The sequence below is a fragment of the Triticum urartu genome, chromosome 5A, assembly GCF_056163025.1.
Source record: "Triticum urartu cultivar PI428250 chromosome 5A, HENAU_Tu73, whole genome shotgun sequence".
Taxonomy (NCBI): domain Eukaryota; kingdom Viridiplantae; phylum Streptophyta; class Magnoliopsida; order Poales; family Poaceae; genus Triticum; species Triticum urartu.
In genome coordinates, this window is record NC_141877.1 from 57,444,934 (window position 1) to 57,553,148 (window position 108,215).

General features: G+C 44.3%; 3 protein-coding genes and 4 pseudogenes across 4 annotated transcripts; 5 read left to right on the top strand and 2 right to left on the bottom strand.

Moving 5' to 3' along the window:
* Positions 1–1,269: 1,269 nt before the first annotated feature.
* On the bottom strand, positions 1,270–4,691 carry LOC147968010 (protein FAR1-RELATED SEQUENCE 5-like; annotated as a pseudogene).
* A 24,480-nt stretch (positions 4,692–29,171) lies between these two features.
* Positions 29,172–29,696, top strand: LOC125555625 (uncharacterized). Its single transcript, XM_048718517.2, has one exon. It carries the CDS (start codon positions 29,260–29,262, stop codon positions 29,506–29,508), a length of 249 nt encoding a protein of 82 aa, XP_048574474.1. The 5' UTR covers positions 29,172–29,259; the 3' UTR covers positions 29,509–29,696.
* A 17,024-nt stretch (positions 29,697–46,720) lies between these two features.
* LOC125555626 (L-type lectin-domain containing receptor kinase IX.1 pseudogene) lies at positions 46,721–48,382 on the bottom strand (annotated as a pseudogene).
* A 1,143-nt stretch (positions 48,383–49,525) lies between these two features.
* LOC125507848 (cysteine-rich receptor-like protein kinase 15) lies at positions 49,526–52,745 on the top strand. Its single transcript, XM_048672369.2, has 2 exons — positions 49,526–51,926; positions 52,025–52,745. Exon 1 carries the CDS (start codon positions 49,618–49,620, stop codon positions 51,871–51,873), a length of 2,256 nt encoding a protein of 751 aa, XP_048528326.1. The 5' UTR covers positions 49,526–49,617; the 3' UTR covers positions 51,874–51,926; positions 52,025–52,745.
* A 1,104-nt stretch (positions 52,746–53,849) lies between these two features.
* LOC147968011 (uncharacterized) lies at positions 53,850–56,095 on the top strand (annotated as a pseudogene).
* Positions 56,096–60,731: 4,636 nt separating this feature from the next.
* On the top strand, positions 60,732–63,810 carry LOC125507849 (L-type lectin-domain containing receptor kinase IX.1). Of its 2 annotated transcripts, none has more exons than XM_048672370.2 (3): positions 60,732–61,595; positions 62,332–62,899; positions 62,971–63,810. In XM_048672370.2, the coding sequence occupies exons 1-3, from the start codon at positions 60,776–60,778 to the stop codon at positions 63,608–63,610; spliced, it is 2,028 nt and encodes a 675-aa protein (XP_048528327.1). In that variant the 5' UTR covers positions 60,732–60,775; the 3' UTR covers positions 63,611–63,810. The 2 variants fall into 2 exon arrangements, with proteins under 2 accessions (XP_048528327.1, XP_048528328.1); XM_048672371.2 differs by having other exon boundaries at positions 60,735–61,595; positions 62,980–63,810.
* A 19,566-nt stretch (positions 63,811–83,376) lies between these two features.
* Positions 83,377–86,469, top strand: LOC147968012 (uncharacterized; annotated as a pseudogene).
* The last annotated feature ends 21,746 nt before the right edge of the window (positions 86,470–108,215 follow it).

The following is a 108,215-nucleotide window of genomic DNA, read 5'->3' on the forward strand; positions in this document are numbered from 1 at the left end:
CAATGAGATACAGATACTTCTTGATGCCCAAAAGATATATCATTAGAAACTACAAACGGAGATCACAAACTAAGACTCCAGACGGGGTCGTTTCGCCACCCTGCTGCTCACTTCTTCTTCCTCGTAGGTTCCCTTCCTCACTGAGTCCATCACAGCAGAAACATCCTCTAAAACAAGGTCGCCCCTACTGTCATCGCTCGTCATCTGCACCGCTGGATCGTGCTCGCTGAACCCTTCCTGAATCTCTCCTTCATCCCCATTCATGCCCACTCCCTGAGCTTGCACACATTGTTCCGAACGATCTGCTTGAACCACTTCCCCCTGAAAGTCGTTTCGTATGTTCAGAAATTTGTGAACTTATTTTACTAATACTCAGGGAAAAATTCCATTTCAGCACTCACCTCACGTAGAACATCGCCATCATGCGGATTCAAATCAGTCGTACTCTAGCAACTTGCCGCTGACGACACAAATGAAGAGGACTTTGCCTGCAAAATCAACATCATAAGAAACAAGGACACCTCCCCATGATTCAGAAATTCAATCTACAAGGAGGATAGATGAACCTGATCCTGAACACCAAAGGCTGAACCACTCAATTCAGATCTCCCCGTCGAGCCACTTCCTGCAGGCTCAACAGCGTTTGGTGCCATCTCTTCAATCCTTCCAGGCACCAGATCTATGAGTTCAACTATTTGAGACGGTGGGTACAGGCCAGGCAGCTGCCCCGGCATCTCCTTTTATACTGTTGTACTGCTTGGTAAGCTATTCAGGGCTATCAAGTTCTGCATTAACTAGCTTCGTTCAAATTTTGAACTCCACGACACGCGCGCTCCAGATGCTCGGACCAAAACTGTGCCAACACTTGCATGATCGCCACATGTCGCCGGATATTAGTTCAGATAGCATTGGCTCACTGAAACAATTATTTGAGTTTCATCACGCTCGGCCCAACCTGAACTCTGAAATCTTAAATCTCCAAGTTTTCTAAATATACTCGGATGAACTCCTACTAAAAACCAAGAGACAATTTTGTTTTTATGCTGATAGTTGACTAAACAGTTCAGTTTTACACCTCACGAACAATGAAAATCCTCACACACATCCAGCACATTATATCTTATTACATTGGGGAAGAGCTTGGATGCTCAGCTGAGACTACATTATCTTTTTCTGCATGCAACTACGAAAACCATGCAAGTGCTAACCATGGCTGTCGCAAAGCCTAGTAAATCGAAATGGGAAACCATAAAGTATGAATGTCGAAAACTAGTTTGTACCAAAGCCCAATGGCCTAGTCCACGTGTTGCGGCGGTGACCTTCGATTCCGCAGTTCTTGCATTGACCAGGTTTCCTCGGCTTTTTCGGTGCATCCCCTCTGTCAGGACATGTAGTTCTCTTGTGTCCTTCCCTCCTGCAAATGCTGCAGAAGCGTGTACGTCTACTCAGTCCTTCGTACGGTGCCTTCTCCCTGATATTTGTTGGCCTTTCGACCCCCCCTTTGCTTAGCGGGTGGAGCTAGCCCTTGCAAGTCATTCACGCTCACCGAATGTGCCATGCTATTCTCTTTATCGGCAACTGTCCCGACCACGAAAGCAACCTCTCCATTTCTAGTGTGTCTCAGAGGGTCCAATGTCGTGATGCGATCCTCAAAACCCATTCCATCCCTCTTTTCTGCAATAGGTGCTCCACGCACCAGCAGATCATCCAGCCCACCTAGCATGAAGTCAAATGATTCTGCACTAGCATCCCCCATGCGAACGACTTCCATAGCTTTCAAGTACAGTGTTGAATGCCTCCATGTGAATGATGTGTTGCTCCATTTGTCCTTTTGGTACTGCTGTAGATGGCTAGGAAGAATGTCCCTTGCATCCTTCGTCCACCGTTTCACAATATGTTTTTCTGGGATCTCCTCAAGGTGAAGTATTTCCATAACCTGCAATTTAGAACCCATGTTACCAAACTTTTAAGTCACAGAACAACATTTAACATTTTTACTTACCCTTAGAATGTGGCTACACAGCAAACTTGTGTGTTCAAACTGACCACACTCACAGCAAAACACCTTCTGATCATCAGTGATGGTAACCTCATAAACAACTATGCTCCATCTCTCTCTTTTCGCCGCATTATTGTGGGTTGCTACATATTTCTTCATCTTATCTATCTCCGTTACGTTATAGGCTATGGCTTCCATCAGCAACCTTCCAAACTCCTCAAACATGGATCTGGTATATATTTTACTGGTGTGCCTCTCTATAGCCAAATTTGTTCTTCTTACTGCACCTCCCTGCAAAAAGTGCCACAAAGTTGTACACAAAAGAATATCATTCTCAAATGTTAGTTTTGACGTACGGTCGGGTCAGCAATGAAAAAGGTAAACCGATGTCTTGCAATCATAGTTCTTTTCTCCTCGTAGCCCTCTTCACGCTCCCGGTCGAATTGAAGTCTCATGTACTGCCGCACAAACACATGCATGGGGCTCGCTGGGGGCATGTACATCTTCAACATGTGATTAGCACTCTCGCTCCGTTGCGTGCTTGTCATCTTGGCACAGAAAACACCTCTGAAATATAATTTTGCCCACTTTTTATGAATCTCATAAATCTGTGTCATGTATGCATGATTCCGCAAATTGTATTTATCCAGTAACATGCCCCACGCCGTCTCGAACTCATCTTCGGTTAACATGTGGTTCACTACTTTGTGGAAATCAGCCTGGAAGTCATTTTTTGGTGTACAAAAGACCCACGCTCTCTTTTGCCTTCTTTAGTACGTGCCACTTGCACCACCTATGAATTGTATCTGGATACACCTTGTTGATTGCTAGTTTCATAGCTCTGCACTGATCTAGAAATAATTTGTTCATAACATATTAGGATTAGGTCATGGCTGACAATATGCATTTTCATATTGCGAGGGTTAAGGAAAATTCAACCTCTGCAAGCAGCACTAACCTGTCAAGATAGTTTTTGGGGCCGGTCCTCCCATCATACAAAGAAACTCGGCAAAAACCCATTCGAAGCTCTCTTGCTGCTCATCGCGCATCAGCACCCCAGCCAGGATGATGCTCTGAAAATGATTGTTTACCCCAACAAATAATCCAAAAGGCATGTCGTACAAGTTTGTCCTATATGTGGTGTCGAAGGTGACAACATCTCCAAAAAAACGGTACTGCATACGGCTGCTCCCGTTTGCCCACATCAGGTTCTTAACTTTGCTTGTATCATCAGCTAGCACTCTGTAAGTGAAACCAGGGTCTCCAGCCTGTATGTCAGCGAAAACTTAAAGTGTCTTCCTAACATCATCATCAGCCTGCTCCCGACTGATCTTCCCACAAATGTTCCTAAGGGTCCTCTTTGTGAATGGAACCTTATCAACCAACCCGAAGAAACTTCCAATTATGTTGTACACCTTGCCAAGGTTAACATTGTTCTCCCGCAGTTGCTTTATGAGATCCTTGGTGTACACATCAATGTGCTTGTGCGACGGCCAGTGAACTTTCTCACCCATTGTCAAAGACATCGAGTGATTATGGCTCTCTCTGTGTTCTGTAATGTACTAGCTGTTGTCCGCAGCTCTCAACAATCTGATCAAAGCAGGACACTCACACCTACAGGACCTACTATTTTCTGCTTCTGGCTTCCCCTATTTTACAATGGAACATATTCATCACCAACATATATTGAATTCAATAAACATTTGCATTCTATGTACCTGAGTTAAAAGATTAGCAGAAGTAACTGAAAGCACTTACCGAGCAACCGCACACAATTTCTTGCATACACTTTGTCCTCTCAACGTTAAGCCAGCTCTTTCCATATCTAATGCCGAAACCCGTTTCCCAAGAATACAAATTGTAAAAGTCATATGCTTCACCGACTGAATCAAAGGTCAGACCCAACGACGGCCGCACCACATTTTTCCTGGGTTCTTCAGCATACTTGCGCATCGACTCCTCAAGCGCGCTCATATGGCTGGGACATGGTGTCCTGTCCGGTGGCGCACTCCCCAGCCTTAACCTGAAACGATTAGTCACACTTCAGAAGTTAAGGGTTATTTAACACATCCTTAATCATGAATGTATTTTTATAATACCACTCTAATGGTATTGTATTCCTTTCTCCAGTCCTAACACACTAATTCTTTGTCCCGAAGCCTTTTCCTCAATTACATGTGTCTAGCTTTATGTTGTAGCCCTCAAGTTAGAAATCACAGGTTGTTTCTGGCCATCCATTCCCCTGAACTAAGCAAAGGAATGCATTCTTCCTAAAACAGAGGAGCGAATCTGCGAACGTACCTCTTTGTCCACCCGGGGGCTTCGGGGTTCACCCTGCCAGTGGACTGCGCTGACCGAGTTGGAGATGTGGCCGCACGCCCGCGAGCAGCAGGTGCATTCCTGTCCACCTCAAATTCACCAATCTGTTGGGCGCAACCAGAATCATCTTTTGAGACAGCGCTGCCAGCGTAACTTGGCTCGTTTGCTTCCATCCGCGCCAGGGGAACTGGATCCGGCTGCTCAACACTGTCGGTGAATTCCTCCGGCAAGGGGAACCTGAAAAACGGCGGACATGGGCGCCGCCCATGGCCGTAGATTAGGTACCATTTTGCGAGCACCGATTTGAAAGTAGATCTGGGATTACTGACCTATCGACGGTGTCCAGAAGGAACTCCATGCCTGCTACCTCCATGCCTGATCCGGCGCCGATGGAAGAAATCTCCTCACTACCTCCACACAGAAAATGGCGTCGCTGTTAATCGACCTGGGAGAAGAAGGGGGGTCGACCGATGCTAGGCCCTTCCAGAGTGCTTTCGACATTGAGTTGGTTGGGGGTTTGGCAGATGCATTTACTCCGGTGTCTGCATGTGGTGGTGAGCAGGACGTCCGTGCAGCGACGGATCAGGATTTCCTCTGACGACCTGAGCTCCTTATCTGATCCAAGGCCCACCCATTGGGTCAACGTTCTGGTCCATGGACCAACTCCGCCCCGCCCTCCTTCCGTCCGCTACCATACGACCGGGACCACCAACTACGTACTGTTTTGTACCGTATTCCGCCGAGTAATCCTTTTTTATCGATACCTGTCAGACACGTCAGAGGCAATATTCCCGATCCCAAGTCACGAACGGGACATCGTGATAACGAGTGCATCTGGGCCCGGGCGCCGAATCGCCGCTTCCATCATATGTGCTGCTACTGGAGAACTACTAACAAAATTGACAGGAAGGATAACTCACTGTTCCAGAAGCCAGATTGTTGGGAGAGTGGGCGACGCAGAGGTAGAGGAACCGTTTTTGGAGAATCGTGGCAGTGAGGACGAAGCGCCCTCGTGCATACCCGTCCTAAATAATTGGGACGGGGCTCGTCCCGCCTGTTGGAGTCCTCGCTTCCTTTGTCATGTTCACATTTAAAATGGGCTCACCCATAGGCCCGTATAAGAAAGCACAAGAAGCCCAAACGCTTCACGGTTGAGATTACTGATCTAAACTTGCTAAAAAATTCTCAAAATAAAAATATAGCTAAAAAACTTTATGTGATCTAAAACTACCTCTTCGTGAGATCCCAAATTCCCAATATTTCCTTGTGGTGGGTTGTTAGAGAATCCCCTATACATAAACATTACGTGATCTACAACTACCTCTTTGTGAGATCCCAAATTCCCAATATTTCCTTGTGATCGGTTGTTAGAGAATCCCCTATAAATACGAAGCTTTTCACGGCATAGATCATATAATTCCACCCCACGCCTCCCACCCCACGCCGCCCATACCTAGCCTTCCATGCCTACACCGAATTACCACCCCATTCCGCCCAAAGTAGCTCCCAGGTCGGTGAAGCCGACGGAGCCGTCATCTTCAAAGCCTGCATCGGCGAATTCTGAGATGAAAGAGAAGGGCATGTCAGAGAAGCCGACGAAAGAGAAGGGCACGTTGGAGAAGCCGGTGAATCAAAAGATGAAAGCGAACGGCAATGGAGTCGGTCGCCATCGAGAGAATCCTCCGGTAACGAACGAGATCCTTGTATTGTGTATACACCCTCCTTCCCAAGTCTGCATGCAATCCCATTATTTACGGCGCACTTCTTTTTGATCTCGTTTAGTTACAGCCATAACGAACTATCCCTATTTTACCGAAGGGGGATTGGTGTGTCTAGAAAGGCTTGCACGAATCTTAGCATAAAATCAATGACATGGGACTTAGATAAGCAATACTTAGAGCACATCTACATGTGCTTTAGCAAAACTTAAGGGAGATCGTGGATACCTTCCTCTCTTAGTTTTTAGTCGTGAATGCCTCTCTCTGTAATGAAACTTGCGCTAATTTTCGTGCTGGAAAGTTCTATGTGCAACGATATGGAAAGGAAGGACTAGTAATTCAACTTTGTTTAAAACCAGCAATCGAATCAACAAAATAATCGTAGTACTCCTAAATGCTTGATCAAATACGCAGTAGACAGAATACAAAGTAGTTTTGTACGTAAGTTGCACGCCTCACTTATTTGGCATTGAGAACATCAAATGTATGTACTATATTAAATTTTAGGTTGATGAGAAATAAAGGAGAAAACTAAAGAGAAAGATGGACAGTAGGATCACATGTTACATTCCTAGTATGGTGATTATCTATAAACTATTGATCTTGTGATCATGTATGCAATTATTTTCGTAAGCGTGACGCCTGAAACTTTAGTAGTGTACATAGAACAAAGTCTGCTCTTTGTACTAAAAATCTATACTAGTATCAATCAATTTGCGGACAGAGATAGCTTCTTTTTCTATGTCTGGTGTTCATTATATGGCCTAGAAGCTCTATAATTTCATGCAATAATGTAGAGCACAATTTGATATTGGCATAGATTACATCTAGTCGGTTCTATGCGTGTTTAAATGAATACCATACAGAATCTAATCACACTATTTGTACATTCAGGGAACTCAGGTTGCTTCATTGCTGCAATACGAGAAGTTCATAAAAGATTTAAACGCACAGCAACTGACGTACATCAAGTTGATTGGACTGGGTGGACTTCTCAAGACTCCTGGCATGAGAATGAGACGTCTACTGTGCCAGGCCATCGCTTATTCATATGATGCAGAGCAGGATGCCTTTATAATTAATGGGAGACCATGTAGGATCACACTAAAAGATGTGGAGCATATAATAGGCCTACCCTGCATGGGGAAGAATCACGTCTCTTCAAATCACAATGATACTTTGGAGTTGTGGAAGGAACTGAAAGACCCCGATGACACAAAAGTAACTTTGAAAGGATTGCTAGCCAAGATGAAAGGCAACAGCACACCTAATTTTGTCAGGCCATTTGTCTTGTACACCATAGGCAAATATGTATGCCCGACAACACAGCAGTATGTGGACAACAGATACCTTGGGATTGCTAGAAACGTTGAGAAAATAAAGAGCACCAATTTTGGACAGCTTACACTTGACCATCTTATGACTAGTGTCAGGAAATTTGTAAATGGTGGAGCAAATCTGGAGGGCAACCTACCATTGCTACAAGTAATACAATCATTATTAACATACAATACATTTAATTTATGGAAAATTTTCTAAGCTGTTTTTGTTGTAATGCAGACGTGGTACTACGAGAAGTGGAGGGTGCACCAATTGGACTCTACCATCTCGTATGCATCAAGGTTAAGGCCGCTGATCCAAAACTGGAGTGACGAGAAGGCACAGAAGGTTGACAACATAATCAACAAAAATTATATAGGGGTTGGAGAGGTAAAGTGTTAGTACTGTGTGCCTGGATTATCTACCATATGTTTTGAATGATACTAACGACACTAACATATAGTATGTCGATGACCTGCTGCGGCCTTTCAATCCGCCACCAGTTGGGACGCCGGTCAAACCAAAGACTGACGGTCAGGTAAATGATGAACATCAGACACAAATATATATTGTAACTTTGCAAGTACAATCGAAGTCATATGCTTCTAACTGCTTGTAATTTGCAGGATAAGGCACTCATGGGCCGTGTATTGGCTAATTTGAAAGAAGTTGCCTCCATTGTGCGGGAAGCCAGTGCACAACAATTTGATAGGATGATCACCCTTGAAAAAAAATGGACGAGTGTCTTAGGCGTACACTTGCGAATGGCAGACGCACGGACGACCTCATCACAGAATTCAATGTAAGTATACCATTATGAGTTTCTATAAATATTTTTACTATCAATACTCTCCACACTAACACATTTGTTTTAAAGAACCACTGCTATGGAATATTTGATGTTGATCGCCCAGGAGTAGAGGACATACAGTTATCTGACCTGGGAGTACCTGCGGACCCAATGGAGGTCCGAGGAGAGAATACTACTCACAAGCAAAAACAAAAAAAAGACATGGAGGTCATTGCCAAAGGCATTTCTGCAAAGGGAATACAAAAAGATAACATGGATGCCCCTATGAAGAATGTAGCTGAAGATTTGTAGCCTACTCCTAGTTTGCAATCGCGAAAGCATTCAAAAACCACCACAAGCCTTGAAGCTTTCATGGTGATACACATTTCACATCTAACTGATTTTGTTTTAAGTTAATGAAGATTCGTAGCTAACATATGATCTTCCACGTTCAGGATGAAGAAGACAGAGTTGTTGCTGCAGCTTGCAAGGAGTGTCTCAAGAATGTTTCACAACTTTATAAAGAGCTGGATGCTTCGCAGGGTGCTCCGAGTTTGGATTCGCGAAAGCATTCCAAAGCCACCACAAGCCTTGAAGCTTTCCTGGTGATGCACATTTTACAGTTAACTAGTTTTGTTTTTTTATTTCGCGCAGATTGCAAGCTAACAAGTGCTTTATTTCGAATCACAGGATCCTCTGAATTTGAGGCACAATGAGAATGTGCGAAAGGCTGAAGAAAGAAGAGATCAAGATGATGAAGATGTCAGTATTGAGGTGGGGGGAGAGGCAGGTACCAAAAGCAAACACCGGTCTGCCAAGGCTAAGGCAATAAGGGAGCCGGAAGAGACACATGTCTTCCCAGTTGATGAGGACAACTATGATGATTCTTTAGCAAAGCAGCGACAAGATAGCGTGGTTGATTCCATGCTACCAACTTGTACGAGCATCCGGAAAAGAGTGGCATCTTCATTATTGTGCAATGAAGATTATGTTCTATACGATAGTGATAAGAAGAGAAAGAGAAACAGGACTCCATCGGAGTCTACCAACGATTCCAAGGACGCAAAGAATACAAAGAGGAAAAACTGTGCAAGCATTTTTAAAGATACAGACACAAGTGCTTCGAGGCTGGAGACCGACCTTGACAAGTTTCGACAGAATCACGTGGCCAAAATTGTCAACACCTCAGATCTTGATAAACAATTGGTGGTAATTGATGACATTGTTCTGCTACATAAGCATTTGCAATGCCTCACCATGACAGATGGAGTTTTAGATGACAAATGGTTGGGTGACGAAGTAAGATATTTGCCAAATTATTTTATCAATTTTCTTTTGCACAGTACAATTAACTTGAATTTTGTTTTAGTTGGTTGATGCTGTGATTTAGATCATGCGTCATGATCATCCTGAGGACATAAGGGACGGGCAACTGGTTTACATTGAGAGGGTGGCCGGCGTCGCTATGCTCGAAAGAGATGGTAAGGTAGAGAACTGCCACGAGGCCGCTTTGGCGGGCAGACATGGAACAACAAAACTACCTCGGACATGATCTGGTACCATCTAACCATGACATAAACACATTTATTTTTGTAATCATTATGCATGTTGATGTAATCATCTTTGCTGTCCAGGTTTTTCTACCTACGAACATGGCGAACACCCACTGGTTCCTTGTGGTCGTAAACCCCAGAAGGAGGGAGTTTCAGATTCTTGATTCACTTTTCAGCTACGTAGTAACACAAGTGGTTCACGTGGTGAGATTTTAAACGTCTTTCAATATAACACAGCATTTAGCATCATACCTAACCTTGAACCGTGAGCAAATTCTCATACCATGGACTTTGGTAGATACGTGGGGTGGAAGCACATCTGAGAGCATCGCTGTGAATCAATGGACCACAAAGCCATGCATGGCAAGACATTAACGTGACCCAATGGACAGTAAAGCATGTTCCTGTGCCAAGACAAGATGACAAGTCAGTCAACAGTATTAGCTTCTCAATATGTTTTGAATTTTTAATACGTGAAATGGTGCTAACAGAATTAATTGTTGTAGTTCTTCTTGTGCACTCTACATGCTGAAGAACATCGAATTCTTTACGGGAGAAGATATTACGCTGCGTTATGACCAAGTACGTAGAGTAACACCTAAAATTCTGTCAATTTTGTAAACATATGGAACGATACTAACATATCCTCCCATGCAGGCATACATTGACAATTATAGAAGAGAGCTGCCTGTTGCCCTTCTTACTTCGCCCTACAACAAATTGAAGTCCATGAAAAGGCTGAAGACGTACATTGCTAGCCTATCGGATGCAGCTGCAATTGAAGATCATGAAGATGCAAGCAGTTAGTCCAGCAGTGGTTGATTCTTAGATCTGGAGTGTACACTTGGTTATGAAGCAGTAGAGTAGGGTGTGGTTTGGTTTTAGTCCCGAAGGTTTCCTAGCCATGTTCATAGTCCAGTGCGGATTAATCAAGTTGTAATATTTCACAGTACTGGTTCCAAATACTATTCTTGAAATAAATTTGGTCTGCATGGAGACGCTGAAACATATATTTTCTTTTTACAACCAGAACTTTTGAAGCTTTTTTTAACATTGCTAGTTAGAAGTTTCAGAAAAATTTCAGTTAGTGCTGAAATATTTTGGCTGAAAGGCAAATATTGCAGTGAGTGCTTAAATGAATGAAGTTCAGTTATTTCATCGAAATCTCACCGAAGTGAAAACTATGGAGTCGTGCCATCTTGAGCAGCAGCAGAAATGATTCAGCGTTATTGACAAAATTTGGTCTCACAGATACGAGGAAAAAAGGTATGATTTTGAGCATGCAAGATCGGATGGGCAATAAAATAACTTCACAAGAGAGTAAAATACTTCACAAATAATTAGGAGGGGGCTCGTCGCAGCCGTTGGAGTCCTCGCTTCCTTTCTCATGTTCACATTTCAAATGGGCTCATCCCATTATAATAGGCCCGTATAAGAAAGCACAAGAAGCCCAAACGCTTCACGGTTGAGATTACTGATCTAAACTTGCTAAAAAATTCACAAAATAAAAAAACTAGCTAAAAAACATTACGTGATCTAAAACTACCTCTTCGTGAGATCCCAAATTCCCAATATTTTCTTGTGATCGGTTGTTAGAGAATGCCCTATAAATACGAAGCTTTTCACGGCATGGATCGTATACTTCCACCCCACGCCTCCCATACCTAGCCTTCCATGACTACACCGAATTACCACCCCACGCTGCCCAAAGTAGCTCCCAGGTCGGTGAAGCCGACGGAGCCGTCATCTTCAAAGCCTGCGTCAGCGAATCCTGAGATGAAAGAGAAGGGCACGTCAGAGAAGCTGACGAAAGAGAAGGGCACGTCGGATAAGCTAGCGAATCAAAAGATGAAAGCGAACAGCAATGGAGCCGGTCGCCATCGAGAGAATCCTCCGGTAACGATCGAGATCCTTGTATTCTGTATACACCCTCCTTCCCAAGTCTGCATGCAATCCCATTATTTACGGCGCACTTCTTTTTGATGTCGTTTTGTTACAGCCATAACGAACTATCCCTATTTTACCGAAGGGAGATGGGTGTGTCTAGAAAGGCTTGCACGAATCTTAGCATAAAATCAATGACATAGGACTTAGATAAGCAATACTTAGAGCACATCTAGATGTGCTTTAGCAAAACTTAAGGGAGATCGTGCATGCCTTCAGTTTTTAGTCGTGAATGCCTCTCTTTGTAATGAAACTTGTGCTAATTTTCGTGCTGGAAAGTTCTACGTGCAACGATATGGGAAGGAAGAACTAGTAAATGGTGGAGCAAATCTAGAGGGCAACCTAGCACGGCTGCAAGTAATACAATCATTATTAACATACCATACATTTAATTTTATTGAAAAATTTCTAAGCTATTTTTGTTGTAATGCAGACGTGGTACTACGAGAAGTGGAGGGTGCACCAATTGGACTATACCATCTCGTATGCATCAAGGTTAAGGACGCTGATCCAAAACTGCCACGAGGCCGCTTTGGCGGGCAGTCATGGAACAACAAAAGGAGACAACTACCTCAGACATGATCTGGTACCATCTAACCATGACATAAACACATTTATTTTTGTAATCATTATGCATGTTGATGTAATCATATTTGCTGTCCGGGTTTTTCTACCTATGAACATGGCGAACACCCACTGGTTCCTTGTGGTTGTAAACCCCAGACGGAGGGAGATTCAGATTCTTGATTCACTTTTCAGCTACGTAGAAGAGAGCTTCCTGTTGTCCTTCTTAATTCGCCCTACAACAAATTTAAGTCCATGAAAAGGCCGAAGAAGTACAATGCTAGCCTATCGGATGCATCTGCGATTGAAGATCATGAAGATGCAAGCAGTTAGTCCAGCAGTGGTTGATTCTTAGATCTGGAGTGTACACTTGGTTATGAAGCGGTAGAGTAGGGTGTGGTTTGGTTTTAGTCCTGAAGAAGGTTTCCTAGCCATGTTCATAGTCCAGTGCGGATTAATCAAGTTGTAATATTTCACAGTACTGGTTCCAAATACTATTCTTGAAATAATTTTGGTATGCATGTGAGACGCTGAAACATATATTTGCTTTTTTCAACCAGAACTTTTTAAGCTTAGGAAGGTTAACTGAATTCTTAAATTTATATTTAAGTGTCGTCGGAGTCTGGACAAGATTTAGAACAATTACATCGCTAGTTAGAAGTTTCAGAATTTTTTTAACATCGCTAGGTAGAAGTTTCAGAATTCTTTTAACATCGCTAGTTAGAAGTTTCAGAAAAATTTCAGCGAGTGCTGAAATATTTTGGCATCGCTAGTTAGAAGGTTCAAATTTTTTTAACATCGCTAGTTAGAAGTTTCAGAAAAAATTTGAGCGAGTGTTGAAATATTTTGGCCGAAATTCAGTGAGGCTGAAATATTTTGGCTGAAAGGCAAATATTGCAGTGAGTGCTGAAATGAATGAAGTTCGATTATTTCATCAAAATCTCACCGAAGTGAAAACCATGGTGTCGTGCCATCTTGAGCAGCACCAGACATGATTCAGTATTATTAACAAAATTTGGTCTCACATATACGAGGAAAAAAGGTATGAGCATGGGCATGCAAGATCGGATGGGCAATAAAATAGCTTCACAAGAGAGTAAAATACTTCACGTGTGAAGACTCAATCTTAGTTGACTTTAGAACCAGTTTTCATCCTAAAATAGGTACAGTGAACTACTTATAAGCAATAATAAAAGCGGTCCAGTTCTTTTGGCTGATTTTAAAAGAAACGGGAACGATATCTTTTTGATGATCGTGATTCTTAGGAGACCTACGTGTTGTTACACAACTTACCTTGGTTTTTTTTAAACCATAACTTACCTTTGCTAAACTCTCCATGCCCCCCCTAATATTCAACCAGGTGGGTCCCCTTCCTTGATTTCCTCCAACCAAAGAAATCTATACGTAGATATATGCCCGGGTTGTTACGATCCCTAAAAATAGGAATCCTTTGAAACCTCGTAGATCATAGTTCGTCCTTCTGTGCCGCCCAAACCAGCAAGACAGAAGGACGGAGCAACCCAGGAATCCAGCAAGACCGAATGACGGAGCCAAACATGAATCCTCTGGTAACTCCCCACGATCTCAGCCGCTGTTATTTTTCGTGCCACGATCTTCCTCGCATGATCTCTTGCTACGACCCCACTCGTTGTTTGCATATTCATGTAACTCAACACATTTTTAAACAAATTAAGTTGGGGGCGTTAGGGGAGGGCGCTAGGATTTGTTTTCTACCAGATTGGCAGTTCATATTCCAGGCTAAATCTTAGTGTCTGGTCTTGTCGATGCCAATTAGTGCAGTGGGCGCTTGCCTTCTTTTTTTCCTTCCGCACGAGTCATGGAAGGCATCGATGGCCCATGTTTTAATTCCATACTACTGACCATGATTAGGGCCTAGAGTTGAGGAGACCACAGTTGGATAGTTTTTTTATTTTCCAATCTTTATTTTATTTCAGATAAGTGCCTTGCAATGGAGATTACCTTAGATGACCGTTCAAACGTAACCAAGCTGAATCACATGATAGTATTTGCACATACATGGAACTCAGCATGCTTGTACCTCATGCAGTAGCGTAGAGCACAATTTTTATGTTGGTATATATAAGTTGTATTCATCTGTATGAGTGTTTAAATTGTATACCATGCTGAATCTAATCACACTTGCACATCCATTGAACCCAGGATGCTTCTTTGCCGCCATATGAGGAGTTCATAAACGGATTAAACACGCAGCAAAGGATGTACATCCAGTTGATAGGACTGGGTGGACTTCTCAAGACACCTAGCATCAAAATTAGACGTGTACTCTGCCTGGCCATCGCTAATTCATATGATGCAGAGCAGGATGCCTTTATCATCAATGGGAGACCATGTAGGATCACACTAGAAGATGTGGCGCATATAACAGGCATGCCCTGCCATGGGAAGAAGCACGTCCCTTCAAATCTTGATGATAATATGGAGTTGTGGAAGAAACTGAAAGACCGTAATGACACCAAAATAACTTCCAAAGGATTGCTAGCCAAGATGAAAGTCGACAGCACACCAAATTTTTTCAGGCCATTTGTGTTGTACACCATAGGCAAATATGTATGCCGAACAAAAGAGGAGTATGTGGATAACAAATATATTGGGATTGTTAGAAACGTTGAGATGATAAAGGGCACAAATCTTGGACAGCTAACGCTTGACTATCTTATGGATAGCGTGAAGAATTTTGTAAATGGTGAGGCAATTCTGGAGGGGAATCTACCACTGCTGCAGGTAATTCGTAATAGTACAATTATCAGTTACCTAACATACATTACATAATGTACGGGAATATTTGTAAACTGCTTTTATTGTCATGCAGACATGGTACTACGAGAAGTTCAGAGTGCACCAATTGGACTCTAGCATCTCGTATGAATCAAGGTTAAGGCCGCTGATCCAGAACTGGAGCGAGGAGAAGGCAAAAAAGGTTGACAATATAATCCAGAATAATTATCTGGGAGTTGGAGAGGTAAAATGTCAGCACATTGCCTGGATCATGTAACATATATATTTTCTAAATCATACTAACGACACTAAACTGCAGTATGTTGAGGACCTGGTGAGGCCTTTCATTCCAGCACGAGATGGTACGCCGGCCAAACCGAAGACTGGCGCTCCGGTAAATGAGTTACATAAGGCACAAATATATATTATAACATTCCAACTAGTATGAAGTTATATGATTCTAACTATTTCAAAGTCTCAGATTAAGGTACTCGTCGGACATGTATTGACTGATTTGCAAGAAGTTGCCTCCCTCGTGCGGGAGTCCGGTACAGAACAAAACCATAGGATGTGCATCCTTGAAAAGAAAATGGATGAGTGCCTTAGGCGTACCCGTACAAATGGCAAGCTCACGGAGGACCTCATCAAAGAATTGAAGGTAAGCCTAGAATTATGAGATTAGTATATATAATTGGAAATTTACGTGTACAAGTTTTTTTCTAATTTAGTTTACTATCAAAACACCCCAGACTAACATGTATTTTTTAAAGAAAAAACACGATGGAATATTTCCAGGAGTGGACGACGTAAATCTATCTGACCTCGGGGCACCTTCACACCCAATGGAGGCCTCTATTGAGAATGCTGAGCAGGCTTCTGACCAGGGGAAACAAAAGGATGTCACGGAGGTCGCTGCTAAGCACGATTGTAAGCAGGGAATAAAAAATGATGACATGGAGCCCCCCATGAAGAACCTTGATGAAGATTTTGACGTACGCATGTCAACTTAATTATGAAATAATCATTGTCGTTTCAGAAATAACATTTGATCTTCCACGTACAAGATGAAGCATTCGAAAGAGCTGCTACAAATATCAAACAGGATCTCAGTGGTATTCATAAGCTTTTGAAAGAGGTGGATGATATCCAGGGAGCTCCTAGTTTTGATAAGCAAATGCATTCCAAAGCCACCACAAGCCTTGAAGATTTCCAGGTGATGCATATTTTACCTATAATTGAGCAAGAATCTGCTAAAGGCTAACACGCGGTTTATTTCGTCTGACAGAATCCGTTCAACAGATGGAGTAAGCAGCACTCTGTGAAGGCTACGGGATCACGAGATCCTGAATATCCCCGTGCCTTCACAGATGATGACAGCCATGATGAATCCTTTGAAAAGCAGCAACAAGTAAGTGTGGTTGGATCAACGCCACCAAATCATGGGGGCGAAAAGAAAAGGATGGTATTGCAATTATTTAAGAATGACGAGTATGCTTCGTACGACACTGAAAAGAAAAAAAGGAAAAAGAAGACTCCATCAGAGTGTACAAATGATTCCGAGGACACGAACAGTAAAAAGAGGAAAATCGGCTCTAGCAACTTAAAAAAGAGGTCAGAAGTTCCTGAAACCCAGAGGGACCAGCTAGACGTGATTCGACAGGATTTCGTAGCGTCACTGATCAACACTACAAATCGTGAAAAACAAATGGTGTTAGTTGATGACATTGTCGTGCTATCAAAGCATTTGCAATGCCTCGCCCATAAAGATGAATCTGAAGATGGCGTATGGTTGGGTGACAAAGTAAGATAGTATTTCACAAATTTGTTTATGAAGTTTCATTTTTGTACAATACAATTAACTTGATTATTGTTGTAGGTGGTTGATGCTGCGATCCAGCTCATGCGTAATGATCAACCAATTGACAAAAGGGACGGCCAACTGGTTTACATTGAGAGGGTGGCCGGCGTCTCTAAGCTCGAAAGAGATGGTAGGATAGAGGAGTGCTACGAGGAAGCTTTGGCAGGCATTCCTGGAACAACACAAGGAACCACCTACCTGAAACATGATATGGTATATTAAGCTGACGTAGAACAGATTTTTTTTATTACTATGCACGTTGATCTAATTATCTGTGCACTCCAGGTTTTCCTACCTATGAAAAGTTTATACACCCACTGGTTTCTTGTGGTCGTAAACCCCATAAGGAAGGAGACTCAGGTTCTTGATTCACTTTTCCACTGTATGATACCCAAAGAAGTAAATAACGTGGTGAGAATTTCAACATATTTAATTATAAGAAAGGATTTAACATCGTATGTAAGTATTAGTCGTAGAAAACTTCTCATCCCATTGGGCTTGCAGGTACGTGGGATGGAAGCACATCTGAGAGCAGCGATGCGAGTCAATGGGATTGAAAGCAATGCATGCGAAGACATTAACGTGACGCAATGGCCAGTACGGAATATTAATGTGCCAAAATCCGATGAGACGTCAGTCAACAATATTAGCTTTTGTTTTTGTTTTAGAATGTTAATATCTGAAATGCTGATCTAACAACATAAAATGTTGCAGTTCTTGTAGTGCACTGTACATGCTGAAAAACATCGAATTATTTATGAGAGTAAAACTGAGGTTGCAATATGACGAAGTACGTAAAGTAACACCTAAAATTTTGTCATTTTCTAAAACATATGGAACGATACTAACATATCCTCGCATGCAGGCCTACATCGACAAATTCAGAAGAGAGCTACATATTGTGCTTGTCGATTCACCCTACAACAAAATGAAATACGGGACTAGGTTCAGGCAGTACCATGCTAGGCAATTGGATGCAGCTGCGGTTGAAGACGACGAGGATGCAAGCAGTTAGTCCAGCATTGTGGTTCATTCTTACATGTGGAGTGTACACTTGGCCATAAAGTGATAGAGTAAGGTGTGGTTGGGTTTTAGTCCCGAAGAAGGTTTCCTAGCCGTGTTATTAGTCCATTGCACATGAGTCAAGTTGTAAAACTTCAATAATATTGTTTACTATATTTTGCTTGAAATAAATTTGGTCTCTATGGGATCTCGTAGAAATCTATATTTGCTTTTTACTACCATGTGACAATAATGGTGCCTGGGGCAACCATAGAAGAATAATGGATTATGATATGTCTATTTTCATACGAGAGAAAAATTTATTAAAGCATGAGCATAGCCTCACAACAGAAGTCAAAAATACTGCCTGATTCAACACGCAATCCCAGCTATGTCTCGTAGGCAGGCCGCAAAGCCAAAAAATAGAGCATAGGATAACAAGAGTAAAAGCACGTACCATAGGGGGCCTCTGCAGGTGCTGCAACGCTGAATTGAAGCGATCACCTTTAGGAGCACAGTGGTGTGGCCATGGTACATCCATCCTGCCTCAGGGAATCACATAGCATGTTCTGTCATAGCCCTACAAAACAGGGGAACAATTACTAGATATAAAGATCCCAGTCCAGCAATTGCACAAGAAGAAGCGAGCATCATAAATATTGAGCAACATAAGCTATGAATTGTTTATAGTACATTCCAAAATTAATAGCTTATCATCTCCATTGATCTCCAAATCTCACCTATCAGCCAAATTGAAAGAATACATGTTGAATGCAACGATTGAACGTTCGTAGATCAAGCAGTCGGGGTGGAAAAATGGGGCTGGCCGTCGAGGCCGGCGGCCGGCTTCATCTAGTCCCGCAGAACATGATCCATACCCAACCACCTTGCCATCGGACGAGATGCATGGCCAGATCAAAGTTGCAGCCATGGCTGAGAAATGATATGTAGAGGACGCAAACAACCAATTGGGGTGTGGGAAAGAGGTTTCCTATAACCTTGTGGCAATAGGCACCCGCATGGAGAACTGGGAGGTGGGATGGTGCCGACTCTTCGTCGGCGGCCACCGCGGGGAGGGCAGTGGGCCTCCTCTCGTGTTTGATGAAAATGCGGTGCGAGATCGCGAGGGAATTGGGGTGGAGGAAGGGAAGGGCCGCGACGCGCGGCTAGATCCTGCCGGCGACGAGGGAGGGAGGGGCCGCGACGAGCGGCTAGATCCTGCCGGCGATGAGGGAGGGAGGGGCCGCGACGAGCGTCCAGATCCTGCTGGCGAGGATCAAAACCGTAGCGGCGGCGAGGCATAAACCCTAGCGAACGGGATAAATATCGAACCAAAAATAGCCCTCAAATTCATACCGAAAATACCCTCGAAATATTTGGGAGGGAAAATCAGATCAGTTCGAAATATTTTTTCTCCCAAAAATGCCCCTCGGGGTCTGATATAATACACGTGACATCAGTGTATTGCATGGGATCTGGACCGTCGATTTCGCTCCGACGGACGGTCCATATCGTCCGGATGCACTGTAAAATGACTCTAAATTAATTATGGAAGTGGTGAATGAACAAGAAACTTCTACAACTGAACGTCATAAACCCTTGTATCTCGTTTTAAAAAAAACATTGTACCTAAGTATGCTGGTAGATATCTCGAGTTTGTGTCATCGCAGGACGGTCTTTCGGATTTGTTGAGTTTTTATCGATGTGCCTTGGTGCTTTTGTTGGTTTGGAATTTTGTGAAGTTGGAATATTTCCTCGCCAATATGGCAAAGATCTGATGGCTCACAATTTACACTTCAAGAGAATCATCCCCGAACCAAGTTCATTCATCGCTCATGATTTCCATCTTTTTAGATGGGCAACTAGAGGGGCTCTATGAAAACTCTATTGATAATCATATTCATGCATAGGTACGAGTGGTGGCGTAACCGATCGGGTCTAATTGCAATGTCTTTGTTGAAGTCATGGTAGAATTTCTTCTTCGACAAATTATTACCTCGGAGCCGGTGTATCTGAAAGAATTTTTTGTAATTTTTTGGTTTATAGGAGTTACGTTGTAGTTTCTTGAATCCTTGATCAAAAACTTTGTGCCTTTAATAGTTACTAACTGAATGCTCGTCCGTGTGCATGATTTTTTAGTCGAGTTACGGTTGGGACGTAGGGCAGGCGTGCTATTGTTTTCCCTTTTTTTTCTTGTCAGGGGCAAAAAAAGACGCAAGTGGAAGCAAGGTTTTTTTTAATACGGAGAGGTGATGGAATCATCACGATGGTCGGCTCTCCTTTAATATGGTACAAGTGAACTAATCGAAGAATGTTATATTTTTAAAGCTACTCCCTCCATTTCGAATTACTTGTCGTAGGTATGGATGTATCTAGATGTATTTTACTTCTAGATACATCCATTTTTACGACGAGTAATTTGGAACGGAGGGAGTACATACCAACACCTTATCTCCTACTTCCCATATGCAGATGCATGTATGCATTACATAACAAAAATTGATGTATACTAGATTCTTCCACATTTTAAAATTTTAAAATATTTTGTAGCTCAAACCATCGGAGTCAAATCAAAATTCATTTTCACTATTAAATTCACAACGAGATCTTTCAAAAGCTAGATCGCATGTCATTATGCTCTGCCGACTTTCTTTGAGTTAAAAGTTACCACGTGTGAGCTACATAAGTTATCACACTTGTGGTACATAAATTACCATGATGTTTATACTGAAATTGCATGGCATAAAAAAACTGTCCCTGATACGTCTCCAGCGTATTTATAATTTTTTATTGTTATCAATCTTGAATGTTTTATATGCATTATTATATTATTTTATATCATTTTTTGGACTAACTTATTAATCTAGTGCCCAATGCCAGTTACTATTTTTCCTTGTTTTTGTCATTACAAAAAATCAATACCAAACGGAGTCCAAATGGAACGAAACTTTTTGACGATTTTTATTGAACCACAAGACACCCTGGTAGCTTTAGGAGGAGGCCAGAAGAGCCACAAGATGGCCACAAGCTCAGGAGGCGTGCCCCGGGGGGCGGGGGGGCAAGCTTGTGCGCCCCCCGTGGCACTTCCAACCCTAATATTTCTTCTATAAATAACCAATTATTCCCTAAATACCGAAGGGCACATCAAAATTCTTTTCCGCCGTTGCAAGTTTATGTCTTCGTGAGATCCCATCTAGGGACCTTTCTGGTACTCTGTCGGATGGGGATTCGATCACAAAGGGCTTCTACATCAACCTTGCTGCCCTATTGATGATGTGTGAATAGTTTGCCACAGACCTACGGGTCCATAGCTAGTAGCTAGATGGCTTCTTCTCTCTCTTCGATCTTCAATACAATCTTCTATTTGAAGTTCTTGGAGATTTATTTGATGCAACCTTCTTTTGCGGTGCGTTTGTTGAGATCCGGTGAATTGTGGTTTATTATCAGATTATCTATTAATATTATTTGAGTTTCCTCTGAACTCTTTTATGTATGATTTATATAGCTTAGTATTTCTCTCCGATCTAGTGATTTGGCTTGGCCAACTAGATTGATTTTTCTTGCAATGGGAGAGGTGCTTTGCAATGGGTTCGATCTTGTGGTGCTCAATCCCAGTGACAAATGGACATGCCACATATTTGTATTGTTGCCATTAAGATAAAAAGATGGGGTTTGATCATATTGATTGGATCTATTCCTCTACATCATGTCATCTTGTTTAAGGTGTTACTCCGTTCTTGTTAACTTAATACACTAGATCCATGCTGGATAGCGTTCGATGTGTGGAGTAATAGTAGTAGATGAAGGCATGAGTCGGTCTACTTGTCTCGAACATGATGCATATATACATGACCATTGCCTTAGATATTGTCATAACTATGTGCTTTTCTATCAATTGCTCAACAATAATTTGTTTACCCATCGTATGCTTTATCATATTATTTTCAGTTCTACAAAACCAAAAACACAAATATGCATTGCTGCAATCTATTTACTTTTATTTTATTTAGCACTTTTACTTATCTTTTATATCTATCACTATCAGATCGCATCCTTACAAGTAACCGTGAAGGGATTGACAACCCCTTTATCGTGTTAGGGTGCAAGTATTTGTTTGTTTGTGCAGGTACAATTATTAGAGATTTGTGTGTTTCTTCTACTGGGTTGATACCTTGGTTCTTAGCTGGGAAAAATACTTATCTTTACTTTGCTGCATCACCCTTTTTCTCTTCAACGGAAAAACCAACAAAAACTCAATAGGTATCAGCCCCCAACCTTGTCCTCACATACACACACATGCATGCACTAGAGGACAAAAAATGGATGCCATCCTACATTCTCCTCATTTCAAAAATTCAAAATGTTTTCTAGCTCAAACTATAAGTCCCATTCAAAATGTGTTTTCACCATTAAATTTATCACGATGAGACTTTTGAAATTAGACACTATGTTTGCATATTGCGACGACTTTTTTCATGTTCAAAGTTACCATCCTAGGGTATGTATGTTACCGTCCCTGTGGTACATAGGTTGCTATGTTTTTTGACATAAAAATTATTTAGGTATGTTTCAACAACTTTTTTTGGGTCCAATTAACCAAGCCCAGCGTATGGAAGTTATCATGTATGCGGTGCGTAAATACCATGCTATCACACAAAAGTCATCGGGCATGTTTCAACAAAAAAATCGGGTCAAAATTACCACAATGTTTGTACATAAGTCATCATATGTGCGGTACGTAAAATAACATGCTATTTACACATAATTATCAGTGGTATGTTATCAACAACTTTTTCCCTCGGGTCAAAGTTACCATGGTGTTCATCCGTAAGTTATTAGGTCTGCGGCGTGTAAATTACCATGTTATTCACACAGAAGTTACCGGACTGAGTCAAAGTTACCGCGTTGTTCGTACATAAGTTATCAGGTTTGCGGTGCGCAAATTATCATGCTATTCACACAGAAGTTATCGGGTATGTTTTTAAAAAAATTTCCTCCCGGGTCAAAGTTACCATGGTATTGTTTACACAGCTAAGTGAGCGGTTTGCTAGATTAAACTATGGCACCCCCTAAGATTCCATAACATTGCGTGGGAAAACCACTTCGAACATGGGGAAAACAGAAAAAGAAAAAACCAGTGAAAAAAATAGAAAATAGAAAAAGTTAGTGAGATGCTTAAATATAGGAAGATTCAAATATATTATTTTCCATTTATTTAACAACAACAACGTTAGGTGTGTTGGTTGGTGCGCTACTGTTCGACTGGAAGGCGGCTGGATCGGGGCGCGTGATAAGCGGGCTGGCAGTTCGATCGGAACATGATATGCGCGTTGGCTTTTGGGAATTGGCATCTTTCTTCATAGGGGATCACTCAATAATGTGGCACGTGAGCTGTGTTCAGAAGGTCATGATATAGTTCGGTCCAATTCATGGTTGGTGGTCGTCCTCGTTCAGCTCTAAGCAAAAAAAATGTTTACCATTTAAGATTACGGTTAATAGGAGTATAGTATTAAGGAAGATAAATATACCATTTTGACTAAAGTGTCATGTATCTCATGCCCAAAAAGGGAAGGGAGATGAGATGGTCATGGATGAAGATGTGGACCGGTGCTAGGGGTGAAGTGGCAAGAGCAGAGGAGGCAGGGGCCTTAGCTCGGGTGAGGCTTCGGGATAGAGAAGAGATGACTGCACATGAATTGGACAAAAATGTTTTGGGTGAGGGTAGGATGTCATTTGCATGTGATTTTTCAGCTTATCAAAGAAGAGAAAAGGAGCGGGGGAGGCTGACCAAACGAATATAGTAAGATACTAAGCTCTCTGGATTTGGAGCCTCCTGGTGTGTCGAAGACTATGGGGGCGTTATGGGCCCCGACTATAAAGGTGTGTGTCGCTGGGTTGGTCGGTTTTGAGAAGGTATTGTATGGTTTTTCTTTTTCTTTTCTTCAATGGTTTTAATAGTTTTTATTTTTGCTTCTTTGTACTTTTTTCTTCTCTTTTTCATATCTTAATTCACGTATATTAAGATACTAAGCTCTCCGGATTTGGAGCCTCCTAGTGTTTTGAAGATTATGGGGGCGTTATGGGCCCCGACTATAAAGGTGTGTGTCGCTGGGTTGGTCGGTTTTGTATGGTTTTTCTTTTTCTTTTCTTCAATGGTTTTAATAGTTTTTATTTTTGCTTCTTTGTTCTTTTTTCTTCTCTTTTTCACATCTTAATTCACGTATATTAAGATACTAAGCTCTCCGGATTTGGAGCCTCCTAGTGTGTCGAAGACTATGGGGGCGTTATGGGCCCCGACTATAAAGGTGTGTGTCGCTGGGTTGGTCGGTTTTGAGAAGGTATTGTATGGTTTTTCTTTTTCTTTTCTTCAATGGTTTTAATAGTTTTTATTTTTGCTTCTTTGTACTTTTTTCTTCTCTTTTTCACATCTTAATTCACGAATATTTATTAAAAGTCATGAACATTTTGGAAAACTATGAATATTTTTGTAATTCTTGAATATTCTTAAAATTCATGAATATTTTTAAATTTTACAGACATTTTCAAAGTTTGTGAACATTTTAAAATGTGTGAACATTTTCCAAATTTGTAAATATTTTCAGAAATGCATGAATATTTATTAGACATGTGAATATATTTTTTCAAAATTCATGTTTCATAATTCAGAATATTTAAAAATCCTAGGTTTTTTTAAATATGTGTACTCCTTGTGATTTAGTGACCTTTTTCAAATAAACAATATGGTAGCTGTTTTTTTCCTAAGCTAGTAGCGGAGCGGCCTATAAAAAAGCTAAATGGGCAAGCAGAGCAAAGAGGTGAGCGGAGCGAGAGCTTCATGGGCTGGCTCATGTGAGTGTTATAGCAGCAATTTCAGGGCCTCAATGTGGAAAAGAGCTTGTAATGGGCTCCCACAACCATCACTGGCTGACACCGAGACCGAAATATGTATGTATTTGACAACTCCACTCCTCTTATAATAATTATCGTCTCCAGTAGCAGCCCAACATGATATACAAATAAAAATAAACATTGTCATGACATAACTAAAACCCAAGACAGCGTAGATAGAACCAAAACGAAACAACCGACTCCAATAACACGTTCAGATAAAAGGAGTTCTTCCCACGAATGAAGGACGGCGTGGCGAAGCATGCTTGAGCCTCTAATACTAAAAAAGGTGTAAAATCGCCAACTTTTTTTTACACCAATGCATGTGTATCAATTTTTTTTTGGCAAGAACAATGGATGTATATAGCTCGAGTACTGTATTGGCCAAACACAAAAGAGTCCATGCATGCATGGGTCAAGAGTCAGTGTCGTTCTTCCCGTTACTCCACATCGTCTTCAGGAATAGGGTCATATGGTCACATGATCAAAAGAGCGCCACGGCATGTACATCCTCGTGATTATGTACCTTTATTTTTTTGCGAGAGAACTTCCTGATTTATTCATAATCAATCATTTTTTGCGGGTAATTCATAATCAATCATGACAGTACAAAAAAGACTAGAGGTAATAAAAATCACAACCATATCCATGAACCACCTAGCGACGACTACAAACACTGAAGCAAATATATACAAAATGTTCCCGATGTATAAAAAAAATACAATGTCGATGAAAAAAGTAGACATAAAAAATACATGTATTATAAAATGTTAATTGTGTATTTCTAAAATATTAAATGTGTACAAAATATTCATGATGTATAAAAAATAATATAATGTGCATGGAAAACAATAGACATAAAAAAATTCAAAAAAGGTAATCATGTATTTAAAAATGTTAAACGTGTGTATAAAAAATATTCTCCATGTATACGAAAAATGTACCAAAGAAACTAAGAAAAAGCGGGAAAAAAAGAAAGAAATAAAAATGAAAAAATGAAGAGAGAAAGAAAATAAAAAAACAATGAAAACCGAGAACAAAACAAAGGAAAACGAAGAAAGAAAAAAGAACAAAAAATAGTAAAAACTATGAGAGAAACCAAAAAGGGTGAAAACAAAGTAAAATAGAAAAAACCAAGAAACCCGGGAAGAAACAAAGAAAAACAGAAAAAAAAAGACAACACAGAAAAATACCGCACTCAAAAACCAGCGATAGACAGTAAACTAGATATGGGACGGCCCGAACTGTACCTACATGAAAACCCTTCAGGCGAGGGGAGCTTTTATCTCGCTATAAGCGAGATATAAATCTAACAGGAACTTTGATATAATTCCCCGTAAACTTGGAGGGTATATAATAGAATTTCATTTCGGCTCTTAGGAGCATATACTCCTGCCCATAAAAAATGCTCTTTTTGCAAGTGTCAATTTCTTTTGAAAAGAATTGACGTGCTCATTGTCACACCCAAAATGCTACCTGCAATTTTTTTTTGTGGAAAAGCTTAAGCCATTTGACCCGTGCGGAAAAACAAACCGAACGCCAAATGTTACATTTAACTTTATCTTTTTCACTGACAAAACATTGTTATCCCGTTTCGCAAAACAAATGTCAAAAAGGCTTGTTAGACTAACATGAACATTAAAAAAAACTGTTTTTAGTAATACTATTTACTTTTGAATTTATTGTATCTAGGAGGAGAGCTTCTATCATTCGTGTAATGTGTGGGCCGAACACGAAAGAGTCCTTCCCGTTACTCCGCATCGTGCCTCTGCCAGCCAGGCTTCCAAAAACACCCATCTTCTCGAGGAATCATGATCAAAAGAGCGCCATTGCATTGCATGTAGTACATGCTCGTGATACTGTACCGTTGTTTGTCTGGAACTTATGAATAGGTCCCTTTCATCTGAACGGCTGGGCAGGACCGTCGTCTCTTGTTGGCTAGCTTAGGTTCAATGGTGGATGGAGAATGGACGCACGTACATATGCACCTATGCGTGCATGCAACTAACGAGAACCGATGTGACCGGCAACCCGCGTACAACATTCAAGTGCACAGACTTACTTCTGATTTATTTATCTTCAATCATGACAGTACAACGAGCATTAGAAATAATAAAAATTATATCAACATTCATAAACAATCTAGCGACTACTACAAGTATTGAAGTACTGACAAGGCAGATTAAGTTGCATACGCGTGTCCCCATCGGTTTCTTTAGTCCACAATCAACTTCATTTGAAATGTTTTATCTTGTCTTACTTTGGATCGGAGGGAGTAGTATCTCGTTGTCTTCCCTAGAAACCGAATTTTGTGACCGAGTTATCAACAAATGGCAGCTTGCACTGCGTACGCACAGCATGTCGGATACCGTCTGCAGACCTGCGGCCGGCGATGCCCGGCCCTAGGGAAGATATTGCATGATTTTTGTTTTCTAAATAGACTTGTATAATTATGATTCTGCCCCACATCATTCGCGTCTGTTGAAGGGTCTTTGCTTTGGGCAACAAGCCATGTGGCAGTTCACTACAACGTGGCCCCTTGTGACATACACATTTTATCCACTTTGCAGCAATTGGACACACAAATTATTAATGCATCCGACATGCACTTAATTAGTTTAGCTTGGCGAAAATGAATTTCACGGAAAAATAGTCATGGGTCTGTACAAGGCAAAAAAAGAGTTTTCGGTCGCACTTTGCATTTTGAATTGTAGCCATTTACTGAACATATTGAAGGTTATAGTAGTTCACTAAAAAGTCATTGTGTGTAAAACAATTTCGGATTATCAAAATTATAGTTTGGCCGCCGCTTTTTAAAAACTTTTTTGCCGACTACCATCCCTTAGCTGGGAATGACAAGATTTTCAATCTCAATACAAACGTCGAACATTTTGATCATGTTTGTTACCAGTCTGGAATATTCAGCTCTCGGAGGAGCAATCTATCCCTGTGGAAACTGTTTGTGGTTGTGGGAAAAAATGAGCATATCCTTTAACTACATCGCTGTTTTATAATTTGATCGTACTACTCTTACTTACAATAAACTTAAGCGCAGTGATCTTCCTAGGTAAACTCAATGCAATAATTAATTAGTTGCACCTATGTTATGGATGAAATTAGGTCATGATGAAAGCAAAGGCATCTAGTATCATGCTAGCACAAAATTTGGTTGTCCTAATCAGCTGAGCCACATGGGTGGTCCTGGCCATGCATGTAACGTGCCAATCATGTGCCTTCCATAATTTGGTTTTTGTCAGCTATTGATAGTATGATCTTGTGCTGAATTCGCCAAGAATTTGTGAATGTGAATTCTGGGGCCGGCAGGTAGTCAACTGGTTAGTTTGCTGCTTCGATCTCCATGCTATGGTCAGTAGAAAATCTACGCCGACGCCAGCATATACTATGCTCTTACTGTCTCTACTCTGCCTGAACGGATTCTCTTTTTATATATTGAAAGAGATGAACACATGATTTAAAAATTTAAGAAGCCAAGCAAGAACAAGGAATATTATGAAAAAAACGTGTTTGCTGTTGAGTAGGAGCCTAATTTTTTTCGCCGCGTCAATCGAATTTGGAGAGAAGAGGATGCGCGACTCCGAGGTGGAGACGGGGGCGCCACCGCAAGGCTTCAAACAGAAACGGTGTGGATCAGGGGACGACGCGACAATGACATCCTAGTTGGAGGGGGGGGGGCGAAGGTTTGACGAGTTCGGGTGTTCGGGGAGGTCGCCGGTGATTGGATCGTTTGGGGTTTAGAGGGAGTGTGGGCAATTCGCGGGGAAGAAAGACTCTCGGCCGTCAGATCTTGGGTCAAACGGTGTTGGTTGATTTTACTGGATTGAAAAAATCCAAGTGCATGTGCAATCGCCCCCTAAGAAAAAGAAACCAAATAAACAATGGAGGTAGAGAAAGATTAATGGAGTGACAAATGACGAGATACTACTCCCTCCGATCAAAAAAAAAAGTGTTGTGGCTTTAGCTCAAATTTGAACTAAGCCACGACACTTGTTTTTATCAGAGGGAGTAATTTCTCGAGGGGCTTAAGACTTTTTATATTTTTCTTAATCTAAACTACCAAAAATGAAAGACCTTCACAAAGAATCTCTAAGCTCCGCTAGTGCAAGCCAGAAAAGTAATATTGTGGTAAACAAGATACACCCGCGTACATGTAATCTCTTTGATTTGATTAATGTGATGTGCATGAACGTCATGACAAGTCTTAGCGGCGGCCCGTAGCAGGTAGCTGGATCCGTTGAATGAACAGTGGTTGCTCTGTACCCCACCACGTTCATGCGCGCCGTTCAGCTCACTCTGTGGTTTCAAATCCTCCGGCCCGGCGGTAGCCTCCAAATGCGTTCGAAATAAAGCTCGCTCTGATATGATGCCATATGGCATTCTTGCAATATCGCCAGACCACAGGGGCAAGCAGCACCCACTGCCCTCTATAAATAACGCCGCATCACACGTCCATGTCTCCTCGCCCACTCGCCGTTTGAATACTCCGCTCTGCTCTCCTCCAGCAAAATCCACAGAGCAGTACATACAGGATGGTTCAACGGTCGGCCGGCCAGGGCGCGCGGCGGGGCCAGGGCCGGCAGCGGCACGACCACCCGACGGCGGCGAGGTCGGGCGGCGGGGGGAGGCGGCATTACCAGCAGGAGCTGCTGCTGGGGCTGCACAGCAGCAAGGGCAAGGGCGCGTGCCGGTTCAAGCGCAGCTGCTTCAGCGAGGAGGAGGACGCCGCGTCGTCCGCCATGCTGCTGCTCGCCTGCGTCGTCTGCGCCCCCTCACTTTGATTACCATCCATACCCCATGGTGATCTCGATCGTGGAAACGATCGCTAGCTTAAGTAATTGTTCTCTCAATTCTCTCTGTGCTGCTAGTAATTACTGTGTACTGTATCCAGATAACTGTGATGTGAATTATATGTACTCGTTTGATCACGGAGATATAATAGAGCCGTTGTTCTCGCCGTGTGCTTAAATAGCTGGTAAATGTATATGTGTGTTGAGTATGTTCAGTGATCACTGTGTTATGCTGGTAAGTAATGGAGAATTTGGGGATGATCAGTTTATTAGCTTTTTGCATAAAAGACCCTATGCACAAAAAATGTTCTAAAAAATACCCTATGCATATACAACTAGTACCAAATCTATCCCTAAAAAAAAACTAGTACCAAATCTAACCTGGCAGTAAGCCAACCAAGTGACATGCCTTCACACCACATGGCGGTTGGCAATGATCCAACGGTTTTCACAAGGCGCAACAGAACGGATGGCCGAGCACATTGCATGTGCCATCCCCTATCCCGGCGCTGCTGATGTCCACCGGTCAAGTGGCAAAGAAGCATGCAGTTCTAGGCTAGGGAATCCGCAAGGAAACTGGAGAGGAGGTTGTTGCTCTAATAACTTTTTATCTCTCCACAAATTTTCTCGTCCATCATTCTTGCTTAAGTTTTCAAACATCGCACCACTGACTTGATGCTATAAAGCCCTGCTCGGACCTAAGAAAACCACATGTCAATCATTCTCCGTGTAACAAAGATCGGCGGAGGATCTCCCGATAGGAAAATACCATATGCATATGTTGCTTGATCAATATATAGTTTGAAGTGATGTTGAGGCGGAGCATCGAGGCCCCAATGCACGTAGTGGCGCCCACATGCCAGACATGCGGGCCTGGCGCATGGGGGCCATGGGTGCCCCCACTGCTCCCCTTTTTGCAACCTTGGTCCACTTCACCCGCAGATTTCTACCATATTTTCTTTCTAAATTCCATTTCAAGCATATTAATATATTAAATTATGTTTTTTGTGCATAATGCCACTAGTAATAACAAAGTTATTCATTAGGTAAGAAATTAGCGGGTAACTCATAAGCAAAGTAATAAAAAAAGGTAGATACAGTTCAGACTTATCAGAGAGTTAGCTCCCTCCTAGACCATAGTTGCCGAGATTGACTCGTTCGTCATTGTGCATACTCCTTGTGAGAGGCTCGGATTGTAGTATAATCTCTCATTAGAGAACACGGTAGAAGGCATGTTCTCAGGGGTTGAAGAAGTTGTCATTGAAGTTGTTTCGGAAGAGATCGATGTAACACCCCACATTGGGAGTCAACTATCGATGTTAGATCTGTGTTGATCATGTATGCAAGAGGGGGTGAATAGGCGACTAACAATCTTTACTTTTTTCTAATTTGAAGGGCTACGGCAAGGTATATATTATCTAGATACACAACTAGATGGACAACCTATATGCCAAGCTCGCGAGTAACAACACGCTATGTAGGATACTCAATAAATCTAGCCCGCAACAAATAAGTAAAGGAAAGAAGTAATCGCAAGTGAAGACGATGATGTAGTTCCCAGAGCTCCCACCTTTGGGGGAGGTACATATCCATTAAAGAGGTGTGACGACACGATGCTCACCAAGCGCCACAATGTCTCACCTTATTCTCCTCGTGCCCTTGGAGGCGGCAACCGAAAGCTTCACGACAAGATTCGAATGATCTCTAACTTAACTGGAGGCTCCTACAACACCATGAAACTTCACTACAATGGATTTGAGCTCTGAGATGACCTTCTCCGTCTAGGGTGCCCAAACATCCAAGAGTAACAAGATCCACAAGGGATAGTAGGGGGATCAAATTTCCTTTGATGAAGGCGTAGATCTAGGTCTTCTCTCCCAAATCATAGAAGATCATTAAGTCTGAGTGGCTAGGGAGAGAGACCGAGCAAGTTCAAACTTTGGGCAACATTGGAGGAGAGAGAGGCAAGACGTAGGTCAAAAGGAGGAAGAAGACCCCCTTTACGTAGCTCCCCTCCAATCCAACCGTTATGCCAGAATTTACACCGAGCGGTATTGTCGCAACCCCATCCGAGGTACACTTCCAGTGCCCATGCCGTACAACCGCGAGAGACACCAATAATACCGGTTGTAAGAAAATAATCGGTACTGTCATGGCAATGCCGCTATAGTAACATGCCCAGAGCAGAGAGGAACGAGACTCCTGCGTAACTTGGGCCGGTACCACGTCCAGTAGTTCCACTCCACTAGGGAAGCGGTACTTTCGAACTGGACAACAGTAGTACCGGCTAAAATGAACAACAATGTTGTTCTCATACCGCGGCCAAATTAAAACAGAGGGGGTTGACCCCCCTTCCTACGATACTAGGTCTGACACTAGATCTGATAGTGTCGCTCTGTTTGAGCGACACTATCAGACACTAGTTCGGTACTACTAGACACTAGTGCGATACTACCGGCCTGTGGGTACTAGGTAGGCAGAAGTACTAGCAAGGAGTACTACCGCTCACTACCTGTGTACTACCGGGTAGTGAAAATATGATGCACTAGGTTGAAATGGAGAACTCCTCGAAAGTTGGGAAGGGTATGTGAGTGCAAATATGATTTTGTGCACGTGTTTGATTCGACCCATACCTTCCAACGTGTACCCCCTTATAATAGTATGATTTTCCTACGACTCAAAGAAAATAAATCGCCAGAACGCCATCTTCGCTCTTTCCCTTTTAGAGGGGAACCTAATCATATTCTGCCTTTCTCGAATGTACCTGTGTAGCTCAAGCACACGATTAGACCGTAATTGCTTTGTCATCTACAACAAAAATCATTTAGGGAGGGAAATGCTCTTTCAATGGCATTTTGTACTAAATGATGCTAAGTAGGTAATACAAGGACCCTATCAATTTACGAGCAAAATCATTGAGATACGGGACATGGTTTACCCAAGTTCAGGCTCTTCGAGATGGGTAATGAGTAATGACCGTACTTTGTGCTTCATGTCTTCTTATATTCCCTCAAGGTCTATAGTAATATCCGAGACTAATCTAGAAAATAGCTAAACCGATCTCTGCATATCCAGTGGTGTGGTGTTTTTTTCCATCAGAAGTCGCTTGTGTTTCTCCATGACCTTTGGTCCTTTTTCTCTACTTGTCTTGACCTTAAAGATGCGAACCAATTTAATATGTCTTTGTAGATTACGATCATACTTGTCTAAGAAAAGATATTCCTTAAACTTTGGATTCCTTGTGATTTCCTATTTATCCCATTCCCACGTACAAACCATTGGGTGTTTTAGTAGACCCCCTCGTACTTGTACATGGATACATCATTTGGTCACGTACATTTATGGTTCTATACCTACTTTGATATATCAGCGGCAATGGATGGTTTAATTTTTCTATAAAAATATATGCAAATTTCATTTTATTAGGCCTTTGAGCAAATGAAAATTATACTAAATTTATGTGATACATAGGCCACATCCCGCAAAAGAAACTCTCATTTCTAGAAACATGCGATCCTTTAAAGGATAGCCTAATGACACAATGATACAATGCAACATGAATTTATAATCGATCTTACTTGGAGATCATAAAAACAACAGTTGAGGTAGAAGCTTGACCATGTGGGATGGGAGGCTTCATCTGCACCAATCAGTGGCAATAATGGACACATAACTATGTTTTATCATCCCCGTTGTTGCATCCCCTTTGGAATTCACAGAGGCGGCACTTCAGAAATGTGGGAGGCGGGGTTTCAGTGTCTAGTTAGCAACACCCTTCTACTCTACATCGCAGGGGAGACGCATGAAGGGACCGGGTGGTGGTGATACTAGAGAGGATGGGTTGATGCACAGTGTCCTGATAGACTAATTCCCTCTACCTATGTCACGGAAGATGGGCTAGAGGTAGCGCTATCCTAGGTTGACGAGTATAAGGGAGTGCACACGGGTGATGGAGGAGCAGAAGAAATCAATATCTCCACCATCAAAGGTGACGTCATCACCTGTGGCTACTCATGTTGCAACAAACGGGTGACGAGACAATGTTTCATCTCAAAGGTGTCCGCAACGGTTTTGGAGTGAAAGGAGTCGAGCACCAACAATGAAAGCAGAAACGACATTGGAGTAGGAGTACCTGCAAGACTTGTCTGGGATGTGCGTTTGATAGCATCTTCGTAATTAACTAGAGGACGCCCAAGTAGGCCTTCAGATCAGCAGCCCAAGAAACGTTAGGCCGACCACAACGAACAAACTGATGTAGTGAATGGTGGGAAGACCGAGCAATCCAGAGAGTTTAACCATTAGTGGGATGTTCCAGAGCTTCAAATTGTTGTGAGAATTTGTAGATGGCTTAATTTTACCTTTTTAAAAGGAGGGTTGCCACATGGAGGGTGGTCTAGGTGGGCCATCCCATTGCACATATTGTACCAATATTTTGTAAAAAAAATTGAGAACATTCAAAAAACATGAAAGTTTTTAAGAAAAAAATGTAGACATTTTATAAAGCTCACATGATCACTTAAAAAAATGAGCACACATTTTCTTAAAACTTTTGAAAAACATGACAATTTTTTGTACTTGTGGACATTTTTATAAAATTTTAGTTTTTTTAAATGGAACATTTTATGAAATCGTCAACATTTTTGAAATGCGGATTTTTTTTAAAAAAAATTATGGGTTTCCTTCAAAATCTTCAGAAACGTTTTCTAACGCAAATCATTTTTTTAAACGAACATTTTCCAATCTGTGAACACTTATTCAAAAATCCGAACAGCTTTAATTTATTTTAGCATTTTTATTTTTGGGGAAAAGGAATAAATGCTGAAAATGAAAAACGCTAAAGGAAAAAAGTGAAGAATATTTTACATCATGCCGTAAGTGTGCGTGCGCATAGCTACATTGTGTGCCATGTGCGTTTGTACAACAATTTTGATGCAGCGAGCATCAAATAGGACACGGTCCTCCTGCTCCTATTTGTTGCAACTGGTGTGATCCATTAACTCAAAATTTTATTGCCATATAAATCCTTACAATTATGTGATTTTTTAATCTCAGAAAAAATTTATAAATAAATAAAGTTTCTAAAGAAAAATTGACAAGTTTCCCCTAATTTCTTTTTCAAAAATATTTATATATACAAAAGGCAATATATATCTATTTCAAAAACATTCTTGTATTTGAAAAAAACTTGTTCATGCATGTAGAAATATACATTCATGTATTTTAAATATATATAACTAAAAATAAATTAAAAGGTTAATATGAAAAGGAAATTTAAATTTGAAAAGAGAATTTAAGGGAGCGAATTAATAAACAATAAACTTACTAAGTAATAAATGCCTAAAATGTAGACATTGAAAAATATTAACAAGGAAAAATATAAAAAAATAAAGGGAAAATAATAAATAGGACGTTTGTTATTTCCCACAACTGGGAAGACTTTATAGAGTCTTCCTAAACCGCGCTTCAGGTGCCCCTTTGCAGAACTGGCACACACTCAGCTCGCCGCTTCCTTCGCTGCTCGTTTACGGCTGAGCAGTCAACTGTTGACTTTCGAATAAAAGGTAGATCTCAATAAGAATCATAAATTCGAAAACAGTTCATGAATTTTAAAATTAAGCACAAAATTAAATAAAAATGTGAGTTTGAAAAGGTTCGCAGATTTGAAAAAACGTTATAAAAATTAAGAAAAGTTCATGAGTTCAAAAAATTACACAAGTTTGAAAAAGTACACAAAAATAAAAAAACTAATTAGAGAATAGTTCACTAAAAAAATCAATATTTTAAAGACGTTCATGAATTTAAAAAATCACTAAAAAATGGAAAAACTAAATAAAGTTCACAGGTTTGAAATTTTTTCATGTAATTTGAATATAGTTCACTACAAAAAGTTAGGAAAAAGTGGAAAAAGTTCACAGATTTACTGAAATTTCATGAAAATTTAAAAAATATTTGCGAAGTTGAAAAAAGTTCACAAATTTGAGAATAGTTTACGAATTTGTGAAAAAATCAAAATGCTGGAAAAATCATTTTTTCAAAAGTCACACATTTGAAAAAAAAGGAGAGAGAAAAAAACCATTTAGAAAAACCAAAAACAAAAAGAAAAAAAGGTCAAAATATTTCAGAAACTTTCCAAAACCAGGCTGGAAAAGCTTCCGAAAAACTAGGATGAACTTCCCGCTCGGTATGGTTAACGCTATAACCGACGCTCGAAGCGTTGAATAGGAATCGACGGCTTTAGAACCATTCTTTTTGATTGGGTACTTCCTATTTGCTACTCGCCGTGGAAGATTGTTGACCGTAGAGGAGCGACACGAGGAGCAATTTTTTTAACACAGTGCAAACCCAAACGCACATATCGTACGCATATACATTCACCCATATGAATGCATACACGAACACCCTATCCCCGTGAGCACCTCTGAGAGACTACGTCGGCATATTATCTTGAAATTGACGAAATCACCACAGACGCCTTCGTAGTTGACGGGAACGTCCCATCCCACTAAACGACATCGCTAGAAGGTCTGAAATAAATTTAGGAAAATGCCAGCATCAGCATGACTTGAACTTTGGTGGGCTGGAAAATCAATTGGGGCGGACCATTTAGCTAGCGGTATACTTCAGTTTTTGGGAACGTCATACTTGTGGGTTTTCAACTTTTAGGAACCTTCTAGAAGGTTTTTGTGTAGTTTTAGTTTTTAGTTTTCTATGTTCTTTTTCTTTTGCTTTTTTCAACGGTTCTTTTTCTACTAGATACAAACTGCAGTAAATTTGCCCAGGCGCACAAGAGTAGTGTGATTTGGCCGACCCACTTTGTGCTCAACGTTGTGTGACTGCCGCAACCGTTTGTGCTATGTTTTTCTTGATTAATTACTATTAGTTCATTTTTTAATTTTCATTTGGAAAAAGACATGAATAAATATTTATATTTAGAAAGCTAAGTATTTTCTAAAAAGGGAGCACTTTTAGCTTGACTGGACATTTTTTTATTATAATGCACATATTTTAAACTTTTCTGAACATGTATAAAAATTCTGGACATTTTCAGAAAAATGTGCACATTATTTAAATTTTTTGGATATTTGTAAAATTTATGAACATTTTATTAAAACATCTGAACATAATCTGAATTTAAAACCAGAAAAGAGGAAAATGAAACAACGTAGTAGGACAGAGAAATATATGGAAAAACAATATAAATCAAAAGAAAAATAAAAAACTTAACCTGAGCCTTCTAGAAAGTTCTTAAAACCAGGATAACCAGAGCTACACCATTCAAAAAAAAGGGAATGTACCGCTAGCAAAATGGGTCAGCCTAGTTGTTCTTCTGCGTTGGTTGAGAGTGTGTCACAACGAGCGGCAAATAAGAAATTCCCAATAGCCCCCCCCCCCCCCCCCCCCCACCCCACCCCCCCACACACACGCACATATGTTGCGGGAGTTAAGCAATTATTGTGTGAAGAGCTTCAAACATGAGCAACACTTTTTTCTTCCTAATTTTTGTGTGCCTTCTTTGTTTTCCTTTTTTAGTTTTCTTTACTGCTTTTTGTATTCTTTTAGGTTTCTCCTTCTTTTGTCTACTTTCTTTCTTTCCACCTTTTTGGAGAAAATATGTAAATATGTTTTTAAAATTATATGAAATATGTATTCTAACACACATAAACATATATTGAATCAACATGAATAACTGATCTCATATGTGTGAAGTTTTTTATAAGGATATTTGTTTAGTACATAGGCAACAATTTTTAAATATGAAGTGGACATATTTTTTTAGATATTAATGGTAATTATTAGATTGTGTCCATTATTTTCATATATAATTTGTGTCTGTTATTTAAAGATATAATTTTACAATATTTTATATAATCATTGAAGGGAAAAATGCTTTTCAGGTTCCTTTTACAAAATAAATAAACAATATACTCTAATGGACACAAATTATCTTTTCCAAAATACAACTGCCCTCGAAAGAATACGGGAAAAGCTTACACTCATCTAGTTGATAACAAGGGCTCATCCGCCGCCTCGCGCAGTCGACACCGAAAAGGCTATAGTTTTGATCGGAAGACAGACGAAGCCATTTCTAGAAGGAGATGTTTTTATGAGGAATAGCACATTATGAAGAAGTAAACATGTAAAACTCATTGTAAGTTGTAACAATGAAGTGCATTGAAATTCAGTTTTCATTTTTACCGAGCTAGAATTGAGTGTTCAGTATAAATATAATTTCAGTTTGATTATTTGCTTCATCGATTAAGATACAAATAATAATTTATTGTTGTCCATATGAGTCATATTAGCTGGACCGCCGCCGCCGCGCTGCTCCAGTTTATGCAAATTTTCATAATGATAAATGGTTTAAAGAGCCATTTGAACATTGGAAGGGATCCGTTTTACATATGTTTTTGCAGCCCGTGGCCATAAACTATTTTAAGACATGTTTTCTGTAGGAAACTATTCTAACACATGTCTTTTATATTAGGTCATCGATATCATTTTATGAGATAGATAATTCAAAGATTTTTTTTGAACCTTGGGAGTGTCTTGTTCTTATAATTATTGACACATTTTATCTTTAATCACGTATGTCAATGTTTCGCTCATCTTCTCAATAAGATAGTCGAATCTGATCTGTTCGGTGTGTAACCAGATCAACACTAAAGTATTATACAATATTTTGTCACTCTCCAGTCTCCACCCCCCGAAGCAACGCCAACATCGCACCCTCCCTCCGCCTACCACTGCTCAATGCTCATGCACAGGCGAATGGGCTCTGCCGCGACCATCGTGTTGCCCATCTCCCTGCCTTGGGTTCGACGACAACAACGACGACAATGAGTACGACCTGTACGTGATCAACCAAGATGAGAGAGCGAAAGAGAGATGTGAAGAATGTTCCAAGGGAAGCACGTGTCCCACAAAAAAAGATCCACTTCATTCCTTTGGCGTTAAGGTGTAGTTTTTGAGTGCACTCCAAACACTAAAGCTAATTAAAAGGTTGTATCTAGATATTTAACTTGACCATCCACATAATGTCCTCTTCATTAACTTGCTTGACCATTGGAAGTACTCCCGCTGTGAAATTTTATAGGGCCTTTTAGGCCACTATGAAAGGTCCTATAAAAGTTTACAGAGAGAGTATTAAGTAAACCTCGAGCCATAGCTCCTATAATTTTAGGGCTCACTCGGTTTAGCAAACTTCCAAATCAAATAAACAAGAAATATGAAGGATTTCTAAGCCCTATCTATTTCAATCCTTAAGATTTTTTCATGAGGTATCACCCAATGCTAAGAATTCTTAGGAATTTTTCATGTAGAAGGAGCCGGGGTATTTTTAGTCCCACAGCAACGCACATACATATTTGCTAGTGCATATAAATAACGGGAAATAGAAAGGAAAAAAGGATGACAAATTGAAGGAAAGTGAGGCATACGCAAACCTGGTCACATGGGCCGGCCTTGTCGTGCAGCTCGAAGGCCTGGCCATGGGGATCGACCCGGCACAACACGGCTGCAAGCCGACCCGCTTTGGCTTTGTGGCCGTTTCAGTCTAAAAAATTGAAGAAAACCTACAGAGAATCCAAAACGTCAAGAAAACATACAGGGCAATCTAATCCTTTAAAAAAAATTATAAGTAGCATAGAACAAAGTTTAGTTACAAGCCGGGCTGTGCTGGCCCGCAATTAAAAGGTCCATGCCCTGCCCGGCCTTAAGGCCTTGTTCCGTGGCGGGCCGAAGGCCGACTTAGCCCTTTTTTGAATTTTTTTTTTGAAATTACTTAGCCCTTTTAATCGTGTGCCATGCCGGGCCAAAATTCCGTGCGCGCGGGCCGGCCGCGCGGCAAGGCCCATATGTCCAGGTTTGGGCATCCCTACGGTGTGCCTTCCTCCAGCCGCGTCCCGTCCCGTTCGCCGCCCCGCCATCGCTGCAAACCTGCAACCATGTGACGGGAGGTGGGAAGACGACGACGCCATTACGCGCCGCCCTCGACCGGAAAGAGGGCCGGGGACGATGATTCACGCGAATTCGCTCAGAGCGGCAATGGCGCCGGCGGTAAGAGCGTTCTCGTCCGTCGGCGGCCGCCCCCGTGCCCCCTGCCGGCCGCGGCGGCTCCATTGCGCAGGGCGCTTCGCGGGGCATCGGGCTCGAATTCGTGAGTAACACAACCCCAGTTCGTCTCCTACTTCTCCTTCCTCCTCCTATTCCCCTTCCCTCCACTCCTCCGAATTTCCGATTCGCTGATCCCATCTCCCGCCTCTTGGTTTCATGCCTGCAGGTGAGGCAGCTGCGGAGGAGGAGCAACCAGGGCCGCGTCGCGACCACGTGCCGCGGCCTCGACTCCGCCGTGGAGCTCCAGGAGCTGAGGCGGGAGCACGCGCGGCGACTCACCGTGCTGCCGCTGGACGTCACCGACGAGAGCACCATAGATGTAATGGACGGAAATCTCTCCTGCCTATGTTCCCAACAATTTTAGAGCATCTCAAGCCGCGCCTTCAACAGGCCCTTTTCAGACGTTTTTGCTGTGACGGAGTCAAAAAAACGGCCCAGTCATGCCCTTAGAAGCCCGTTTTTCGTTGGCTCAAGCCGAAACGGGTGCCGATGGACCAAGGTCGAAGTGAAAAGGGCGCGTGAGTCCGCCTTGTCGGTGAGTCGAGCGCCACTCCTCGCCGTTTCTTCCCGCTTTTCCACCACTTCCCTCCCATTCTCTCCATTCCTCCCGCTCGCCTCTCAGCCGTCCGCCATGCCACCGAAGAAGTACGTCGCTCCCTGCGCCGCGACAGCCTCCATCGCCCAGCCGAAGCAGAGGAAGCCGAGGGCGCCGCCGTCCAAGCCATCAGGCATGACAAATGCCGAGTGGAGGGCGAAAGTTCAGCGACGGGAGGCTGTCACCGCCGACCGGCGGAACAGGGCAATCGCCAAGAAGCCCCGTGACAACGCGGCGCGTGCGACTGCGGCTTCGGCGGACCAAGCCGAGGCCGGGGTGACTTGCATGGGGATGATGAATCCACCCGGCAGCCACGCCCAGTACGCGCCCTGGGGCCAGCAAGGCGTCGGCTCTCCGTCGCCACAACCACGGGGATGCGCCCTTCGCCGGGCTACACCGACGGGGACGCGCACGGTGGGTTCAACCCCAATGTCACCTTCCCCCATGGACACTTGGCCGAGCGCACGCCCTCGTCCGCCTTCGCCGGCGTGCAGTACCCTCCATACAACTACTCGCCGCCCGCCTACGCGTCCTCCCCGACGCCCCTCTTCGTCGTGGCGCGCTGCCCTTCTCGCACCTCGGCGACACCGACGAGACCAAGGCCGACATGGATGACATCATCGCGACAGGCTCGGCCGTGGCCGCCGTGTCTCCCGGGTTCGTCACCCCGGACGACATGGTGGATCTCAGCGGCGGCATGGACGGCGAGTTCGGCTACGTCTACGGCGAGGAGGAGCAGGAGAGGACGAAGAGGAGGAGGAGGAGGAGGAGCCGGCGACTGTTCCGGCGAGGAGGCACAAGAAGAAGAAGCGGGCGGCCAGGTCCGGCGAGCAGCGCATCAAGTGGGCGTCCAAGGAGAAGGAATGCCTCGCCGAAGTATGGAAAGTCGTCTGCCTCGACCTGACCACCGGCATGAACCAGAGCATCGAAACGTACTGGGAGCACATCAAGGCCGAGTTCGACGAGCGCAAGCTCGTCGACCCCTACTTTATAGGCGTCTACATGCAGCGCGGGGCGAAGGTGATGGCGAACCATTGGGGGCGTATCGAAGGGGCGTGCAACAAAGAAAAAAGTCCATTTTACTCCCCTGAAGAAAATGGGTTGTTCGCATAACCCCTTGAAAAAAAAATTGGTTCACTTAACCCCCTGATCTATCCAATACCGTTCAGAAATAGTCTTGGGCGGATTTTCTCGGGTGGTTTGCTGAGGTGGACATTGTCAAAGTGGTTTGTTGACCAACGGGGCCCTGTGGTTAGGTGAAGAGCGCAACCGGTTCATGCCGATGGTGCTGCCGTTCTTCGTCTGCGCGGCTAGCGCCTCGCCCTCATGCTGAAATCTTGTCCAAGATGTTCGCCCCGCTCAGCTATACATTCCTGGAAAATGAATTTCTTCGGGTCGCTGCAAATCACCGTCACCCATGTCTTCTTCCTTGCCTCTAGCATCGACCACTGCCACCTCGATCTCTTCGTCCGGTAACCCCCGATTCTCCTCCTCTTCTTCCCGAGCACCATCATGCTCCCCTGAAGCTAATCATCCCCTCCATCTGGAGCAGCGCGTCCCCAAGGAACTCTTCCTGCATGGCCAAGCTCTGGCGGCCACTGTAGTTATTTGTCCGCGCGGCCAGCGCCTCCTCCTCGATGTGAAACCTTGTCCGAGAGCTTCGCCTTGATCCACTACACATTCCTGCCAAAGGAATTAGTTTGAGTCGCTGTAAATCGCCTTTACCCATGTCTTCTTCCCCGCCCCCGACATCAAGCGCCGCTTCCTTGATCTCATGCTCTAGTGACCCCTCCTTCTCCTCTTCTGGTTCCCAGGCACCATGGCTCTCCCCTAAAGTTGACGGGCTAGTCCATTTGGAGCCACACGCCCCCGAGGACCTCTCGCTGCATGACCATGCTCCGCCGCCTGCTGCTGCCGTCGAACACGACAACTAGTGCACCGGCCTGCTCCGATGCCCCGCCGTCCCTGCCGTCCAGCCATCTCCCCATCCCCACCTTGGCCTCTGCTGATGTCGCCATGCCCCATCATCAACCGACGCCGCCGACTGCCCTGCCCTATCCTGCCGTGGCCCCTGTTGTTCCCAGACTTCATGAACCGGATGGGAGGACGCGTCGCATCACAGGGGTCACTCCGACGGTCGTAGCTCCGCCGGGGGTGGCCTGTGCCACCGAGGCAAGCGCTCGAGCTCCTCTCTGTCCCGCGGGCGAGCGACAGATGAAGGAGACAAACCTACTAGGTGGGCCCACCTCCTCTAGGCCCCACCCGTCAATCTCAGCCGCATCTGACCAAGGGAGGCCCACCCGCAGGTCAAAACCACAGTTGACCAATGCCACATCAGCAGCAAGTGGTAATAAACCAGCCAGGGGGGTCTTTCATCCGGTATGGGTTTGTTTAGGGGGTGAAAGGAACAGAAAAATAGATGAGGGGGTAATGTGAACCACCAACTTTATTCAGGGTAGTAAAATGGACTTTTTTCTGCAACAAATGGCATGGGATCGTCGAGTAGGTCGCGGCTCACCCGGAGAGCGGCGCCAGCGTTGAGGATCAGGTATGGCACGCCGGTCTCCCGCCTCTCTTCGCCGTGTGTGCCGGCCAACTGTTTGTTCCTCCGCGCAGTTGCTGTGCATGTTCGCCATGTATCGGCAGGGCAACAACGACGCCGAATTCAAGTACCTCCACGTTTACAATCGCATTGACAAGTACGAGAAGTGGGCAGATGTCCGGCGCACCCTCGACAAGGCGAAAGAGACCTACAAGCTGGACGCGCCGACTCTGGGCGCGTCAGAAGGGCGGCCGGACGGCAACAAATGTGCCAAGAAGGGGAAACACGCCGACGTGGCCGCACCTCGTGTGCAGGAGTCCATCGAGCACTGCCACGCCGACGCACAGGCCCGGGCCGCCCTTCATGAAGAGAAGACCGAGGCGCGGTGGTCGGCGTTGATGTCGAGCAGCGCCGTCAAGCTCGACCTACTTCGGACCAACGTCGCCGCCAAGAAGAGAAACACCGACCTGGCTTTCCTACTGGGGGGGGGGACATACTCCAGAGCAACGACGAGGCGGTCAAGGCGTGGTACTTGGCAGAGCGTGGCCTCATTCTGAACCAGTTTCCCTCGATGCCGCCGCCCACGCGGATGCCCACGCCGCCGCCGCCGCCCAACCCGAGCGATGATGCCGCCGAGACTCCCCGCAGCATAGAAGCCACGCCGACGCCGGAGGCCGACCTCGCCGTTTGATGCGCACGCGCATCCTTTCTGCTTTTTGTACGCCGAACTTGTGGCCACTTGATCGCCGGATTTGTGACGTCTATTTTATGAGCGGGAATGAGACGACATTTGAATTTGCCGCGGCTGAGGGACGGCGTCTGGGGACGTGGCTGGGAACTAGGTTGCTCCCAGGGGCCAATCTAGCGTCGGTTCGCCTTCAGGCCGCTTTTTTTCGGCTGGAGATGCTCTTACAAGCTGATGAAGTGACACACTACCGGGGAATGTTTTGTTGTTTCGGTAGTAGGCCGACGCGGACACAATTGGAGAGACCCACGGACCTCTCTACCTCCTTTGGATCCGAAATGTTATACAACCATGTCTGCCCTTCACAATTTTTCCATCTGTTCTTCTCATTTGAGCACTGGTTTCCAGTTTGCATTCGGTGGGTTATGGGATTATCATGGCTTATCTGAAATCAGGTTGCTCCGATCTCTTGCTGCAGAGACCTCATTGAGCAAAGTTCAAAAGCCATCCCTGCTTCTGGCATATGAAGTCAATGCTGTCGGTCTTATTCTAGTCATCAAGGTAGAGACTGCTGCCTTCCTTTCTGCTCCCAATTGTGTCGGCATTCCTCCAGTCTCTGGGGTGTGCTTACTCCAATGTCTGAAAGTATCTTGTATTGTACTCTGATGACTGAATTGATATTTTGTTTTGTTAGCACATGCGTCCATTTCTGAAGATTGGAGCAACCTTGGAAACAGGGAAGGGTTGCTCGTCGGTTGCAGATATGAGCGCCAGCCAGAGTAGGCTTGACAGGAGACGATGGTCTGGGAGGCTGACATTTGTACAAGGCTTCTAAAACAGCACCGAATCAATGTATGTGAACAGTAAGATTCATGTCCCATCCAGATTTTACCAGCCCTCTGTTTATACTAATCTTGTTATCATTATAGTCTTCTCTCATCTGATGTTTTGTGTATTCTATCCAAAACAAACTAGTCATCGCACAATTATGCACCTTTCTTTTTCTAGGCTTCTAAATTGCATGCATTGGTGATGTTTTGCAGTGATAAAGACTGCATCAGTAGAGTTGGGCAAGAAGGACAACATCGCCTGCATTTTGCTACATCCAGCAACAGTTGACACCGACCTCTCACGGCCATTCCAAAGAAAGGTGGCCAAGGATAAGCTCTTTAGTGAGTTCTCTGTACAGAAGCTACTGTCCATCATCAACAATGCCAACCGATAACGGGAAGTTCTTCGCCTGGGATGGTCAAGAAATCCCATGGTGACCACTGTTTTCAATCAGTGATTGTCGCCCCTTCTATTTTTTTGTGTCTTGTTTTTACCACTCTTCTTTCTTATTTGGAACCGCTTGTGCCTTCTTAGTTTTGAATTAAAAAGCTTTACTCAGTAGCATGGAAACTACGTGATCCGAATATTCTAGGATCTGCTTCATAAGAGGGTCACATCACCTCCTTGTATCATTCAGCCGTGTACTTTGTTCGGTGCTTTATTTATAAAGCGGGTCAAAAGCCTGTTTTGAGGTTAAGTCTCCACCAAATATCTTGCCCAATGTATCTGGATTTTGCATAGACTACTGCAAGTAAACGTAAGCAAGTATCAGCGTCATTTAAACCATGTTAAATGAACCCCGAATGAAAGTCCACAATGGTTTTCTTAACGTGTTTGCAATTTTTTGTAATGACATGCAAGTTTGCAGGAGAAATACGAGATGTACATAGTTACATACATGAATTTTATCATTGGATGTCGACACGGTATCTATCATGTGTTATTAAATAAAATTGTTGTGATTTTTATTGTTTTTAAATGGATATTCCTGAACCTGGGTGTAGCTGCAATGCCCCTTGGACAGCCTGCACTCAAAGCACAGCCCGGCGCTTGCGTTCGAGTGGCAGCAAGAAGAAAACGCAAGAGCAGAGGCATGGAGCCCGCATCAGTCAAATCAATTGATCAAGGAGTAGTACGGTAGTATGATGTGGATGAAATTTTTTTGAAGTTGGGGAGTGACTGGTGCTTTTTCTACTGAATGTTGAATTTTTCTGCTTTCATTCAACATAAAATCAATTTCTGTATGGCTTTATGCAGCAGTGTTCACTTCTCCTGAGGGGTTCAAGAAGATGGTAGAGTGGATGGTCAGTCAACTTAACTAGTGGATGCAGAAGAAGTCCAAGTTGAGGACATGAGGGACTGGAGAGAGATGGGAGGATGAAAGTAGGTGAAGATGTTGACTGGTGAGACTCATCATAAGTAGTTCTGTACAATTTACTCACTGAGACCGTTGATAAAAAAATGGAGATGAACAAAGTAACAGCCTTGACACCATCGTTTGGTCAAGAGAATTGCAAAGGGGAATGAGGTATATTAGCAGAGGCGATACACTAGCAGGTCGATCTAATTATTTATGAATTATGACTAATTGCCGTTTACTAATAGCACTGGTCTACTGGTGTCTGACAGGACTGGAAAGGAGAGAATATTTTGCCAATTAGAATCTGGGAAGTTAACAGGATCCGTGAAGTCAATGGATTCGGTCATCGGTCTCTTTGACAGCTCAAGTAGAAGAATTTTCAGGCGCAGAAACAAATTTGTGTGTAGCACATTGGACTACTAGCTATGCCAGAATCCACAACGAGATCACCAGCACGTTTACCACTAACGAAGTCAGGGACATGGGCAGTCAGGACGCGCATGTCTGGCGTATCTCACACTTCATGCAGGTATGAATTTTCTCCAGCATTAGATTTCTAAATCAGCGTTACATAGACAACAGATGTGCATGTCCCGTTAACTAGATTCATTCCCTAGATCTGTTGACCAAAAATTCCTGACTTGGGTAACGACCAGCTACGTTGAAGTATTCCTACTGCATCACGCCGGTTTATCTCTAGTCATCTCCACTACCTTTCACTGCAATGTCCCCATAATTTGAAATCTCACTGATATGATAACTCGAAGTCGAGTTTCAGGCGATTCTGGCCTGGGTGATCACAGACTCACAGCCCTTGTAGTCCAGTTCCGTTTCTTCTTTTAATCATGCTCAAAGCCATTGATAAATGTTAGTACCAGAAAATTCCTGAAACAGTCCTAAAGGCACAGATCAGCAATGCAGTAGTAATCTAATCAAGTCTGTGTCGAGCTCGTGGCGGCCTCGAACCTAAAATTCAAAAGTTCACTGATAACTCAAATTCGAGTTTCAGGCGATTTTATGGCCTGAGTGGCCAGTCCTTATAGTCCAGTTCCGTTTTCTAATTTTAAACAACGCTACTAGTACAAAATAATAATTCTTGAAACAGTTCTGAAGGCCCATATAAGTGATACAGTAGTAATCTAATGATAATCAAGTCTGTGCAGAGTTCGTGGTGGCCTCGATGCTGCCGGTGCCGCTGCTGGCATCTGAAGTACCAAAAGAATCTTCAGCTGATGGCTGTGGCATGTAGGTTGCGACCGGCATTTTCGCCGGGAGGCTTGGCAACGGCATCTCAAACCGCAGCACGCTGACAGCCTGCCTGATGGATGGCCTCAAGCTGCGGTCAGGGTGCCCGCACCAGAGCCCGACCACCATGACACGCTCCATCTCCTGCCCGTCAAACTCCCCATCCAACCGCTCATCGGCAACCTCAAGGATGGTTCCTTTGCCATAGGACTCCCAGACCCACTGCAGCAAGTGGACAACGGAGTCGTCGTCGTCTTCTTGGACTACCGCCGGCCGTCGGCCACATGCAATCTCGAGCAGGACGACGCCAAAGCTATAGACGTCCGACTCCACGCTGGCAGTGGCAGTCAAGAGTCAAGACGCACTTTGGGTCCATATAGCCGAGGGTCCCGGCCGCTCCTGTCGTGCACGAGCCCCTGCCATTGCCGACGATCCTGGCAAGGCCAAAGTCGCCGAGCTTGGCATTGAAGGACGCGTCCAGCATCACGTTGCTTGGCTTGATGTCCCTGTGCAGGATGTGCTGCTCTGTCTCCTCGTGCAGGTACAACAGCGCAGAGCCAAGCCCGAGCACGATCTCGTACCTGACCGGCCACGATAGCAGGTGGTCTGGCTTGTAGAGGTGAGCGTCGAGGCTGCCTTTGGGCATCAGCTCATAGACAAGTAGGAGATCGTCGTCGTCGCCACCGTGGAACCATCCGACGAGCCGCACGAGGTTCCGATGCCGGATCTGGCTGATGATCCTCACCTCGGAGACGAACTCCTTCCAGCCCTGCCGGGAGCTCTTGGACACTTTCTTCACGGCGATGTCGAGGTTCATGTCATGGAGGAACCCACGGTACACAGATCCAAAGCCTCCTTCTCCTAGCTTATTACTGTCGGACAAACAATCGGTGGCGGCCGCGAGCTCACCATATGAGAATCGCACGGGCCCGGTGCCTTGCTCGAGCTCGTCTTGATCTACGCTTCTGCCATGGAAGTAGACCGCCTCTTTCAGTGGTTGTTCCAGCTCTGATCTCATTGTCACCGCAGACCTCCTTCGCCGCTGGTGCGACAAGAACCAAACCGACAGACTGATCAGGCAGAGCATGAGCGCCACGGCACCAGCGACAAGGCCCGCAACGACAACCGCTTTTACCCTTTTGCGGTGCGCCACGGCACCAGTGACAGCCGCTTTGTGGATCGTGTACGTGTAGTACGCGAGATGGCAGCTGTACCCTGTGACTGATCCTTCGACGCTGTTGTTGGACAGCAATTGTGGCAGCTGATCGGTGTAGTAGGAGAGGCAGCGCGTGCACTCGCTCGGCGGCAGGTCCCTGGTGCACTGTGCCACCCCAGACATAGCTACTAGAGGGTCTTTCTCATTGTACGTCTGTGCCAACGGTGACCCAGTCTGTTGATTTTTCTCTTGGTTGCTACCAGAATTACAATTTTGTCATTATCAGAATTCAAAGTTGATTGCCGCTACAGTGGATTATTCGTAGAATGAGCCATATGGACACAAGGTATCATTCAAGGCACGGCCAAATTTCCACAAGTCATGCCAAAATAATAACTACACATCTCTGTCAAAATACATAGTACTACCTCCGTAAACTAATATAAGAGTGTTTAGAATACTAAAATAGTGATCTAAACGCTCTTATATTAGTTTACAGAGGGAGTATTTCTCAATAAGGAAAAAGATCGTCATAAATCAGCGGAGATTTCCTTTTCATCAGTATGTAGCTAAAACTGAATCATTTGTTCAAGTGCCTCATTGCAGGATAAATCCCTGCACACACAGGCGAAGAAACTGTTCCGTAAAAAACCTTGAAAGTCTAAGTGAGTTCAAGCGATAGTGCGAGACCATTTTTTAACAGGCAGGAGTTCTGCTTTCACTTATATAAGATGGTTTGGCAGTTCAAATTTAACCGCCAAAACGTCTTATATAAGTGAACAGAGGCAGTAGGAGAGAACGTAGGCCCAAACCAAAAAGAATGAGGCATGTCAGACTAAGGTATACGTTTTAAGTGTTTACTCTGCTCTGGAGCTGAGTTAAAAAAAAATCACGAATGTATACTAGTACAATGCAGAACCACTTAGCTAATGACATTTTTTTTTTGACGTGAACAGCAGGAGCTCTGCTTTTGCATTAAAGAAGAATAGAGGTTTTACACGGTTCGGACAAATCCGGACCAAGAGTCCGGTCTTTCGTTAATATCTGCATGCAACTGTTGATCATGTACGATCTTTTCTCATGATCTGTGGGCACCTGCCCATTGGCTCATTTGATCCACTTCAGCACTTGAGAGCCAGTCTATATGAATTCTGGTAGTGACAGTATGTCGTCATGCGAAGTCCAAGCCACTCCTTCTCCCTGCCTGCCTTGGTCTGAATTTTCTGAAAAGGACATAGGGCAACTATTCATGAAATGAAAGACCGCCTTCTACTTGTAGCTGAGAAAATTCTGCGTAAATTTGTGGCTACAAGACCCGCCTACAAGACTGACTTCGTCAATGCCGTGTAATCACGAGCTGTTGGAATATTGGTGGAATACTGAAATCACCTGACGTGTAAACCACCTAACGTGTAAGCAGGTATCCAGTTCCTGAAAATGTGTGGAGTACCACGAGCTGGTGGAATATTGCTACCAGTGGAGACTAGAGTGGACCACTCACCAATATATCAAAGGGTATTTCGTGTGATTGTGTCGCTCACCACTCACCAAGGTCACCACCGCCTGCCCGGCCATGGCTTCACCTCCATGGGTTCGCCTTGTGCTGATACTCCTAGCAGGCGTTGCCGCATGCCACGCCCGCCCACTTTTTGACGGCGACGGCGATGCCGTCATCGATGAGACACCCCAGCCCTTGCGGCCATCCGTGATCTCATGCTCAACTGCGAGCAACTACACCGAAGGAAGCAAGTACCATGTGAACCTCGACAGGCTCTTGTCGGCCATCCCCGTGGCCGCCGACTCCAGCGGCTTCTTCAACGGCACATTCGGCGCGGCGGGCGACGAGGTCTTTGGCATGTTCATGTGCTACGCTGGCGACACCGACTCTGAGTGCCAGGACTGCCTCATCCGTGCCCCTGAAGGTATCATGAAGGTGTGTCCTCACAGCCGGACGGTTCGCGCGGTCTACAACGCCTGCACCATCCAATACTCCGACAAGTCCTCCTTCTCTGTTGCTGACCTCTCTGTGGTTGACAAGGTCGACCTTTCCGTCGCGCCCAAGCTGGAACAAACCCCTTACCCAACTTGGAACAACAGAAACCATGGCCATTGGTACCAAGGAGTCGTACTCGCAGGGTACATCCTGGACACTGCCGGTGTGAGCCACACAAGGTTTAAGTTGATTCATCGGCTCATGGTGAAGGCTTGCCAAAGGCCTGAGCGGATCGCTGAGGGCACAGAGGGGTTCACCGATGCGGAGTGGGTGCAGGCAGTGGTGCAGTGCACGAGGGATCTGCCAGCGAGTGAGTGCACCCGCTGCCTCTCCTACTACACCGATCAGCTGCCGCGATGGTTCCCGAACAACAGCGGTGGCACCATCAAAGGGTCGAGTTGCTACCTGCGCTACGCCATCCTCGCTGATGCTGACAAGCCGCGCCCTCGCACGGTGCGGCTGGAGACGTACCGGTATAGCGAGGAATATGAGAAGGAGGAGAATGAGCATCAGAGGAATATGGATACAGCGCGCAGAAAGCACCGACGAAAGGTTGTCATCATCGCCAGCCTTATCACCATCTCCGTGGCGCTTGTTGTCTGCCTGATCGGCCTGTTGGTTCGATTCGTGTTGTACCCATGGCGAACATGGGTGGCAGCGGCCAGGGTTGCCATGAGATCCATGTTGTACCGGTGGCGAACATGGGTGGCAGCGGCCAGGGTTGCCATGAGATCATTCATGGAAAGACCTCCTAAAGTGGCGGCCTACTTCCACCGCAGAAGTGCACGCCAAGACGAACTCGAGCAAGGGACTGGGCTGAGACGATTCAGGTATGCCGAGCTCGCTGCCGCCACCGACGGCTTCTCTGGCAGGAACAAGCTGGGAGAAGGAGGCTTCGGTTCCGTGTACCGAGGGTTCCTCCACGACATGAACCTTCACATTGCCGTGAAGAAAGTGTCTAAGAGCTCTCGTCAGGGCTGGAAGGAGTTTGTCTCCGAGGTGAAGATCATTAGCCGTCTCCGGCACCGGAACCTCGTACCGCTTGTTGGATGGTTCTATGGCGGTGACGATGATGGTCTTTTGCTCGTGTATGAACTGATGCCCAATGGTAGCCTGGACGCACACCTTTACAAGCTGGACCAGCTGCTGCCATGGGCAGTCAGGTATCAGGTCGCGCTTGGTGTGGGCTCAGCGCTGATGTACCTGCACCAGGACACGGAGGAGCGCGTTGTGCATAGGGACATCAAGCCGAGCAACATCATGCTGGATGCGTCCTTCAATGCCAAGCTTGGTGACTTTGGGCTTGCGAGGTTTATCTGTGATGGCCGGGGCTCGTTGACGACCGGCGCAGCCGGGACGCTCGGCTACATGGACCCAAAATGCGTGTTTGCGGGCAAAGCCAGTGTGGAATCTGACATCTACAGCTTCGGTGTCGTCCTGCTCGAGATGGCCTGTGGTCGGACGCCAGCGGTGGCTGTAGACGGCGATGACGGAGCCGTCATCCACCTGTTGCAGTGGGTATGGGAGTCGCACGGCAGAGGGGCCATTCTTGAGGCAGCTGACCCGCGGCTGGACGGCAAGTTCGACGAGAAAGAGATGGAGTGTGTCATGGTGGTCGGGCTCTGGTGCGGACACCCCGACCCTGCCTTGAGGCCGTCCATCAGGCAGGCCGTCAGCGTGCTGCGGTTGGAGGTGCCGCCGCCGAGTCTCCCGGGGAAGATGCCGGTGGCAACCTACCTGATGCAGCCGCCGGCTGATGATTCTTTTGGTTCCTCGGTGACGAGCGGCAGCGGTGATGCCAGCACTACTAATTCTGCTAGAGATAAAGTCGAGTAGATGATTGGTGCATCCCCGATCTGGGCCTCTGGGACCGTTTCAGAAATTTGCAAGTACTACTACGCCCTCCGTCCGGAAAAAGTTGTCCACAGCGTAGTGTAATGTTAATTTTTCAAAAACACCCTTATAACTTCAAATTTGTTACAAACAGGTCACCATACAGGTCGCGTCTTCTTCCTTCTTCCTCCGCCCGTCGCCGGCGCGCGTCGCCAGGGCCAGTCGTCAGCCAAGACCTGCGCCGCCCAATTGCTTGCTCTGCCGCCGCACTGGACGTGCTCCTCCGCGACCCAGGACCCGCGCCGCCCTACTTGCTCCATTGCCGCACAGGACGTGCTCCTCCGCGGCCCAGGACCCGCGCCGCCCTGCTTGCTCCTCCGCCGCCAAGGACCTGCGCCGCCCTGCTTGCTCCGTCACCGCACAAGACGTGCTCCTCCGCCGCCCAGGACCTGCGTCGACGATATCCCCTCCTTCCTCGCAGGGCCTGCGCCGCCGCCGGCCAGGACCCGCACGCGCCTGGGTCTCGAGCGCCTGGACCACGAGCTCCCGCCGCGCCTAGACCACGAGCTCCCTCAAGCTCATCCTCAAGCTCTTTTGCGATCCTGGACCTCAAGCTGGAGCCCCTTCTGCTGCTTCTCCGCAACTTGCTGCTCCTCCCCTGCTCGTGCTGCCGCCCGGAGATCCCCTTCTCGTCTGCTGCCGCTTGAGGTCCCCTACTCGTGCTGCTGCTGGTGAGAACAAGTACAGGGTTCTGTAATTTGTTCATCTCCAGTGCCTTGCTTGCTTGCTCTGTAATTTAAAACATAATTGATCTGTGTACATTGCTTGCTTGCTTGCTCTGTAATTTGAAAAAATTCAGTTAATATTGATGTTGATTTCTGATGGACCAATCTTTAGTACTGCCAAAAAAATGTTACAGAGGGGCAGAATCATTCATGGCAGTAAAAAATAAGTCATGGGCAGAATCATGAGATGATGAGAAAGGTTATAGAGGTCAGAATCATTGACAAAAGAAGGAAAAAATCATGTACTAAACTACAGCAAATTCAGGCCAGATTTAGCCAAATTGGAAACATTATTTGGAATTCTTCTTCTACTACTCTTGCTAGCAGTGAGCAGTGAGATGGGAAGACAGATTATCTTCTTAGTTGAAAGCATTTTATTCACATAGTCCTAAAATTTATAAGCTGAAAATACAAGCTTCTTCTACTAATTCTTTGAACTTTGATTAGTCCTAGTCTGAACATGTCACAACATTTCTGTCAAAATCTCAGACTTGACAATAAATCTCAGATTATTTAGGAACACACTATTAACTGAATTTACACTAAGATTTCTTGTTAACCTAATTTACACTAAGATTTCTCACTCCATTACATAATTCTGATTGTTAACTGAATTTACAGAATAATAATTTCATTTGCATAATTACAGTGAAGTTTCAGTAACTACAGTAACTGAATTTATAGTAAGATTTCTCACTCCATTACTCTGCTATTAACTGTATTATTCTGCTGTTAACAATCAGAATTGACACTATATTATTCAGTCAAGTTGATGTTCAGATCCTGTCATTTTGTTCCAAAACCTGTCAATTTCTGTCAGGTTTTGATCTGTCAAGTTGATGTTCAGTCAAGTTGATGTCAAACTTGACACATAAATAAAATTTGACATCAATGAAATTTAGACAGTGAATACAGTTTGGACAGTACTCCACTGTCATATTTTCAGTGAGTAAAATTCAGTTTTGACAAATTGAAGCCTACTCTATTCTACAGAAAATGTTGTAGAGGATGTTATTAACTTTTCTGATGTTGTAGAGGGAGTAATAGATATTCATAGTTCTATAACTACTGCCATGGTCTACTAACAGAAGATAATTTCAATATTCAAAATGTGTACCTGCACTAGTTGTCAACAAGAAATACAGTAAAAGTTGAGATGTACTCATGGCCCCTGCTTTTGTTTGCTTTTTAATTCCTGCCCTGGTCCCTGCAAAAAAGAGAGATGTAGTAGGACCTGTAGTTGCTTATGAACAAGGAGTACTTTTAATATCTACTTTTCTCTTTCTTGGTTTCTTTGCTTTTTGTCTAGGATTCTTCATGGTTTTCTTGTTATGATTATATGCTCACCATTCATCTTTTGTATACTCTTGTTATGAGATCAGATAGGAGCACACAACTATGGATTTGAATTTGATGCCGGAAGAGGAGGACGAAGCTCAAGAAGAAGAACAAGCTCAGCAGGGTGATGCTATTGATTTGAACTTGATGCCGGAAGATGAGGACGAAGCTCAACAAGAAGAACAAGCTCAACAGGGTGATGCTATTGATTTGAACTTGATGCCGGAAGATGAGGATGAAGACATTGAATTGAATTGGTTTCCTGAAGAGGAAGAAGCTGAAGAGGCACAAGGAGATGCAGAATTGGAAGAAGCTCAAGAGGCACAAGGAGATGCAGAATTGGAAGAAGCTCAAGAGGCACAAGGAGATGCAGAATTGGAAGAAGCTCAAGAGGCACAAGGAGATGCAGAATTGGAAGAAGCTCAAGAGGCACAAGAAGATGCAGAATTGGAAGAAGCTGATGCACATGGCAATCCAAGAGGCAAGGACTTGACAGACAAGGAGAGACATGGTGTTTACTTTGCTCTGCGAGTAATCGAGCTTAGAGATGGACAGGTTCACGTGTATGACAAGATGCTCATTGCGACGATGCTGAATGTTCACCTGCGAACAGTTACAAGAATATGGAATCTAGCCAAACGACAACTTGCAGCAGGCCAAGAAGTTGATATTTCAAGCAAGAAGAACAAAAGTGGTAGGAAGAGAAAAGAACTAGATCTGTCGAGAACAGCCACAATCCCCTTGAACAAAAGAAGAACAATCCGGTCTCTAGCAAGGTGTTTAGGTGTGCCCCGATCAACCCTACATGACAGATTTCAATTACAAGAGCTGAAACGCATCACAAGCACCATCAAACCCACCCTCAAGCCACAGAACAAGATAGCGAGACTAAAGTTCTGCCTATCCATGATGGATGAAAGATGGATATGAAGTCCTTGGCCCAGTTTCAAGCCAATGACAAATATGGTCCACATCGACGAGAAATGGTATGACATGACCCGAGTGAAGAGTAGCTACTACGTACTGCCTGGAGAAGAAGAACCAAACCGAACTGTGCACAATACTCATAGCATTGGGAAGGTAATGTTTCTAACAGCTGTAGCCAAACCTCGCTACAATGAAGATGGGGAGATGATATTTGATGGGAAACTTGGCATTTGGCCGTTCGTGGTACAGACCAAGGCACGACGAACAAGCCAGAATAGAGATAGGGGGACAATAGAGTTGAAGCCGGTCAAAGTTACTAGACCTGTGTGCAGAGATTACTTGATCAATAAAGTAATCCCTGCCATTCAAGACAAATGGCCGGACGGTGACGATGACACAACGATCTTTATTCAACAAGATAATGCAACACCACATGTCCTCCCTAATGATGCTGGTTTTCTAGAAGCCATGGCACAGACAGATCTGGATATTCGATTATTGCAACAACCACCAAACAGCCCTGAGCTCAATGTTCTGGATCTTTGTTTCCACTGCTCCCTCCAATCCCTAACCGACTGCAGAGCGCCTATGAATATACAGGAACTGGTACAGGGTGTAGAGGAGGAGTTTGAGAACTACGATCCCCATAAGCTGTTCAAAAGCTTTATGACGTTGCAAGCAGTCATGGTGGAAGTGATGAAAGATCAAGGAGGAAACAACTATAAGCTGCCGCATCTACACAAGGACCGTCTACAAAATGCTGGAGAGGAAATAACCGTTGTATACTGCAGTCCGGAGCTAATTACTGACACGAAGGCCATTATTGAACAAGGAAATGAGTAGATAGAGAAAGCTCAAAAAGAAAGGGAAAGGGAAAAGGAAAAGAAAGGATAGGAGTATGTGATGTGTCATGTGTCATGTGTCATGTGTATGTCTTGTGTCATATGTATGTCTTGTGTCATGTGTATGGCTTTGTGTCATGTGTATGTCTTGTGTCATGTGTATGGCTTTGTGTCATGTGTATGTATTGTGTCACGTGTTCAATGAGAAAGGATAGAAGTATTTAGATTTATTTGAATAATGGAAGTATTTGGTTGACGCCAGCTTACTGGTATAGAAACAACATACTGATGTACCTGAACCCATGCAAGATATGCCAAACTTGCAAATAGGCAAAAACCTACTACACCTACATTGTACCCATGGGCATTTTTCAAAAATTGTGATGTTTTCAAACATCAGAAATTTATTTGCAATAGTAATTCCGATCCTTTAATTTTGTATGGGAGCTACAGCCAAGAGTAATTTGACGGAGTAAGAGAACTCAGTACACTGTGTACTCCAAATTTTCTACTCCTGTCAGTCCAACAACGCAAAGTTTAATTTTCCTTGCAAAATTCAGTTAACATGTTAACAAGATCAGTTAACCGCGCAACCAAGAAAAGGCTTGCCAAAGAATAAGAAAATGCTACTGATACCCTGGACTTAGTAGACTAGTGAATACCCTTACCAATAAATCTCAGGTTCATCAAGAAAAATTCCTGGAAGTAGGATGATAAAATGTGTGGTTCTGAACTCGAAAATTATTCAGGTGTGGTTATGTCCCTTTTTTCAGTTATAGCAGAACTTGAATCTAGCAGTCTGAAGAATTTTGAAACAATGACAGAAGACTTGATTGCAGTCTGAAACAATGACTAAATTACTTGCCACATCATGAAACAAATGGCCTAGTGAGATTTGTCTACCAGGTTTTGCTAACTGAAGAAACAAGTGTGATCCTCGCAGTCTTAAGCAAATGTCAGAAGCAGCAAATTTCAGTAAAAAAATCAGTTTTGACACATAAATCATGGAGGGGAATTGAAGGAGGGAGGCTTAACCTGCCAAGAAGACGCCACCACCGTCGTCGAGCTCGCAGTACAGTATGTGCAGGGATGGTGGAGCTCGCAGTAGAGAAGACGTCTCCGCCGACGTCGAGCTCGCCATGAAGCTTGCTGTCGTCGGGCTCGTCAGTTACGTCTCCTGCCGTCTGGCCTCGCAGCCACCATATCAGCCTTGCCGACGCTGGATCTGAAGCAGCCGGAGCAGAGCACGGCGGTCACTAGGGAAGCTAGGGAAGGAAGGCAAGCTGGAGCTGCGCGAGCAGGAGAGAGCCGCGGAGGAGGCAGTTACGGCGGCGGCAAGCTATGGCGGTGGTGGAGCAGGGCAGCTGCGGCTTCTGTCGGAGGAGGTCGGAAAAATCGATGCTTCTCCTCGCCGGGGAAGCAACGCGGCGGAGGAGGAGGGGAGCAAGGAGGGGGAGCAGAGCAGGGATCTTCTTGCGCGGGGAATCTCCGGCAACACCAGCAACAGCTTCTTGGGGAGCCGAGTAGAGGGCTCCGGCAAGGGAGGAGACAAGCAGGGGAACCGGCGGGGAGAGGAGCGGAGGTGGGGGAGTGTGTCATTTGTCGGGAATACACCGAGGAGGTTTTCGTAAAATTGCCACGAAGACAACTTTTCCCGGACGGAGGGAGTAGTAACTAAAAAACACTTTGTATGTATGATGTCTGATTGGACTGAACCGAACTCTGGTAAAATTTGAGCTACTTCAGAATAATCTTGTATCAATTGACGATGATGACACGGCCGCTTCAAAATAGTAATTGCATGCATCTGCAACTAGGGTACACTTTCTAGGAAGTTTTTTTATGAACGTAGGTATATCTAGACAGATAGCATTGCCAGAGTTTGGCGAAGAATATTGGTCATAACTAAAGTAAAAGCCTTGTTCCCCTGACACCATTATTTTTGTGTGTTTTGCAGTTAAGTGATTGCCGTTTACTAATGACAATGTTCTACCTTGTGTGACTGGTCTGGAGAGGATATACATAGTATGGTGTAGTAAAATCAGCAAGTTGACATGAGACAAATTCAATATATTGGGGTTTGGTTATCTGTCTCTTTCCTTGACAGCTCAAGCAGAAGAAATTTCAGGTGACTAGGGACCCAATATGGGCTCGTAGACATGGTCAGAATTATCAACGACGATTACTACCCCTTGACCGGTGACAAGGACGTCTGGACATGTATCTCACACTTGGTGCAGGTATAAATCATGCATTAAATCAGTGTGGATTATTTTTCATCAGCATGTAGCAAAACCGAATGAATTCTTCATGTGCTTCACCATATATGATATAGGAGGAAAAATCTGCACAGAAGCAGAAAAGATCAGTCAGGAGCAAAGGTGAGTCCATATCATACCTTCTTTTTAAACTGATATATAATACTAGATGAAAACATCAGGGACCTATGCTCAAGTAAAAAAAGAACTATAAGGTGGGTCAAACAAAGGTATAAGTTGAGCAAAGTGTTTACTTTTACCTGGTAGTTGAGTCCACACCATATCACTATCCGGCCAATGCATATTGGAGTTTTAGAAAATTCACGAATGCAGTGCATGCTGTTAACGTTCAAAGCCACTTAACTAGAGCCATCAACATTTTAGTCTCTGCACATGCAACTATTGATCATGTATGTTCTTATTCATCATTTGTGGAAACTTCAACGTGCCTAGAACGATGCGGGCACCTGCCCATTTGGCTCATATGATAGTCATATGATCCACGCTAGAACTTATAGACATATTCTCTACCCCTTGACAGTGACTGGACACCGGTTGAAGCTAAGCTACGGGAGCTTGCTTTAATTTCAAATCAAATGAATGATGTGACATGGCTAGTCGCTTTCTGAGCGAAAAGTGCCTGCAGCTCCCGGTCTCCACTGCTCTTGGTATTTGAAAATTTTGAAAAGCACACTTTTCTTGCTAAAAAAATTCCTAAATCAAATACGTGGATACATACACACATTCCTAAGGCCTGGTAAAAAGCTGAAAAAGAAATACTTTGTATTTTGAGAAATATAAAAAAGAGAAATTTCTGACATAAATGGGATCCATTTTCTCCTATATACTGTCAGAATTTTGTTTTTTTCTATAGCTCAAAACAAAGCGAGATATCTACCAAAACTTGCCACGGGTATTTGGAATGTGTATATGTATCCCTGGGAAAAATTTCAGATTTTTTTGAAACTTCAAAAACACAAATTTCAAAATGTTAAATATAGGGAGCAGTGGAGCTCGGGTGCTGCAATCCCTCTCTCCTTTCTGAGTTGAATTATAACACGTGGTAGGAATCCCCTTTCTCGACATCACAACGTTTTTGTCTTGCTACTGCTCTGACCGGGATAATTCAAAAGTTTAGTCGACGGAACTTGTCTATATTATCTCATTAACCTCCAAATCCAGTTTTGTTTCTATTTCACTTCTTTATAATGCAAGAGAGAAAGCCCTCCCAACCTCCCCTGCATCATACAGTATATGATAAACAAATCCTTAAGTTTATTGCAAAGTTCTTTTTAGCCGATTTATTACAAAGTTTCCAAGCAATACGATGAGGCCAAATGGTAAAGCTGTGAGTGTTGACATAAAAAGAGAGTGAAGTGTTACCTTTTTCTTTGGCAATTGTTAGGCGGCAATTTGGTTCCAGGATACACATATTTTCCAAATTGTGGAAAAATTAAAATATCCAAATAATTCTTTTTTTTCATGCATATATACACAGATGCAAATCTACATATGTACAAAACATCATCAAACAATATGTCTATTTTTAAGCTACACAAAAATGGTAAATTTGCGCATCCATAGAAACAAATAGTAATTCAACTTTGGGTTCACATATTTGTCTTTTTTTTCCAAACCACAACTAAAAGGGTATGAGTACTACAACTCTCTCCAACCTCGTTCTCTCCTTCTCCTTCTTCCTCAGATCTGCTTCGTTTGGTCCCTCCCCTCTCCCTCCGGCCTTGCCGACGACAAGCAGGGTGAGGGTCCCTTCTTCCCCGTAGTTGTGGGTAGTTTATTTGCATCCCTAGTGGCACTTTGACGCTATGTCATCTAGATGGTGGAGGTGCTTGCTGATGGAGAGTACTCTCTCCATCTCATCTTAAGTGTAGTGTTAAAAACGCCTTTATATTATGGAACGGAGGGAGCAGCTTATTTGCGTACTTGCTCGTAGTCGCTTTCGTACTTGGTGGCTACCTAGGAGCAGTTGGGTCCAAGCCCTTAATAATGAATAAAGGTCCTTTGCCTTTTCTTCTTCCAATAATCCCCTTGTTTTTCTTAATCTTGTGGCCAACCAAAAAAAGACTACAAGGTCGGTCAACTTTGGTGACCTTGTAGTCGATCCTTAAAATATGAAAAATACCACGAGCCGGTAGAATAATGAACATGGAGCAGGGCTCTCTGCGCATATAGGAGTACCTTTATCAAGGGGTGTCTCGTGTAAGATTTTGTGTGGCGCACCACTCACCAGTACCAGTACCGTACCACTGGCTGGCCATGGCTCCACCTCCATGTGTTGGTCTTCTGATGCTGCTCCTACTCCTAGCCGTCGTCGTCGCATTGGTATGGCCGGCCATCATGTGCACCCGGCGAGGCTGCCCGTCCATGCGCTGCGATTCGTTCGTTCGAGGCACCGCTACCGCCTGCCGGAGAAGATGCCAGGCCGGCAGTGGGCGCCGGCTACTTCGGTCTGTCAAACTTGCTGAAGTCCAAGTCACCGCTTGACTTTGCCTGCCTAGTCTGAAATTTCTGAAAAGGACATAGGCCGACTATTCATCAACTGAACGATCGCCTTCTACGTCTAGCTGAGAAAAATAGGTGTGATTTGTGGCTACATGCCTACAAGACTCGCCTAGAAGACTGACTTCATCGTTTTTTTAACTTTGATTGAATTTGTCGTTGCCTAGAAGACTCGCCTACAAGACTGACTTTATCGTTGCTGTGCCCATCCTGTTCTAGCACCGAGAGATCCAATATGCACCACTTCCTCCTCCTCTTTCTCATTTTCTTGCTTCCCCATGAAACCATCTACTACGCGGCCGCAGCTTCCGGCGGTGGCGACTTGTGCAGCCGCCGGTGCGGCGGTACCACCGTCCCATACCCTTTCGGATTCTCCCCCGGCTGCCCCATCGCCCTGTCGTGCGACGCCAGCACCTCCACGCCCATCCTCCCATACATAGACATAGGAGACAACGGCACCATGCACCGTGTCATCGCCTTCAACTCCACCAGCTCCACGATGGTCGTCGGCCTCCCTCCATCGTGCAGCCGCAGCGTCCCCGAGGCCAGGAGGGAACTCTCCGGGGGCAACTACGGCGTGTCATCTCGCACCGGTCTTTTCCTCCGCGGCGGCTGCAGCGGGATCAACGCTTCGGCGGGCGCTGGATGCAGCGTGCCGGTGGACGTCATGTCCAGGCTGCTCCGCACGGCGCACTGCGCCGCTAACAGCAACGGCACCTCGGCCAGTACCGTGGTTTGCGTTGCTTCCGCCGCAGGGAATGCCACTGCATACCAGTTTCTGCGGTGGGAGAAGTTGGAGAAGCAAAAGTGCGACGACGTGCTAACCTCCACGGTGTTCGTGCTCACGGCGGAGGGGGCGCCTACGCTGGAGTTCGGCGTGGCCGAGCTCGGCTGGTGGCTCAACGGGACGTGTGGCACCGGCGGGGGCGAGCGTTGCGCGGCGAACGCGACGTGCACCGACGTAGAAACGCCTAGCGGGGAGTTGGGGCACCGGTGCGGGTGCGTGGCGGGGATGGAGGGCGACGGCTCCTCGGCCGGCGACGGATGCTACCTCGGTGAGTCTTGACTTGTCGCGTGAGTGCTTAAAAAAGAAATCTCGTGTTCTGTCGCTGGGTGGGACCAGGTGCCGCTGTGCACCACGTCAGCTGCACTCACAAGTCGTGCCTGCGGTCGATCATGCCCGACATAATCCAATCTCCATAGTTCACACTTGGCAAAATAAAAATAAAAATGCGCGACATAATCTAATCTCCTATTGGTTCACACTTGGTCAAAAAATAAATACACGAAACAGTTAGGATTGTCAGCAAAATATGGGTTCAACATTCCGGGAGAAGCTAGGTGAAGGCTCGATTTCAAGATTCTGGGAGAATCGGCAAAAAAAATTGGGCCTCAATCTCTTACTCCATTCGTCTCATAAAGAGCGTTTTCACATTAGCTTGCAATGACGCTGACGGGAGCGACGGCGGCCACCTCACTGCGCACCCAACACCACAACGGTGCTCGCGCGTGACTCTAGTCATGGGACTTTAGTCATGTGACTATATGGAGAGGCTGCCTTATAAGGGCTTAGAAGTTGTCTCCATACACTGTGCCCAGCTGCCTCTAGGCAAAAAAGCTTAGCCTACTAAAGAGTTTCTTACATCTAAGCGATGATGCTAGCCGTGTCATCTAGTTTCGTTTCTGCTCATCCCTGAAGAATCTCCATGAGACATCAGATGCCTCCTGAAAAAAATCTGAAGTTTAACTTTGACGTCTGTTATTGTTTGTTGTCCCGTTTCTACGGAGAAGGTGCATCCCTGCGTGGTGTCCCAAGCTCGAAGCGCCGAAGACTACCCCTGCTCGTCAGCCTGTGTGGTGGGTTCCTGCTTTCTCTTGGCATTTTTTCCCTCTTCCTCGTACACTGGCGGAGAAGGCGTAATACCATGAACAAGACAACCAAACAGATGCCGAAAAAGGCAATGACACACTTCCATGATGAACTTGTGGAGGCCGAGCTGGAGCAAGGAGCCAGTGGCCCCCGACCATTTTCCTATCAGGAGCTCACTGTCGCCACCGACAACTTCTCCGAAGATAGAGCGCTCGGGAGAGGAGGCTTTGGGTCTGTGTACCGAGGGTTTATGGGCGACATGAATCGCGAAGTGGCTGTCAAGAGGGTGTCTGAGACCTCTCGACAGGGCTGGAAGGAGTTCATCTCGGAGGTACGAATCATTAGTCGGCTTAGGCACCGGAACCTTGTGCAGCTCATTGGCTGGTGCCATGGTGGCGAAGAGCTCCTCCTCGTCTATGACCTGATGCACAATGGCAGCCTCGACACTCATCTCTACAGACCGGACTGCGTGCTGACATGGCCGGTTAGGTATATTTACTTAATTAACTACTTGAAAAATAAATTGGTTTGGCACTTCTTTACTTAATTAACTGGAGTAGTATTTTTAGGTATGAAATAATGCTTGGCCTAGGTTTGGCGCTTCTGTACCTGCACCAAGATACGGAGCAGCGCGTGGTGCACAGGGATATCAAGCCAAGCAACATCATGTTGGACGCGTCCTTCACTGCTAAGCTAGGTGATTTCGGCCTTGCAAGGCTCATCAACGACGGCCGGAGATCGCACACGACCGGCATAGCTGGCACAATGGGGTACATAGATCCGGAGAGCGTGTTGGCCGGTAGGGCGAGCGTCGAGTCAGACGTGTATAGCTTCGGGGTTGTTCTCCTGGAGGTCGCTTGTGGGCGGCGGCCAACTTTGGTCCAAGAAGACGGAGATGTCGTCCACATTGTCCAATGGGTGTGGGACTTGTACGGCAGAGGATCAGTCCTCGACACCGCTGATGAGTGGCTTAGGGGGGAGTTCGATGAAGGGCAGATGGAGCGTGTGATGGTCTTGGGACTCTGGTGTGCGCACCCTGACCGTGGCATGCGGCCATCCATCAGGCAAGCGGTGAGCGTGCTGCGGTCTGAAGCGCCACTGCCGAGCCTACCGGCGAGGATGCCGGTGGCGACGTATGGGCCACCGACTAATCATTCGAGTTCCGGAACTTTGGTGCTGAGCAGAGTCAGTGGCCGGTGATGACGGTCCCATCGGAACACTAGTTAAATTCTCCAGTTATTGCTGGGTCTCAGTTCCTTATGTTGGTTATAAATCATGCACTAGCAGGAAGAGACAAATATACAGAAACAAAATGTTGCCTCCATTGAGCATCTATGAAACAAACACCATGTATATTGCCGGATCATCTTTATTTGCAAGGAAACTCTTTCTCTTCCTCAGTTTCTTGCTCTTGGCTTGATGTCCCTATGCACCGAAGCGGATCTCTTCTTCCTCTTCCTCCTCAGTTTCTTGCCTCCCCATAAAATGGAGACCTTATCCACAAAACTACATCAAAATTTGCATTCCTTTGTTTATTTGAGAAGAGGATTTATACTCCCGACCTGCATGTTCGATGTTTCCAATTTGATTATGATGAAATTTGATCCGTTATGTGTATGTGCAGGCAATGGTATGATTTCGCTTGTTTTCTTGCTAGAGTAGTCGTTGTCTTCGCACTAATTGGAAGAGCTCCCCCTTTTGATTATTCATGAATCTTGGTCATGCTTGCTTAATCAAATCAGCTGCGAGGCACTATGCTGCTTGATCGGTGAGTTCATGTCTGGATTACGTACACCGATGAGCTCCGCCGGAGCCTCGGAGGAAACTTCTTGCTAAACTCCAAATCGCCCCCTCTCCTGGCCTGATCTATGTGGCTTGGCCTGAAATTCTGAAAGGGACAGAGGTTGACTCTAACATCTCCACTGAAGAATCGCTTCTACTTCTAGCTGAGAAAAAATGGGTGTAAATATGTGGACACAGGCGAAGTATCAAATGAAAACTGAAATTCGGTGCAAATCTGGAAACTTCCATCGTGGGACCTTGGATCAATAGCGAGCGGCAGAGATCAAAGGTGGGAGCACTAACCAGCCACTTAACTCCATTTTTCACATAACCCTCTCTTTCATTAATTGGGTAACTCCCTGTCTTATTCTACCCGTTCCTATCCTTTCAAGTTATAACCCAAATCTCGCCGCCGCCTCATCTGACTTATGCGACGGCGACCAGGCGAGCCCCCGCGCGATGGCGGGTGCTGCACCACGCAATGGTGATTCGGCGGCCTCAGCGCTACTTCAGGAAACGACCACCCGGCGCCCTCAGGGCTGCTCCGACGCGACGACGAGTCTGACGGCCTTGGCGCTGCCCGTCCTACCCGTCCCACCCTAGTGCGATGGCAGCCCGCCGACCTTGGCGCTGCATGCCCTTCGAAGCTGTTGGTCTGTATTTGTCGTCGTCCAAATTCTAGTGCAGACAATTGGGCCGGGCCAGCTTTTGGTTAGCTGTTCATATTCGGTTCCTTAGCTCAATGAATGCTATAGTGTGCAGCTTATAGGAAAATTTAAGTTCCCCAGAAATCCACTATAAAGAAATCACAGAGTATTGGAGCAACAATAACAAGAGACCATCTATGAAGAAAGGCGGCAGATGGAAACCCCCAAATGAAGATTACCTGAGGATCAAGTGCTCTGTTTCAAGAAGCAAAATTTAAACTGACCTTTTATTTCAGTTCTACTTTCTATTGTGTGGTGACCCAAGTCTTGTAATTAAATTTTCATTGGCCGAGTGTAATCTCACCCTCGCCCCCAACTCTCAACCTTTGTAAATGTACTCTATCTTATAATGAAATGGTTCAAGCCAACGTAAGTCCGCTGTAGCTCCGTCAAAAAAAAAAGTCCAACTCTGTAATCTGTATCTCCGTTTTTGTTTGTTTTGGTCGTTGCAATTCTGTGTGATGGCTTTCCCCTCGTCTCCTATTCTAATATATTCACATACAACTCTTCGAATTTCTGCTGTAATCAACGGATCTATGATTAGTACTCCTACATTACTCAGACCTCACGAGGCACTGTGTTTTTTTTTTTGACCCGCACGAGCCACTGTGTTACTTCCACTACCCGTGAACTGGAACATGTAGTTAGGAAAACGACCACACATCACATTGATCTCCCTGAGCTCTCATGGCACCATTTGCAGAGAGAAGCTTCAAGTATTTTCAGTTTGTCGATGACCAGCAACAATCACATTCAAAAACTACAGGGAAGTTGTACAACTCCAGTCTTCAGTACCTATTTTTTAATTGCACAGCTCCAGCACTAACTTTTTTTTTTGCGGGTGTGCTCCAGCACCAACTGAACAGCAACTTTCCGTGCACAAGCTTCAACATATCCAGGTAAAGTACTTCAGAGAACAGAGTTTGTGCTGGACAATTCTTCAGAGAACTGCAAAATCAGTGCATACAATTCTTCAGAGAACGACGTAGCGTGGGGGCAACCCGCGGCTGTCGAGTTGCCCTTCGAGGTTGCCACATCCGGACGCTGCTGTGCTTCACGCAACCTACACTGTAGGTCACGGCCATCGTTACGGCGTCGCGTGGAGCTCAGAGGTGCTGTTAGCGATGCGTAGCTGTGTCGCTCTACTTCACCTTTGGGGCTGCGCCGGCGAGCTCTTCGCCTCCTACGCAGTCCCAATCCCTTGCCGCAAGGTCCACGTCGTCGGTGAGGGAGGCTCCCTGGGCCGACGCCACGGGCACCCTCGCCAGCGCGTCCCTTGACTCGGCTTCTCGGGACTGCGCTCCCCGCCGAGGGGAGCTTCGGCACGGTGCGCGGCTGCGTCGCTGCAGTTGGGAGCCCCGTCAGCCCGCCTACCTCCGTGGCATTCACCGTGGCAGCAGCGCCATGGTACGGGGCGAGTTAGGTTGGATATGGCCAAGTAATCTGCTAATCATTGAGATAAAAGGGGGTTTCTGTTAATTGACGTTTAAGTGGCCGGTTAGAATTCCCACCTTTGGTCTGTGCCGTTCTTTGTAGATCTAATGGCTCACACGGCAAGTTTTCAGATTTTCACTGAAAATCAGTTTTCACTCGATACTTCGCCGTGGATACAAGGCTCATAATTAATCCGCTTGCACCAAGCGGCGAGAGCTCGACTATGCACCACCTCTTGCTCCTCCTGCTCGATCGTCTTCTTGCTTCCCCATGAAACCCTCTCCGGCACAATGGCCGCCGCCTCGTGTAACCGCTGGTGCGGTGGCACGAGCGTCCCCTACCCAGTGAAAAAAATAGCATGCTACAGGATTTAGCGTCACCTTCTCCAAATGCTATAAAAGCTATTGCGTGCTATATTTCAAAATAGTGTTTTTCCTAAAAATATTAAATACCCACTCCGTTTCAAAATATAGTGCTACCTTTATTTCCGTGCTTTAACTTTGACCATAAATTAAATCAACAAGATCGACTGCGACGGGAGCAAAAGTTATACCAGTGAATTCGTATTTAAAAGAAGTTTTCAATTATATAATTTTTTCTCCCGTCGCAGTCGGTCTCGTTGATTAAATTTATGATCAAAATTGTATCTCGGAAAGTGCGGACGCACTATATTTTGAAATGGAAGGAGTATATCATAAAACTTAATGCCTACATAATCGGCAAAGAAAGGGACACTCCAAATTAAACAGAGAATCATATGGGATCTAAGCTCGGGGCATGTACACTCCTAATTTATAAGAAAATGAAACACTTCTAATTAAACAGAGAAGCATCGGTGCCTAACTTATCGGCGCCGGCGGTGTGATTGACATCGGCATTGTCTTGTTACAGTTGGAGGCATGGCCGACGCCGCTAATTGAAGGGGGACGGAGATAAGCTGCTACCGTGAACGGACTGCCACTGCCGCCTTCGCTCATGAGTCACGAACGCCGCTCGCATCGCTGTCCTTGGTCATGAGCTAATGGAAAATTGGTGACGAGTTGACTAGGGTTTTTTTAAAAAGAGGATGACCCCCGGCCTTTGCATCTGGGTGATGCATACGGCCACACGAGTTGACTAGGTTAGGCTGTATGCGTTGCGTCTGCATCTGAGAGAGCGAGAGTGAGTTGGGCCGATGTGATGTGGTTATGCCTGATGGGTTGCTATGTGGTACATACTAAAACGCTACAACGTCTAATTTGTTTAGCGTCGGAATAACGCGCTATAGGGCGAATAGCGCCGTAGCGAGCAAATTAGCTAAAATGTAACGTGGCCTTTCTAGGTATGCTATAGAGACATAACGTCGAAATAGCACGCTATTTTTTTCGTTGCCCCTACCCCTTCGGCTTCTCATACGGCTGCCCCGTCGCCCTCTCCTGTGATGCTAACACCTCCACACCGATCCTCCCATACAAAGGCGACAAAGGCAAATCGCCATACCATGTCGTGTCCTTCAACTCTACTGCATCCTCCCTCGTCGTCTATCTCCCGCCGTCGTGCGCATGCAGCGTCTCTGACGTCGGGAAGGCCCTCTCCGGCCGCAGCTATGATGTCTCGCTCGGCACCATTCTGATCCTCCATGGTGGTTGCCGCGACAGCAACGCAGCGGCCGGCGCCGGGTGTAGCGTGTCTGCCATGTCCTAGCTGCTCCGAACGGCACGGTGCAGCACAGACGACACCTCCACCGACGTGGCGTGCGTTGCTTCGGCTGCGCCGAACGCCATGGTGGCAAGGGCGGTGTCTCTGTTCTGGGAGAAGGTGGAGGAGAAAAAGTGTGACGACGTGATGACCTTTGGTGGAGTTAATTGCATGTTGGTATCACACTTGGGCACCTACTCACGAGTCAGTACCACTACTCGTGCATGTCGCAGTTCAGTACCACTATTTGGCCTAACTGTTACAAACTGGACTGACAGCCGTATAAGTGAGTATTGACCATGTATCTGACAGACGGGGCCCACCTGTCAGGTGACATGGTGGCCAGTCGGCGCGTGCCCGGTGCGCTGACTAGGACAAGGCCGGTGCAGTCGGTCTACATGGGCACGGTCGTGGGTCGACCTCACTCTCGCTCGACCTCACTCTCGCTCTCCCTCCTCTCTCCAATTCGCCGCCGCCCGCCGCCCGCCGCCGCCACCACCTGAACCGACTCGCCATCGCGCCATGGAGGACGAGAGCAGCCAGGACTCAAGCGTGCAATACATGAACCTCTCCGACGACAAAGCCATGCATTACCGGGTGAGTTGTAGAGCTAGGGTTAGGGTTGGGTTATCTGATTTGTGGGGATTTGATTTGATTTGGAGATTTTCTTTTCCTTTTGGTCCTGTAGATCCCTGCTAGCATTGAAGACCAACACTACAGTGGCATTGAGACAACACCCAGAGTTCTTTGCTATCAGCATGGTGTGGCGGCTGAGAGGCATGTAGCATTTGAAGCATTTAACACGGGCAGGAGGTTCTTAGTCTGTCCTAAGAGTGTAAGATTCTGTCGAAACTCTGTGTTAATTGTATTGTTTAATCTAGCCATGTGCATAGAATTGTCCAGTCGAGTGCATAGAATTCATGGTCTTTAATCTACCCATGTGCTGATGCACATTGTTTAATGAGTACTCTTGTTTAATTGGGTAGTTGTGATGGTCATTTTGTAGCCATTTAGTACTACTGATGCTAATCAATGGATTAGAAAATGTGTTGATGCTTTCCATGTATATTTAATTTGGCCAGTAATTTTATAATTGGTCAACAGCTTAGTTTGCAGTGCAGTGCAGATAATCATTGTTTAGCTCACAAGAGTACTCACTTTGCAAATTATTTGATTGTTTAAGGTCAGAGAGATTCAATGTCAGAAGCTAAAAAATTTAGTGTCAGAGGTTCATTCTTTAGTTGGCTATATTATTAAAGTTGTTTCTCAAAGATGCTTAAAGTTCATTTTTTTAATTCAGTGGTAGATGCTTAAAGTTGATTTGATTTGTATTTCATTGTTTAAAGTTAGATGCTCAAAGTTCAGTTACAATTTAAAGTTAGATGCTCAGAGTTCAGTTATAATGTAAAGTTAGATGCTCAAAGTTCAGTTATAATTTAAAGTTAGATGCTCAAAGTTCAGTTATAATTTGAAGTTAGGTGCTCAAAGTTCAGTTATTATTTAAAGTTAGATGCTCAAAGTTCATTGTTTAAAGCTAGTTTATTGCTTAAATAATTTGCCTAGGAGATTGATTTTACACATGCTATGGTTGTTTATATTGCAGGAAGATGACAACTGTGGTATTGTTCTCTGGGTTGACCCAGAGTGGCCCCCTACATTGCAGAATGCCTTGTTGAAGCTATGGGAAATGTATCATGACAACAAGAGTGATAGGAGGAATGTTAACCTGGAGAGTTCACTCACTATTCACCATTTGACTGAAGAAGAAAATAATCTAGAGGCCAACTATGACAAATTGGTTGAAGATGTGCACCAACTGTTCAATGCTCAAGAGGATAGGATGGTATATTTCAGCTATTTGCAGGCTAAGATGCATAATGTGGATGTTTCTGATTCAGTTGTATCTGACATGAAGACAGAGATGGGGAAGAAAGATGCAGAGATCTTCAAACTGCAGGAGAAGTATAAAGTACTGTTGAACCTGACACAATCTCAAGGCACTTGCATTAGGAACCTAAAGTTCAATCATCTAAAAGAGAAGGAAGTGCTTAGTACATCCACCAGGAACCTGCAATTCTAGGTTGATGAACTCAAAAAATCTGAGGAAAAGCTCACCCAGGAGAACACCCAGCTGCTCCTTCACATGGGTGATCTCAAGAAGGGGCATGACAAGCTCACATCAAGGAGGGATCAGCTAAAGATTCAGATTGCTGAACTGTTGAAGTCAGAGGAGAAGAACAAGCAGAAATTGAAGGGGTTCCTGGACATCTTGTCAGAATGAAGATGTAGAGGAGAGCAAGAGCAAGATCCATATCAACATGAAGAATAAGAATGCTTGCTTTGCTGACCTTTTGTGAAGTATGGTGTTATTGTGAACTAAGTTATGTACTATGGATGTGTAGTTGTTGTGAACCACTATGTTGTTGCTTTAAGTTGTTGTGAACCACTATGGTGTTGTTGTGAACCACTATGTTGTTGCTGTGAACCACTATGTTAACTCTTAGTTGCTGTGAACCACTATGTTAATCAATATGGTGTTGTTGTGAACCAGTATGTTAACTCTTAGTTGCTGCTTGTCTTAGTTGCTTGAACCAAGATATTGAACTCTTTTATGATTTTAGTTGCTTGTCTTGTTGAACCAAGATGTTGAACTCTTTTATGATTTCAGTTGCTTGTCTTAGTTGGTTAATATTGAACCACTATGTTAATCAATATGGTGTTATTGCTTGTCATAGTGGGGCTGCCTCATAGTGGTTACTCTACTCATTTAGGGTCCGTCGACGTCGAGAACCCCCTAAACCAAAGTGGTTAGTCATTTAGGGTCCGTCTGACGTCGAGAACCCCCTAAACCAAAGTGGTTAGGCATTTAGGCTATGTCGACGTCGAGAACCCCCTAAACCAAACTGGTTGGTCATTTAGGCTCCGTCGACGTCGAGAACCCCCTAAAGCAAAGTGGTTAGTCATTTAGGCTCCGTCGACGTCGAGAACCCCCTAAACCAAAGTGGTTAGTCATTTAGGCTCCGTCGACGTCGAGAACCCCCTAAACCAAAGTGGTTAGTCATTTAGGCTTCGTCAACGTCGAGAACCCCTAAACCAAAGTGGTTAGTCATTTAGGCTCCGTCGACGTCGAGAACCCCCTAAACCAAAGTGGTTAGGTATTTAGTCTCCGTCAATGTCGAGAACCCCCTAAACCAAAGTGGTTAGGCATTTAGGCTCCGTCGACATTGAGAACCCCCTAAACCAAAGTGGTTAGGTATTTAGGCTCCATCGACGTCGAGAACCCCCTAAACCAAAGTGGTTAGGCATTTAGGCTCCGTCGACGTCGAGAACACCCTAAACCTTATCATCAAATCATTAAACCTTAACATTGCCAATAACACTAATCATCAAATCATCATCAAACCTTAACATTGCCAAATTGATAGCATAACATTGCCCATAACACTAAGATAGTTGATAGCAATTCCGTACACTCAAACATAATCATCCAACCAGTTTGACTTGTTGGTTCAGTACAGTCAAACCTAAGCATCCAACCATGGTTCAGGACACAAAACATTGATCAGTACCATATTTTTGAGAAACAACAACTCATTACACTCATCTGTTACCACTGGGAGAAAACCAGGTCATCCAACCAGTGTGACTTCTTGTGGCAGAAGATGTAGAAGGAGTTGCATATATTGGGGCAGTGAATGGCCTTGCACCACTAGTTGATGGCTGTGAACTTGCACCAGACCTTGCACCAGTCCTTGCACCAGACCTTGCAGGTGGAGGCTGTGATCTTGGTGCAGGCTGGGATCTTGCAGGTGGAGGCTGCTGTTGTGATCTTATAGGTGGGGGTTGTGATCTTGCAGGTGTAGGTTGCTGCTGTGATCTTGCAGGTGTCTTGCAAAAAGAAGTGAGATTGGTATTAGTAGACAACATTAAAATATTAACAAATGCACTAGTCAACTAATAGAAAAGAAGTGAGATTTGGTATTACCACATGCTTGTTTTTCCTCATAGCCAAATCTGGTTTCAATTGTTTCAGGCAGTTGGTGTATCTATGGCCTTGGAGACCATAGTTAGAGCATGTTATTGTGGCCATTCTACTGTTGTCCTTTGGCTTTGGCACTTCAAACTTGCCCTTGATCCTCTTCTATTGCTTTCTTCCTCTCCTAACATGAAATTCTGGTGGCGCTATGTCTGGTCCATGTGTCCTTATCCAGTCATGTTCACCAGGAACAGGAAAGATCATATGTTCATATGCTGCCAAATAAAATGGTTTTTTGAAGAATTTACAAACAAAGTCCTCTGGAAACCTCTTGGCCTTGTTAATTGCTGAAATTGCATGGTTGCATGGTAGGCCACTGAGGTCCCATTTTCTGCAACCACGTGTATGATTATCCAAGTTCACAGGGTGTGTTTGCTACCCACTGGTCACTTGCCATAAATTAACACCAGCTTGAATGGGTTTGCAGTATCTGGCCCTCTCCTTTTCCAGCTCTAGCTTCTCAGCATAATGTGGTGTGATCTCCCAGAAAGCTTCCTTTCCTCTCTCTCTATTCCTATGCCACCTTACCATTTGCTTGTCCTTAATACCATCAACCATAGTCCTAATAGGCTTTTTCCTAAAATCAAGGATATACTTGCTGAACACCTCAGATAGGTTGTTAACAACCAAATCTGTCTTGCAGTTAGTGTCAAAAGCATGCCTAGCCCATGTTTTCTTAGGAATTGTGTTAATCCAGATCCAAGCATCCTCACACTCATTTCTCAAATCATTCATAGCAATATTAAACTTATGTTCATTGCAAGCATAACTGGCATTATCCATGCATTTCTTTAGATCTTCCCCCCTAAAACCAGCATTCTGGAAATTTGCATATAAGTGTCTAAGACAATATCTCTGGTGGCAGTTTGGAAATACTCTATTCACTGCATTGAGTAGCCCCTGTTGAAATTACACAGCAAACTAAGCTACTGAATATAGTTGAAGATAGACAACAAACTATGCTACTGAAATCACACATCAAACTATGTACTTACCTTCTGTCTATCTGACATGATGGTATAAGGACCAAATTGGCCAACTTCTCCTACTAGACATATCTTGAGTTGGTGCAGAAACCAACACCAATTTGCTGTATCCTCCTGACCAACAATGGCAAATGCAATTGGAAAAATGTTATTATTGCCATCTCTGCCAGTGGCAGCAAGGATCTGTGCACCTGTGGTCAGCTTAATAAAGCATCCATCAACACATGTTTTGCAAAAAAAAGAACCAATTAAGTCAGTACATAGTAAAGAAACTAAAGCAAAGGTTTAATCATGTACATAGCAATGAAACTAAAGCAAAGAAACAACTAACTAACCAATGAAAGGTCTGCATCCATTGAGAAATCCCTCCCTTGCTCCATTTTAGCAGAAAAACATTGCATGAAACCTTGGCCCTGGATGTGGTATTTTTTTGTTGCTTTAGGAACTAGAGTTGTAACTACAACCCTACTTCCAGGGTTTGTCTGCATGATGGTTGCTGCATAGTCCCTTAGCCTGGGATACTGCTTCTTGTGCTCTCCTAAGACAGCTTCCACAGCTAGGTTTTTGGCCCTATAGGCCATGTGCTTAGGAACCTCAACACCATACTTCTCCTGCCAGGCATCAATTAGATTTTGTATGCTAGTGGTTGGATCATACCTGAACAATGACTCATATGTCTTTGTAAGCCATTTTGCACTAACCCTGGAAGACTCTGTACTGGTAGGGCAAGTGTGCTCTAGGTTCATTTTTTATAGCAAAAGTCTTTTCACCTTTGATCACAGTAGCAACAATGTGGAACTGACAGTGCTCATTTCTGCAACATGCAATGATCCTTTGGTCAGAGTTTCTATGATATCTGAAATCTCTTGCCTGTGAAATGTGCAAGCTCAACAGAGCATCTCTGAATTGTTGTTGATTTGTGAAGCACATGTACTTACATAATTGCTGGTGTGGGTGCTCCATTTTTTCATTGAACCATATCCTAGGTTTTCTTTTCTGTGCCCTACTCTTCTTTCTTTTCTTTAGGACAAATTGCAGTGGCTCATGCCCATCATCTTCACTATCCATTAGCCAACCAGTTTCTTCTTCATCTGATGAAGGAATGAAATCTTGCTTCACCTCCTTTAAAACACTAGAATGTGTTCTAGTGGTGAGGCACCTCCTAATTGGCAGCTTCTGTCTCTTCTTTGTAGGTTCTACCTGCAACTGTTGAGCTAACTCCACATTCAAGCTCTCCTCCCTCTCTTCATCCCCACTCTCTTCCTCCTCCCTCTCATCCATCTCAAACAGATCCTCAACCTTAGTGTCACCCTTGTAATGCAGTTGTTCCTCCTCTTATGACTCATCATCTGAATATTCATCTTGATCATCTGCTAGTCGTTCCTCATCTGCTTGTCTCTTTCCATCTATTATCTCTGTGTCTGGAAAAATACTGTACTTCTCCAAGTAGTTGTCACTGTCATATGCCCCTTCTGAATTATCACTACTGTAATATCCCTCCTCCAACAAAACTTCATCCTCCATCACAGATTTCATCTTTTCTTTACCTAGATTTTAGCTCTCTTGTGTGCAAAAACCACAAGCTTCAACATTAGTACTACTGCTGTCCTGACTATGAAAAACAACCCCTTGGTCATCAACAACAAGCACAGCTGGCTCACTGAGATCATACACAACTGGTGGTGCATAAAGAATGGTTTGTAGTTCAGCATTTCTCTGAATTGCAGCACTGCCAGTGGTTGTTGCTCTAACTAACAGATTCAAAACTAAAGTATGCTCATGCTGCTTCTTAATTTGCTGCAATTTAATGTTTGTGTCAATCAAGTCTAGGCCATGCTCTCTCTGCTCTCCTATGCATGTGTTCTCCATGTGATACAATTCATCATAGAATGTAAATCCTTGTGTATGCAACAGTGCATACAGATTGAGAAAAGTGACATCAGAACTGCATATCTTCCTATCCAAATTATGCAGGGCATCAAAGTGAATCCTAACATCCCAGATAGCCTCCTCCACACTACAAGTGCCAGCAAATTTGGACTTTTTCATTAACACTAACCCTAGCCCCCAAATTGGAAGAAAGAACAGAGGAGAGGGAGGAGGACTTACAGCACTCCACCACATCCATGGGTCCAGTGATGGCTCGTGAAAGGGTTGGCGACCCAGATCTCTGCCATCCGCAGGCGCTGCTCCATGGTCAGCGGGGCCTCTCTATTTCTTCCTCGCCGCTCGAGTAGTACGACGAACTATCGCTGTTGCCCTCGGCCAATCCTGGGTGCGCATCGGCCCCGAGGCCAGGAAGATCTCTGTACCCGCCCACACCGCCACCGCTGCTCGAGCCGCCGCCTACACCGCCGCCGCTCGGATTCGTCGTCGCCATTGACAAAGAGTGAAAGATCGTGGATGTCGCCTAGAGGGGGGTGAATAGGCATTTTAAAATAATTACGGTTTGGGCTTGAATAAATGCGGAATAAACCTAGCGGTTAATTTTTCAAGCACAAAACCTAAAACAACTAGGCTCACCTATATGCACCAACAACTTATGCTAAGCAAGATAAGCAACTATGTGATAGCAAGATATATGACAAGAAATAATATGGCTATCACAAAGTAAAGTGCGTAAGTAAAAGGGCTCGGGTAAGAGATAACCGAGGCATGCGGAGACGACGATGTATCCCGAAGTTCACACCCTTGCGGATGCTAATCTCCGTTTGGAGCGGTGTGGAGGCACAATGCTCCCCAAGAAGCCACTAGGGCCACCGTAATCTCCTCACGCCCTCGCACAATGCAAGATGCCGTGATTCCACTAAGGAACCCTTGAGGGCGGTCACCGAACCCGTACAAATGGCAACCCTTGGGGGCGGTCACCGAACCCGTACACTTTGGCAACCCTTGGGGGCGGTCACTGGAACCCGTCAAATTGCTCGGGGCGATCTCCACAACCTAATTGGGGACCCCGACGCTTGCCCAGAGCTTTACACCATAATGATTGAGCTTCGAACACCAACAACCATCTAGGGCGCCCAAGCACCCAAGAGGAACAAGCTCAAGGGTACCAAGCACCCAAGAGTAATAAGCTTCTCAACTTGTAACTTCCACGTATCACCGTGGAGAACTCAAACCGTTGCATCAAATGCAATGGCAAGGGCACACGGAGTGCCCTAGTCCTTCTCTCTCAAATCCCACCGAAGCAACTAATGCTAGGGAGGAAAATGAGAGGACGAACAAGAAAGAGAACACAAAGAACTCCAAGATCTAGATCCAAGGGGTTCCCCTCACATAGAGGAGAAAGTGATTGGTGGAAATGTGGATCTAGATCTCCTCTCTATTTTCCCTCAAAAACTAGTAAGAATCCATGGAGGGATTGAGAGTTAGCAAGCTCGAAGAAGGTCAACAATGGGGGAAGAACACGAGCTCAAAGGATGAGGTTCATTGGGGAAGAAGACCCCCTTTTATAGGAGGGGGTAAATCCAACAGTTATCCTCACAGCCCGCACAGAGCGGTACTACCGCTCCAAGGAGCGGTACTACCGCTAGGGCGAAAGAAGCCCTTTGAAAAACAACAGCAAGGAGGAAAAAGGCCAGAAGAACCGCCGGAGCGGTACTACCACTCGTCCTCACGGTACTACCGCTAGGGATCGCGGTACTACTGCTTGCGAGCGGTACTAAAAAATACATCTGTGCCTATCACCGCAGGACTTGGGACGAGTTTTTGGTCCGGAGCGGTACTACCGCTGTAGGAGCCGCGGTAGTACCGCTCTAGAGCGGTAGTAAAAAATTACATCCGCTCCAATTCGCGGCAGTACCGCTGCAGCCTTTTCAGAACACCAAAACTACCACAACTTCTGCAAACGGACTCCGAATTCGATAAAACCAAGTTTGTTGGAAAGCTAGCAACAAGGGCTAAAACAAACTTGAAAGAAATATCAATAAGAAGCAAATGAGAAAAGGCCCAAGAGAAAAAGGTGAGAACCCTTCCTCGGATAAGACCGGTAAAACCTCCAACACCAAAAACATCATAGAAGACGCATGCGAACTCTGTTTTCGATGAACTCAAGCTTGTCATCAAGATGACCATAAGCTCTAAGACTCACAAAGAGAACCAAACAAGAACCAAGAAACATGATGCAAGGATGCAATGGTTTGAGCTCTCTACTAACGATACGATCAAGCTACCAACTTGAGAGCCCCCCTTGATAGTACGGCAAACGATCCTATAACCCGGTCTCCCAACTACCACCACGAGACCGATAAAATAGAAAAACTATCAAGGGCAAACCTTTTCCTTACACATGGTCCGCTTGAGATAGAGGATGGCGATCTTGACTCCCTCAAGTTGGACCACCTTTCTTGATTGCGATGGCTCGATGAAGACTAGATGATTGTTCCCCCATAGTCCACTATGGGTGAGCCACTCTTCGGCACATCTTCATAAGTCCATTGACACCACAATGGATAGCAAGATTCAAGCACTTGATCTCTTCGTGATGCTCCACTTGAACTTGCACACGGCAATCTTGATGACGATCACCACTTGATGTCATCCTTTCCATGGGTTGTATGATATCTTCCTCTTGACGCAAGCCCATGGACACGTACATAGCCCCACATAGAACTCTCACATAGACCATGGGTTAGTACACAAATTGCAATGGACAATGCTTACCATACCATGGGATCACTTGATCCCTCTCGGTACATCTTCTACGCTTTGTGAGTTGATCAACTTGATTCACTCTTGACTTAGTCTTGATCAACCTTGAATCTTTCCAACTCTCTTCATTTGGGTGATGTCTTGAAGGTAAACATGAATGATCACACAATCTTCTTCTTCAAGACGTGCTTGCAATAAGCTCAACACTCACATGACCAATCTTTGGATAATTCCTTAATACCACCTTGGTCAACTCATAAACTCCTAAAAACCAACACATGGACTTCAAGAAAAGCCTATGGACAAATCCTTCAAATATAACTCAAGACAACCATTAGTCCATAGAGATTGTCATCAATTACCAAAACCAACCATGCAATGCAACAACAAGTAGTGCATGCGAATGAGATGCAAATGTTAAGGAACAAAACCAAAGCAAGAGGATATAACTCTCTAAACTTCTCCACAAAACTCTCTGAAACTTCTCCCCCATTGTGTAACGCCCATGATGTGGCTATATCTCCCACGTATCGAAGCACGACTTAGAGGCATAACCGCATTGTAAGCAATGTCGCAAGTGGGGTAATCTTTACACATCCCATGTACTGAATAAGAAAAGAGGTACATAGTTGGCTTACAATCGCCACGTCACACAATAGCATAAATAAAGCATTACAATCATCCAGATACAATCAAGGTTCGACTACGAAACCAAAATAAAGACAACCCCAAATGCATATTGTCCCTGATCGCCCCAATTGGGCTCCACTACCGATCGTTTGGAAAGGAAACGTAGTATCGTCCTGAGTCCTCATCGAACTCCCACTTGAGCTCAGTCGCATCTCCTGGTACGGTATCATCGGTCCCTGCATCTGGTTTTGAAGTAATCTGTGAGTCACGGGGACTCAGCAATCTCACACCCTCGCGATCAAGACTATTTAAGCTTATAGGTAGGGTAAAAGGTATGAGGTGGAGCTGCAACAAGCACTAGCATATATGGTGGCTAACATACGCAAATGAGAGCGAGAAAAGAAGGCAAAGCGCGGTCGAGAAACTATGATCAAGAAGTGATCCTAAAACAACCTACGTTCAAGCATAACACGAGACCATGTTCTCTTCCCGGACTCTGCCGAAAAGAGACCATCACGGCTACACACGCTGTTGATTCATTCTAATTAAATTAAGTTTCGGGTTTTCTACAACCGGACATTAACAAATTCCCATCTTCCCATAACCGCGGGCACGGCTTTCGAAAGTTCAAATCCCTGCAGGGGTGTCCCAAGTTAGCCCATCACAAGCTCTCACGGTGAACGAAGGATATTCCTTCTCCCAAGACAACCCGATCAGACTCGGAATCCCGATTACAAGACATCTCGACAATGGTAAAACAAGTCCAGCAAAGCCACCCGAATGTGCCGACAAATCCCGATAGGAGATGCACATATCTCGTTCTCAGGGCACACCGGATTGTCCAAGGTTCCGGTAGGCTAGCCCAGAGTTGCCCCTGGTGGCCACCGGCAGCTGACAGGTTGGACCAACACTCAGAGGAGCACTGGCCCGGGAATTCGCCGGGAGAAGTATTGGGCCTTTTTGGGCCATATGGGAAAGAGAGAGGGGCTGCCTAGGGCAGGCCACGCGCCCCCCCAAGGCCTAGTCCGAATTGGACTAGGGGGAGGGGCTGCGCCCCTTCCTTGTTTCCTACTCCTACTACATGGAAGGACTCCTAGTTGGACTAGGAAAGGGGGAATCCTACTCCCGGTGGGAGTAGGACTCCCCTAGGGCGCGCCATAGAGAGGGCCGGCCCTCCCCTCCTCCACTCCTTTATATACGGGGGCAGGGGGCACCCCATACACACACAAGTTGATCCACGTGATCATATTCTTAGCCGTGTGCGGCGCCCCCTGCCACCATAGTCCTTGATAATATTGTAGCGGTGCTTAGGCGAAGCCCTGCGACAGTAGTACATCAAGATCGTCACCACGCCATCGTGCTGACGGAACTCTTCCCCGACACTTTGCTGGATCGGAGTCCGGAGATCGTCATCGAGCTGAACGTGTGCTAGAACTCGGAGGAGTCGTAGTTTCGGTGCTTAATCGGTCGGGCCGTGGAGATGTACGACTACATCAACCAAACGCTTCCGTTGTAAATCTACAAGGGTACGTAGATCACACTCTCTCCTCTCATTGCTATGCATCACCATGATCTTGCGTGTGCGTAGGAATTTTTTTTAAATTACTACGTTCCCCACCAGGCATAAGGCCGAGCCTCCCACCTTTACCAAGTGTATAGATGCATTAAAGTAGACAGGATATATGTAACATCCCAATTTTCCTAAATTAGGATGTTAATAGATCATTCATATGCATATCATATTTTTATTTCATTATTTGCTTTTTCAGAATATTCAAATTATTATGCAACAAAAGGCAATTTATTTGGAGTGGAGATAACATGACTTCTCCCCTATTTTAAAAATGTTCATAATGTGCAGAATATTATTTCCAGTTCATATGATATGTTCTGGTAATTTTTGCAATCTTCAAAATATTTTATTTGATTGTTTTATTGCTATTTGAGTGGCCTATTGCATCAAAATTATTTTACAAAAATTGTATTAGTGTTGGAACTAGTGTTCCTGTAGTTTATAGCTGTAGAGCTATTTTTACTTTGTGTCTAGGTATTTTTATTTAGAATTTATACTGTGTATTTTTTCTGCTGTTGTTTTAAAAAAACAGCGCAGCACCGCAGCGCTGCAGCCAGTCGGCCCAGTCGCGCACCGCGCCTCAGCCAACCGCCAGCCCCGCAGCCCGCTCGCTCGCAGTCGCGAAGCGGTACGCACAGCCGCACCGCATCGCCCGACCCGCACCGCGCCCCTGCTCGTCTCCTTCCCCGAGCCGGATTGGAGCGCATCGTACACGCGACCAAGGCCGAGCCGGATCGACCCGATGCCCTGGTCCACCCCGAGCACCCTGGAGACGCCACGCGCGAGCTAAACCCTAGGGGAACCCGACCGCAGCCTCCCCTCGTCCTCCTTCGACCACACGAAGCCGCTGGAGCATTTTGGATCTCGCACCGGAGCTCCGCTGTCCGCCGTCTTCGCCGGAGGATTCCACCTCCGTAAGGACACCATCGGCCACATCGTTCACTCCCCTCGACCCTCCTCTCAACGCCGCACCTTCCTGACATTCTTGCTTGGACGAAAACGCAGCAGCGCGAGTGGGACGAGCTCGACCGCCGCCGCCGGAGTTGCCGCGTTCAGGTCTTCACCACCGCCGGCACAGTCCACCTCGCCGCCGTCCGACACCACCACCGCCTCTGCCACTCACCTCCGCACCCGTCCGTCACCTCTCCTTCACCGGAGACCCACCGGAGGAGCGCCGCCGCCAACGCCCGAGAGCACCGTCGTTTTCCTCTGTTTTTCTGGTGAGCACACGCGCCCGGCCAATCAAGCACTGCCACGTGGCACTTCGCTACAGGACACGCACAGGAGTTGCTACAGTAACGCGTGAACTGTGCAGGGGATTTCTGTTTTCTTTTGTTTTATTTTCAGATTTCAACTCTAACTTCAATTAGCTATATCTTTTAACCTATATGTCCAAATTAGGTAATTCTTTTTCCTATGCACTCACAAAAATCAGCACATTATCACAGTACCAACTTTGCACATGTTTGCTCTGTTCAAATTTGAATTCGTTTGAATTTGAATTAAACCTTCCGGAGGCCGTAACTCTCAAACCGTTTATCGGAATCGAGTGATTCTTTTTGCGTTGTGACCATAGTGCAATTTAGGTGCTGTTAAGCTATTGTTGTTGAGTTTTTAAAATGTTTTTCTTGCTGTTGGTTTTGTTTTGGTTCTTTTCGTGTTTCGGTGATTGATTTGTTGAATTGTGTGAAACGTGTAGATTGTCTGGAGTGCGACGCGAGCTATTGTCAGGAGTGTGACTTTCTGAACCAGAACCAAGGCAAGTTACATGTTGATCATCCTTTACCTATTGTTTTCTATGCATGTAGTTATATCACACTATGAATATATGCATGTATAGGAATACTATATTATTTTTGCTATGCTGATGAGCTATCTTCCCGTCTTTGCAAATCGTGGTAGTGGTAGGTTGCTATGCTTTGTAGACGGGGGTGGTTCGTGTATTCATTGAGTTTATGTGAGTATTATATATATTTAACAAATTGAGTAGTAACTCAGGATTTAACTCACCTCTGGGCGGAAGTGGTATTGCTTGGTGTTGAGGCAAGGCATCATGGGGTCTTGCACCTTTTCTAAGGCCATGCGCTCATGAGAGTGCACCCTAAGTGGAATGCCGCCCAGGTTCAAAAAGATCAGACAGACTTAGTGACTAGTAGCTTCCATGTGCGGCCACTGGCTATATGGGCTATGGCTTAGTTGATTAGTTGTTGGAACCCTGGCCTAGACAGTGTCGACAGATGTAGCATATGTAGGTGGGATGTGGCTGTCAGGTGGTCAAGGGAACCTCTTATGAAAGACTTCGTCTCAATCTTTGGATTGGGTCCAGTGGGTAAAGCATACTAAACTCTGCAGAGTATTAAAACTAATCATGATTAGCCGTGCCCTGGTTATGGGTAACTTTGAGCCACTATGCCATTACAGTTGCTGGATGATCTTGACAGATGTGACACTTCATAAATTTGTTGGGCAACTTAATAAAGGGTAGGTTGAGTTGATTTTGCCAACTCAACCTTGTGCATTTAATTGTAGTAATAAAAGAACTAAATAAAAATTTGACTATTAGGTAGTTATTAGGATAAAATCAGCTTTCTGCAAAAATAAACCCTCAAGCCTTTCTTTGTTGTACTATGCATATACATGTAGGTCTGCTTTATTATTACTCCTGTGTAACTTGCCAATACATTCCAAGTATTGACCTATATGGCTGCAACGTCTCATGTTGCAGGATATTCTGACGAAGAGTAAGGTACCGTTAGGGTCGCGAGTCTGCACTCACCATCGCCAGTGGGCTATGATGGGACTCATCGTTATTTTCTGCTACTTTCCGCTGTTTGATTGAATAAAGCTAGCCAAGTGCTATGCAGATTGTTTTATTTTATATATTCTGGATCATACGATGTAATAAATGATGCACTTGCTATTCTGGTATTCATCTATACTGTGTGTGCTAGCGAGTTCGATCCAGGGACTAGCACGGTAAGCACAGAGACTCAAATCCTTCGAGGTTTGGTCGTTACAGATGGTATCAAAGCAGTGTGTTAACTGTAGGACGTGACCCTAGAAAATGGATTAGAAAAGCCATAGGAGTGAAAGTTATTTTATAAACTAGCTATACTTCTTACTGTTTATTAGTTAACCCCCTCAAGTATCTTGAACAGTTAAGTAGGAACTAGTGCTGAGACCACCATTCATGTTTGTTTTATATTGCCACGTTATCGTGTTAGCGTATCTGATTATGCCCACTTTCGTGGTATGAAGATACTAGATTGTTTGCTTGATTGGTAGTTGTTTGTTAAATTGCTTAGTGTTGAAATTATTCGACTATATATATATATAATATTACCATATTGTTTGTTGTTTGTTTTTGGGTGTTATTCGTTGTTGTGTTTTGTTGGCTTGATCATATTATGCATATGGGTAGAATATATTTATATATACATAGCTTTTGGCCCTATTATATCTGTAACTCATCTATGCTTGCCCACCAGATGCCGCCGAGGCGTGATACTAGACGCAATACTGCAGGAGGAGACAATAATGGCAATGGAGTACCACCATACATACAGCAGGTTATTGAGGGACAGGCCCAGTTGATCCAGTTGCTTACTCAGAACCAGAACAACAACAATAACAACAACAATCCGCCGCCACCGCCACCTATGGATATGCTTACCAGGTTCTTGAGGTTGAATCCTCAGAGGTTCTCTAGTTCCCCTGAACCTATTGTGGCTGATGAATGGCTCCGTGCAGTCAATAGGAACCTGGAGACGGTTGGATGCACAGATGCGGAGAGGGTGAGGTTTGCCTCACATTTGTTGGAGGGTCCTGCTGCAGCTTGGTGGGACAATTACTTGGTCACCTATCCCATTGCTACTATCACATGGCCTCAGTTTCAGGATGCTTTCCGTGCTGCACATGTGTCTACTGGTGCTATGAGTCTGAAAAAGAAGGAGTTTCGTAGTTTGCGCCAGGGAGGTCGCACAGTTAATGCGTATGTGGAGGAATTTAATAATCTTGCACGTTATGCTCCTAATGATGTTAACACTGATGCATCTAGGCAGGAGAAATTCTTGGAGGGCCTAAATGATGACTTGAGCCTTCAGTTGACAGTGGCCACTTTTAGGAATTGTCAGGACCTAATTGATAAGGCCATTGTGTTGGTGGGAAAGCAACAGGCCATAGAGAATCGCAAGAGGAAGTACAACAACAATAACAGGTATAATTCAGGACCATAGCAGAAGCCACGCACTTCATATCATGGTAATGGAGGTAATGGACATAATCATCATGGAGGTGATGGACATAATCATCATGGAGGTAATGATCATAATCATCATGGAGGTAATGGACATAATCATCATGGAGGTAATGATCATAATCATCATGGAGGGAATGGCCACAACCATAATGGCCACCATCATCATAATGGGCACAAGAGTAATAATGGCAATGGCAGAGGTAATGGTAATGGTAATGGCAATGGAGGGAACAATAACCAGAACCACCAGGTTACATGTGCGCCAAGGGATTTGAGTCAGGTGCAGTGCTTCAGGTGTAAGGCTATGGGGCACTATGCCACAGATTGCCCGGGGGCGAAGAACTTAGGATCCAGCAAGCCAAACCCCTTCCAAAAGGGTCATGTAAATCATGTTAATGTGGAGGAGGTTTACAATGAACCTGATGCAGTGATTGGTAAGTTCTTGATTAATTCAGTACCTGCACTTGTTCTTTTTTATACTAGTGCATCGCATTCATTTATTTCGAGGGTATTTGTTGATAAACATGGATTGCCAACCAAAACACTTAGTATGCCTATTAGAGTGAGTTCCCTAGGAGCTGAGATGATAGCAGGTGTTGGTTGCCATCAGTTGACTTTGTCTATTGGAAAGCATGATTTTCCTACGGATTTGATTATATTGAAGTCACAAGGTCTGGATGTTATTTTGGGTATGGATTGGTTGCAGTTATATAAATGTCGCATTGATTGTGCCAGTTGATCTATTACTCTCAGTGCACCAGGAGGGAAGAGAATCAAATATGTGTGTAAGTATAAGCGTAATCAGGTGCAGGTGAACTCTCTTAAGGGGGGTAGCCTGGAAGAGGTGCCAGTTGTGAGAGATTATCCAGATGTGTTTCCAAAGGAGCTGCCAGGTATGCCACCAGATAGAGATATTGAGTTTCTGATTGATTTAATACCAGGCACTGGACCTATTGCAAAGAGACCGTATAGAATGCCTCCTAAAGAGTTGGAAGAATTGAAGAAGCAGATAAGAGAATTGCAGGCACAAGGATTTATTCGCCCAAGTTCATCACCTTGGGGAGCCCCAGTTTTGTTTGTGGAGAAGAAGGATGGGACCTTGAGGATATGTGTTGATTATCGTTCTCTGAATGAGGTAACCATTAAGAATAAGTATCCTTTGCCTATGATAAATGATCTATTTGACCAGTTGGATGGAGCTACTGTGTTTTCTAAGATTGACCTTCGTTCTGGTTATCATCAATTGAAGATTCGTGAGCAAGATATTCCAAAGACTGCTTTTACTATGAGGTATGGGTTGTATGAATATACTGTTATGTCATTTGGATTGACTAACGCCCCTGCATACTTCATGAATATGATGAACAAGGTGTTTATGGAGTTCTTGGATAAATTTGTGGTTGTTTTCATTGATGATATATTGGTGTTCTCCAAGAATAAGCAAGAGCATGAGGTGCATTTGCATTTGGTAATGGAGAAACTAAGGGAACATCAGCTGTATGCCAAGTTCAGCAAATGTGAGTTTTGGCTGGATGAGGTAGCATTCCTTGGACATGTTGTGTCAGGTAATGGAGTTGCAGTTGATCCATCTAAGGTTGCTGCAGTTACAGAGTGGGAGACACCCACGACAGTTGGAGAGATTCGCAGCTTTTTGGGCCTTGCAGGTTATTACAGGAGGTTTATTGAGAACTTTTCCAAGATTGCAAAGCCTATGACTGAATTGTTGAAGAAGGAGAAGAAGTTTGTTTGGACTGATGAATGTGAAGCCAGCTTTCAGGAGTTGAAGCAGCGTTTGGTTACAGCACCAGTTTTAACTCTGCCAGACATACATAAGGACTTCCAGGTATATTGTGATGCTTCTCGTCAAGGACTTGGGAGTGTTTTGATGTAGAAAGGTAAAGTTGTTTCATATGCTTCACGTCAGCTTAAGAATCACGAGCACAATTATCCTACACATGATTTGGAGTTAGCCTCAGTTGTGCAGGCATTGAAAACTTGGAGGCCATATCTTATTGGTAATCATTCTGATATATTTACTGATCATAAGAGCTTGAAGTATATTTTTACTCAGAAGGATTTGAACCTCAAGCAGAGGAGATGGTTGGAGCTTATTAAGGATTATGATTTGAATGTGCAGTATCATCCTGGTAAGGCTAATGTTGTTGCTGATGCGTTGAGTCGTAGGAGCCATGCTAATGCAGTTAATATTGATAATATGCCACCCGAGTTATGTGAACAGTTCAGGAATCTCAGGTTGGAGATTGTTCCTAAGGGATATTTGTCAACACTTGAGGTAAAGCCTACTTTGCTTGACAGGATCTGAGAAGCTCAAAAGAATGATAAGGAGATTGCTGAGATAAAGGAGAATATGGTTAAAGGTAAGGCAGAAGGTTTCCGTGCGGATGAACATGGAGCCATATGGTTTGAGAAGCGTATTTGTGTACCTCAAGATGCAGATATCAGGAAGTTGATTCTTCAGGAGGCGCATGATTCACCTTATTCTATTCACCCAGGTAATGCTAAGATGTATTTGAAGGAAATATGCCCTAGAGGCAATAATAAAGTTATTATTTATTTCCTTATTTCATGATAAATGTTTATTATTCATGCTAGAATTGTATTAACCGGAAACATAATACATGTGTGAATACATAGACAAACAGAGTGTCACTAGTATGCCTCTACTTGACTAGCTCGTTAATCAAAGATGGTTATGTTTCCTAACCATGGACAAAGAGTTGTTATTTGATTAACGGGATCACATCATTAGATGAATGATCTGATTGACATGACCCATTCCATTAGCTTAGCACCCGATCGTTTAGTATGTTGCTATTGCTTTCTTCATGACTTATACATGTTCCTATGACTATGAGATTATGCAACTCCCGTTTGCCGGAGGAACACTTTGTGTGCTACCAAACGTCACAACGTAACTGGGTGATTATAAAGGAGCTCTACAGGTGTCTCCAAAGGTACATGTTGGGTTGGCGTATTTCGAGATTAGGATTTGTCACTCCGATTGTCGGAGAGGTATCTCTGGGCCCTCTCGGTAATGCACATCACTTAAGCCTTGCAAGCATTGCAGCTAATGAGTTAGTTGTGAGATGATGTATTACGGAACGAGTAAAGAGACTTGCCGATAACGAGATTGAACTAGGTATTGGATACCGACGATCGAATCTTGGGCAAGTAACATACCGATGACAAAGGGAACAACGTATGTTGTTATGCGGTCTGACCGATAAAGATCTTCGTAGAATATGTAGGAGCCAATATGAGCATCCAGGTTCCGCTATTGGTTATTGACCGGAGACATGTCTCGGTCATGTCTACATTGTTCTCGAACCGTAAGGTCCGCACGCTTAAGGTTTCGATGACGGTTATATTATGAGTTTATGAGTTTTGATGTACCGAAGGAGTTCGGAGTCCCGGATGTGATCGGGGACATGACGAGGAGTCTCTAAATGGTCGAGACGTAAAAATCGATATATTGGACGACTATATTCGGACATCGGAAAGGTTCCGAGTGATTCGAGTATTTTTCGGAGTACCGGAGAGTTACGGGAATTCGCCGGGAGAAGTATTGGGCCTTATTGGGCCATACGGGAAAGAGAGAGGGGCTGCCTAGGGCAGGCCACGTGCCCCCCCAAGGCCTAGTCCGAATTGGACTAGGGGGAGGGGCTGCGCCCCTTCCTTGTTTCCTACTCCTACTACATGGAAGGACTCCTAGTTGGACTAGGAAAGGGGGAATCCTACTCCCGGTGGGAGTAGGACTCCCCTAGGGCGCGCCATAGAGAGGGCCGGACCTCCCCTCCTCCACTCCTTTATATACGGGGGCAGGGGGCACCCCATAGACACACAAGTTGATCCACGTGATCATATTCTTAGCCGTGTGCGGCGCCCCCTGCCACCATAGTCCTCGATAATATTGTAGCCGTGCTTAGGCGAAGCCCTGCGACAGTAGTACATCAAGATCGTCACCACGCCGTTGTGCTGACGGAACTCTTCCCCGACACTTTGCTGGATCGGAGTCCGGGGATCGTCATCGAGCTGAACGTGTGCTAGAACTCGGAGGTGCCGTAGTTTCGGTGCTTGATCGGTCGGGCCGTGGAGACGTACGACTACATCAACCAAACGCTTCCGTTGTCGATCTACAAGGGTACGTAGATCACACTCTCCCCTCTCGTTGCTATGCATCACCATGATCTTGCGTGTGTGTAGGAAATTTTTTTAAATTACTACATTCCCAACAGTGGCATCCGAGCCAGGTTTTTATGGTTTGATGTTATATGCACGAGTAGAACACAAGTGAGTTGTGGGCGATATAAGTCATACTGCTTACCAGCATGTCATACTTTGGTTCGGCGGTATTGTTGGATGAAGCGGCCCGGACCGACATTACGCGTACGCTTACGCGAGACCGGTTCTCCCGAAGTGCTTTGCAGAAAGGTGGCTAGCGGGTGACAGTTTCTCCAACTTTAGTTGACCCGAGTGTGGCTACGCCCGGTCCTTGCGAAGGTTAAAACAGCACCAACTTGACAAACTATCGTTGTGGTTTTGATGCGTAGGTAAGATTGGTTCTTGCTTAAGCCCGTAGCAGCCACGTAAAACTTGCAACAACAAAGTAGAGGACGTCTAACTTGTTTTTGCAGGGCATGTTGTGATGTGATATGGTCATAACGTGATGAAATATAAGTTGTTGTATGAGATGATCATGTTTTGTTGAAGTTATCAGCAACTGGCAAAATCCTTATGGTTGTCTCTTTATTGCATAAGATGCAAGCGCCAAATAATTGCTTTACTTTATCGCTATGCGATAGCAATAGTTGCAAGAGCAATAGTTGGCGAGACGACCATGTGACGACATATTGATATAGATCAAGATGATAGAGATCATGGTGTCATGCCGGTGACGATGGAAATCATGATGATGCTTTGGAGATGGAGATCAAAGGCACAAGATGATGATGGCCATATCATGTCACATATTTTGATTGCATATGATGTTTATCCTTTATACATCTTATTTTTGCTTTGTTTGACGGTAGCATTTTAAGATGATCTCTCACTAATTATCAAGAAGTGTTCTCCCTGAGTATGCACCGTTGCGAAAGTTCTTCGTGCTGAGACACCACGTGATGATCGGGTGTGATAGGCTCTACGTTCAAATACAACGGGTGCAAAACAGTTGCACACGCGGAATACTCCGGTTATACTTGACGAGCCAAGCATATACAGATATGGCCTCGGAACACGGAGACCGAAAGGTCGAGCGTGAATCATATAGTAGATATGATCAACATAGTGATGTTCACCATTGAAACTACTCCATCGCACATGATGATCGGACATGGTTTAGTTGATTTGGATCACGTGATCACTTAGAGGATTAGAGGGATGTCTATCTAAGTGGGAGTTCTTAAGTAATATGATTAAATTGAACTTAAATTCATCATGAACTTAGTCCTGGTAGTATTTTGCAAATTATGTTGTAGATCAATAGCTCGCGTTGTTGCTTCCCTGTGTTTATTTTGATATGTTCCTAGAGAAAATTGTGTTGAAAAATGTTAGTAACAATGATGCAGATTGGATCCGTGATCTGAGGTTTATCCTCATTGCTGCACAGAAGAATTATGTCCTTGATGCACCGCTAGGTGAAAGACCTATTGTAGGAGCAGATGCAGACGTTATAAACGTTTGGCTAGCTCAATATGATGACTACTTAATAGTTTAGTGCACCATGCTTAACGGCTTAGAATCGGGACTTCAAAAGACGTTTTGAACGTCATGGACCATATGAGATGTTCCAGGAGTTGAAGTTAATATTTCAAGCAAATACCCGAGTTGAGAGATATGAAGTCTCCAACAAGTTCTATAGCTAAAAGATGGAGGAGAATCGCTCAACTAGTGAGCATGTGCCCAGATTGTCTGAGTACTACAATCGCTTGAATCAAGTGGGAGTTAATCTTCCAGATAAGATAGTGATTGACAGAATTCTCTAGTCACCATCACCAAGTTAGTAGAACTTCGTGATGAACTATAGTATGCAAGGGATAACGGAAACGATTCCCAAGCTCTTCGTGATGCTGAAATCGACGAAGGTAGAAATCAAGAAATACATCAAGTGTTAATGGTTGACAAGATCACTAGTTTCAAGAAAAGGGCAAAGGGAAGAAGGGGAACTTCAAGAAGAACAGCAAGCAAGTTGCTGCTCAAGTGAAGAAGCCCAAGTCTGGTCCTAAGCCTGAGACTAAGTGCTTCTACTGCAAAGGGACTGGTCACTGGAAGCGGAACTACCCCAAGTATTTGGCGGATAAGAAGGATGGCAAAGTGAACAAAAGTATATTTGATATACATGTTATTGATGTGTACTTTACTAGTGTTTATAGCAACCACTCAGTATTTGATACTGGATCAGTTGCTAAGAGTAGTAACTCGAAACAGGAGTTGCAGAATAAACAGAGACTAGTTAAGGGTGAAGTGACGATGTGTGTTGGAAGTAGTTCCAAGATTGATATGATCATCATCGCACACTCCCCTATACTTTCGGGATTAGTGTTGAACCTAAATAAGTGTTATTTGGTTTTTGCGTTGAGCATGATTTGATCATGTTTATTGCAATACGGTTATTCATTAAAGTCAGAGAATAATTGTTGTTCTGTTTACATGAATAAAACCTTCGATGGTCATACACCCAATGAAACAAGTTCATTGGATCTCGATCGTAGTGATACACATATTCATAATATTGAAACCAAAAAGACGCAAAGTTAATAATGATAGTGCAACTTATTTGTGGCACTGCCGTTTAAGTCATATTGATGTAAAGCGCATGAAGAAACTCCATGTTGATGGGCTTTTGGAATCACTTGATTATGAATCACTTGATGCTTGCGAACCATGCCTTATGGGCAAGATGACTAAAACGTCGTTCTCCGGAACAATGAAGCAAGCAACAGATTTGTTGGAAATCATACATACTGATGTATGTGGTCCGATGAATATTAAGGCTTGCAGCAGGTATCATTATTTTCTAACCTTCACAGATGATTTGAGCTGATATGGGGATATTTACTTGATGAAACATAAGTCTGAAACATTTGAACAGTTCAAAGAATTTCAGAGTGAAGTGGAAAATCATCGTGACAAGAAAATAAAAAGTTTCTACGATATGATCGCAGAAGTAAAATATTTGAGTTACGAGTTTGGCCTTCAATTAAAACAATGTGAAATAGTTTCACTACTCACGCCACCTGGAACACCATAGTGTAATGGTGTGTCCGAACATCATAATCGTACTTTATTAGATATAGTGCGATCTATGATGTCTCTTACCGATCTACCACTATCGTTTTGGGGTTATGCATTAGAGACAGCTGCATTCACGTTAAATAGGGCACCATCTAAATCCGTTGAGGCGACACCGTGTGAACTATGGTTTGGCAAAAAACCTAAGCTGTCGTTTCTTAAAGTTTGGAGTTGCGATGCTTATGTGAAAAAGTTTCATCTCGATAAGCTCAAACTCAAATCGGAGAAATATGTCTTCATAGGATACCCAAAGGAGACAGTTGGGTACACCTTCTATCACAGATTCGAAGGCAGGACATTCATTGCTAAGAATGGATCCTCTCTAGAGAAGGAGTTTCTCTCGAAAGAAGTGAGTGGGAGGAAAGTAGAAACTTGATAAGGTAATTGTACCTTCTCCCTTATTGGAAAGTAGTTCATCACAGAAATCTGTTCCTGTGACTACTACACCAATTAGTGAGGAAGCTAACGATGATGATCATGTAACTTCAGATCAAGTTACTACCGAATCTCGTAGGTAAACCAGAGTGAGATCCGCACCAGAGTGGTACGGTAATCCTGTTCTGGAAGTCATGTTACTAGACCATGACGAACTTGCAAACTATGAGGAAGCGATGATGAGCCCAGATTCCGGGAAATGGCTTGAGGCCATGAAATCTGAGATGGGATCCATGTATGAGAACAAAGTATGGACTTTGGTTGACTTGCCCGATGATCGGCAAGCCATAGAAAATAAATGGATCTTCAAGAGAAAGACGAACACTGATAGTAGTGTTACTATCTACAAAGCTAGACTTGCAAAAAAGGTTTTTGACAAAGTTCAAGGTGTTGACTATGATGAGATTTTCTCACTCGTATCGATGCTTAAAGTCTGTCCGAATCATGTTAGCAATTGCTGCATTTTATGAAATCTGGCAAATGGATAATAAAACTGCAATCCTTAATGGATTTCTTAAAGAAGAGTTGTATATGATGCAACCAGAAGGTTTTGTCAATCCTAAAGGTGCTAACAAAATATGTAAGCTCCAGCGATCCATCTATGGACTGGTGCAAGTATCTCGGAGTTGGAATACAGGCTTTGATAAGTTGATCAAAGCATATAGTTTTATACAGACTTGCGGTGAAGCCTGTATTTACAAGAAAGTGAGTGGGAGCACTACAGCATTTCTGATAAGTATATGTAAATGACATATTGTTGATCGGAAATAATGTAGAATTATTCTGCAAAGCATAAAGGAGTGTTTGAAAGAAGTTTTTCGAAGAAGGATCTCGGTGAAGCTACTTACATATTGAGCATCAAGATCTATAGAGATAGATCAAAACGCTTGATAAGTTTTTTCAATGAGTACATACCTTGACAAGATTTTGAAGTAGTTCAAAATGGAACAGTCAAAGAAAGAGTTCTTGCCTGTGTTACAAGGTGTGAAATTGAGTAAGACTCAAAGCCCGACCACGGCAGAAGATAGAAAGAGAATTAAAGTCATTCCCTATGCCTTGGCCATAGGTTCTATAAAGTATGTCATGCTATGTACCAGATCTATTGTATACCCTGCACTGATTTGGCAAAGGAGTACAATAGTGATCTAGGAGTAGATCACTGGATAGTGGTCAGAATTATCCTTAGTGAAATAAGGATATGTTTCTCGATTATGGACGTGACAAAAAGGTTCGTCGTAAAGGGTTACGTCGATGCAAGTTTTTGACACTGATCCAGATGATTCTAAGTCTCAATCTGGATACATATTGAAAGTGGGAGCAATTAGCTAGAGTAGCTCCGTGCAGAGCATTGTAGACATAGAATTTTGCAAAATACATACGTATCTGAATTTGGCAGGCCCGTTGACTAAATTTCTCTCACAAGCAAAACATGATCACTCTTTGGGTGTTAATCACATAGCGATGTGAACTAGATTATTGAATCTAGTAAACCCTTTGGGTGTTAGTCACATGGAGATGTGAACCAATCACATAAAGATGTGAACTATTGGTGTTAATCACATAGCGATGTGAACTAGATTATTGACTCTAGTGCAAGTGGGAGACTGAAGGAAATATGCCCTAGAGGCAATAATAAAGTTATTATTTATTTCCTTATTTCATGATAAATGTTTATTATTCATGCTAGAATTGTATTAACCGGAAACATAATACATATGTGAATACATAGACAAACAGAGTGTCACTAGTATGCCTCTACTTGACTAGCTCGTTAATCAAAGATGGTTCTAACCATGGACAAAGAGTTGTTATTTGATTAACGGGATCACATCATTAGATGAATGATCTGATTGACATGACCCAATCCATTAACTAAGCACCCGATCGTTTAGTATGTTGCTATTGCTTTCTTCATGACTTATACATGTTCCTATGACTATGAGATTATGCAACTCCCGTTTGCCGGAGGAACACTTTGTGTGCTACCAAACGTCACAACGTAACTGGGTGATTATAAAGGAGCTCTACAGGTGTCTCCAAAGGTACATGTTGGGTTGGCGTATTTCGAGATTAGGATTTGTCACTCCGATTATCGGAGAGGTATCTCTGGGCCCTCTCGGTAATGCACATCACTTAAGCCTTGCAAGCATTGCAGCTAATGAGTTAGTTGTGAGATGATGTATTACGGAACGAGTAAAGAGACTTGCCGATAACGAGATTGAACTAGGTATTGGATACCGACAATCGAATCTCGGGCAAGTAACATACCGATGACAAAGGGAACAACGTATGTTGTTATGCGGTCTGACCGATAAAGATCTTCGTAGAATATGTAGGAGCCAATATGAGCATCCAGGTTCCGCTATTGGTTATTGACCGGAGACATGTCTCGGTCATGTCTACATTGTTCTCGAACCGTAGGGTCCGCACGCTTAAGGTTTCGATGACGGTTATGTTATGAGTTTATGAGTTTTGATGTACCGAAGGAGTTCGGAGTCCCGGATGAGATCGGGGACATGACGAGGAGTCTCGAAATGGTCGAGACGTAAAAATCGATATATTGGACGACTATATTCGGACATCGGAAAGGTTCCGAGTGATTCGAGTATTTTTCGGAGTACCGGAGAGTTACGGGAATTTGCCGGGAGAAGTATTGGGCCTTATTGGGCCATACGGGAAAGAGAGAGGGGCTGCATAGGGCAGGCCACGCGCCCCCCCAAGGCCTAGTCCGAATTGGACTAGGGGGAGGGGCTGCGCCCCTTCCTTGTTTCCTGCTCCTACTACATGGAAGGACTCCTAGTTGGACTAGGAAAGGGGGAATCCTACTCCCGGTGGGAGTAGGACTCCCCTAGGGCGCGCCATAGAGAGGGCCGGCCCTCCCCTCCTCCACTCCTTTATATACGGGGGCAGGGGGCACCCCATACACACACAAGTTGATCCACGTGATCATATTCTTAGCCGTGTGCGGCGCCCCCTGCCACCATAGTCCTTGATAATATTGTAGCGGTGCTTAGGCGAAGCCCTGCGACAGTAGTACATCAAGATCGTCACCACGCCATCGTGCTGACGGAACTCTTCCCCGACACTTTGCTGGATCGGAGTCCGGAGATCGTCATCGAGCTGAACGTGTGCTAGAACTCGGAGGAGTCGTAGTTTCGGTGCTTAATCGGTCGGGCCGTGGAGATGTACGACTACATCAACCAAACGCTTCCGTTGTAAATCTACAAGGGTACGTAGATCACACTCTCTCCTCTCATTGCTATGCATCACCATGATCTTGCGTGTGCGTAGGAATTTTTTTTAAATTACTACGTTCCCCACCAGGCATAAGGCCGAGCCTCCCACCTTTACCAAGTGTATAGATGCATTAAAGTAGACAGGATATATGTAACATCCCAATTTTCCTAAATTAGGATGTTAATAGATCATTCATATGCATATCATATTTTTATTTCATTATTTGCTTTTTCAGAATATTCAAATTATTATGCAACAAAAGGCAATTTATTTGGAGTGGAGATAACATGACTTCTCCCCTATTTTAAAAATGTTCATAATGTGCAGAATATTATTTCCAGTTCATATGATATGTTCTGGTAATTTTTGCAATCTTCAAAATATTTTATTTGATTGTTTTATTGCTATTTGAGTGGCCTATTGCATCAAAATTATTTTACAAAAATTGTATTAGTGTTGGAACTAGTGTTCCTGTAGTTTATAGCTGTAGAGCTATTTTTACTTTGTGTCTAGGTATTTTTATTTAGAATTTATACTGTGTATTTTTTCTGCTGTTGTTTTAAAAAAACAGCGCAGCACCGCAGCGCTGCAGCCAGTCGGCCCAGTCGCGCACCGCGCCTCAGCCAACCGCCAGCCCCGCAGCCCGCTCGCTCGCAGTCGCGAAGCGGTACGCACAGCCGCACCGCATCGCCCGACCCGCACCGCGCCCCTGCTCGTCTCCTTCCCCGAGCCGGATTGGAGCGCATCGTACACGCGACCAAGGCCGAGCCGGATCGACCCGATGCCCTGGTCCACCCCGAGCACCCTGGAGACGCCACGCGCGAGCTAAACCCTAGGGGAACCCGACCGCAGCCTCCCCTCGTCCTCCTTCGACCACACGAAGCCGCTGGAGCATTTTGGATCTCGCACCGGAGCTCCGCTGTCCGCCGTCTTCGCCGGAGGATTCCACCTCCGTAAGGACACCATCGGCCACATCGTTCACTCCCCTCGACCCTCCTCTCAACGCCGCACCTTCCTGACATTCTTGCTTGGACGAAAACGCAGCAGCGCGAGTGGGACGAGCTCGACCGCCGCCGCCGGAGTTGCCGCGTTCAGGTCTTCACCACCGCCGGCACAGTCCACCTCGCCGCCGTCCGACACCACCACCGCCTCTGCCACTCACCTCCGCACCCGTCCGTCACCTCTCCTTCACCGGAGACCCACCGGAGGAGCGCCGCCGCCAACGCCCGAGAGCACCGTCGTTTTCCTCTGTTTTTCTGGTGAGCACACGCGCCCGGCCAATCAAGCACTGCCACGTGGCACTTCGCTACAGGACACGCACAGGAGTTGCTACAGTAACGCGTGAACTGTGCAGGGGATTTCTGTTTTCTTTTGTTTTATTTTCAGATTTCAACTCTAACTTCAATTAGCTATATCTTTTAACCTATATGTCCAAATTAGGTAATTCTTTTTCCTATGCACTCACAAAAATCAGCACATTATCACAGTACCAACTTTGCACATGTTTGCTCTGTTCAAATTTGAATTCGTTTGAATTTGAATTAAACCTTCCGGAGGCCGTAACTCTCAAACCGTTTATCGGAATCGAGTGATTCTTTTTGCGTTGTGACCATAGTGCAATTTAGGTGCTGTTAAGCTATTGTTGTTGAGTTTTTAAAATGTTTTTCTTGCTGTTGGTTTTGTTTTGGTTCTTTTCGTGTTTCGGTGATTGATTTGTTGAATTGTGTGAAACGTGTAGATTGTCTGGAGTGCGACGCGAGCTATTGTCAGGAGTGTGACTTTCTGAACCAGAACCAAGGCAAGTTACATGTTGATCATCCTTTACCTATTGTTTTCTATGCATGTAGTTATATCACACTATGAATATATGCATGTATAGGAATACTATATTATTTTTGCTATGCTGATGAGCTATCTTCCCGTCTTTGCAAATCGTGGTAGTGGTAGGTTGCTATGCTTTGTAGACGGGGGTGGTTCGTGTATTCATTGAGTTTATGTGAGTATTATATATATTTAACAAATTGAGTAGTAACTCAGGATTTAACTCACCTCTGGGCGGAAGTGGTATTGCTTGGTGTTGAGGCAAGGCATCATGGGGTCTTGCACCTTTTCTAAGGCCATGCGCTCATGAGAGTGCACCCTAAGTGGAATGCCGCCCAGGTTCAAAAAGATCAGACAGACTTAGTGACTAGTAGCTTCCATGTGCGGCCACTGGCTATATGGGCTATGGCTTAGTTGATTAGTTGTTGGAACCCTGGCCTAGACAGTGTCGACAGATGTAGCATATGTAGGTGGGATGTGGCTGTCAGGTGGTCAAGGGAACCTCTTCTGAAAGACTTCGTCTCAATCTTTGGATTGGGTCCAGTGGGTAAAGCGTACTAAACTCTGCAGAGTATTAAAACTAATCATGATTAGCCGTGCCCTGGTTATGGGTAACTTTGAGCCACTATGCCATTACAGTTGTTGGATGATCTTGACAGATGTGACACTTAATAAATTTGTTGGGCAACTTAATAAAGGGTAGGTTGGAGTTGATTTTTCCAACTCAACCTTGTGCATTTAATTGTAGTAATAAAAGAACTAAATAAAAATTTGACTATTAGGTAGTTATTAGGATAAAATCATCTTTCTGCAAAAATAAACCCTCAAGCCTTTCTTTGTTGTACTATGCATATACATGTAGGTCTGCTTTATTATTACTCCTGTGTAACTTGCCAATACATTCCAAGTATTGACCTATATGGATGCAACGTCTCATGTTGCAGGATATTCTGACGAAGAGTAAGGTACCGTTAGGGTCGCGAGTCTGCACTCACCATCGCCAGTGGGCTATGATGGGACTCATCGTTATTTTCTGCTACTTTCCGCTGTTTGATTGAATAAAGCTAGCCAAGTGCTATGCAGATTGTTTTATTTTATATATTCTGGATCATACGATGTAATAAATGATGCACTTGCTATTCTGGTATTCATCTATACTGTGTGTGCTAGCTAGTTCGATCCAGGGACTAGCACGGTAAGCACAGAGACTCAAATCCAGGGACTAGCAGGTTCAAACGAGCATGGCAAAAGTGCAAAAGATATCAGGTTACAGACTTAGTGAAAATAACAACATGTCAGGATTTCAACATCAGGAAGCAATGTTTAGAGCAAGATAACAACATGCTACAGGAACATATCATGACAAAGCAAGGCATGGCATGAAGCTACTCAAAGCATACAACAAAAGTCCCTTACTGACCATAAGCCAAAAGGGATCAAAAAATACAATGGCAACCACGTGAACATAGCAAGTTTCGTTAACAGATTCAGACTTAGCAGAAAACTGGAACATGGCAAAACAGATTTACGTAGGCATGTTTGTGAGCTCGATGCACTCACCACAAGGCATTGCATGACAAACTAAGCATATACCCAGCAAGTAGACATGATAGATAAGCTAACCATGGCAAGAACACTCACATAGCATGCATGGATAAACAATAACAACCTCGGCAAAATTGCTTAACATGTAAATAATCTGCCAGGAACATTTTATAGCAAAAGTAGAGCAAGATTGAGTCATGCTAGGGCACTCCATAATTGCAAACAAAGACATGGATGGATAGAGCATAACAATATATCCAAAACATCCTTACTTAACATGCTCAAAAGAGGCATGGATCACTCTGTAGCAACAAGAATACATGGCATAAAAATATTATCAGGGAAAAAGACTTAGAAGAATTCGAAGTCCCTGAAATCAGCAACATCATGAGAGCTACTTTGCATGCTTGTGCTAGTCACCACAATGATCACAAAAATACATGGCATACACCCCTTTAAAGCTGGCATTGCATACTTCAAAACACATTTAGGGCTCAAGTTCATAGGAGGCACACATTAAACATGGCAAAAATGACAAATGTCCAAATTCTGATAAGAATCTGAAACTAACATTACATAGCACTCTTGCAACAACATTTAGGGCATCAAGATGAGCTCAAATGAACATGGTGCAATGGAATGAAATGAAGTACACGTCGAGGCGAACAATTTGATATGCTACACGTCCAAAACAGAGCCACGGGTGCAAAGTTATGATGCGATGAAGTATGCTAAAAATTACTAGGACTTAGTAGGAAAACGACCTTCGGGATCTAGGGTTCGTCCGGGGCACGCGAACCGAGGTTGGATCTCGAGCTCCCCGGAGTTAGAGGTCGCCGGAGGAGGGATGGGGGAGGCCGGACCTGACCGGATCCGGTCGCCCGAGGTGCGCCGGCGATGAGGAGGGCGTCGGACGGCGGGGACGCGGCTCCCGCGGCAGATCTGGCCGGTGGAGGCGGCGGGGCGACGGACGGGGCGGCGAGCGGCGATGGTGGCCGCGGTGGCCTGACTTGGCGGGCAGGCGGAGTCGGGCGGCGGGACGAACCGGGCCGGGAGGGCCTCCCGCGGGCCCGGGCGGGCCGGCGGCGATGTGGGCGCCGACGGGACACGTGGCGGCGGCGACGTTGTCCGGCGCGGACCGAACGTGTGCGGCGCGTGGAGAGGAGCGGGGCTAGGGTTAGGGTGGAAATGATCCGAGATTTTTGGTGGAGATGCCTTTTTATAGGTAGAGGGAGCTAGGAGGCTCCAAATTGAGCACGGTTTGCGGCCACACGATCGTGATCGAATGACCGAGATGATGGAGGGGTTTTTGGTGGGTTTTGGGCCACTTTAGAGAGGTGTTGGGCTGCAACACACACGAGGCCTTTACGGTCCCTCGGTCAACCGTTGGAGTATCAAACGAAGTCCAAATGGCATGAAACTTGACAGGCGGTCTACCGGTAGTAAACCAAGGCCGCTTGACAAGTCTAGGTCCAATCCGATAATGTTTAACACCCGCACATGAAAAGAGGTAAAAGGGGACACCGGAGGACATAGGAGCGCCGGAATGTAAAACGGGCAACGGGGAAAATGCTTGGATGCATGAGACGAACACGTATGCAAATGCGATGCACATCATGACATGATATGAGATGCATGACAAAGACACAAGCAACACGGAGACAAAAACCCGACAACGAGGAAATATCATAAGTTAGTGCCGGAAAAGGCAAGAGTTGGAATACAAATATGGCAAGTTACATATGGGGCGTTACACATTGGCATCGATTGCCAAAATGGGCGAAAAGCTTAGAAGGCCAATATAGATTGAGTTCCTCCATAAATTGTGTATTTCTCAAAAAGAGTGGAGTGCCATACACATATCCAAAGGTAAATACTTGGAGGAACACAAACTATATTGAGGCACAAAGATTGCTAAAGGAAGATATGCCACAAAGACATAACCGAGAGAGACACAAGCAATCAAGCAATCAAAAGATACCAATTGAAGCAAGCTATCAAAAGATACCAATTGAACCAACTAGACCAATGATCCTACGAGCCACAAGAATAAAAGATATTATGATATGAGCATAGGAGTGTTCTAAAGAAACTAGAGAGGCTCCCCATGATTTGTGCACACATAAGAATATTTGTATTTGGATACAAAGTGCACAAAATAGGATCATAGCTCCCCCAAAATCAACAGAAACTTACAACAAGTGCAAGTGAGCATATAGGAAACCAAGCCTAGTACTTGCAACAAACACATGGTTGAGCAACAAGTAAAAGAGGCAACTTAAGAATGGGCTCAACCAAAATTATGTGTGTGAGTCAAGGTAATGCACTTGAGAAGACTAATGTACGGATGAACATTAAGAATCAATAAAGTCTTGAAAGAATGAGCACACGGTGCAAGGCCTATCATTCCCACACACAACTAGCAAATGGGTTCACAAGCTTACTAATAAGCATATAAAGAACCTATGCTTGTGACAACCCATGGTGAAGATAGAGGATGAAAGCCTCATCAAGACGAGGGATACCAATTAAGATGGCAAAAGCCTCGTAAAGATAAGCATGAGGAAAATAATCTTCACCACACAAGAGTGCATCAAGACGCAACGATATAAGACACGCACTCAAGGCAAAAGCTTTCACGGAGCCACCAAAGAAATAACATAAGAAAGATAAGGTGGGCGTGAAAGAAAGGATATCAACTAGATATGCAACTTCTCTCAAGTGTATAAGATTCTAGGTAGACGAAATCATGATGATATATATATATATACAAAGAAGGATGTACACCCGAAATAGTTACAACACGAGGAACAAGATATCCAAAGGGAGATCATACATATACCAATAAGATATTTGCTTGGAAGCATATCACATGGCTAGATATGGTCTTATTGTATATAAATGAAGTCCACACACGAACAACAAAGACATCACAACTAGCAACAAGAGATCATTGTTGGGATGCTTTGAGAAAGGAAACAAGTATCACAAGAATTAATGAATACCATGTCATGATACAACCTACACAAGGTTGGTGCAAGAAATGTGTGCATGAAGAATATGAAGATACTTGTTACCGAGTTAACATTGTAAGGATGTAGTAGATACCAGTTGAAGGTAGATAGTAGTTCATTGATCATCCTAGCTCGACTCCAATAAGCACATGATGACAACACCTTCCTTGTGAGTGAGTCGAGCATCCAATGTATCTCCAATTGTTCCTAGAACAACAACACAAACAAAATGGTACCCAAACTCATTGGGACCAAAGAGTTAGAGAACCAACAATACATAGGACAAACTCCACATAAAAATGTGCATATAGATACGAAAATGAATTTCATGCACATCTCATCCAATTTGAGACTTGGTGGAGTTTCCCCTATATATTGGGTCAAAGAAAGCAAGCATGCCAAAGATACTACACGAAGTTAATATGCATGCTCAAGACTTTCAAGAACCGATACCAAATGACAAAGAAAATACCAAGTGAAGAAAGGATACCAAATGAATAAATCATCACTTGGAGGATATCATTAAACGATACATCAAGGAATGAGATATCCACTGGTACACAAAAAGAAAGATGTCAAACACCCAAAAGAGAGAATGGTTCCAAACAAACCAAGTGCTCTACAAAGTTTCATGATGGCACAAAGTACCAAAAGAAACGATTTGCATTCCACCAACACACACTTGAAAAGGATCATAAGGTGAGTGTTCTAAGAAAAATAGGATAGCTCCCCCAAGCATTGTGCATTATGGAGAATTTGCATTTGAATACAAAAAGCACAAGATGGGATCACCACTTTCACTATATCTATACAAACACTAGACAAGCTCAAGGAAATAACAAGATCCACAAGTGGTATGGATACAATGGGAGTTGACACAATCCTAGGCAAGAGATAAGGCAAATAAAAGCAAAGGCTAATGTAAAGATGATCAATAATTTCTACCACATGAGTGAGTACCAATTGTCAAAAGACAAGAAGTATTTGGAAATAATTCCCGGTGGTAGATTGCAAGGATATCCAACATCATCTTCACACCAAACACAAGCAAATTTCAACTTGTAGAGCTAACATGCCACCTAGGAACAAGGTAATTTACAATATCAACACTAGGTGACAATATCTCAGATGTACACATTTTCTAGGCTAGTAATATACACATAGCATATTACTCCCCCATAATGTGATACCAATTAAGGATATACAAGAGGCAAAAGGAGGATCCAACAAGAGATAATTAATGGACTATTTAGAATTTGAATTTCTCATGAGAAGACATACCACATAGTGACTAGATAAGCTTGCAATATCAATACTAACTGGTATTCCCCATGTACCCACCTTTATAGTATTGTGAAGTGCACAAAGGACATCACTCCCCCATAATGGGATATTCCATTAATCTCTCACAAGAGCCAACTAAGATATGACCAAGATGCACAAAGGCTCAACGAACGACACACATGTACATGACGTGCAAACTAACACACACATACTTGATTGCTCAAGATAATCAAGTTGGAAGCATAACATGTACAAACACATGCAAGGAACAAAGCCAAACATGCAAAGGGGCAAGTAACTTTCAATGTAAACAATTTAAGCACGAGTTACCGCAAGGAGGAACATTGGATATAAGATAGAAATTTGATAATCCGAATGACTTGGCTTGAGACAATAAGAATGATGAAGTCCCATTAATTCTTCATAATGTAGCCAGGTCTCCAATGACTTCCCTCATCACCTATTGATCAAGTTTGAGCTTGTTGGTCCCCAACCAAGTTGGGTCCTAAGAGGTTAGTCACAATAGGCTTGGCTACCCAAATGGTTCTTTGCTTCAAACCACTTTGAGTACCAACAAACTTGGCAACCACATTGCCAACCTTATCCTTCCCAAGAGAGTAGAAATCATCAATAATAATTGGGTTGGATAAGTTACCACTAGTGCATGAAGAAGCGATGTGACCTTTCTCACGACATAGGTAGCAACGTCTACTCTTCACTTTCTTCTCACTTGATTTCTCAACTTGAGAAGCATTAGCTTGAGTCTTCTTGGAAAGAGACCTTTATTCAACTTGAGGTTGAGCATGAGAATGCACTTATAGCCACTTCCCTTGTTGCTTGTCACTAATGGTCTTCTTCTTCAATTGGGCAAGATCTAACATGATGCCCTTCAATTTTGCACTTGAAGCAAATAATCTTGGCCGAACTCTTGACTTATTTTTGGCCCTTCCTTTTGTTCACCTTGGACTTCTTCTTCTTGTTGGAGTTGAATCCAAGTACACCTTTGTCATTGGGGTATTTTTGCACGCTCAAGATGTCGTTGAGAGTAAATTTCCCTTCATGACTCTTTTCCAAGTCTTTCTTCAAAGAAGTGACTTGGGCCTTGAGCTCTTTGATTTCCTCTACATGGTTAGTCTCAACACAAGTACTAGAGGAAGTATAAGCTTCATCATTAGATCAACAAGGCAAGGAAAGCAATTCCTCACAAGATGTACCAACATTGTGAGTAGATGAATTACAAGGACTAGCACATGACAACATAGCATTTTGACTAGAAGTAGTGCTAGTATCCACATGAGGCTCACTAGATGTTACCTTAGCAATCATGGCCTCATGAGCTATCTTTAGCATATTATTGGATACTAGAAGATCATCATGAGAGCTTGAGAGCTTTTCTTGGCTTTCTTACAATTTCCCATAATTGCTAGATAGTAACTCAAGTTGAGCCCTTAGATCAACATTCTCCTTCAATATGGATGCTTCACAAGAGATAGAGTTAGTAGCACAAGCATCATCATTAGAAACAAGAGGAGAAGACAACTTGGCAAGCTCTTTTGAATATAAAGCTTTAAGTTGAGCATGATACTCGGTGAGTTTGATGAGCTCACTCTTAATGACCCTTGAGCCATTTTCGAGGTGCTCAAAGTCCTCAAGGAGTTTAGCATGCGCAACTTCAAGCTCCTCATTTTTAGTTTCAAAATCATTGACCACCTCAAGAGCTCTATCATGAGATTCACTCACTCTAGATAATTCTAGAGCAAAAGTCTCCTCAAGAGATTCCTTGGTGGTTTGTTCAAGTTCAAGAGCTTGAGCGAGGTCCGCGACCTCATTAGTGTAATCACACTCATGACCTTCCATTTTCTCAATGGTGACCTCATGCTCCTCGAGATGAGATTCCAACTCCTCAATGTACTTCTTGCCCTCAATGGCAATGGACATGATTTCCATGAAGTTGGAATGAGCAATTTTATTTTTGTGAAGAGCTTTAAAAACCATTTCCCCCTTAATTTCTAAGGAGGCAACATTATCATTCTCTTCATCATTAGCATCAACATCATCATCAAGAGACATATTGGATTTCAAAGTAGGAGATACCTTTGAAGCCTTAGCCATAAGGAAAAAAGCAATAGATGATGATGTAGGATCCCTTGAAGCACCATTTAAAGCCACATCTTGTTCCATGGAGTGTTGGGTTTGCTCTACATTGTTAGCACCACAACTCGAGGAAATACAAGCATTTTTATCATGGCAACAAGATATATCAAGCATATAATCATGAGATTTAGTCAAACAATTTCTACAAGATATGCACGGACTATCAACACAAGCATGTGAAACATGTATGGTGCTCGAAGTGTTAAAGTCCAAAGAAGATGCATTGCAATAAGATAGCGATGAAGTATCATCCACAATAAGCATACTATCATCATTGCAATGACCAACACTACTCACCATTTCATTACCTTGTGGCAAACCACATGTAGGTGAAGTAGAAGAAGTTGAGAAGACTATACGACCGAAGGTGCAGGGAGAACAATCATCCCCACAAATCTTGGACACACCATATTTATCTTGAAGGTTCGTCCACAACACATGAGCATCCCGGAACGGCATGAGTTGAAATAAAACTACATTGCTCAAAGCATCGAAAAGCACATTAGAAGCTTGAGGATTGAGATAAGAGTTTTTCTCATCCTCTAAAGATAATTTTTGGGGATCCTTTGGAGGAGAAAAACCCATATCTACAATTCGCTCTAAAATTGGGTCCATGACCCTAAAGAGATTAAGCATGTGAATTACCCAAACATCAAAATTTGTGCCATCGAAACTAAGAGTGTCAAAGAATCCTAATCCCCTAGTCGACATCCTAACTCTCTAGGCGGTTAAGCCCTATAAAGAGAGACGAGGCTCTGATACCAATTGAAAGATCGTGGATGTCGCCTAGAGGGGGTGAATAGGCTTTTTAAAATAATTACGGTTTAGGCTTGAAAAAATGCGGAATAAACCTAGCGGTTAATTGGTCAAGCACAAAACCTAAAACAACTAGGCTCACCTATGTGCACCAACAACTTATGCTAAGCAAGATAAGCAACTATGTGATAGCAAGATATATGACAAGAAATAATATGGCTATCACAAAGTAAAGTGCGTAAGTAAAAGGGCTCGGGTAAGAGATAACCAAGGCACGCGGAGACGACGATGTATCTCGAAGTTCACACCCTTGCGGATGCTAATCTTCGTTTGGAGCGGTGTGGAGGCACAATGCTCCCCAAGAAGCCACTAGGGCCATCGTAATCTCCTCACGCCCTCGCACAATGCAAGATGTCATGATTCCACTAAGGGACCCTTGAGGGCGGTCACCGAACCCGTACAAATGGCAATCCTTGGGGGCGGTCACTGAACCCGTACACTTTGGCAACCCTTGGGGGCGGTCACTGAAACCCATCAAATTGCTCGAGGCAATCTCCACAACCTAATTGGACACCCCGACGCTTGCCCAGAGATTTACACCACAATGATTGAGCTCCGAACACCAACAACCGTCCAGGGCGCCCATGCACCCCAAGAGGAACAAGCTCAAGGGTACCAAGCACCCAAGAGTAATAAGCTTCTCAACTTGTAACTTCCACGTATCACCGTGGAGAACTCAAATCGATGCACCAAATGCAATGGCAAGAGCACACGGAGTGCCCAAGTCCTTCTCTCTCGAATCCCACCGAAGCAACTAATGCTAGGGAGGAAAATGAGATGAATAACAAGAAAGAGAACACAAAGAACTCCAAGATCTAGATCCAAGGGGTTCCCCTCACATAGAGGAGAAAGTGATTGGTGGAAATGTTGATCTAGATCTCCTCTCTCTTTTCCCTCAAAAACTAGCAAGAATCCATGGAGGGATTGAGAGTTAGCAAGCTCGAAGAAGGTCAACAATGGGGGAAGAACACGAGCTCAAAGGATGAGGTTCATTGGGGAAGAAGACCCCCTTTTATAGGAGGGGGTAAATCCAACCGTTATCCTCACAGCCCGCACAGAGCGGTACTACCGCTCCAAGGAGCGGTACTACCGCTAGGGCGGAAGAAGCCCTTTGAAAAACAACAGCGAGGAGGCAAAAGGCCAGTAGAACCGCCGGAGCGGTACTACCGGTCGTCCTCACGGTACTACCGCTAAGGATTGCGGTACTACCGCAAAGGGTAGCGGTACTACTGCTTGCGAGCGGTACTAAAAAAATACATCCGTGCCTATCACCGCAGTACTTGGGACAAGTTTTTGGTCCGGGGCGTTACTACCGCTGTAGGAGCCGCGGTAGTACCGCTCTAGAGCGGTAGTAAAAAATTACATCCGCTCCAATTCGCAGTAGTACCGCTGCAGCCTTTTCAGAACACCAAAACTGCCACAACTTCTGCAAACGGACTCTGAATTCAATGAAACCAAGTTTGTTGGAAAGCTAGCAACAAGGGCTAACACAAACTTGAAAGAAATATCAATAAGAAGAAAATGAGAAAAGGCCCAAGAGAAAAAGGTGAGAACCCTTCCTCGGATAAGACCGGTAAAACCTCCAACACCAAAAACATCATAGAAGACGCATGCGAACTCTGTTTTCGATGAACTCAAGCTTGTCTTCAAGATGACCATAAGCTCTTAGACTCACAAAGAGAACCAAACAAGAACCAAGAAACATGATGCCAGGATGCAATGGTTTGAGCTCTCTACTAACGATACGATCAAGCTAGCAACTTGAGAGCCCCCCTTGATAGTACGGCAAACGATCCTATAACCCGGTATCCCAACTACCACCACGAGACCGGTAAAATAGAAAAACTATCAAGGGAAAACCTTTTCCTTGAACATGGTCCACTTGAGATAGATGATGACGATCTTGACTCCCTCAAGTTGGACCATCTTTCTTGATTGTGATGGCTCGATGAAGACTAGATGATTGCTCCCCCATAGTCCACTATGGGTGAGCCACTCTTCAGCACATCTTCACAAGTCCATTGACACCACAATGGATGGCAAGATTCAAGCACTTGATCTCTTCGTGATGCTCCACTTGAACTTGCACACGGCAATCTTGATGACGATCACCACGTGATGTCATCCTTTCCATGGGTTGTATGATATCTTCCTCTTGACGCAAGCCCATGGACACATACCTAACCCCACATAGAACTCTCACATAGACCATGGGTTAGTACACAAATTGCAATGGACAATGCTTACCATACCATGGGATCACTTGATCCCTCTCGGTACATCTTCTATGCTTTGTGAGTTGATCAACTTGATTCACTCTTGACTTAGTCTTGATCAACCTTGAATCTTTCCAACTCTTTTCATTTGGATGATGTCTTGAAGGTAAACATGAATGATCACACAATCTTCTTCTTCAAGACATGCTTGCAATAAGCTCAACACTCACATGACC

Excerpts from the sequence above, each read along its gene's own strand:
- LOC125555625 (XM_048718517.2), top strand. The coding sequence starts at position 29,260 with ATGGTTCAACGGTCGGCCGGCCAGGGCGCGCGGCGGGGCCAGGGCCGG.
- LOC125507849 (XM_048672370.2), top strand. The coding sequence starts at position 60,776 with ATGCACCACTTCCTCCTCCTCTTTCTCATTTTCTTGCTTCCCCATGAA. Across the intron at positions 61,596-62,331 it reads CGGCGACGGATGCTACCTCG|GTGCATCCCTGCGTGGTGTC; the intron begins GTGAGTCTTGAC and ends TCTACGGAGAAG. Across the intron at positions 62,900-62,970 it reads GTGCTGACATGGCCGGTTAG|TATTTTTAGGTATGAAATAA; the intron begins GTATATTTACTT and ends TAACTGGAGTAG.
- LOC125507848 (XM_048672369.2), top strand. The coding sequence starts at position 49,618 with ATGGCTTCACCTCCATGGGTTCGCCTTGTGCTGATACTCCTAGCAGGC.